The sequence below is a fragment of the Octopus bimaculoides genome, chromosome Z (assembly GCF_046866305.1).
Source record: "Octopus bimaculoides isolate indiv1 chromosome Z, ASM4686630v1, whole genome shotgun sequence".
Taxonomy (NCBI): domain Eukaryota; kingdom Metazoa; phylum Mollusca; class Cephalopoda; order Octopoda; family Octopodidae; genus Octopus; species Octopus bimaculoides.
The window spans coordinates 5,357,271-5,501,449 of record NC_142944.1 but is presented as its reverse complement, the minus strand read 5'-3'; the positions used below and the strand labels follow the sequence as shown (position 1 = coordinate 5,501,449).

At 35.9% G+C, this 144,179-nt stretch overlaps 2 protein-coding genes and 1 long non-coding RNA gene across 4 annotated transcripts; 2 read left to right on the top strand and 1 right to left on the bottom strand.

The window, feature by feature from the left end:
• Positions 1-18,278: 18,278 nt before the first annotated feature.
• Positions 18,279-27,903, bottom strand: LOC106876974 (ras-related protein Rab-1A). Its single transcript, XM_014925747.3, has 7 exons — positions 27,445-27,903; positions 24,040-24,112; positions 23,808-23,855; positions 23,669-23,716; positions 21,892-21,987; positions 20,258-20,389; positions 18,279-20,143 (listed from the first exon to the last, which is right to left on the bottom strand). The coding sequence occupies exons 1-7, from the start codon at positions 27,480-27,482 to the stop codon at positions 19,946-19,948; spliced, it is 633 nt and encodes a 210-aa protein (XP_014781233.1). The 5' UTR covers positions 27,483-27,903; the 3' UTR covers positions 18,279-19,945.
• A 38-nt stretch (positions 27,904-27,941) lies between these two features.
• On the top strand, positions 27,942-28,803 carry LOC128249632 (uncharacterized). The gene is made up of 2 exons (XR_008265751.1): positions 27,942-28,221; positions 28,599-28,803. It is a non-coding gene; the product is annotated as an uncharacterized LOC128249632 (long non-coding RNA).
• A 42,849-nt stretch (positions 28,804-71,652) lies between these two features.
• Positions 71,653-142,233, top strand: LOC106876902 (cilia- and flagella-associated protein 337). Of its 2 annotated transcripts, XM_089365442.1 has the most exons (26): positions 71,653-71,752; positions 72,008-72,333; positions 77,853-77,990; positions 79,643-79,861; positions 87,841-87,900; positions 89,102-89,187; positions 94,626-94,718; positions 98,913-99,005; positions 101,954-102,074; positions 103,709-103,778; positions 106,426-106,620; positions 109,160-109,202; positions 110,042-110,147; positions 111,722-111,879; positions 114,223-114,331; positions 115,065-115,171; positions 117,594-117,697; positions 120,144-120,201; positions 121,663-121,771; positions 123,947-124,109; positions 125,213-125,364; positions 126,823-126,967; positions 130,154-130,282; positions 135,629-135,780; positions 139,073-139,182; positions 141,926-142,233. In XM_089365442.1, exons 2-26 carry the CDS (start codon positions 72,019-72,021, stop codon positions 142,086-142,088), a joined length of 3,198 nt encoding a protein of 1,065 aa, XP_089221568.1. In that variant the 5' UTR covers positions 71,653-71,752; positions 72,008-72,018; the 3' UTR covers positions 142,089-142,233. The 2 variants fall into 2 exon arrangements, with proteins under 2 accessions (XP_089221568.1, XP_089221569.1); XM_089365443.1 differs by lacking the exons at positions 126,823-126,967; positions 130,154-130,282; positions 135,629-135,780; positions 139,073-139,182; positions 141,926-142,233 and adding an exon at positions 126,302-126,458.
• The last annotated feature ends 1,946 nt before the right edge of the window (positions 142,234-144,179 follow it).

The window sequence follows — 144,179 nt, the reverse complement described above, 5'->3', positions numbered from 1 at the left end:
AGTTTGACTGGAGACTGGCAAGCCAGTAGGCTGCACCAGGCTCCAATCTGATCTGACAAGATTTCTACAGCTGGATGCCATTCCTAATGCCAACCACTCCGAGAGTGTAGTGAGTGCTTTTACATGCCACTGGCACAGAAGCCAGTCAGGTGGTTACTGGCATTGGCCACACTTAAATAGTGCTTTATACATGCCATGCTCGAATAGTGCTTTTTACGTGCCACCAGCACAGGTGCCAGTCTGGCGGCACTGGTATTGGCCACAACTATGATTTCACTTGCTTCAATAGGTCTTTACAAGCATTGGAGGGTGCTTTGAAATGGGCCAGTTATGCAACACTGGCATCGGCCACAACTACGATCTCACTTTGCTTGCCAGGTCTTCTGAAGTACGGCATATTGCCAAAGGTCTTGCTCGCTTGTCATTACCTCCCTGGGGCCCAACGTTTGAAGTTCATGCTTCACCACCTCATCCTATATCTTCCTGGGTCTATCTCTTCCACAGGTTCCCTCCACTGTTAGGTTGTGACACTTCTTCACACAGCTGTCCTCATCCATATACATCACATGACCATACCAACACAGTTGTCTCTCTTGCACTCCACATCTAATGCTTCTTATATCCAACTTTTCTCTCAGGATGCTTACTCTGTTGCATATGCACAGTGACATTGCAGAGTATACTAGCATCACTTCTTTCAAGCCTATGCATATCCTCAGCAGTCACATCCCATGTCTCACTGATGTGAAGTGTGGCTGTTCACACACATGTGTCATATAGTCTACCTTTCACCCTGAGCAAGAGGACCTTTGTTACTAGCAGAGGTAAGAGCTCTCTGAACTTTGCCCAGGTTATTCTTATTCTAGCAGCTACACTCTCACAGCAACCATCCCCGCTACTGACTTGGTCACCTAGGTAACAGAAGCTATCAACTACTTCTAGTTTTTTTCCCCTGGCATGTGATGGAATCTATTTTCTGTACATCTTCAGTGTTTATTGCCCCTGTGCATCTGCCATACACAAAAACTACCTTCCTTTAATATTGCTGCACCTCTTACGTATCCATAGCTTACACTGTGTACATCTTATGGAGTTTCTACCTATGCCTTTTCTACAGATTGAGCAGGGCCACCTACCTGAAGGGATCTGTGATTCGTCTGCCTTCCTACTTACTAAGACTTTGGTTTTTACTAGATTGACTCTAAGGCCCTTCAATTTTAGACCTTACTTCCGCACTCTAAACTTTGTCTCTAATTCTGGCAGTGACTCAGCTATTAGAACAAGGTCATTAGCATAGAGAAGCTCCCAGGGGCATCCTGTCTTGAATTCTTCTGTTATTGTCTGGAGGACCATGATGAACAAGAAAGGGCCGAGGACTGAACCTCAGTGAACTCCTATCATCATCATCATCATCATCATTCACTTTACACAGTGTGCTAGGTGCTTTTTACATGCCACTAGCACAGATGTGTTTATGCAGAACTGGCACACATGCATTTTACGTAGCACTGGTACCTGTAAAGGACAAGCTTATATGTATAGATGACAATGATTTTACTTGGCTTGACACATCCTCTCAACTAAAACAAATTTTCACAACTCTCAGCCACTTCACAACTCCTTAGTGAAGCCCAACATTTGAAGAGCCTTCCTCATCACTTTATTCCACATTTTCATTTCCACAGGTTCCTTCCACAGTTAGAGCTTGGCACTTCTTTACACAGCTGTCCTCATCCATACACATCTCATGTCCAAACCTGTGCAGTCTTCTCTCTTGCACACAACATCTGATGCCTCTTATATCCAGTTTTCCTCTTAAATCACTTACACTCAGTTGTGTGTGCATACTGACATTATTCATCCAGCAAAGTATCATCATCATCATCATCATCATTTAACATCCACTTTCCATGTTGGCTTGGGTTGGAAGGTTTGGCTGGGGCTGGTAAGCTGTAGGGTTTCTACAGCTGGATGCCTTTCCAATCACCAGCTACTCTAAGACTGTAGTGGGTGCTTTTTATGTTCCGCCGGCATGGGTGCCATTAACATGACACTGGCATCAGCCACTACTATGATCTCACTCAACTTGACAGGTCTTCACAAGCACAGTATATTGCCAAAGGTTTCAGTCACCTGTCACTCAAACGGTGCTTTTTACATGTCACCAGCATGGGTACCAGTCTGACAGCATGTTAGTTTCATTTCTTCCAAGCTTTCACAAGTCCTCGCGGCCCATATTTCACTGTCATATAGCATAGCTTGATGATACATGCTGCGTGAAAAAATTGAGGACATTAGTACATTTTTATGTTATCTTTTACTTGTTTGACTTAACTCTTGAAGGGTTTAGTCAAACCCTCTAGTCAAAGGGCCAAACAAATTGATCCCAGGAATTATCATTAACTTTGGCAATTATTCTATCAGTCCCTTTTGCCAAACTGCTGAGCTATGGGGGTGCAGACAAACATCAAGGGGTGGTGGGGTGGTGGTGTACAAATACAAACCCAAAGACTCATACACATATATACTCCTATAAACATCTATATGCAATAGGCTTCCACACAGTTTCCATCTACCAAATTCATTCACAAAGCATTCGTCAGCCTGAGGCTTGCCCAAGGTGCCACACAGTAGGACTGAATCCAAAACTACATGGTTGCAAAGTGAGTTTCTTTACTACAACCATCCCTGTAAATTCTATAGATAAAAAAAAAATTATCAAAAATGTAGGAGCCAGGTTCAAACATAGGAGAGAAAAGAAAGAAAAAAGTTAGATGAAATAATTTCAGTGAAAATAAAGTATCAAAGAAAGAGACAGATCAGCATTAAAGTTTCAGGAGTGGCTGTGTAGTAAGCAGCTTGCTTACCAACCACATGGTTCTGGGTTCAGTCCCACTGCGTGGCACCTTGGGCAAATGTCTTCTACTATAGCCTCGGATTGACCAAGGGCTTGTGAGTAGATTTGGTAGACGGAAACTGAAAGAAGCCCGTCGTATATATATATGTATATGTCTATATATGTGTGTGTGTGTGTGTGTGTGTTTGTGTGTCTGTGTTTGTCCTCCCAACATCGCTTGGCAACCGATGCTGATGTATTTAGGTTCCCGTAACTTAGCGGTTCGGCAAAAAGAGACCGATAGAATAAGTACTAGGCATCCAAAGAATAAGTCCTGGGGTCGATTTGCTCGACTAAAGGCGGTGCTCCAGCATGGCCGCAGTCAAATGACTGAAACAAGTAAAAGAGTAAAGAGTAAGAGTATACCATGTCAATCAACATCATCTCTAAGTACATCATCACCCTCATTGTTTGATAGTGCTCCCATGTCCAATCATGGGTCCTACATTTATTTTACATAAGGGATTGTTTTTTTTCCCATCTCTAGAATTGATACAATCAAAAACTTTTCTATTGCTTCCATTTCCTTCAATATACTCTGCTTTAATCCTTTAGCATTTAAACTGGCCATATCTAGTCCAAATATTCTACCTGTTTTTAATGTTCAAACATGTCATATCCAGCCTCTTACACCTAGCCTACAATGTCATTCTACAAATAAATAACCACATCATTGAAATCTCAAAGCTATGGGACAATGCAGGATTAATTCAAAACAATGTGAATAAATAAGTGTTACATTTAACAGCATAATCTGAATGCTGAAGGGTTAAATTGGCCATATCAGACCCAAATATTCTGCTTGTTGTATGTTCAAACTGGCCAGATCCTGACTCTCACACCTCTCCTACAATGTCATTCTAAAAACAAACAATCACATCATTGAAATTTCATAGTGACAACATTTCACAAAATTAATACAAAACAAGGTGAATAAATAAATATTGCATATAACAGAATAATCTGAATGCTGAAGGGTTAAACAAACTTACTTCACTCACATCAATAAAACCTTCATATACATTTGGCCAATAATTTTTTCACAATTTCGTTTTAAAAACCAAATGCCATGAAAACAATACCCAAAGTCAATATAAAAATTTATTCAAAATATAAGATCTAAATAAAAGTCCTTTTATTTTTTAGTTTTTAATAAATTTGGATATGTTGATGAGGATGAAAATTTACAAAATATAACATGCTTTGTGTAATTCAAGACGAAATGAACCATTCATACATAAATAAAACACTAAACTGAGATAAGTGAAATTAACCTGTTTTCACCTACATGTAAATATTCAAGGAAAGTGGGGTTTATTATTATTATTAGTAGTAGCAGTGAATGCTAATAACTAATATGTAAACAGAAATATAGAAACAGGAGTCAAAGTCGCAAATTTGATGACGGAAAAGTTATTTTTGGTAGAAAATGTCACATTACATTTAAATTTCGTAACTATTATAGCGAATGAACAAATATCTTAAGAAGCATAACTGACAGTGCGTTCCGTACATGTTGACAACAATTTATATAATGGCAATGCATAATATGGGAACAAAATCATGTTTTATTCAATATTTTAAATAAAACATTGAAACAAAAAAAAAGATTAAGTGGTTTATTGAAGTTTTCTGCAGCCTTTTATACCATTTGGTTTTCCGTGGCATTTTTTTTCCTGCAGTTATTTAATAAACTGAACACAAAATAAATTAGGTCATCGTCACCTATAAATTACTGGAGTGCCGAACTTTACTATATTTTTACTTCTCTCTTTGCATGGAATTTATATATGTGCAAGAAAATAATAATACTAATAATAATAATAATTTGTTTTTAGGACCCCTCCCTCCCAGAAAAACACTATTGTTTGCCTTTACCTGTGTATAACAAAATTATAATTAAACACACTGACAACTTGGTAAAACATTAGTGTGTATTTTCTAATTATCTAGAATTATCTTTTTGACAATCACTGTCTTACTTCACACAATAAATCATTTCCTTAGCACAACAGCATAAAATTATTTGAATGAAAAGGTATTTGATATAGGTTTTCTAAATGCTTCTATGGTATCAGTAAATTGGCCTCACTGAAAACTGAAACAAGGTTGCATGCTTGTCGTACTAAAAGTTTATTACTTGCTATAGCAAAGACACAAAACCACGAATATTTTCGAGCCAACAGTCAAGCTATATCGAATATAATACTTATGAAGACTAGCTACAAAAATAATGAATGTTTTTTTTTTATGACTAGAAACAGTAATTTCTCTTTTAAGCAAGAAATAATGACAAAGGGAAAAGCTACATCCTCATGGTGTCAGCTAATATAAATGAAATTCTGAGAAAATAAAACCTTGTAAAAAATATTAGTAGTTGATTGTAAACGCCAGAGAAAATTAGCATAGAAATAACTCAAAGAATTTAGTAGTTAGTAGCAACTTTTGAATATGATTTATGTATGGATAATATCCCTCAAATTTTTAAACTTGAAAATTAAGATTCAAAAGTAATTATAAAATTTGTTTTGTGTAAATGGAACAAAAATCACAATTATTTTAACACCAATATATAGTGTGTATTATATATAAGAGATATTTTTCTGAGATTTCTTTACTAAGAATTATAGGTGCAATCAAACAAAAAAAGGATGTTAATTTATCTAGGTCTATTTACAAGTTTGCTCACATTAATTGTAGGATGTTATACGCACATATCAATTAATAATAGGATGTTATACACACGTAAGGACTAGACTAATTTTATTCACTCCTTGAATGTCCAACACTATAATAAACTAAATATTCTATTCTATTTACCTTCTTTGCAGGTACAAGCAGTTTCCTTGGTGGATTATATTTAGCTCTTTTTTCAGACAAATGAATCTCAGATTCTCATCGCTTATGAAACCTCTGCAGTACAAAGTATGAAAAGTTTTGCAGTACATCAAAGAATAGAAAAACTATATTAATTGCATTTCAAGATATAACAATCATTTTGACTGAATCCTTTACAATTTCTCTGCATTTAGTATCACAAAAACCACAAAACCTTTCCAATGAGTGTGAAAGTGCAACACAATGCAATAATGGAAAAATGTGTCAATAGTTTAGAAAATATAACTTGCAACATTGGCATTTTCTAGAAGGTCAGTATTTGATTGCCAGAGAATCAATAAGAGATAAAGTATTTACCGGCCCAAAATAGGGCTGTTTACTACAACTGAAGGCAAACGCATTTAAAAAATTATTGCAACCACATTGTGATTTCATTCAGAGAAACATGTACCAATGACAAATTTAGTTCCACCTATCTGACAGACTAACAGCTTATTAATTCAACTCTTTCCATGTTCTATCATTTCCCCAAAGCCATATTTCAAATTTCTACAGAGCTCTAAAAATAAATGACAATGAAATTAGCATTTGAGGGGAAACAAATCCTTAAAAAAAAAAAAGGCTAAAAGAATGCGTAACTTTAAACATCCATATTCTAATATAACTTCCTGAAGAATGTTTGGTTCAGTGAGCATAGCTTTGGCAAAATGGAAAACAAACTAGTTTATTTCGGAAAAATTTGTTTTAATATTTATTTCAAATATTGGAACAAGGCCTGAAATTTTGGAGGAGGGGTAAGTCAATTACATCAACCCCAGTACACAACTGGTACTTATCAACTGCAAAAGGACGAAAGGCAAAGTTGACCTCAGAATATAAAGGCAGATTAAATACCACTAACCATTTTGCCTGGTGTGCTAACAATTCTTCCAGCTCACCACCTTAAATTTCTCAGAATATTCAAAGAAGATCATAAAATGACTTGCATACTTTTCCAAAATATTTTGAATACCAAAAATAAGCTTGAAATACTGGGTGGGGAAAAAAAGAGAAGAAAAGAAAAAAAATTAAATTATAAGTATTAGTATTAGTTACAGCGCCTGTAACTATGTAGCCTTAAGGACTCATTTCCCAAAAAGAAGGACATTGCAGTCTTTTTTGCTGAACCACTAAATCATAGGGACATAAACAAACCTACACTGGTTGTCAAACAGAAGTGGTGGGGAGACAAACACATACACAAACTCACACACACACATATATATATATATATATATATAAAATAGTAAATCCAAAAAAAACAAAGAACAAACACACAAAAAAAAAACAACACGAGGATGTGGTATATGTAAAGTATTAGCAGACGCTCAGGGAAAGAAAGAAAAATGGTTTTATGTTTCGAGCAAAGCTCTTCTTCAGAAACAGAAGATAGAGGAAAGTCCAGTAGAAAAGGAAGACAGAGGGAAAAAATTGCCAACGATTCACATGTGGTGACATGTATATATGAGGGCAATGAGCTGGCAGATTCGTTAGCATACTGGGCAAAATGCTTAGCAGTATTTCACCTGTCTTTCTGAGTTCAAATTCCACCGAGGTTGACTTTGCTTTTCCTCCTTTTGGTGTCAATTAAATAAGTACCAGTTAATCCCTTTGTTTGTCCCCTCTATGTTTAGCCCCTTGTGGGCAATAAAGATATATATATATATATATATATATATATATATACATACATATGTGTGTGTGTGTGTCAAAGTTAGATAAGGCTGGTTTATGGGAAAACCTTAGGTTTTACTTCCATAAAGGGCTTAGCTTTATGGTGCATCATCAGATCCAAAACCTGTTGGCTTAAGACCTCTCTAGAATATGAAGGCGGAAAGGACTCCAGCAAATGTATATATATAAAATTAGAAATATTACATTTCTAAATCTCTGAGAGAGACTTATACAGTAGCAGCACGATAGGGTGGTGGTTTGTTGCCAACTTAATGTGGCAGTCTCAAGAAAGGGAAGAATGCTACTTCTATTTAGCCCCAGGAAACATCGTTTCCTGTTGGTTATGTGACACAAACATTCTGTGTCCTTAAGTTTTCAAACAGGGGAGATAACCACCTCCATCCAGCAAAGCCAGCATCCAGAAACTAGATTCAAAGTCATTGCTCTTCATCAGTCTGGAGCAGCATGGCTTGATAGCTGTTGATGCTTATTCACTTTTGGAAACTTAAGGACACATACGCTTGTGTCACATAGATAACTGGAAATGCTTTCCTGGGGTTAAATAGCTGTAGCATTCTTCCCTTTCCTGGGACTGTCACATTAAGTTGGCAACAAACCATCAATGCTTTTGGGTTCTGTGTACCAAATCCACAAACAAGGCTTTGGTCAGCACAGGACTAGATGACATTTGCCAAACATACTACACAATGTGACTGAACCTGAGACTATATGGTCAAGAAGCAAACTTCTTACCACACAGCAATGCCTGCACCTATTTGAAATCAAATAAAAATTCTAACATACTACTTTATTGAAGAAATTCTAGTTATTTAATCACCAATTCATTTTTTTTTTTTCAAAGTAAATTATTCATTTCTTGCATTTTTTTATGGGTTGAAATTTCTCTTCATAGCAATTACTTTTTACTTTTACTTGCCATTTGTGGGAGCTTTCTGATGGTCAGGAGATTTTTGTTTTTTTAATGACCGCACATTTTTCTGAGAAGTTGTTACATATTTTGAATTTTGTTTTGACTGAATTCATTTGCAGAGAATGAACTCAAGATGTAGATGTCATGGCCAAAATAATTGATATTCTATGTGAACATAACAGTATATATAAGGATATGCATACTAAGTTAACATTGCTATATATAAGTACTAAACTTCTCAGACTTAGCAAATACAGTGATACCTCAGCAGTACGAGTTTAATTTGTCCCATGACCAAGCTCGTCTTACGATTTACTCATTTTACAAACCAATTTTCCCCTTTGAAATTAACTAAAATATAATTAATTCATTCCAGCCCTGAAAAGACACTCAAAAATAATCTTCTATGAGTTTTAAAACAAGAAAGGTGTAGTTACAAATAAAATGACAATTACAAAAAAGGGAATGCAAAAGAAATCTGTAAACTGATTTTGGGGGTTGTATTCTAGGCCTTGACCTGAGCAAAGAATGGGGCTTGCTCCTTTGAGTTGGGAAATGAATGGAATGCCTGGTGTGTGTCTTGTTGTGGCTAACCCCACCTAAAAAAAAATGGGAATAGGCCTGGGTATATGATATGATATGATTAATAATGATTAACCTTAACGATGGGATGATTTGTGTCCTCATATCATGGATTTCCCCTTGTACTTCAAGACAAAAATTTGCACAAGTCTCAGCTCGCACAGTAAATTATTTGTACTGTGAGGTTCTACTGTAATTAAAAATAATATTCTTTGCTATGATTATCTATAGTCTTACAAGTATTGATAATTGCCTCTGCAATTCCATACTTTTCTTATAATTCATTCACATCAAGATCTCAAAGGTTACAGGTTGTCACTACATCACAGAAGGTATGGAATTTGTTACGAAAACTACTTTCCAAGAAGTTATATCTGTCATAGAAAGTAATGAATTCTGCTTTACATTTTTTTAGATGCATCTAGAATAATCTGAGTAAGGTTGGTGCTTGCTGCAACCCCTCCCCCCCCCCAAAAAAAAAAGCGAAAAGTCTTTTATTCTTCTCTCAAGCTTGGTTTTTAGTTCAACCATTAGCTTAAATATTGGAATTATGATGAAAGACTTGGCTTGTACTGCTTCAAAACTGAGAATGGTTTATAAGTGTGACTAAGTAAGAAGAAATAAACTCTTGGTAATTCAGACATTTTCTTCATCTCTTTAAAGTTCAGCCATAGTGCTTTGAGCACTGCATTCTAGGACTTCCCAGCGTCTAAGTATTTCATCATTTGATGGAAAAAGAGAAAGAAAGAGAACCATTGGGTTACAACACAAGATGACAATTATCAACTTCTACAATTTCACAAAATTTCCTTTTAGCTGAGACACTTGAAAGATTGTACACTGATCAAAATCAATTTTTGTTTTTCCATGTCAAATATTAGTACATTGTGCAAAATATTGGTTTGACAGTTTGCAAGAATAATGTCTTTTTGAACTATTTTCAAGTCTTGACAAACGCTGATGTCTTTTCTTTAGTTTATAAAACTTGCATTGTCGTTGGATACTTTATCAGATCTAGATATGACATCACTAATTAAATTAATGGCCAATTAATCATTTCCGTTTGATGATTCATTGCTGTACAAATCAAGTGAAACATCATATGCTGCACATCCTTCTTAAAATGAATGTATCTCTGAAGTACTGAGAAATTCTTTGTTTGCACTTTTGCTTGATGCATCAATTGCTACTGAAGGGAGCAAACCATACTCGTTGATATATTCCACAAGATTTTGTACAAAAGACTCATGCTGGAATATTTTCTTCACACAGAACTTTTGCATTAGTGGTCTCACAATCCCTGAATCACTGCATATTCCTATGTCAACTTCTCTGTTTAAATGATGAAGTTTCATAGAATGGTTTCACTTTGCACATCCAAGATTTTGCCACCTTGAGCTGATCAAGCTGGCACTAACAACCGTGAAAATAGTGACATACAAACAATACAAGTGATAATTCTATTATCTGTGATACTATATTGTTCCCCTTCACTCTTTCCCGTATCAACAATTTCCACATGACAATGGCTTCATTTTTAAAAAACTATATTTACCTTATTTTGATACTAATATAGAGCAGTAAAAGTTTGACGTTAGTATCTTAAAAACTTAAGTATACTAAAGCTGGATGCCTGGTAGTTATAATTTGGGTGTCTCCAAAAAGGGGAAAACTAACACTTGGCTAAAGATGTCAACAAACAGAGTAGGATGCTTGGAACTACACTGATCTTAAACTGGAAGTTTAACTCTTCCAACATAAGCATTTTTTATTGTAATGTATCTAGTTATTTAGTCAAATATCAATTATTATAATAATAAAAAGTTTTAATTCATTTTCTTTCTTCTACTAGCCTATATGTAGTGTGTTTTCCTCAGAAAATTTATAGTGGTAATAGTGTCTTTTGACGTCTATTTTTCAGTTTGTGGTGAGGCACAAGCCAAGCCCTTATTATAATTATAAAATACTTAGTCATATATATTTATAGTTACCACTCCTATATAGTTATTTATCAACTTCGTTTAGTCATCTACTATCTGTAATACAAATGTTTAAATAATTTTATTTGACACAAGAATTTTGTACCTTAATCCATCAAAAATCATGCTCTTTCCCACTCATTATTTTAATGTTTGGTCATTTGAAGTTTCAGAGTTCTCTCCCTTATCCACTTTTAGATGAATCTTTAATATTAATGAGTTTTCTCATTAAGACTATATTAATTCAATTGATTAAAAATATTTTGGGTCCTATTTTAAATATGTTAACCGATACTTAACTATATATTCTTCAAGCAGAAGGCTTTCTTCAGAAATTTTTCATGATCATTATTTTACATATTTTGCATTTCATTTCATTTGAAAGGATACAATAAATTAAATGTATAAAACTATATCAAAATATTGACTAATTTGAGAATGGATTTAATATTGATAAAAATGTTTTGACTAAGCACTAAATCTTTTTCAAAGTCAAGAAATACTGTGCATTTGGAGTAAGATAACTTTACAGAAGAATCAAAACAATTATATTGTGAATTAGAGTCTTATTTCATATTGCTCATCACAGTTTTTTAAACAACCAAAAGAGTGCTTTAATCCTTTTGATACTAAGCCACCAGAGATCAACCCTAGTTCTCTGATAGAAATTACCTGTTTCAAATTTACCTAAATTAAAGCATTCCACCAAGATCTCATATTAATTAACATTCCAAACACCAGCTTAATAATGACCAAATTATTTTACTAAACCCTTTATTATTTTCAGAATAAATTTAAATAACGGTTTTAACAGAAATATGGTAATAAAAGAATTAAGATAAAATGACATATGCAAGATTTCCCCTTCAGATGTGAAACTATCTACAAACTATAAATGATAGTAGGAAAGATAGAATTTTAATATCTAATTACGATCAAAAATGCAAGTCAATGATTTTTTTTCCTCATTTATTTTAATCAAAATTATCTGATTAAAATGTCCCATAACTTTTATGCAGATAGGATTTGATACAAATAAAAATTCCTTTGATGTAAACATCTTCATCTTCCATCATAATTCCATTCACATCAAAGATCAGAGACAGTTATACGATAGAAGCTCCTCAACTTAGGCAGATCCTTCCAAATTCCATACATGGCTGTAAACTCCTCCAGTGGATCACTCATTACTGCATTTCAATAGGCAAAGAACACAGCATGTAATGTCTTGAAAAAAATCACCTATCCCAATAAACAAGACAGATTTTAGTTGGTAATGCAACTCCTTCAAGACCAGCATCCAAAATGTGAAGGATGCTGCCATGCATTATTCAGCCCACAAGCTTTTCTGCCTTTCAAATTGCCGCTTTTAATCTCTTGCCAAAAGGATATCTACCGATTTTGTGGGATCCTCTTTCTATCCACTTCTCAACAGCCAATAATGTTTCTGTAAGGAATATTTCCAGAGAAAGTCCAAACATTTGCTACCTACTTTACATGCATCCAACTTAACACTACATATGCCAGATAAATCTTCCCCAAACTATCCCTACACAGTTGAGTTCACTACCACATACACCAAAAGCAAAAACAATTGCATTTCAATGCAACAGGGCCACCAGCCCTGACAATATTCTTTCAATAACCCTCAAACTAGCACTTATCCTTGGCAAGCAAGCTTTTCAGTCTCTCTACAGAGACATATCCTGATGCTTGGAAACATACTTTAGTATATTTACATTTGACGGATATTTATCCTTATCTTGTTTGTTGTTAACACGTTTCGGCTCATATACCCTCCAGCCTTCATCAGGAGTTTTGGGGAAATTTCAAACCTGGGTTCTCATTCCTAAGGTATTTTTCGATGTTATTATTATTATTACTCAGATTACTGCCTGGAATCGAACTCAGAATCTTGGGGTTAGTAGCCCACACTCTTAACCAATACACCATATGCCCGTGGGCATATGACCTGAATAATAATAATAATAATAACAACATTGAAAAATACCTTAGGAATGCGAACCCAGGTTTGAAATTTCCCCAAGACACCTGATGAAGACTGGAGGGTATATCAGCTGAAACGTGTTAACAACAAACAAGATGAGGACAAATATCTGTCAAATGTAAATAATGTACATAATTCCTCATCTCTTAAATATAGAACTGTATATTTTAGTATAACCTGTTCCAAAAGAAGTCAACACTTCTGATCCTTCAAACTATTATACTGAAGTTAATGGAAATCGGCATCAACCTTCTCTGTTATTCTGAATCATTTTTCTTCCTTAATGACTATTAGTATGTAGGTTTTTATAAAGTCAGATCCATTGGAGACCTGCATCCATTATTCATTTTGTCAATTTCAATCCCTCTTTTCCAGATCACTCCTCATTCATTCCCTATAGATATCGACTTGCAATTTGTTCACTAACATTATCATCATCATCGTTTAACATCCGCTTTCCATGCTAGCATGGGTTGGACGATTTGACTGATGACTGGTGAAACCAGATGGCTACACCAGGCTCCAGTCTGATTTGGCAGAGTTTCTACAGCTGGATGCCCTTCCTAATGCCAACCACTCAGAGAGTGTAGTAGGTGCTTTTATGTGCCACCAGCACGAAGGCCAGTCAGGAAGTACTGGCAACAGCCATGCTCAAAATGGTGTATTTTACGTGCCACCTGCACAGAAGCCAGCCCAGCAGCACTGGCAACGATCTCTCTGCACCAATATAAATTAATCCGATTTGTGTGGTACTTTATTTTATCAACATGAGAACAATAAAAGAGCAAAACTGATTTTGAAGGGACCTATACTCAAAATATGACAAGAACATAAATTAACACCTAATGATTTAGCTAATGAACCACTTTAATCACTGCAGAGAATACTTGACAGAATCAATAAGATAACAGCAGTATTTATTTTATTAATGCCAGAGATGTAGAATGACATCTACAAGTGAAATAATGAAAACCATCTAAACAATGTTTTGTTTCTGCCACCACTTTGCCATTTTTGTCAGAATTGTGCAAGGGGAATGGTTCAATGTGAAAATCCAAATTCCATGGAAAATGAACTGGTTTGTGTCTAAGTCGATAAAAGAGTTCATTTCAGTTCAACTGTTGTGAGCAATGAAGAATTCCACATTTTAGCTGCTTTCGTTTTGTGTGAGGAGGGAAAGGAACTGCAAAATGTCAGATTCTTGATTCGTAACAATTAGTCTTACATGAAAAGTAGATAAAATGAGAACCAGTAATTTATTTAGAACTTATTCTATCAACTTTCATGGAATTTGTACATAAAATATGAAGAGATAAAATCTAGCTATTTCTCAACAATTTTTTTTTTACCAAAAAGAATGAAAAACTAATTCTTAATTTAATAATGTAGTACCAAATGATGTTGACACTATATAAATTTTCAGTAGAACAATATTAAAGCTGATTTTGTGATGATCTTTAAGCAAAGCATCTACTCTGAAATACTATCCCAATCACTTCACCTACAAGAAATAAGTCAATTTTCCCATTTGACAGTTGTGGCAAGAATACCTTTGATCACAAAACCACCTCAATCAAGACTAAACAACAAAACAAAAACAAACTTGTGATGGTTAATGTCTCCTCTCACAGCACACAAACTTATTTTACTAATTTCAAAGCATCCAAGTTAGCTGCAAACAAAGCGAAAGATTCGTTATTTGCCTCAAAATGACAGGTCATAGATGCAAGAACCAAATATTTTCAAACAGCATCTTTAGACCAAATCATCCAAACAGAATCCATATTGTTCTTCAAGTTATATATTGAAATCTGTAAAGCAAAATGTCATTTGGCAATCTATATGAATGTGGTTTCCTTTTTCGCAGTCACTTTCTGTAAATCCATTCATTTCAACGAGCAATTCCATTTCTTTGAATAACTACAAACCCACTGAATTACATTGTACATATCTGAGCATTTCACATTTCTACACCATTAATATAATAATGCCCAGACAGAATCAGAGACAAGGCTGATCTTTTTTCAAGTAGAAGTACAATTCATTCGATGGGTCTCTACCCAATTTTACTCACAATGGTAAAAGAGAATTGAACCCAGGATGCTATGCAGTGGAATTGAACCGGAGATGAAATGATAGCAAAGTGAACCTTTTGACTTGACTCAGTCTCATAATGTAAGTGAATTGTCATTTCAGATTTAAACATTGTGTTCACCACACTATGCAAATGGCAAAATATAAATTACTAATAGGGCAGCAGAATGATTGTCTGTTGCTCTACTGCCCAGGCCCTTTGCATTCTGTGCCCAAGATGGATTTACCTGTATATTTTAGACAAGTCATACGATTATTTGAGTCACCCTGTGTACCTCAGACACAATCAACTACACAAGTTAACCAGATCAACCTCAACAAGTACAGCTATTACTTTGAAATTTGACTTGCTTAGTTTCAGGAAACTTTAAGAACTACAAGTCTATATTTTTTTTCTAAATATTGAATAGATTAAGAAAGGACTATTTGATAATTTGCAACAAGAGACAAACCAAACTAACTGGAATGAATATCAAAACATGGAAAGAAAAATCCACCACAACCCTAAAAACAAACAAACAAGAAAAAACCAATGTTAACAGGATTGATAAAATGAAAAGCAAAGTCAAACCTGACAATATCTGCAGTTCAAACATTAAGGGACATAAAGCAATTGTTTTGTCATGCTATTGATTTCCAACATAAGAGCAAAAAACCACAAGTTTTTAGTGGTAGGGAACAGGTGATTACCTTCCATCTTTCCTGGGTTGGTTTTAAAGCTGACCTCAGAAGAGATGCAAGTAAATACTGGCACTACCAACTCTGCTGCCATCAGTTTAAAAGATATGGCCGGGTAAAACCTGGAGTAAATTTAATAAAACTACAAATTTACATGGTATCAAATCTTCAACAGAATTAAAAAAAAAAAAATTTTTTTTAAGGAGACAAGAAAAATGAGATCATAGTTTACTTGCCACTAATTCTTATGGAAGTGCAGAGTGTTTTAACATCTAGTCATCACTATATACTTTTTGAAGGGTACCCAACTATAAACTAAAAAAGCCAAAAAAATTCCTTGGAAACAGGCTTCCAGATCTGCTCATCTAAGGGGACCAAGCAACTCTGAATAAAAACTAATACAAGGTAGAAAGGACAAGTTCTTTAATGTTAGTGGTGTAGTGGTGAAAATGCACCCAATCCACGAGCATTTAATGATTAGAAAAACTGACATATACAACAAAGACTGATGGTTTTCTGTTGCTGCATGCTCGATGACTAAAGACTAATGAGTTATACTATTGGGAAACCAGTCTAAAGCATACCAGCATGGAAAAAAAATCTCTGGACAATAAATAAATCTGAAGCTAGTTCATGAAAATAGATAACCAAACCATTAATTGTGCTACCAAGCTGACACATGACTATGAAATAACACTCAGTTGATTTGGATCTAACAACAAATTATACATTGATCAGATGAGCTAAAGTTGAATTTAATTTTACTAATACTCCGAGGACTGCAGTTTGTAAAACGTAGATACATACATTAATTAACCCTTTCGTTACCAACACGGCTGAAACCAGCTCTGGCTTTGTAGTACAAATGTCTTGTCTTCATAAGTTTTGAATTGAAATCTTCCACCAAACAAACCTTAGTCACAATTTGTTCCCAGCACTAGCTTAATGATAACTAAATTCTTTGTTATATTTAAAGTATTTGAAAGAAGCAGAGAGCATCTCAACAGAAATACAGTAACAAAAGGGTCAAGATGTGTTAAGTAATTAGGCAAGACCATTATTAAATAAAGCAATTTAAAGATAATGTTATGCTTAAAAAATTTTAATGAAAAAAAATTGGAAGCTCAAAAGCAAAATCAGAATTAGATCAGCTTGTAACAATTACATGTTCACAACTTGAATTATTGGCTACTTCTCCGAGTTTTTCAGTACATATCTCACTCACAAGAGGTACATTGTACTATAAAGGTATCTACCACTTGTTCTGTTTTACCCTTACAAAACTCACTTTTTAAGATGCTTATTTCACTTAGTAATAGAGATCAACACCAGCAGAGTACCACTAACAGTTACGTTTGGCAGTCTGTGCAAATATAACTGAATACTCTTACATTACAGAGAGAAATAGTGAAAAATTGTCCTCAAAATAATTTCTGAAAAGAGTGAAAGCCTAAAACCATGTCCTTTGGAGTCAGAATTCAACAGCATTAAGCAAGTTTCTTTTGAAGCCAAGAAGGATGGCTAATTATTTCTCCAGAAAATTGTGCGCTGCAACTGTCACTTCATCAACTGATATAACATTCAGTTAAATAATTACAATTGTTAAATTGACATTGTAAGCTAACTAAATAGTAAAAAACCAATGTCTCTCTGAGATGAAGTGACATTTATATAGCAAACTATTTAAAAGTCTAGCGAATATAATTTGCAACATCTCTGCTCATGCCAATGTATTTTGGGGGTCATTTTTTTTTTATAGCACAACCCCGATTTAAGCAGGCATACAATCAAAGTCTTTCTCACTGTAAACATCTATTTTTTTTTAAAGAGTCTTGTCCACAATATGATTAGGTTTCATGTACATCTTAACTTGCATATCTTAGCTGATCGAATATTGCTAGCTTAATTTTTAGTTTGCATCAGTGAACCAAGTATGATTCTAAAAGAGTCACTTGGCATTTTTACTATAGCTAAGCAGTTTTATCAATCTAAATATCCAGATATAATTCTAATACTATTAAATTCAGCATAACTAATCAGTATGGATATTTGACATGACAGATTTTAATCAAATTAAATTCTGAAATTATGAACCAATTTTTAAAATTGATTTCATAATTCATTTACTGCCAAGTTCACTGGATAATCAACAGCATCAATGGAATTTTTTTAACAGAAAGGAAGAGAAAAAAGCTATATTTCAGTTACAAGTTGCATATCAAAAGAACATAGTTAATCTATTTCACCACAATAAATATACAAACATGGAATTAAAAATTTCTATTAATCAAGTCCAAATAATTATATTTTAAAAAATTCTTCATTGATAAATGGAGAGATATACCCTACGAGAAAAAACAATTAGTTATGTGGTGAAAGAGTTAACTATTAAAAAATACCACAACCTGAATATTTGAAATTAGAATGATAATCTTTATTTAAAATGTTGGCAAAGAAAGTTTTGGAATGATTTTAGTACTATATTGACCAATATGGTTATATTATCTTCAATGAAATAAAATTTCATAGAGACTAAGAGAAATTCAAAGAAAATTAAACTACTGGTAAGTATCGCATTTATTAACTGTAAAGAAAACGTCATTATAATTAACCAGTGCATGGATGTAAAAGCAGTTTTGGTATTAATTTCTTTATGGCCAACTATGCAGCATTTTCTTTGGAACAAATACCATTTTTCAAGTAAATTACATTCTAATGAGAAATATAAAATATGGCAAGAAATTAACAAGTGTGATCAAAAGCTGAAACAGTTATAAACTTCTTCCAGTCAAAAATTTAATTTGTATGTAAACAGCAATCTTGAGGTTTTCAAAATTGAGAAATTTATTTTTCTTTAAATACATATGTACTTTTTGGTTTTTGTTTTTCAGCAAATTACTGAAATACAAATGATTAGGGCGAAAATAGAAATAAATAAAGTGAAATAAAGAAGAAAATTCTAAAATTTGTAAGTGTCGAGAGAGAGAGAGAGGGGGGGAGGGAGAGAGAGAGAAGAGAGAGAGAGAGAGAGAGAGAGAGAGAGAGAGAGAGAGAGAGAGAGAGAGAGAGAGAGAGAGAGAGAGAGAGAGAGAGAGAAAGAGAGAGAAAACTGTTAACCACTGGTATTAAATTTCTGGTCCCAATCACAAGGTTTGCTATTATACATTTTGACAATAGAATAACAAATAGCATGTAATATTTAAATTATTTATTTTTCCAAACTTAGAATCACTAATAATCCTTTCAAACAGAATAAAATATAAATATAGTTTTAATTTCCTTAATTCCTTATTGCATACTCAGAATTAGAGACTTTTCAATAATTTCAATTACTTTCTAAGAGAAACATTTAATTTGAGGTCTGAAGCAAGGTATATTATATATATATATATATATATGTATATATATATATATATATACACACATACATACATATATATATAAAGTAATTCTTTAGTTGCATTCAGTTAAACATTAACATAAGCCACAACAGTTTACCTGAAGCAACTAATAATTGAGAGAGAGAGAGGAGAAAGAGGAAATTTCCTTCATAAAATGTATGCATATATATATATATATATATATATATATATATATATATATATATATATATATGAGGGGAGGGGGAACTAATTAATATGCAGAACTATTTTAATTTGTGTTAACTCAACATTAAAATGTCAAACACAAAGAGACAAATATCTATACAATTTCTTCAAGTCTTAAAAAATGGTCATCTACTCAAAATTTGCACATGTAATTTTATTTTTCATAGATATTGTGAAAGTTTGTGGGTAGCAATAAACAGAATAAAACCATCTGAATGAATGCAGAAAGCAAGATGAAATGTTCATTTCAAGAATGGATACTTCTTTAACAACTTGATGAAATAGGAAAAGCTGGCAAAAAATTAAACTGAACAGGCACTTCCAACAGACATTCCAAGTTTGGATGAAAAGTCAATTTCTCCTTAACCATTGTGGCGTAATATGATAAATCAGAGAAAAAAAAAAAAAAAAAAAAAAAAAAGAAACAAAACAAAAGATTGTTAGGAAAAGGTCCCTCTCGACAAAGTTATTAGATTGCATTTATATTTTCATGTCTCCCCAACTATGTATAAATTTACAATGATTGTTTGGGTTGTCTGTAGCTTGTTCAATCGTTTTGAAGCCTCAATTCGCCTTGCCTTCATGTTTTCATTTTTTTTCCGCAAGTTTTCCTTTTTCTCAGCAGCAACTCCCAGAAGAGGGCTTGACTGGAGTACTGCTGTTAATTTTGACATTCGATTTATTGTCCGAGGCAGATGTAACCGGACCCATCCGGTTCTTTATCTCAGCAGCCATAGTCATGAAGGCTTGCTCAACATTAGTAGCATTTTTTGCACTAGTTTCCAGGAATGGAATACCCAGTGAATCTGCATATTCCTAAAATAAAAACAAAATATAATTATACAGTTGGGGGGAAAAAAGGACATTAGTATAATACATTTGATATAGAGGATTAAACAAAACATGTTAGTTGATTAAAAACGACTTTACCTTTGCTGTAGTGTAATCCACTACTTTCTTGGGGTTTTGATCACATTTATTCCCGACTAGCAGCTTATTTACAGTTTCACTGGCATAACGATCAATTTCTTGCAACCACTGTTTTACATTAACAAAGGATTCCTGCAAAGTGAAAAGAATGTGTGTGTCTGAAGATAAATATGGAAAAACAAAGCACTTTTTTTGTACAATAATGTAAAAATTAGACAACAAAGCAAAATTATTTTCTATACTGACATGGTTTTGAAGTTTGACAGGAGCTGGAAAGCCAGAAGAGTGTGTGAAGTTCTATAGTCTGGATAAGCATAATCTCTATGACTTGATGCCCATCCTAACACCAACCACTTTCATGGCACCAGAAGCAGCAGTGAAGTTATTACAAGACAAAACCCCATCAAATGAGAGGAAAGTAGTGTTGAGGGAGGTGGTTTTATGCCAGGTAACAAGAGGTTAGAACATCAAAATACAAAATTCTTTTCTTTCAACTTGTTGAAAATTCTTCATAAGAATTAATGTGGGAAAGCTTACTTCCTCATATTGTAAAGAAAAGAACTTGAATGTGAAGCCACACTACTATGTCGAGTCAGCTGGCTGGTGCAGTCACCAAGTCCTGTGTTATATAGTTGCATATAAAATAAATACTAAGATTAGATGTTAGAATGAATTCATTAAAATTCATCATTGTTTAACGTCCGCTTTCCATGCTAGCATGGGTTGGACGATTTGACTGAGGACTGGTGAAACCGGATGGCAATACCAGGCTCCAATCTGATTTGGCAGAGTTTCTACAGCTGGATGCCCTTCCTAACGCCAACCACTCCGAGAGTGTAGTGGGTGCTTTTATGTGCCACCGGCACAAAGGCCAGTCAAGAGGTACTGGTAATGGCCACACTCGAAATGGTGTATTTTACGTGCCAGTCCAGCGGCACTGGCAACGAACTTGCTCGAATGTGTTTTCACGTGCCAGGAAGGCGACGTTGGTAACGATCACACTCAAATGGCGCTATTTACGTGCCCCCCGGCACGGAAGCCAGACAGCTGGTGCTCTGGCAACGATCACGCTCGGACGGTGTTCTTAGTGATCCACTGGTACAGGTGCCATCGGTGATATATTTCAATAGTATATATATATAAAGTAAATTACTATTATTTTGGAAATATAATAAGGAACTTGAATCACAAAACACTATATTACAGGTTTTGTCATTCACATTCAAAACATCATTAAGCAGACTATATGTAATGAATGCAAATAACTACGGCAAAAGTCGTATGCTACACAGAATAATGTATTAACAATTACATACATTAAAAAAAAAAACTTTTTCAAGAGTATGTGCATAAACATAATTATACTGCAAATTATAGACACTAAATTTAATAACAACCACTACCATACTAATCTGTCGTTAAAAGTTCCAGGTCTCTTAATGATGTTAGTCTTAAACACAAGAATCCAAACTCATTAGAAATGTGAACTATATTGTTCAATAATTTCATGTCATTACAAGATATGTAAGAATCTCACATGCAAATACTGAAGCAATATTCTTATTCTAATCAAGAAAATTATTAAAGCTCTGGCAAAAACTGGAAAGCATAGAAAAGACAAAACAACAACACACCTGATCAGTAACATCATACACAACAATAATTCCATGTGCTCCCCTATAGTAGCTTGATGTGATAGTCCTAAAGCGTTCTTGCCCAGCCGTATCCCACTGAAAAGAGAGAGACAAAACAGATTGTTAGAATGATTTTAGCAACCAGTAATTTATGAATATATGGAGACAGTGTAAATTATACCTTACATGGAACATATCCATTCACCTTCACTATTACACATTACATAACAAATTAGAATAAAACATGGCACCAGCACCCATGAGTCTGCAAGATTAGGAATGCCCAAATGGAGAGGGTGCCATGCTTGTATGCAAGTACAACCACGCTTTTACTTAGCTTGGTATGTCTTCTCAAACACAACAAGCTGCCAGGATCCTTTCCCACCACTTAATCTGTCCTGGGTCCTACCCCTTCCACATGTTCCCTCCACCTGTTTGATGCAACTGTCTTCATTCATACACATCACATGACCATATCAGCACAGTCTTCTCTCCTGCAACACCACATTTCATGCCTCATATACCCAATTTCTCTCTCAAATCACTTACACTGTTGTCTATGCACATTGACATTACACATCCAATAGAGCATACTGGCTTCATTTCTTTCAAGCCTTTGCATATCCTCAGTAATCACAACCCATGTCTTACAGCCATGTAGCAAAGCTGTCTGTACACAGGAATCATACGATAATTGTTAGTGCAAGAACACACTTTGAAATTCTTTAAATTATAACAATAGCACCATAGTAATATTAAAAGAGCGATGAATATTCAACATAACTGTTCAATTATTTCATTGGAACTAGTTTTATACCTATGTCCGTGTAATGCTACAAGAGATTTCATCTGAAACAACCAGCATATTCATGATGAATAATTTACAGAGCAAGGGCTATTTGGAACTCTTCAGATGCAGCTAAATATTGCACTTAGGCTTTGCATAAGCATATTTATGCCACTTTTGGGTGTTGCAGAATATGGGAATCAAGTTTGTAATATTTACTCAAGATTGTTCTGTGTAACTCAGTATTGTCTTTTAAAATTTGTAAAAATAAATGTAAAACTAACACCTTGTAGGTAGTTGTAGAAAATAATTGCAAGTTAAGTGATTTTGAATATAAAAATGTAACTAAATGAAAACAGTATTGGTTTGGCTTATGGATGAATGATTCTTAATTGTAAAAGAGAACTTGAGTCAGAAAACTATTTTAATAACAAAACTGAAATGTTCTGACCTACGCTACAATAATTCAAACAACTGTGAGGATTAAACACTTGGAATCTTCCTCTCAAATGACTCCTCACAAGGAAAATTAAATGCTTTCCTATGGAATAGATAGGTTGCAGGTCTTCCGCACAAGCAATGGTTAGGAAGGATTATGCAAATCCTGATAATACTTAAAGTAGGAGCTGAAACTTTCCAAGTGTAGCACCTCTGCAAACTACTCACATATATGCTGGTTGTGCTCCAAACAAAACTCTCTTGTCTAAGGTTTATTTAATGGCTGTCTCCATTATTCATTTTCTAAGTCTGCAAGCATTATGCAAATCTCAAAACAAGCTCTTCAGAACAAAGCAGAAAAGTTTGGTTCTTCTGTATATAACTTCAATAGTGAGACTTTACATTACACCAAAAATATTAAAGCGGCCTCTAAAACTTCTGAGGGAGGTTCGATGTAATTTTTACTGGATAAATTTTAAATTTTATTCAATTTGCTGGGAAATACACTATAAATAGTTCAAATATAGATTCAAGTATCAAAATGAAACTCACTATTTGTAGTTTAATAGTTTTGCCATCAAGTTCTATGGTTCGGATTTTCTGAAAAGAAAAAAATGTTTTCAATATTAAATTCATTAAAAAAATTTTGATATGAAGTTTCAAGCGAAAAGTTTTTCCAAAAGATACTCACAAAATCAACTCCAATGGTACTAATATAGCTCTCTGTGTATGTGTCATCCTGAAAATATAATAATATTCCAATCAATCAAAGAGTTCCTCAATGTCCATCTCCTTATCTAATATTCATAGGGAAAGATACAATTAGCTAGAATCAATTTTAATTAATCTAATCTAACAAAAAAGGAATTCAAGCAAGATTTCTAAAAAATAGTCAGCATGGATATCCAAAATATAATACTTACAGCAAATCTCAATAACAAACAAGACTTTCCAACTCCTGAGTCACCAATAAGAAGCAATTTGAAAAGGTAATCACTGAAAAATAAAAACAAAGTTTAAAGGAAATTATTGAAAAAAAAAAAAATAATAAAAAGCCTTAAATTAATTTTGTAGCATCATGGAAGGGTCCTTGCGCTAATAATAAAGATTAATTACCTAGTAATCATTAAATAACAAAAATAGGTTACCGCAACCCATTAAATTTGTCATTTTTAAATATGTTACTGTGACCCATTTATCAAATTTTTTTGCTTTTTTAAATGAAAAGTATAAAAATCATTACATTTTTTCCTCCCCATAGAACTACAAAATTAGTCAGTGCTTTTGATATAAGCAGTGGCGAAATGGAAAACAAAGCATAACTGACAACTTGAAATTATAATTAATGAAGTGTACTCTAATGAAATGTGTTAATACAGTGTAAGAAATTATTCAATTTGATGTTCAAATAATTTCAAAAAATAAAATTAAACCAAGTCTCTTAAAAAAAGACAAACAAACATGTGTCTAACGGGACTATTGCAATGTAAGATGGGTGTTGGGGCGAGGTGGGTGGGGGGACTCCATCCAATCGTATATTGAGGAAAGTCTTACAAATCAAAGAACACGTAGATTAAAAATACGTATTTCGTGCTTCTAGAAAAATGTGTGGTACTATAATATATTTGGCAAGTGCCACATGAAATGAGATTAAGAATTTGATAACTGAATTCCACCGAGTCAAATTTCAAAACAGTACACATGTACAAATTTGTGAAGGTAGTGAAAACTGCACAATTTAAGCAACATTAAATCGCTAAATGATACTTGTACAAACTTATTTCTGAGAAATGAAATTTCAGAATACATTTGAATGTTAAGTTATAAAAGTGAATTGTCATAAATCCAATTATGAAATTTAATTTTCATCAATAATCAATAATGATGATCAACTACTGATAATTTAGAGCTGTTGACAGCTAAATTTTCCAGAAGTGAACAGTTTATCCTTGTGTAGTATTAATCTCTTGCCAGAAGAATTACTTCACTGATCTAAAATATAAAATAAAAATTTAATAGCAAAATTATTTGAATGAGCTCCAACCAGAAATGTAATTTTGGAACATAGTTTACTAAAACCAAGTGCAAACAATTGTTTATGTATTTTCATAAAATATGGTAAAGCAAGCGAGTTATCACCCTTCGTTTGAGCGATTTCCTCGTGTGCTTTACATAAGCTATCAGTTTTAACAAGTTGAAATAAAACCATTTTAAATTAAATAATTAACTCCAGCATCAAATTATTTAAAATACTGAAGTTTTTTTTCTAATCATTGATAGGGATACGGTTATGAAGAATCAAAGTTGATATCGATAATGTTAAGTAGGGGGGCGTGTTCCTATAAAGGCAAAAATCATCAGGTAGTTTATGTGCTTCCTAATAATATTTACAACAGCTGGAATCCTACAGGAACTAAGCTGTACGGTTAATTGGAATCTTACAAGAACATTGATAATCGCCAATAGATGTGAAAATAAACATTGATTAAGAACTAAAGTTTTCATATAAATGTCATTTCAAATGTAGTGACAGTTAGAAGAGGGTGGGTAGGTAGGTAGGTAAATGATGAATTGCATAATATTGTGTTGTCAAAGCAGTGGCTTAAAACTAACGGGACACGAACGTTTCCCATCTACTAAAATACTGTAACATCCTACACAGCATACACACACAGACCGACACTCGTGAAAACCACTGAATACACACTACAACATCCGCAGAAAGTACAATATATACACTAGCAAAAAGCACTATACATACACTCCAATATTAGCAGAAAATACAATATATACACTAGGAAAAGAACACATACTCTCCAACATAAACATTCCAACAATCGCAAAAATCACAACTTAAACACTCCAATAATAGCAAAAATCTAAATACATTCTAACTATTGCAAAAATCACAACATACACACACAGAAAGCACCAAACACACCAACACACGCAAAAAAAAAAAAAAAGCACTATATACATCCACACCGACACAAGGAAAAAAAAAAAAAGACATCGATACTCATAAAAAAATACTTCATACAATATACGTTCGATACTCATAAAAGAAAAAAAAAATACAGGAAATACACACACCGGCACTCGCAAAAAAACATATATACACACAGATACTCCTAAAATTATGCACCAATACTTTTAAAATACAATCACTCACACCGACACATGTAAAACACATATATACACCCACACTAGTAAAGCACAATATATACACACCCACACTCTTAAGACAGCATACACAGATACTCGTAAGACCATTATATATACACGACACTCGAAAGATTATTACATACACACACCGACGCTTGTGAAAATATCTGAATAGATACACCGCAACTCATATCAAGAAAAACCCCACAACATATACATCGACACTCATAAACAACACTATATACACACACACACCCCCAGCACTCCATAAAGCATATTATACATATATATATATATATATATATATATATACACACATACACGTACGCGCACACACCGACACACGCATATACCAATACACAATGTCATTCATATATAACACTATACACACACACACTGAACACATTATGAAACATACACAGACACTTAATACCCTTAATAGACTTTTTCTGACCCTGATAAATCGATATACCCCCATTAAATATCTGTCAAATTATAACCTGGTGTTTTAAAAACCGAAGGTAATAGGGAATCTATTAGTTTTAATGAGGAAATTATAATTTGAATGCGATAACAACAGAAGGCTGACATTAAGCATCCAACTACAAGTCTCAGCAATGGTAACCTAACAGTGATGATGCAAAAGGAACAATATTTCCAATTAGAAATAATCTCAGAATTGGTCACACCTTAAACATTTAATGTCTTTTTTTAAGAGACGAAGGAGAAAAATATCTCCCCACTGACAGGCAATTGGGGCGTATAAAGTATTTCGTAGTCATTATATAGGCAACTGGTTAGCTCAGCTGTATGGAACAGTGTTTGGACACCTACCTGTCAGTGAATGGTAAACTGAGGCAAGAGACTAGTGACCAAATTAATAAATTTTTTAGTAAGACTGAGAGATTGAGAGCCAAGAATGATGAACCCTCACTTAAGGAACAGTCCACTGCAACAGATATGATGACGTTGTTAGTGCACTTTCCGTCGTAGATTAACCATTATTTCTAGAAATAATTAACGATTATGAAAATAAAAACGTAATCATTTGATATTTTACATCGATAAGAAATGGTGTATGAAATAGCAGTGTAAAAATATCAGTGAACAGTCGATGGACGTTTAAGTATTAAAAAAAAGAAGAAAGATGTACAAATACTCACTACTCTGGATTCATTGTAGACATTTTTCGTGAAAGCATTCAATGGAACAAATATTTTTGTTTGGTGTTTTGTTTAGACCAACGTAAAGGATAAAGAGGCTGTGAGAAGTGGTGGTGATTCGAGTGGCGATACGCTATTATTGCTGCATATACTACAGCTTACTCTCGATAATGGACACTACTATCACTGAGTAGGTACGTGTATATATATATATACATATATATATCTATATAGAAGTATATATATAAATATATATATATATATACACACACACACACACACTTCTGCTTTCTGGATGTATGTGACAAGACTATCACCTACGGGAACGGTTCTACAGTGCCAATCTAGCTTGTTTTCTATGCTATATTATAGCACACACAGTTCTTCCCGTTCAGGTTAGTTGGCTTAAAAAACAAAGATGGCTTCCTGTTCCACAATGAAATAATGTAAGCTATGACGTCACTGCTCGACGTGGCATCACGAGACATTTAACATAAAACTGTGGGGAGAGAGTAAGAGGAAGTAATCAGAGATAGTGGCTTGACTAATGACAAGAGCAGCAATAGCAGTAAACATAAGAAAGAGAGTACTAGTGAGTTGATGTAAAAACTTTCACATAGACACACACGCACACACCGAAACGAAATCAATGCCCAATGCACAGGTGTTCATTTCAGCTTGTCATCTTCCTAACGAAACCATGAGGGAAATATTTCTAAAATCTTCAAGAACCGATCATTTGGGTATTGAAGCAATTACACCTTCGTTAACCAAAAGGTTGAAAGAAATTTAAACCTTAATCAATCTTTCCCCATCTAATCCCTATATTTAATTTTAGCAATTTATTAAGTTGATTGATACTTTTTCATCAGCACTATACTTTATATAATCATTAGAAAAAGAATAACTTTCTCTTCAACGAAACCTTAAAATATTGAGGCATTCTTTCTGGAGAAGCGAATCAAACTTTCCAGGAATTAAATATAATTACATCTAATTAGCTAACGATTATTTATACCACTTTCTATCAAAGTTATGAAACATTTTAAAGATAATTTCTTCAAAATATTATTTAGCTAATTTTTATTTAGTATTATTATTATTTTTTTAAAAATTGACTTTTTAAAAAACTTGCATTGTTTCTGTTTAACCAGGTGATACTTTCATCCCATGTATTTTGGTTTTTGATCATCACAGTAGACCCAACACAAATCCCATTATTCTCTACATCGACCCTAATGAATTGTCAGTGTTCATGAGACAATCGTTTGTTTTCCTTCTACCCATATTTCTGGCAAATCTTTTTTCGTAATTCTATTTTATTACAAAGACCATTTTATAAAAGGATAAAAAAAATTACACGAAGCTTTCAGTTTTCCTTCCGATTTATATCATCTGAGCTATTGACTTTAATTTCTCAGATCATAGTTCGTCCAATGTAGCAGCTTGTCAGATTCACACTACTACATGTAGTGCAGTCTACTGAAAGACAACTCGGTCCACTCCAGTTTTTGCTGGCCACTCATCTTTACTGTTTACATTCTACTGTTACACCATACCACCTATATAAACGGTATGCAACAATCCACTGAAAGGTTTCTTTGGTGCAAATAGCATAAGTTTAAGCCTCTCACTTCATATACAACTTTCTACCGCAGTACCTGTGTAATCGATCGAAACAAAATGTGCCCAGAATACCTTTAAAAAGATGGGATAGTCACAGCTGGAATGCCTCTGATCAGAGGTTAAACAACACCCCCCACCTGTTGTTTGATTAGGTAATTAGTCACACTTGTTAACTAGTTGTGACTATATTAATGAGGATTTTATAAGAAACACATTATTTTACTAGTAGTCCGGTTCGCTAAACAATTAGTTCAAATCATTGTAGCCTGCACAATCATTTAGAACTTTGAGAGTTGTCTGTTGATAATTATACCACTCTGACCAAGTGATGGTTTTGACCCTTGTAGTGTTCTTGGAAAAGGCAAGGTTGTTACTCATATCTCTTAAGAAATAACATTTAAACGACCTGTCCCAATCACTTTTACGAAAACACTTGGGTCTCATATTTTGAAGCGAAAAAATAAAGGGAAGGGTTGAGTATTTTCATTTAATACGTCGCATTCTATCAGAAACAACAGCTAAATCTATCTTAAATGACCATCCTACCATCTTATACAAAGATAGGATATAGATAACGTATTCCCAAAAGGATTAGAGAAATTAGAAAGATTGCTTTGGTTCAATAGCAGAATGTATATCGTGTTTGCAGTTGTAGATTGTGGGTTCAAGTTCCACTGGCAACTTTCGATCTTTTCTATCCATAGGGCTTTTTAACTCCGCTTTATTTACTTCGAGATCCATCTTTCTAATATATAAATATATGTATATTTTAATATTTCGCTTAGGCATCACGATACTAATAGCCTGATGTAGAACTCAATATACATATGGTTCAGAACGAAGCGTCAGTCGAGTACAGGGCTGTAATAAGAAATTGAGATGACAAAGGAATAGACAATTATCTTGTGAATTTCCTTACAGTGGTTTCATAGTTGAGTACTCGATTATCACTTTATAGCTTTATCAGATCCTCAAACATGAAGTGCAATTTATTTGCGAAAACATTTTCATTTATGTATATACACAGAAAAGCATTAACCACGTATGTGGGGTATGGAATCCAGGAGGTCTTCCCATAATCAGAATAAGATTACTTTTAAAGTGTGTATAAGAATAGATATACTAAGATGTAGAGAAACAGTAATAAGAAGTATCAGTAAAAATATGTGTACACACACTCACGCACACACATACACACACATACTCCGCTGCATCGTATAGCAGAAACAGCTGTAAGCTAAAGTAGTTCACAAGATAACCGTTTATCCCTTTGTCATCTCTCTCTCTCTTTCTCTCTCTCTCTCTCTCTCTCTCTCTCTCTCTCTCTCTCTCTCTCTCTCTCTCTCTCTCTCTCTCTCTCTCTTTCTCTCTCTCTCATTCATACAGGCTTCCACACTGTTTCCATCTACCAAATTTCAAATCGCAAAAGCATGTCTGGACTATTTGACATATGCGATCTTCGTAAATAAACGGCTTATTCATGTGGAATTATTTGTTTCCAATTTGCAGAGAACATGCCTGGCCTGTTTCTTGTTGGACACACTGGGGGATTATTACATCACTTGGAAACAAACGGGGGTCAGAGACAGCAAGGGCATCCATCCAATAAAAACACTACCCCAATATACTCTCATCTGACCCATGCAAGCATGGAAAAGTACATGATGAACATACATACATGCATACATACATACATACATACACATACACATGCATACATACATATCTTTTATTTTTTTACTTGTTTCAGTCACTAGACTGGAGCCATGCTGGGGTACCACCTTAGAGCCCAGCACTTATTCTTTAAAGCCTGGTACTTATTCTATTGGACTCCTTTTGCTGAACCACTAGGTAACTGGGATCCAAACACACCAACACCAGTTGTCAAGCAGTGGTGGGAGGCAAACAGACACACACACATAGTTATGTGCATATATATATATATATATATCATCATCATCATTATCATCGTTTAACGTCAGCTTTCCATGCTAGCATGGGTTGAACGATTTGACTGAGGACTGGCGAACCAGATGGCTACACCAGGCTCCAATCTAATTTGGCAGAGTTTCTACAGCTGGATGCCCTTCCTAACGCCAACCACTCAGAGAGTAGTTGGTACTTTTTACGTACCACTGGCACAAAGGCCAGTCAGGCAGTACTGGCAACGGCCACACTCAAATGGTGTTTTTTACGTGCCACCTGCACAGGAGCCAGTCCAGCGGCACTGGCAACGAGCTTGCTCGAATGTTTTCTAACGTGCCAGGAAGGCGACGCTGATAACGATCACGCTCAAATGGTGCTATTTATGTGCCATTGGCATGGAAGCCAGACAGCTGCTCTGGCAACGATCACGCTTGGACAGTGCTCTTAGTGATTTACTGGTACAGGTCCCATCACGATTTCGATTTCACTTGCCCCAACAGGTCTTCGCAAGTCGAGTTTAGTATCCAATGAAGGAGAGGTTGGTATGGGTGCCAGTCATCAAATTTGGTTTCATTTCAATTTCACTTGCCTCAACAGGTCTTCGCAAGCAGAATTTAGTATCCATTGAAGGAAAGGTACACATAAGTGGGCTGGCTACACCACTGGCAGAGGCCTCGGATTATGGTCTCACGCACAGTATATATCCAAAGGTCTCAGTCACAAGTCATTGCCTCGGTGAGGCCTAATGTTCGATGGTTGTGCTTCACCATCTCATCCCAGGTCTTCCTGGGTCTATCTCTTCCACAGGTTCCTTCAACTGCTAGGGTGTGACACTTTTTCACACAGCTATCCTTTGTCGCCAGTAGAGGTAAGAGCTCTCTGAACTTTGCCCAGGCTATTCTTATACTAGCAGCTACACTTTCAGCGCACCCTCCCCCACTACTAACTTGGTCACCCAGATAGCAGAAGCTATCAACTACTTGTAGTTTTTCTCCCTGGAATGTGGCAGAAGTTGTTTTCTGCACATTTTCAGTGTATATTGCACCTGAACATCTGCCACATACAAAAACTAACTTCCCAGTTAGGCCCCCCCCCCCACCCTTTGATATTGCTGCACCTCTTATGTGTCCACAGCTTACACTGGGTACATCTTATAGAGTTTCTACCTACACCTTTTCTACAGATTGAGCAGGGGTTTGTGATTTGTCTACCTTCCTACTTATTAGGACTTTGGTTTTAGCTAGGTTGACTCTAAGGCCCTTCAATTCTAGTCCTTGCTTCCACACCTGAAACTTCTCCTCTAGTTCTGATAGTGACTCGGCAATTAGTGCAATGTCATCAGCATAGAGGAGCTCCCAGGGACATCCTGTCTTGAATCCCTGTGTTATTGCCTGGAGGACTATGATAAATAGGAGGGGGCTGAGGACTGAACCTTGGTGGACCCCTAACTCTACCCGGAACTCTTCACTGTACTTGTTGCCAACCCTCACCTTACTGACAGCGTCTCTGTGCATGGCTTGCACAGCCCTCACTAACCATTCTTCTATCCCTAGTTTCCTCATTGACCACCAGATGAGGGATCGAGGGACCCTGTTGAAGGCTTTCTCCATGTCAACGAAAGCCAGGTACAGAGGTTTATCTTTGGCTAGGTATTTCTCCTGAAGCTGTCTTACCAGAAATATAGCATCAGTGGTGCTTTTCCCAGGCACGAACCCAAACTGCATCTCATCTAAACTGACTCGCTCCCTAAGCAGTTGAGCTATAACCCTCTCCGTGACTTTCATTACCTGATCTAAAAGCTTGATACCTCTGTAATTATTTGTATCTAAAGCTTGACCTTTACCTTTGTAGCAGTTGACTATGGTGCTGCTACACCAGTCATTGGGTATGACTCCTTCGTGTTTCACCTGGTTAACAATACGGATGACTAGGCTATAGCCGACACTGCCAGATATTTTGAGCATCTCTGCAGTGATTCCTGATGGGCCAGGGTCTTTCCCTGTCTTCATACTCTTAATTGCTATGATGGTCTCCTTTCAGTTTCTGTCTACCAAATCCAATCACAAGGCCTTGGTCAGCCCGAGGCTATAACAGAAGATATTTGCCCTAGTTACCACAGAATGGGACTGAACACTGAACCACGTGGCTGGGAAACAAGCTTCTTATCACACAGTCACGTCTGGGCCTATGTATATTTCATTTAGGCACAGTGTTAGAATGTTAGTACTTGGTATACATATGCTTCAAAGAAACGCTTTACTCAAGTACAGAGCGTAAGAAGAGATTATATAAATGACAAGAGAATAAGGAATTATGATGCTATGAACTTCATTAGCTTACAGCTGTTTCTGCTACAGGATACAATGCACTCATAGATGAATGTTTGTGTATGACCTTATAGCTTCAGAGCTTCAAAAAAAATATATATAGTTATTATATATATATGATAACTCACACACACAAAAAGAAAATAATCGCACTCACCTCTCTCTCTCATTTGAAAAATTTACATTTTTTAGAACTTTCCACAGCATTTGATTTGTGCAAAGATAACACATTGATTATTTCTATGGATGCTAATGGATAACACAAGGAAATACATTATCTAGATTTTCAAGTCATTTGCATATAACAGTGCATTAGAAACTAACTTAACAATAGTTAATACCTCAGATGTGATACTTGTTTTTGGTACTGTCTCTTACACACCTTACAAATGAGAAGTGCACATTAACAGTAGATTTTTACCATCTTGCTTTGAATTATAAGAACCTAGTTAAGGAAGGAAGTAAAAGGATCAAGGATCTATCCTTGAATAAGAAGATCTTTGACAAGTCATGCCCCTCCAACCTCTAATTACTACAAAGCTAGAGTCCATCATATATGAGGCTAAAGTCAAGCCCAAAGGGCTGAATGACGCATCCAGTATAAAGCACAATATCAGATTAACAGAGAGTCTCTTCACGGAACGACTGCACAACCAGTCTGCATCCGTCAAGAGTTTTGAAAAGTGGAATATCACTACATTGGTCAAGTGCATATAATGTATACTTATTGAAGGAAAGTGTGCCTGTAAATCAAAGGGTCAGCCTTGTCACACTGTGTCACGCTGAATATCCCTGAGAACTATGTTAAGGGTACACGTGTCTGTGGAGTGCTCAGCCACTTGCATGTTAATTTCACGAACAGGCTGTTCCGTTGATCGGATCAACTGGAACCCTCAACGTCGTAAGTGACGGAGTGCCAAGAATTGAAGGAAAAGGTTTGAAACTATGGTATGAAATAGAGATTGTGAGAGAAATGCAAGCCTTACAACAATAGCAGCAGAAAATGTAGATTGTGTTTACCAAAGACGTGATAAATACTTAAGAACTACCTCATTATTTGCATGATGGGAGGGGTGAAGTATATCCCAATATATTGATCTAAGTGGATTTTTGGGGATTCTTTTTGTCTTGAGCTACATTCCCAAGTTCGTCTTTATTTGGCAAGGAAACTAATTTTTCAGTCCTTAACAATGTCTACACACACACATTTGCACATATATATACATATATATATGCATATATACATATATATATGTATGTATGTATACATACACACATACACACACACACACACACATGTGGATGTGTGATAAGAAGTTTACTTTCCAACCACATGGTTTGGGTTCAGTCCCACTGCATGACACCTTGGGCAAATGTTTTCTACAATAACTTTGGGCCTACCAAAGCCTTGTGAGTGGATTTGGTAAGTGGAAACCGAAAGAACCCCCCATATACATACATACATACATACATACATACATATATATATATATATATATATATATATATATATATATATATATATATATATATATATATATATACACACACATGTGTGTCTGTGTTTGTCCTCCTTTTTGACAACTGTCAGTATGTTTACAACCCTGTAACTTAATAGTTCAGCAAAAAGAGACTGAATAAATACCAGGCTTAAAAACTAGAAAAATAAGTATTGGGGTTGATTCATTCAACTAAAACCCTTTAAGGTGGTGCCCCAGCATGGCCACAGGCCAAAGACTAAAACAAGTAAAGTCTAAAAGATATATAAGCACATGCATACATACATACATATATATACACAAGGGTTGGACAAAATAATGGAAGCACCTTAAAATTTCAAACAAATTTATTTTCATATGGAGTTGGACCACCTTTGGCAGTAATTACAGCTTGAATTCTACAAGGTATAGACTCGTGCAAAGTTTGAATTGTTTCCAAAGAAATTTTTGTCCCTTCTTCAACTAAAACAATCTCTGGTTCTTGTAGTGATGATCATGGAAGATATCGACTCCTTACTTGTTTCTCTAGAATGCACCATAAATGTTCAATAATATTGAGATTAGGGGACTGTGGTGGCCAGATAAGATGTTCAACTTCACTAGAATGTTCCTCATACCATTCAGTAACAAATTTAGCTGTGTGAATTGGTGCATTATCATCCTGAAAGATTGCGTTTCCCATAGGATGAATTTGATCAGATAAACTGCTTAAATAGTCTTGACTGTTAATTCTGCCCTGAAAGGAAACCATTGGGTTAGTGTATTTCCAAGATACAGCCCCCCCCCCCCCATCAGATCATCACAGATCCTCCTCCATGTTTAACAGTTGGAAGAAGGCAGTCTAGGTTAAATGCATCTTTTGGCTGTCTCTACACATATTCTCGGCCGGTGGTTGGAAATAAGGTAAAGGATGACTCATCCAAGAAAATAACATTTTTCTACTGCTCCAGGAACTAATTCTGTAGATTTTTACTCCACTCTAAACACTTTGCAACATTTGTTTTTGAAAGTAGTGGTTTTCTGATTGCAGCCCTCCCGTGAAATCTGGCTTTGTGGAAAGTGGGTTCTTGAGGTGGTCATTAAGCTCTGCAGTAATTTTGGGAGCTGTACTTTATGATCCTTTCTAACAATTCATGTAAGAGTCCGACAGCCCCTATCTGGAAGTTTTGGTTTTCCTCTGGAGTTTTGTCTTGACAAGGAGATTTTCCCTCTTTCTGAAAGTCTGTCATTACTTTCAAGACAGTACTTCTTGATACACCAAACATTTCGGCTATTTTCGTTACACTAGCGCCTGTTATATGAGCACCAACAATCTGACCTCTTTGAAAGTCTGATAGATCTGTCATTTTAATGAATTTTAATTACCTTTTCCTGATCATGTCTGAAAAGAAACAGCAATTTTAGCAAAATATATTAAGCAATACTAATAATAAATCAAAAAACATAAAAACCAACCAGCTTTATAGATATTTCAAAATTATGATGCTGGGTGTTTCCATTATTTTGTCCAACCCCTGTATATACATACATACATATATATCATACATATATATACATACATACATACATACATACATATATATATATATATATATATATATATATATATATATATTTATATATATATATGAAGTGTAGTCAAAAAGTATCCAACTTTGATTTTTTTTTTTTACACAAAATGATAATGCGTGAGCAATATTTGCATGGGTATTAGGTGGCCCTGTCCTTCCAGAGCATGTGCAAAAGTTTTTGTGTCTGTAGGTTGTGCCATTCGTCCACAGTGACGTGTTCAGTACAGACATAAAGAGTGGGCTGTGCGATTTTTCTTTTTGAATCAAGATGACCGAGCGCATGGAGCAAAGATACAGTATCAAATTCTGCCAAAAACTTGGTGAAATGCAAGCCCAGACTATCAAGAAGATTCAGAAGGCCTTTGGAGATGATGCTATGGGAAAAGCACAAATAAAGAAGTGGTACAACTGGTTCAAAGATGGTTACACTTTAGTGGACAGTGAGCCATGTTGTGGCCAGATCATTGACTAGCAGAAATGACAAAATAGTTGCAAAGGTTCAAGATTGTCGCCAAAGTTAGAATCAGCCATAGATCAGTTCAGTCTGAAGATTTGTGCATGAAGAGGGTGTCGGCCAAATTCAAACCAAAATTGCTGTCTGACCAACAGGACGGAAACAGAAAGGAAATCTCCCAGGACATGCTGAAGTGTGCTAGCCAAGATCAAAACTTCACGAACACTATCATCACTGGTGATGAGATATGAGTGTACGGCTATCACCCTGAAACAAAATTGGAACCATTCCAATGGAAGCATCCATCCTTGCAAAGACCAAAGAAAGCAAGACAGGTGTGCAGCAATAAAAACTGATGATGACCTGGTTTTTTTTTACTACAGAAGTATTGTGCACCATGAATATGCACCATAAGGTCAGACAATTAACAAAGAATATTACCTGGAAGTTCTCTGTTGCCTTCATGAAGCTGTGCAGCAAAAATGACCCAACCTGTAGGCAGCAAAGAGGTCATCAATGACCCAACCACAAAGAAAAATTTTTATTTTTATTTTATTTATATATTTAAATATATTATAAATATCTAATATTATTAAGCAAGAAAAGGGAGAGTTTTAATGAATAAAATGAATTTATTAATTACAATTGTTTCAATTCACACTCAAGATTTTGAGTGATATATCATCACGGTGGAAGGACTTTAAGGAAATTACATGTTGACCAGTTGAGACATTTTAACAGAGTTAGCAGATGAGAGAATGTTTAGTTATTTGCATGTGTGTGTGGGGGAGAGGGGGTAATATTTTCCTTAAGATATAAAATAAAACATATAAAAGTATTACAATATGTAATATGCACATATAAGAATAAAATAAAAGTAAATGATAAATATTAATAAAACTAATAAAAATAAAGATAATAAAAAATATTCAGACTATGATAAGTTATACAGACATAAATAAAATAATAAAAAATAATAATAAAAGGTAATAAATATGATAAAATAAATATATATATATGGCGTAGGTAGTAACTCCATAAGATGTACCCAGTGTAAGCTATGGATGCATAAGAGGTGCAGCAATATCAAAGGAAGGTTAACTAGGAAGATAGTTTTGTATGTGGCAAGTGCTCAGGAGCAATAAACACTGAGAATTGGCAGAAAACAGCTTCCGTCACTTTCCAGCGGAAAAAAACTACAAGTAGTTGATAGCTTCCATTACCTCGGTGACCAAGTCAGTAGTGGTGGGTGGGTGCACTGAAAGTGTAGCTGCTAGAATAAGAACAGCCTGGGTAAAGTTTGGAGAGTTCCTACCTCTGCTGGTGATAAAGGGCCTCTCACTCAGAGTAACAGACAGACTGGATGTGTAGATAGAATAAGTACTAGGCTTACAAAGAATAAGTCCTGGGGCCAGTTTGTTTGATTAAAGGTGGTGGTCCAGCATGGCCACAGTCAGATGGCTGAAACAAATAAAAGAGTATATCAATAATGTAGGTAGCTGATTAGCAATTAAAACCTAAAGGCACCTTATTGACGATATATATATATATATATATATATATATATATCCATCGGTATAGGATACAGCCTAATTACTTACATAGTTAATTAGTTTATTCAGGAAGGCGTCATCTCCAGAGATTGGTGTAGTAGTATTATAGTCAGCTGCTACAAGGATAAATGTGATGTCTTAGATAGAAACAACTACAGAGGTATCAAACTGCTAGACCAAGTCAGGAAAATTACAGAGAGAGTTATATCTGAACTAATTAGGGATAGAATTAAACTAGACGAGATGCAGTTTGGTTTTGTACTTGGGAAGAGATGCCATCTTCTTAGTAAGACAGCTGCAGGAAAAAGTAGGTCATTGTACTTAGCTTTCTTCAACCTGGAGAAAGCTTTCAACAGAGCCATCACTGTTATCTGGTGGTCTCTAAGGAAGCTAGTAGGAGAGGAGTGGCTTTTTAGAACTGTACAAGTGATGTACAGTGGTGCTGTCAGTAAGGTGAGACTTGGCTACGAATACAGTGATGAATTTAGTGTACAAGTAGGGGTTCACCAAGGTTCAGTTCACATCCCACTCTTATTCATTATAGTCTTCCAGGCCATAACAGATGAATTCTAATCTGGATGCCCATGGGAACTGCTTAATGCTGATGACCTCACTTTTATTGCAAAATTTGTAGCAGAATTGAAGAAGAAATTCCAGGTGTGAAAGAAAAAGGGCCTTAAAGTTAACATAGCAAAGACCAAAAGGGCATTGAAGTTAATGTAGCAAAGACCAAATTTGTTGTTAAATAACCCTGCTTAATATGTAAGCAAGGATTGGAAGTAATTTTATTCACTGCAGCCATTGTAAGCTATGGACACATATGAGTTGCAGTGGAATCACAGGTGGATTATCAGATAAAGTAGTCTTCTATGTGGCAGATGTGCAGGAACAATAAGCACTTCTCTCAAATGCCCAGGAGGCTCTCTTGAGGTTTAAATAGTTTCTGTTACTTAGGTGACCAAATTAGCAATGGTCGAGGATGCTTTGAAAGGTAGACTATCTGATGCTTTTGTGCAAACAGCTATACTCCATCGTAGTGAGACATGGGCTCTGAATGCAGAAGACATGCGTAGACTGGAGAGAAATGAAGGCAGTATGTTCCACTGGATGTGAAACATCAGTGTGCATGTGTGACAAAGTGCAAATGTATTGAGAAAAAAGTTGGTTATAAGAGGAATCAAATGTAGCATGCAAGAGAGATTACATTGGTTTAGACATGTGACATGTATGAATGAAGACAGTTGTATATGAAGTGCTATTCATTGAAAGTGGATGGTACCCACGGAAGAGGGAGATCCAGGAAGGCATGGGATGAAGTGGTGAGGACTGATCTCAGGATGTTGGGTCTCAAGAAGAAAATGACAACGGACTACAATGTCTGATGATATGAGGTTCTTGAGAGACCTGACCTTATCAACAAAACTGAGTTCTACAAGTGCTGTGTGTTCCACCCGCACATAACAAAAAAACTTTTCACACATCCTACCCCAACAAACCAAACTACATCTCTTCTCTTCTCACATCTCCTCTTTCATGCCTTATGCTTATCTCTCACTCCCCAATCCTGTCCTCACAGCCTATTCACTGTATTATTGCTGTCTAGTAGCACCCCTATCCCCTCTATATACCCAGGTTTTCACCACTCACTTCATTCCACACCCCACTCTCTACTCACACTTCCTTGGCAATATCCTGTCACTTATATTATGATCTGTGCCTCAAGGGTATGCCCTGGCACTTGCCACCATCTATATCTCTCTCTGCATTTACTCAACCATCCCATTTATATTCTGATCCCCGTCCCTTGTAAGGATGCCTGACACTTTGCCACCGTCTCTCTCCTGCAATCTTGCTGTCTCCCACACACATGCACACTGATGTTTCACATCCAGTGGAACATACTGCCTTCATTTCTCTCCAGTCTACGCATGTCTTCTGCATTCAGAGCCCATGTCTCACTACGATGGAGTATAGCTGTTTGCACAGAAGCATCAGATAGTCTACCTTTCATTCTGAGAGAGAGTCCATTTGTTGCAAACAGAGGTAATAGCTCTCCGAATTTTTATTCTAGAAATAATGCTTTCAAAGCATCCTCCACCATTACAAATTTGGTCACCTAAGTAACGGAAACTATCTAAACCTCAAGAGAGCCTCCTGGGCATTTGAGAGAATCTGACTTAGTGCTTATTGTTTCAGCAAATCTGTCACAGTATCTCTTTTACAGCAGCACACCTGTTTCTGTCTCTCTCTCTCTCTCTTTCACAAGCTTGTGATAATAATACCAGTGATGGTGATGAGGATGACTGAGCTGATTTTGCTTGTGTACTGCTGTTTGGAATGGAGTTGGTGCATTGTTACTTGAAGACACCTTTCCTATTTGTATCTCCCAGGTTTTAGGAGTGGTGTATTTTGTTTCTTCTCCATTTATTATTATTATTATTATTTGCTTTTGTTACTGTTTGCCATTTGGTGTCCTCCCCAACACCTCCACTACATGACATGTCTGTGTGGTATGAGTCAGGGACAGACATGTCCTGCAGAGGTTTGTGGTCTCATTTTGTTGTTGTTTTGAAGGCTTCTGTTGCTATTTTTATTACTGCTGTCTCTGATGTCCTTGATGTTGATGTATTTTCTGTTCTTTTAACCGTTTCTATTGTTGTAGCTGCCTGCCTCTGTTGGTGCTGTAGTTGGATTTGCTGTTGCTGTTGTCATTATCGTCATCGTGGTGGTGGTGGTGGTGGTGGTGGTCATGGTGGTCATGGTCTCCCTCCATTACTTTAGTGTGTACAGAAAGCATTGAAGTGGTTTGTATCACCACATAAGCGACACCCCAGCTTTCTGCTTTCAATGACCTCATGTAATTTTGTACCACCTGGTAGATCAATAACGTACACAGCAACTTCCATACTTTGGTGATGTGTCTGGATCAGTTGCCCAATCTGCTTGTCTGACCAATTTTGTTTCTGCAACCTCTGAACTTGCAGAATTGGGATTTCCTCCAACTACCTGTTTATTTCTGGAGACACATTGACTATTTTTATTTTAAACACCCAACATTGAAGGTAAATTGATATGAGGACCTGTTCTTCTCTTATTAGGGTGGTTGTGGAGTGCTTTCTGATCTCATGCTGAGTAGTGAATCTCACCTCTACTGTTCTGAACTTCTCTCTGGCTATTTATGTTTCTGTAGTCTGAGGTACTTTTCAATCTCTTGTGTTTCCTGTTCTAATTTTTTGCCTTTTGTTGCTTCAGTTTTATATATGACTGTTCTAAGAATTGATTCGATGTTGGATGGATCTTGGTGTGTTGAGTGCCATGCTTAGGTCACTTTTCTCCAATATACTTTTCAAATTTTTTAGGTCTTTTAAATCAATAAAAACCTCTTTGTTCATTTGACACATCCCATCAGTAAAACTGCTAACACTAGATTTGCAAGTTTGTTTTTTTTTGTATTAGTGTGAATGGTGTTGGCTGTTTTGGAGGTGGAGTTTGAACTCTGTAAAGTGTAAAATTGAGAGAATCCTTTCATTTTGCCAAGAGCATGATACCTCTTTAGTGACGGTGCAATAAGAAAAAAAAAAAAACCTGCAGTCTGTAAAATGTTTAAAACAGCTTACTTAGATCATCACTTTAGAATTACAACCCAGACATATTACCATAAAAGGCAAAGGCCAGCAATGAGAAATTAACCATGTCACTATAAAAGGTATCAATACTTTTATGAATGTGGTTTGACCAATGTGATTAGGTAGTGCGTAGCCAAGTGGCAGTAGACATAAAAAGTAAGTTACATGAATTTCCCTATCAAACACTTCTGGAAGTTTGACTGAATGTTATAAAAAGTTGGGATATTGAACTCCCAAACAGAACAAACTCATGTGCTACACAAAACTCTGTTGGTCAGTTTTGTGATTTGATATTCTCAATTTTTCTACTTATTCCTGTCTTTAATAACAATGAACAATGTTTGTATAAATAGACAAAGTATTTTTTCCAATGAAGAGTTTTAACTATCACATTCACTACCTTATGCTTGATCTTATATTCAAATAATTATTGTACATATGTGAATGCAAATATATAAGGTAATAAAAAATATGGAAACTTATAAAAATATTAGAGTGGTTATCTTTGCCTTCACACTGCCTAACTAATATTGTGTACTACTAACAGTGAATTAATAACTAAAACCTACTAAAAAGTAACTGAGGTTGTCAGACTGAGCAATAAGATAATTAACAGGAGACTAGTTATGGACACCACACCAGCTATATTTCCACTCATACCCACAGTCAAGATTGGCAGACAAAGAGAACCATATCAATGAAACCCTTCAGCAGACTACCTCAATAATGACCAAAGGTATCTTTTTTATCATGGCTGGAGATATTAATGGGTATGTTGGTTAAAATCACAATCACCTCCATTATGTCCATAGAGGTTTAGATGTGGTATGAGAAATGCGGAGGATGTAAGGCGCCTGGAGTTCTGTGATGTAATTGATCAAACAATTTGTTTTAACACACATTTCAAGAAACTGACCAGCCAACGTATCACTTACCATTCCAGTGAGCACACAAATCAGATGATAGATTTCATTTTCACCAGGAAATGTGAATAGACAGGTCATTGTAAATGCCAAAACTTTTCCAAGTAAAGAAGGTACGGTCCTTCATAAATTGTGACTTCAGAATGAAAGCTAGACAGACACAGAGGCAGAAGACAATATGGAAGAGGAAGACATGAAAGCTGAAGGATCCTGCAGTTGGTCATATCTTCAGAGAAATTCTAATTGATGTGTATAACAGTGCAAAGAAGGAGTTAGATTCCTATGGTACAGACAACAATTAGGAGTTCCAGCAAAATAACCTGCAAAGGTCTCAGCCAGACCAAAAATAGGCAGGGCTGTAAAGGCTAAGAGAATGTAAAATATGGAAGAAAGGTAAAAATAAAGAACATTATCAGGAAAGCTAGAAAGGAAGCTTGGCATCAGATATTCTTAGCTAGGGAAGAAGCAGAGAAGAAGTATTTGTTCATGTTCTTCTAAGTGAGGATGAGAGGCATCAGCTGTTCAGAGTTGTTCTCCCTAACATACTATGTTAGGCAGTACAGAGATATCATTAGGGAGATGTGTATCTGAAATGATGAAGGCACATTTGTCTTTACTGCTGATGACAAGAAAGAGACACAGAACTGCTCTTATTAGAGGCTGTTAAATGCATTGGATAAAGAGGGGAAACTTCATGCTGATCCTATAGAGGGGCCAGCAATTCAAATTGACATCAGTGTGTTAAATAATATGATTAACAACATGATGGTGAAGAAAGCTGCTCAAGAATAGGTGCTGAGAAGAAAATATTTGGTGAGGTAGTCATTCAACATTTCAATCAACTATACAAAAAATATCATACCTGATAGCTTACTTAGCAATATCATTGTAAACTGCTATGAGGATGCTTTAGAGAGAAGAGATTACAGAGGAATCAAATTGTTGGATCAGAAATTATGGCGAGAGTCATAGCACAACAGATCAGACAGCTAGTCTGGCTTCATGTGAGGCACCACACATGCAATTTTTCTGATAAGACAAATGTATGAGAAATAGTTAGCTAAGAGTAAACAGCTGTATCTGGAATTTATTGATTTGGAGAAGGCCTTTGATAGAGTGACACACTCCATATTCTGGTGGTCCCTAAGGAAACTAGATGTGGATGAATGTCTTGTGAGGGTAATTCAAACTCTGTACGGAGGGGCTTAAAGTAAGATATTACAGAATGTGCACAATAGCTTCAGTAATGAATTTAGCATGAAGGTAGAGGTTCATCAAAGCTCCTCCTATCTATCAGGGGAGTTTAATACTGACTGTCCATGGGTTCTCTTGTGTGCTGATGATTTAGTCCTTATGGCTAGACTTATGGTGGGATTAGAAGAAATTCCAGGCATGGAAGCTAAACCAGGAATCAGGAGCCTTAAGATCAACTTAACAACAACAAAAGTTTTAGTAAGTAGGAAAGAAAACAGGATATCGGTACCATAAAGAAAATGGCCTGTTTCAATTTTCAGAAAAGGAGTAGGTATAAATTCCATAAACTGTATGCAATGTAAGCTCTAGACAAGCAAGAAGTGTAGTGGGATTACAGCTGGACTATCAGGTACAGCATGCTTCCTATGTGGCTGATGCACTTGAACAATAAGCACTGAGAGCACACAGGAAATAAACTCTCCTAAATGCTTGGCTGACTCACTGGAAATAGTCGATAACTTTTGTTACCTTGGTGATATAATTAGCAAGGGAGGTGATTGTTTAGGAAAATGTAGTAACCCAAGTAAGAATGAATTGGAGAAAATTCAGGGAACTACTACCTCTGTTGACAATGTAAGGTTTTTTCCCCTTAGATTGTATGATACTTGCATTAGAACTGCTACACAAGCAGTTCTAACACAAGCCTTGAATGCACAAGAAATAAGATAAGCATGCACTATTTGATGTGTAATGTTAGTTATGCATGAATGCCAGAGTACAAATAAACACTCTCCTATTCATGCTAGTCATTTTGATGTCATTCTTCTTCCTCTTCCTTCTCTCTAACCCCTCTCCTTATCACCAGAGCAAATGCACACACCCTGATTCACTGACTACCCTCTACGACTCCCCTATCCTTACCCTATAATAACTACTTCTCTTTTCAAATTTACATATACTGTGTACAGAGTACATCCCACACCTACTGTTTCCCACTGAATAGTGGGAGCTAAACAAGCAAAGAAAATGCAGGTTATGAGGTCCCTCAAGTCCGAGTTGACTCCTAGTTGCCTCCCATCGGGTGCTGTAACTTTCAATGGGAGACAACTCAGATCAGGAGGCCATGTCCAACCAATTCTAGCATGGAGTGCAGACATAAGATGATGATGATGATGATATATATATATATATATATATATATATATATATATATATATATAAAGAGAGAGATAGATAGTTAGATAGATGGATAGATAGATAGATAGATAGATAGACAGATAGATAGATAGATAGATAGATAGATAGATAGATGGATAGAGAGAGAGAGAGATAGAAAACTAATATAAACAGCAGTTTGCTATGTTTCACCAAAAGGGAGATTTACAAATGTCACAAAATGTGACTAGGGTGTTAGGAAACACCTACATTGCTAGAAATAAGAGCTAAATTGCTCTAATGCTGTAGTCAATGCACATGAAAGAAACCACATAGACCAACAAGGACCATAATCGCTTGAAAAGTACCGATCGAGAATTCTAAATGGTGATGCGTCAGTTTCACAGCAATTTTTGTAGTCTCATCAGTTAAGATAGCTCGTCTTCAGCTCTTTTTGGACTTGCTTCACCATTAGTATTTATGTTTTCATCATCCAAATAATTGGATGATTTAGCAATTCACTAATGTGTGTGCATATATATATATATATATATATATATATATATATATATATATAGTTCAAAAAAACAATAACAAAAAAACAAAAAAACAACAAAGTGAGGACGTGATATGGATAGTATTATTGGACGCTCAGGATACATATATATATACATAGGAAGACCTGGGATGAGGTGGTGAAGCACGACCTCCGAACATTAGGCTTCACCGAGGCAATGACTTGTGACCGTAACCTTTGGAAATATGCTGTGCATGAGAAGACCCAGCAAGCCAAGTGAGACCAAAATCCAAGGCCTCTGCCAGGGATGTAGCCAGCCAACTTACGCGTAACATTCCTTCATTGGACACTAAACTCCACTTGCGAAGACATGGTGAGGCAAGTGAAATCGAAATCAAACTAAATTTGTAGGAACACTAAACTCGGCTTGCGAAGACCTACTGGGGCAAATGAAATCGTGTTGGCACCTGTACCAGTGGAGCACTAAGAGCACCGTCCGAGTGCGATCGTTGCTAGAGCAGCTGTCTGGCTTCTGTGCTGGTGGCACGTAAATAGCACCAGCGTGATCGTTACCAATGTCGCCTTCCTGGCACTTGTGCCAGTGGCACGTGAAAAAACATTCAAGCGAAATCATTGCCAGTACTGATGGACTGGCTTCTGTGCAGGTGGCACGTAAAATACACCATTTCGAGCATGGCCGTCACCAGTACCACCTGACTGGCCCACGTAAAAGCACCCACTACACTCTCGGAGTGGTTGGCGTTAGGAAGGGCATCCAGCTGTAGAAACTCTGCCAAATCAGATTGGAGCCTGGTGTCGCCTCCTAGTCCACCAGTCCTCAGTCAAATCATCCAACCCATGCTAGCATGGAAAGAGGACGTTAAATGACGACGATGATGATGATATATATACATATATATATATTCATATATATATATATATATATATATATATATATATATACACACACACATATATATAAGAATATATACACATGTGTATATATATATATATATATATATATATATATATACAAGAGAGTTAGGGGTTGAGGATTCAACCCACTAAGGGATAGTATCTATCCAATATACTGCTGGGAGTGTACTCAATTATTGTTACACTAGTGTTGTACCAAGTGTAATAAGTGGGTACGGGTAAAAGGGGTGTTGTTTTACCCTAAATTTATATAGCAATTAGAAAATGGAGGATAATATGCTGCACCCAATGACTTGCAGACAGTGTATCCCGTTGAATTCATTAGCTTAATTTGTAACTAAAGTGACAAAAAACCACAAAATACAAGTGTTTATGACAAACCATGTTATATTGAGAACCAGGTTTACAAATAAAAGTACATATTCTCAAATTCCCTATGTACTTTTATTTGTAAACCTGGTTGTCAATATAACATAGTTTGTCATAAACACTTGTATTTTGTGGTTTTTTGTCACTTTAGTTACAAATTAAGTTAATTAATTCAATGGGATACACTGTCTGCAAGTCGTTGGGTACAGCATATTATCCTCCATTTTTTAATTGCTCTCTCTCTCTCTCTCTCTCTCTCTCTATATATATATATATATATATATATATATATATATACATATATACTCATATAGTTCTATATTTAAGAAATGAGGAATTATGTACATTATTTACATTTGATGGATATTTGTCCTCATCATGTTTGTTGTTAACACAACATTTCGGCTGATATACTCTCCAGCCTTCATCAGGTGTCTTGGGGAAATTTCAAACCTGGGTACTCATTCCTATGCCCACAGGCATATGGTGTTGTGTTTAAGAGTGCGGGCTACTAACTCCAAGATTCTGAGTTCAATTCCAGGCAGTGACCTGAATAATAATAATAATAAAAATAAAAATAATAATAATAATAATAATAATAATAGCAATAGTAGTAGTAATAATAATAATAATAATAATAATAATAATAATAATAATAATAATAATAATGATAATAATAATAATATCGAAAAATACCTTAGGAATGAGAACCCAGGGTCGAAATTTCCCCAAGACACCTGATGAAGGCTGGAGGGTATATCAGCCAAAACATTGTGTTAACAATAAACAAGATGAGGACACATATCCGTCAAATGTAAGTAATGTAAATAATGTATATACTCATATATATATATATATATATATATATGTGTGTGTGAGTATATATGTATATACACACACACACACACACACACACACGTGTGTGTGGTGTGTGTGTGTGTGTGTGTATAATATAAATACATACACGCATGCATAAAATCAGCAAAAACATACCTAGTAGTTGATGTAACCTCTGACCATAATCCAATTATCGTTAGCTTTAAAATCAAAGTCAATACCAAAAATGACATCACCAAGGGGGGAAAAAAGTAAACCTCAATCTATTTCAAAAGAAAGATTACAGAAAGAAATACAATGTTGTTAGAAATACCTATGATAAACCAGGCCAAGAAGAATTTCTGTATAAACCTAATAATGAAGACAATATTATGGAAATATCACACAAACAGTGGAATATTTTTTTTAAAAATCAATCTGTTCAGCAACAACAATAATACTTCCTCAAAGTCAAAGAAATAAAAAGAAGAAATGGATAACCAATGAGACCTTAACAAAGGCGGAAAAAGGCAGGAAGTGGCAGGACAAAATCCTGGAAAACAGGACAGACTGAACAAAGAGATCAACTTAGAATGCAGAAAAATCAAAGCTAGCTGAACGATGTAAAGAAATAGAAGATCTTGAAGAACAGCACAAATCAAGCAGATGTATGATAAAGTAAAAAAAAATAATAACCAACAGTAAACATATAAAAAGAGAAAGTGGATATATCAATTATAAAACTAGAAATATCTTATTTGATGAGGAACAAATAACAGCAAAATGAGCTGAACAGATCTCAGATTTTTATGATGGTGACAAACCATCAATTTCTGATTTGAAGTTACAACCAGAAATAATATTTTACAGGAAGAAATAGAAGAGACAATAAAATTAATGAAGAATAGGAAGGCGACAGGACCAGATGAAATTACCAGCAGAGAGTCTAAAAGCCCTAGATGACCAGAACAAAAACACATTAACAAAGTTGTGCAACATCATAAATAATACCGAACACATACCTACTGAAACAAAAAAAAATCAACATTTGTTTTACCTCCCAAATAACAAAGGCCCAAGATTACTCAGATTATAAAACAATAAGCCTAATGACTCATGAAACAGAATCCCTCCTAAAGGTTCTTTAACAATGAATTACCAAAAGAATTGACAGAGAAATAAGTAGATTACATAATGGGTTTAGACCTAATATGGGAACAAGAGAGGGAATATTCAACCTTAAAACCATCCGTGAAAAGGTACATAGATGTCATTAAAGGTATTAGATATATACATGCATATATGTGTGTGTGTGTGTATATGCATATATGTGTATGTATATATATATGTATGCACACACACACACATATCTATCTATCTATCTATCTATCTATCTATATATATATATATATATATATAAAATTATTTAAAATTATAATACAGGGTATCAAGAGATACCACCACGCTGAAAAAATAGCAGTCAAATCCTGACTCTAAAACCACGGACATTTATTGTGGTTTTAGAGTCAGGATTTGACTGCTATTTTTTCAGTGTGGTGGTATCTCTTGATACCCTGTATTATAATTTTAAATAATTATTACCTTTGATGGTTTTTATTCCCATGCTGACCACTTGATAAGATCAATATTTTAAATTTCGATCTTATCTTTATTTATATAAATATATATATATATATATATATATATATATATATATATGTATGACTCATGGAGGCAATGACCGAGACCTTTGGCATTATGTCATGCTTCAGAGGAAGACCCATCAAGTGGAGCAAAATCACAGTCATGGCAGATACTGATGTCACACAAATTGGCACCCATGCTGGTAGCACATAAAAGCACCCCGGAGTCATGCAAATGGCACCCATACTGGTGGTACATAAAAACATCCATTAACTCTTGCCAAATCAGACTGGAGCCTAGTGCAGCCTTCCAGTATGCCAGCCCAGTCAAACTGTCCAACACATGCCAGCAAGAACAACGGATGTTAAATGATGATCATGGTGGTGGTGGTGGTGGTGGTGGTGGTGGTGGTGGCGGTGGTGATGATGATGATGATGATGATGATGATGATGATATGTTTTATAGATTCCACCAAGGATTTTGATGGGTGAAATACTCAAAAATGATATAAAGGCTATATGGAATTGAAATCAATGGCAAAAACTTACTGATTATAATAAAAATCTTTTGGAAGTAAACAGTAGAACTAAGAATAATGGAGTTACATCAGAGTTCAAAATAAAGAGTGAGACAAGGATGTGTTATATCTTCCAGTCTCTTTAACCTATACAATAAAAATTATTCCAAGAAGTTAAAGACAAGTCGGGAATTATTGTTGGCAGATTTAATCTCAACAACAACCAAAAAGCTGATGGTACTGCAGTATTAACATCATCATCATTTAGAGTCCATTTTCCATGCTGGCATGGGTAAGATGGTTTGACTGGAACTGGTAAGCTGGAGAGCTGCACCAGGCTCCAGTCTGTTTTGGTATAATTTCTATGGCTGGATGCCCTTCCTAACACCAATCACTCTAAGTATGTAGTGAGTGCCTTTTATGTGTGTGGTGTTATGGGCTGTAACGAGCTATGTGTTGTGGTGGAGAGGGGTGAGGCAAACAGAGGTGAAGCCAGACTGGAAGGGCCAAACCGGAAGGGCCAAACCGGAAGGGTCAGATCGGAAGTCGGCGACACGCGGTCGAAGGCTAGCATGTGGGGCCAGTGAGAAAACAGCGACGTTACGAGAAAGACGTGTTCTGATTAGGAGCGATCGTGTACCTCGCTGCGGTCGGCAAGGTAAGGTCCAACGCTTCATTCTGTCCTTTTGCTTCTTGTTGTCTTCTTCCTCCATCGCACCACAATGTGTAACTGGCACTGGCTACAACAATGATTTCACTTGGCTTGACATATCTTAGTGCAATTGGCCAATACAATCAGTGAAATGGGAAAACCAAATAGAAAGGAAATAAACAAAATAAAAACTATGGCAGACAACAAGGAACAAACATCTCTTAATACCTTTATTCTTTTATTTGTTTCAGTCATTTGACTGCGGCCATGCTGGAGCACTGCCTTGAATTGAGCAAATCGACTCCAGGACTTATTCTATCATTCTCTCTTGCCAAACCGCTAAGTGACTTGGTTTTATTGAATCTTAAAATGGTAAATGTGAAAATGAAATTAGATGAAGAATAGAAATTATGGGGAAAACATTTCTAAACAAGTCAAAAGCTTTAACATTAAGCACCCACCCACTCACCCACTTCTTTTCAGTTTGTACCTTGCAGGACCACATGAACACCTCATCACCTTTATCTATCCCTTGCAGCTCTTACCGATCATTTGTTTCCTTTCTCTCTCCCCCACTTTCCCCTACAGATGTGGATGTTTCTACAAGAACCTGCTCTGCCCCACTGACCACCACCACTACCACCACTACCACCATCCTCATTGTAATCCCCTCATCCTCTAGCATGAAGGTGACCTCCATCTTCCCTAGGGCTTGTGGTCCTGCAAAGTGCATGGTGACATCAATAGTGCAGGTGGTAAGATAAACACACCCAGTCAATGTTGTAAACTGTTTGGTAGTAAGAAAGGCATCCAGCGATAGGAACCATGCCAGAGCAGAATAATTAGAGCTCAAAACAGTCCCTACACATATCAGTCCTATCAAAGCATCCAACCCATGCCAGCATGATACATGGACGTTAAATGATGATGATGATGATGATGATGATTGATGATGATGATGATGATGAGGAGGAGGAGGAGGAGGAGGAGGAGGAGGAGGGGAGGAGGAGAAAGAGGGGGAGGCAGAGGGGTAGGAAGGAGGAGGGGCAGGAAGTAGGAGGGGCAGGAAGGAGGAGGGGCAGGAAGGAGGAGGGGCAGGAAGGAGGAGGGGCAGGAAGGAGGAGGGGCAGGAAGGAGGAGGGGCAGGAAGGAGGAGGGTGAGGAAGGAGGAGGAGGAGAAGAAGAAGAAGAAGAAGGGGTGAGTAAATGTCATATATGGTCCATGCTAATATATGGTGCAGAAACAATGGACATTGTTGAAAACTGACAAACTGGAAACTCTTGAAGAATGTTAAGAATATCTTGGGCCAAAAAATGAAATCAAGAAACAAAAAAAAGGGTGTCACAACTAGCAAACTACAAAAAAGATCACTACTCTCAACACCACTGCCACACACACACACACACACACATAATTTTCTTTCAGCTGAGCCATTTACCGTTTACCTCCCTCTTTCCGCTGAGTCAGTGACAAAGTAGAACAAGCATGGACAAGAGTTTGTTGATCAAAACTGCCATTTACAATAGAAACTTTGGTATTTTCTTTCAATTTGTCACAGTTGTGTAATTACATAACAATTGAATAAAATCAGTAATGTGCATTGATTTTCCTTCCTAAATTCATTTCAATACATCCAGAAATTATTAACCTGCTACATGTAGCTTTCTCTAACATGTATCTTACATGATACACATCTCACTTGTTACATTTGTAATAGGTACCCATTAATTCGAGAAAGATTAAATAGTCTTAATTTATGTTATACATATCTATCTATCTATCTATCTATCTATCTATCTATCTATCTATCTATTTGTCTGCCTGTCTATCTATCTATCTACCTGCCTGTCTGTTTATTTATTTATCTTTCTGTCTGCCTACCTGCCTGCCTACCTGCCTGCCTACCTGCCTGTCTACCTGCCTGTCTGTCTGCCTGCCTGTCTATCTATCTATCTGCCTGCCTGTCTGTCTATCTATCTGCCTCATTCTATCGATATAACTCCAGTAAGCTGGAGCAATTGATAGATGAAATGGATGAAAATAGATACATGTATGGTTGAATTATATGTAAATCTCTGAAGAGACCTAGAGACTCATACATGTACCTCTATTTCATCCATTTCATCTATCAATTAATCCAGTTTACTGGAGTTATATAGATAGAATGAGGGATGTCACCACTAGGCTGAAACAGCTGTAAGACATTGTCCCTTCTTCAGTCACTAGATGTCCTTTTTAATTTTTATTATTGATATGACATAATATGTCATATGTGTTTGTATATTGTTTTTATTGTCCTGTCCTCTTAGTTGAAAAATAAACAGGTAAATTGACATAATACAATGTCTGCAAGTTGATGAGTACCACATATTCCCCTCCATTTTCTTATTGCTATATAAATTAAGGGTAAAATTTCCTTTTACCCGCACCCATTTATTGCACTCGGTAAAAACTCTAGTGTAATAGTAATTGGGTATCCTTCCGGCAGTATATTGGATAGATATTATTCCTTAGTGGGTTGGATTCACAACCCCTAACTTTCTTGGATTATATCTGTAATGATAATATGTAGTAAATAAATGACAGAAGAAAATATTATCAGTTAAAATGGCCCTTTATTTTCATTGTACAGTGTAAGATACCACTTCAAGTTGTTGTTGTACACAAATTACTTTTTAGTTCTACAGTTGTAGGCAGTTGAATTCATCTTTTGTTGACTGTTAGGAGAACAAATGACAAAAATGGGAAAGAGTAAAAGAATCTTCATATTTGTGTTGACCAATAGAAAAGAGGAAAGTTAAGTAACTCACCGCGTTAGAAGCCATAAGTGAAGGGAAAGAGGTGTTCTTCTAGCAAGGGGTTAAGTGAAAGAGGTAGAACTAAATTTGGGTTCTGTATTTATGTTTTTTCTAACTACATTAAGTCAGGCTAGACAAAGGATTTTCTATCTCTTATGTGCCTGAACCCCATTTAACCTAAGAATGTTAACTTAAACAATAAAACTTATATAAGCAAAAGCTGATAACAAAGGGAAGGGAACTGGTAGAAAAATGTAGATTCAGTTTCAAATCCTGGCTTAGCATCTAAGAAGTTATCTGTTACACACACACATATATATATATATATTTGCAAGACAGTGTAGGAGAGAAAATAGTGATGTCGTAGGAGAGAAATGTGTTCGCATGGATGATGGTACGCTTGCACTAAATGAGGATGCAAAGAAAGAGGTCTGGAGATGCCACTACAATAGATTGCTTAATAAAGAGAATGAATGGGAGGAAGAGAGCCTGCCGTATGTCGACCCAATAGAGGGACCAGCTATCCGAGTTGATAGTACCAGGGTAGATAAAGCAATTAAGAGTATGAAGACCGGGAAAGCCCCTGGCCCATCAGGAATCACTGCAGAGATGCTCAAAATATCTGGCAGTGTTGGCTATAGCCTAGTCACCCATATTACGAACCAGGTGATACACGAAGGAGTCATACCCAATGACAGGTGTAGCAGCATCATAGTCAACTGCTACAAAGGTAAAGGTGACGCTTTAGATACAAATAATTACAGAGGCATCAAGCTGTTAGATCAGGTTATCAAAGTTACAGAGAGGGGTCATAGCCCAACTAATTAGGGAGCGAATCAATTTAGATGAGATGCAGTTTGGGTTCGTGCCAGGTAAAAGCACTACTGATGCCTTATTTCTAGTAAGACAGCTGCAGGAGAAATACCTAGCCAAGGATAAACCTCTGTACCTGGCTTTCGTTGACATGGAGAAAGCTTTTGACAGGGTCCCCCGATCCCTTATCTGGTGGTCAATGAGGAAACTTGGGATAGAAGAATGGTTAGTGAGAGCTGTGTGAGCCATGTACAGAGATGCTGCCAGTAAGGTGAGGGTTGGAAATGAGTACAGCAATGAATTCCGGGTAGAGGTAGGGGGTCCACCAAGGTTCCGTCCTCAGCCCCCTCTTATTTATCATAGTCCTCCAGGCAATCACAGAGGAGTTCAAGACAGGTTGCCCCTGGGAGCTCCTCTATGCTGATGACCTTGCCCTAATTGCGGAGTCACTATCAGAACTAGAGGAGAAGTTTCAGGTGTGGAAGCAAGGTCTAGAATTGAAGGGCCTTAGAGTCAACCTAGCTAAAACCAAAATCCTAATAAGTAGGAAGGTAGATAAAACACAAACCCCTTCAGGTAGATGACCCTGCTCAGTATGTAGAAAAGGAGTAGGTAGTAACTCTATAAGATGTACCCGGTGCAAGCTATGGACACATAAGAGGTGCAGCAACATCAAAGGCAGGTTAACTAGGAAGTTAGTTTTTGTTTGTGGCAGACGTTCAGGTGCAATAAAGACTGTAAACAAACAGGAAACAACTTCTATCTCATTCCAGGGTGAAAAACTAGAGGTAGTCGATAGCTTCCGCTATCTGGGCGACCAAGTTAGTAGTGGGGGTGAAAGTGTAGCTGCTAGAATAAGAATAGCCTGGGCAAAGTTTAGAGAGCTCTTACCCCTGCTGGCAACAAAGGGACTCTCACTCAGAGTAAAAGGCAGACTGTATGACGCATATGTACGAACAGCCATGCTATATGGCAGTGAAACATGGGCTGTAACTGCTGAGGACATACATAAGCTCGCAAGGAATGAAGCCAGTATGCTCCGTTGGATGTGTAATGTCAATGTGAATACCCGTCAGAGTGTAAGTATCTTGAGAGAAAAGCTGAACATTAGAAGCATCAGTTGTGGTGTGCAAGAGAGACGATTGCGCTGGTATGGACATGTGGTGAGAATGGATGAGGATAGCTGCGTGAAAAAGTCCCACACCCTAACAGTTGAGGGAACCCGTGGAAGAGGTAGGCCCAGGAAGACCTGGGCTGAGGTGGTGAGGCAAGACCTTCGATGACTACTGACCGAGACCTTTGGAAATGTGCTGTGCGTGAGAAGACCCGGCAAGCCAAGTAAGATCGTTGCCAGTGCCCCTGGACTGGCTCTTGTGCGGGTGGCACATAAGATGCACCATTTTGAGCGTGGCCGTTGCCAGTACCGCCTGACTGGCCTCCGTAGGATTTTCGAGCGAGATCGTTGCCAGTGCCCCTGGACTGGCTTGTGCGGGTGGCACATAAAAGACACCATTTCGAGCGTGGCCGTTGCCAGTATCGCCTGACTGGCCTTCGTGCAGGTGACACGTAAAAGCACCTACTACACTCTCTGAGTGGTTGGCGTTAGGAAGGGCATCCAGCTGTAGAAACTCTGCCAAATTTAGATTGGAGCCTGGTGTTGCCATCCGGTTTCACCAGTCCTCAGTCAAGTCGTCCAACCCATGCTAGCATGGAAAGCGGACGTTAAACGATGATGATGATGATGATGATATGTATGAATGTATGTGTGTGTATGTGTATGTGTGTGGACAGACACACACAAATATATATGTATGTAATATATATATATATGTACATACAGCGTATGTGAATCACAGTATGTGTGTGTATAAAGACTAACACATACATTTCCACAATTCTCAACCGATTTTCACCAAACTTTACACACACATTACTTATGCCCCAAGAATGGTCATGCACTATAACATTTTGCCCAGAGCTCTAGCATAAATGGACATAGTTTTTTGTATGTAAGGTCTTCCATATTTTTTTCATCTTTTTATAAAAATGAAAGGATTTTGTCTATTTATTTATTTTGACAGTCCACCTGCCACTGTGATTAAATTGACTAGGAACACTGTACGTGATGAATATCCATTACCAAACAATCTTAATCTCCATATTTAAACTGCATTAAACTTTGGCAAGCTTACCTTTATCTATTCTGAGTTACTTGAAAGGTGATGTTCCCTTTCCTTTCTTCTTTTTGTTGATGTCTCTGTTTACCTACCAATGCGTTGTTTCACTTTAAGGATGCTTATTTACCCATCCATTATGATATTTCAACTGTTGTCCATTATTTCAAATATGTTTTAGCAATGTTGTTCTAGCCTTTTTTTAAACAATCACATATGATTCACATCAAAGAATCAACCTTTAAATAAGAGTTTTGCTTCCACTAGTGTAAGCTATATATATCTTTCAGAAAGCTCCATACCAATTTAACTTTATGAAGCATTTGGTGTTAGTTTATGTGCAGGCTATGTGGAAAGACAGAACAAAGGAGCTTTTATTAGCTTATTTCTTCTCTCCCAAAAATACCTCCCTTTACTGTTGAAAAGAATAAACTTGTAGAGGGAAACTTTCCGCATCTTCCTTCAAGAAATTTCACTTTCATGTAAAACAGCTACATTTTGTAGTTTTTATCCATAATCTACTTCCAAAACACTTCAGTAGCTTTACTTTGCATTGCTTGCAAACTTATATGTTCTATGATCATTAAAGTGCAATGACCCCAACAATAACCAGCCTTCAATTTGATCTTCCGTTCCTATGTTAATTGGAAACAGTTTGGTAGCTCAATTATTTGGAGGAAAAAATACCACCAAAGCAACTTAAACCATCCAAAGCACAGGTGCGTTTGCTAGTATATATATATATATATATATCACCTAAAGAGATACAACTAGGTCCTATTATACAGGTAAACCATTTCCTAATTGAAATTTGAATCCTGTATATATGTGGATCAATGTTGTATCGAAACATATGTAGTGGTCATTAAACAACTATCGAATCATACTCCCTCTTCCTTTTGACTCTATTTATTCTTTCCTTTATATATATATATATATATATATATATATATATATATATCTTATTTATTTATTTATGAAAGAAAGAAAGAAAATGGAGAAATTGATATATAGACATCAATTTATTAGAATATACTCAATTCCAAACAATATCAAATTAATAAAACCTGCAACTGTTTCCATGCCCAATTAATTTTACCCATCTATGATGAAGGCATAAAATGAGGGAGGGAAGCCATAATAGTAGTATGTATTGAGAAATGTGTAAATGGACTTGATAGATTAATCTGTGATGTCTTAGAGAAATCACATTATTGTTGGTGATACAGCATTCTATTGCACCTATATGACATGTGTTTGCGACTAAGTAACATGTGATGATAATTCACTCACAAACTGAAATAGGCTCCCAGCCTCTGTATCATGAATGGTTATGTGGACCACTTCTAATGAAAGCCGGAGCTTCCTGCGACCACTACATAAAAAGTATTTTTTTAAAAAATTGTTATTTAGAGATACTTTTATTTTAGTTGTTTACACCATTTTACACTTGTTTATACCCTTATACATTCAAAGTTCACAGAGGGAATAGAGGGAACAGACAAAGAGACAGACAGACACACATATAGATGGACATAACGTCCATTATAGTAAGATTGCAAATTTGCACATCTACGATGGGAAATAAAGGGATAGTGTCACAAATCTAAACCCTCTAAATTCATGAACTATATGGGTTGGCATGGTGGGGGGAGTTAATCTGTGTCACCAGAATTTTAACAAAAAAAAAAAATCAAAGGTGATTTATTAAAACAAAACTCAATATTCACTAAATAATCATACATTTTCACATTTTTTTTTTTTGCTAAAAACCTTCCTAATTATCTCCTTCGTAATCCTGAAAAACATCATGACCACTGGTTCAGCTGTTTGACCGTGAAAAGGGAACAGGCAGACAGACGGATATAATGCCCATTATAGTAAGATTTGAGAAACTAAATTAAATTAAATTCAACTTTACGATGAAAATAAAGTTTGTTTTTAGAAGCATTGAGATGTATTGTAAGATAGAGAAATAAATTTATTTCTCAAACACATGATAATGCTATAAATAGCGTGATCAGGATAAATCATCCATACATTGCAGAAAAATACGTTACTGGCCAGCCATGAGACTCGAACTCACATCTCTGTGATTACGCGTCAGAATTTAACGTTAGCATCTTATGAAGCTAAATTTATAAGTTCTGAAATTGCAGAAGAATTCGTTGCTGGTCAGTTCAGTTTAATGGTAAAACACTTGACGCGTAATCACAGAGATGTGAGTTCGAGCCTCATGGCTGGCCAGTAACGTATTTTTCTGCAATGTATGGGTAATTTATCCTGATCACGCTATTTATAGCATTATCACACGTTTAAATTGAATTAAATTAAAGTTTCATATTGAATATCGTTAATTGGACATTTTGTCACAGTAAGAATTTGATGGAAAAATAGGAGGAAATACATTCCAATATGTTAGTTGGCCATTGATAGACTCAGTCTCCATTTTCTTTCTTTTTTTCATAAATAGATAATAATATACCCATATCCATCAATGTAAAGCTAACATCTTTTGGTTTTTCACTGATACACTGAATAAAATTAGGGAACTTGGTTGCTGACATCCCTTTAAGAGGATTTTATATCCTCGAAATAATTTTATATATATATATATATATATATATATATATACATACATACATACACCAATCGCTTTCATGCTAGGAGTACAGCAGAGTTTTAGGTAACAATCCGATTACATAATCCAACGCTCATCGGAGGTAGCCAATATGGAATGAAATATAACGACTGCTCTCCAACAATAGAGAGCAGTCGCCATAGTTCATTCCATATCGGCTACCTCCGATTGTTACCAAAGGAAAACTTGAACGTTGTTTCTGGTATACTACGCTGCAATCTAGCTTGCTTGTGGCGAGAGGTGACAATGTTTTTCTCTGATATCTGTCTCAACCTCTGCAATTATTCTTGGCAGGCTTTCACTTTAATACAAAGAGTGCAGGAAAAAAAAAATTATAGAGCATTCGATTCAGTTCTATATGACATAACATTCCTACGATTGGTTGATAATCCAAAGGGACCGCATGACATGGGTGTTTTTTATGCATAACAACTGAAAAATGTGAGGCTCAATTCAAGGTCTCGCTACATGTATATCTCAAAACTGTAACAAGAATGGTTCATGAAATTGTAGAAAATGTGATTTAGCACTTGCTGGGTGTTTCACAATTCCATACATAATTCATGGAAGGAAAAGACGAGGACAAGATCTCACTGGATAAATAACAATAATAATTTATTTCACTGAATAAACGTTCAATCTCTGGTTAATGGTAGCCATGAACACCTAGGTGAAGAAACAGCAGGGTTGGTAGTTAGGCACCAAGGCAATATCACAGATTCGCAGTGCCGCTCGCCATTAAAGGTCCCATTCTTGACGGAGCTGCTCTAAGTTGTGTCCTGCCCGGTCAGAAGCCATGATCGAAGAGGGTGAATAGTGATGAACCCTAGCTGCTGCTGATGATTGCACATGCGCATAAGGGGTTTCCGTTAGGTCTTCGGAAGGCTCTAATCCTTGCATATGCGTAGATGAATGTTCCATGGCGTCTAGAACTATGCGGTACTACAAAATTATTTACATCTCAAATTTACATTAAAAATAACTAAAACAGAATTAAACCCAAATGTTAGGAAATGTATCAGATAGTAAAGCTAGAAGGGCGAACCATCATCTAGTTTATTAATTCTCCATTGGTATTATTTGCAATTATCAAATTACTATACAGGGAATATCTCATGTTGTCATATTCGTGGTACTCAAGAGACATGGGCACTGATCGGCAAATTTTCAGTTTTCTCTCATCAGAAATCACCAAGCAAACGTCAATAAACGAGCCTATGTCATCACATTCCAAGCCAATCTTGAAGTCATAGTGGCCCGTTAATCCACCCAGATATATTGGTATCAAAAAAACATCAACGTCACAATTTTTGCTCCAACTAACTAGTGCACCCAGCTCATCAATAAAAGTGCCTACATAATCACTTTCCCCACTAGTCAGCGATTAATATTAGCATCACTCATTAGAAGAAGTATTACACAGGAGCTTAACCCTTTAGCATTCAGCTTAATCTGTCAAACAATGCTTAACCCATAAACTGCTGGGATTTTGCTGTATGTAACACGAACTGCTGAGCCTATTTTGGGTAAAGATCAACATCGATCTATCACTCGAAAAAAATACTCAGTATTTCTTAACACCTTTGTGATTAGCTACACTGTTTCTGGGGTGAAAGGGTATCGTGTGCATACATTATACGTCATCAAAATTAGGTCAAATCATACCCTACTTCCGTGGCCACGAAAATGGCCTGTCGCTCTGTCGCGTTGGCCACTGAGGTGGCCTATCGCAGTTTATGGGTTTTAATTATTCACATTGTTTTGAATTAATCATGTATTATCTCATAGCTTCGAAATTTTAATGGTGTGATTGTTTATTTTTAGAATGATATCGTACAGTAGGTGTGAGAGGCCAGACCTGGCTGATTTGACCATAAAACCAGTAGAATATTTTGGATACATATGGCCAGTTTAAATGCTAAAGGTTCAACAACTGAAATTGTGATAGTAACCATCAGGCAGGGGGAAATTGTGATAGTAACCATCAGGCGGGGGCCAGACGATTCAGTACTAAATCACAATGTACAAATAGACGCAGCGAAGATACTAGGAGTCGAAGTGTTTCTGGTAGTCATCGTGACAGCAGTCATAAGAATTATGGCAGAAAGGGTCAACAGACTAGCTACGGAATATCAAACAGTTCAGCGATGGACTGCAGATTCAGACTAACGAAAACAGCAGATCAGTTATTCACTCATCAATTTAGACACAGTTTTTACCAGCAACTAAGATACCACTGTACACACACACACACACACACACAAAGCGTCATATAACAGAGCTAAAGTTGAGCTCACACAAGAACTACCATGAAATCCCCAGACAGGCTTTTATCAACGATTCAGATAACCGGCCTTTTCATGTCAGTTTCCACCAATAGTGCAGAACCGTTTTATTCATTTTTTGCTAGTATGTATGCATTCTTCCTTATGCGGTACAGACGCACTATGTATAAACACACACACACACACACACACATTCAGATAAAAAACATCGCGTCGATACAGACACATTGGCATAGAAGACTATTCATTCTCCCGGATAATCAATACTGTCCCCTGTAGTTTTTGCCTTTAATATAAACTTGGCAAAAGAAATGGTTATGTTCTTTGAGTAAATGCAAAGAAGCGACCTATTTTTTGAAAATATAGCAGTATTAATCAGACAGTGAAATACATATCACGGGGAAAATTACTATACTTACACCACGGCGACGAAAGAACCTGGAGACAGCTATTGCAGATTGAAGAACTATCAAGAAAAATTTCAGTGGGGGTTTCGAACTAAACCAATACCATCTCTACAGAAAGGTTAAGCAAGATCCTCCGATAGGCTACATCAAGAGACTTGCATTTTGGGATTAAAAAATACCCAACATTCTCAAATTTTTCTGAGAAACAAGGACGTCCAAAACTAGAAAGGTACTGACCACCACTGGTAACTTCCACATTAATAATGAGACCGATAGGGTTTATATGAGAAGTAGTGGTGGTAGAGGCATGAGGCCTTTGAATACCGCATTGTACCACTCAGACAACACCTGAACAGTAAAGAAAGAAACGAGTACATTCCATGCATACTCAAAATTGAGAGCAACAACGTCTTTAGAGTTGGAGAAGAACTACTGTGCAGGTACTATGATAATACAGCTATCTCGTACGACCCAAAGGGGGCTGAACTGGCCTATCTAAACAGAAGCTTGGAGAAGATGCATCATACCAGCAAAAAGCAATGCATGCGTACATATCCTGTAAGCTAGAGGATAACAACTCCATTTAACAGGAAGAGTAGCTTCTCAACCTGTGAGGATATGGCTTCGCTATCCCGAAACAGGAGATAGCTACTAAATATTTAGTAAACAAGAGAGACAAAGATATCACCAAGCCTCTACGTTGTGATAGAAAATGTCAGTTCTGCTTTACCAGAGTGGAAGATATTCTTTTCTACTCTAGGCATAAGGCCCGAAATTTTGAGGGAGGGGGGTCAGTCGATTAGATCGACTCCACTACGCAACTGGGATCTTTATGGTTTGACGGGCAACACTTGTTTTCTTAACGAAACACTTTCAAACTTGGGACACTGGTAGAATGTGTCATATAAAACATCTTTTTCTCTTAGCCTTCTTAACAAAAATTACTTCTTAATAAGTTATTTCATGTTAAAGTTGTCGTATTTCTGTAATTTCAACCAATCACTGACGTCTATTCAGCTGAATACAGTTAGTGCTGTTCGGTGTCAAGTGTGTTATTCCCTGTTTAATTATATCATTATTCCCTAGTAAGGGTTTAGGGTTAGGGTTCGGGTTTTAGAGTTATGGTTTTAGGGTTAGGGTTATGGTTATGAGTTATAGGGTTAGGGTTAAGGTTATGGCAAAACTAATCATAACCCTAACCGTAATCCTAAAACTAACCCTAACTCTAAAACCCGAACCCTAACCCTAAAACCAGTACAAACGCACGAACGATGTCATAAATAACAGTGACAAACGAAATATATACCGCTGATAGTTGTTGTTGACAACGGATAGTTTTACAAAATATACAAGGGCTTAACAGGGCTTAATACCATATACACCGTCACAGCACTAACTGTATTCAACTGAATAGACGTCAGTGATTAGTTGAAATTATCGAAATAAGACAATTTTTAACGTGAAATAACTTCGGATACAAATTTTTTTATCTGTTCTATACCGCAAAATATACAAGTATACGAAGTTTGAAAGTGTTTCGGTACCAAAAACACTACATAAAAAAATGTTGGCCGTCAAACCATAAAAATCCGAAACATCAGTTCGGTGCAAACATAACAGACCTGATATTGTTGAGATTCTTATGAGAATAGATGCACACATGGAAGTGCATCGACAGATCAACCAACACAACCCCATATTTACAAACACCAAGAACTCTCTTAATTCAAAACTTCTTGTTACTTTGTTAGCGACTGGCTTAAACTTTCTTAAAAAGAACTTAAAACTAAAACAAAACAAAACAAAATATATATACACACACACGCATGAGAAAAAGATAAAAAGAAATATGCTCGCATACGTATAAACGTGTGTGTAATTAATCAAAAAACTTGTTCAACGATGTGTTCATCTTCTCTGCATGTACTAGTTCTGAGTATTTTGATGTCGAAACTGAAGCCACATATTATCTGTACCATTAATAAAATGATCGGTATTCCTGTTACAAGTACGATATTTATCTACAACTATCAACCGCAAGAGAATATAAATATATCCGTTGCATATAGTTATCCTGGTGTTTTGTTTATGATTTTCTTAAGTTATAAATAAAGCAAAAATGTATTCGAAGAAGCGAGGATTGTTCCTACTTATTACAGAAAAGGAAATTGAAATAAAACCTTTTTTGTTTGTTTTTGCAGCCTAAAAAATAGACCATCATCGATACCAAAAATTGCGTCAAATGTCTCTCAACGAAAAAGTGGTGCAAAATGATTTCTTGTTATTTTCTCCCTTCCTGTTCGAAACCATTACATTGCAATCATCATTTTGTATTGCTACATTATATTTAGGAGTAAAAATTGGTCAGCATAGTGGTTGCTGTTGAAGATGAGAGAGCTGGAAACTCTCCGGTAGTAGGTTTTTTTTTTTTTTTCAAGAAATTGAGGTTGCTAATAAAATATATTACTCTTTTACTTGTTTCAGTCAATTGACTGTGGTCATGCTGGAGCAGCGCCTTTAATCGAGCAAATCGACCCCAGGACTTATTCTTTGTAAGACTAATACTTATTCTATCGGTCTCTTTTTGCCGAACCGCTAGGTTACGGGGATGTAAACACACCAGCATCGGTTGTCAAGCAATGTTGGGGGGACAAACATACACACATATATATATATATACATACATATATACGACGGGCTTCTTTCAGTTTCCGTCTACCAAATCCACTCACAAGGTTTTGGTCGGCCCGAGGCTATAGTAGAAGACACTTGCCCAAGATGCCACGCAGTGAGGGATAATTTTTGTTGATTAGCAATAAAAATTATTTTCTCTGTTGAAGTCAATCTTTTCCCACACCAAAATCTAAATTGATAATTTTCAAGCGTCAAAAATTGTCTAAACTGGAGCAAAATGAGTGATGATTAATTTCTATACTTTAACAGCATGGTACTACTCCAGCAGATCGTGAAGAAGTTCTAGAGAATATTTTATGTTGATACAGTTCTATATTTAAGAGATGAGGAATTATGTACATTATTTACATTTGACGGATATTTGTCCTCAACTTTCAGGGATATCTTATGTTGATTTTCTAATCTTTTTGATGTTTAAGAATGGATATTGATGTGTATGAATCTTTTCTCAAATGTAATTCTAGAGAATAGAAGAGGAAAATTTACTTTATCTTGTCTTACTCATTTTGCTCCAGCTAAATTTTTCTTTTATACGCTCAAAAAGAACGACAATAATTTTCTAAAATGGTGTTCTGAATATGTAATAGTGTTTTTAATGCATTTAGAGAAGGTAATTTCCTTGGCTGATATAGTTTTTGTGAGGCAGTGAACATTTGTAAAAAATATTTTTTCTCAATCTCAAAAATGCAGTAAAATAATTCATTGTGTTCCACCCCTTACCAAAAATTGCACCGAGTGACTCTCAACATAGAATATACACAACAAAGATGACACAAATATCTATTATAAAACAAAGATATACGTGTCTTAGTAGACAATGGATATGTTAATCACAATTAGTTCTTTACAGAAAATGTTATAAACAAAAGGGGAACTTCGATACGTAGAACGGTTACCATACAGTTTACTGTGGTAAAATATTGAAAATAATTACTCTTAAAATAAATAAAAGTATTTTGCGATAGAAACCGGGTGTGATGACAGTGATATACCTAAATTTCAGGAAACACGTTTGTTATCCGATGAGTGGGATTCTTTTGCGATTCTCGGCAACTTCTATACTCAGTTTTGGAGATCCAAATGACGACAGTATCCATACATAAACTATAGGATGGTGATGGATGCTCGCCAAGCAGAAAATTAGGCAACAATGTGAGAATACTGATGATTATTCTAACATCATATTTTCACGAGCATATGTGGCGAAACAAATTTAGAGATCGTGAAAAACTAATTAAGAATCTCATTTCGTGCAACATTGACAGTTATGATTTCCCGTAAAAGTGATTCTTTCATCTTATATAAAACATAAGTACGGTTTTCATGTTATATTAAATATATGTAGTGAAACTAACCTCTATCACCATTATATACAAACACCACTTTCTCTCACTACTATAAATATTAACAAACGCGAGCGTAGTAGAAAGCAACTCATTCCCTGTCATCACCTGACTGACTATTTCTTTGCACAGGTAAATTATCTCCTCCATTCCCGCCAGAATGCAAACTGACCAACCGTAGCCCCTAATAAGGTCACGTGATAGTGTTTTTCTAATGTTTCTCTGGAGCCTACCTTCAGCTATAAATAGTCTAAATTATACCCGGCAAATTCGTCGCGCCTCAGATCTCCTTTGAGATCTGGCCGCCGACCACACACGTGTAACACAGCAGCAACCAGTTTCCAGCGACGACATCAACACCATCGTACAACTACGAACTACAAGCATCGCCCCCGACGTCGCCAACAGCAACACGACACTACGACTACCAGCATCGTCCCCGCCAGCGTCAACATGGCTCTACACGTACACTAGCTACCAACAGCTAACCGCAGAATCTCTCTTCGATCCTGTTTGTGTGAATCACCTCACCACGAAATAATAGCCAAGAACCCAGCCTGCGAAGAACATCTGTATTCAAGAACCCGGCTTGGCATGGAAGCCCTAACATCACAACTAGTGATCGCTCTGCCCCACACGCCTTAACTTCTTATATACAGACACTTACCACTGTGTACTCTAAGAACTGGTATCTTAAATCCTTATACGTGTTACTGACTCTATTCAATACTGTGTATCTCTCGTACCCACATACATGTATCACTTACACACACTATTTTCTTTACATGACGGCCTGTCTTTTATTGTGTTTCATTATGTCGCATTCACTCACACACAGACATACAATTTAATGCTACAATAAATCCTACTGTTATTCATCTCATACGGTTGTGTTCCTATCGTCTTCCTTACTGGCATTTCTTAGTTCTCTATGTTATCGAAGTATAACATATTTATCATTTTATATTTTTGTGTTCGACCGTGTGATGCGTTTAATAAAGGAGCCTGTTTTTTCATTCGTCACCATTTCTCCTTTTTGGTTCGCACGGTCGTTCTTACATATATATACTTTGTGGGTTCATCCTATATACAACACAACTGTACTCCGTGCAGGGGAACTTATGGAAGGGATAGGTACTACAGATCTGTAGTACCTATCCTTTTGATAAGTCCCTCTGTACGGAGTACAATTGTGTTGTATGTAGGATGAACCCACGGGTTGGCTGTAAGGTTGGGAATGTAGTGTATAGCTTACGTTGTACTGAGTGACGGTGCAGAAACATGACAACTACGTACATTGCAGGGACTGCACGCAGCATAGGAGAGCGTATAGGTGCACATTGGCGAGAGCTCAAAGAAGAGAAAAGCTCATCAGTGCTCTACCAACATGCTCAGGCAGAACATGGAGGCTCAATTAATAGCATAGAGGTTAATGTATTATCGACGCATAGAAGTGACACGACACTCAGACAGATTTCAGAGGCTACACACATAGCAGTAGACAGACCGAGCCTCAGTAGAAAACACGAATGGAACAATAATACCCACCACCACACCACATCACATGACTAAAGACAGATGGAAAGAAAAGAGAGAGAGATAAAAATCGTAAATAAAACACAGATACATACAGAGTAATACACATAATAGGCATATATGCACTTACCCGTGATACATATAAGAAATAGAGATAGATAGGCGCAGGAGTGGCTGTGTGGTAAGTAGTTTGCTTACCAACCACATGGTTCCGGGTTCAATTCCACTGCGTGGCACCTTGGGCAAGTGTCTTCTACTATAGCCTCGGGTCGACCAAAGCATTATGAGTGGATTTGGTAGACGGAAACTGAAGGAAGCCCGTCATATATATGTGTGTGTGTGTGTATATATATATATATATATATATATATATATATATGTGTGTGTGTGTCTGTGTTTGTCCCCCACCCTCGCTTGACAACCGATGCTGGTGTGTTTACGTCCCCGTAACTTAGCGGTTCGGCAAAAAGAGACCGATAGAATAAGTATTAGGCTTCCAAAGAATAAGTCCTGGGGTCGATTTGCTCGACTAAAGGCGGTGCTCCAGCATGGCTACAGTCAAATGACTGAAACAAGTAAAAGAGTAAAAAAGAGAGATATAAAATATATAAATAAATAAATCTATATAAAAGGCATGGGCACAAACAACATACGAAGCGAACCCATACACACAAGAAATTTCACGGACGGCCACAGCAATATCAACGACACGAATAACAACGACAGCAGCAGCGGCGTTGACAGCGATGGCAATGACAACAACAACTACCATGATGGCAACACCATGGGCGAACACACAAACACAGGAACTGTACCAAATTTTCGGGTCTTAGGACTACAACAGCACAATGGGGCTGAGGGGAAGGCCATACTGCTGCTAAGAACAATGACACATACGCAAGCATACACACACACACATACACACGCACACACACAAACACGGATGCAAACGCATGCGCACTTAAGGATACACATCTTAGAAGAACATAATTTTAGTAAAAGGAGCAAGAGCACACACAAAAGCGAAGAGTGTCACTGAAGAGGTCATAGATGTGTGACGAAAGATTTCCAGATAATGGACATGAGTTAGAATTTTTTTTTAAAGAAGAACAGTAATGAATGAGTGAAGAACAAATATATAGTGCGTGTGTTTATTTGGTACATCATGAAAACAAAAATTAAAAAATTGAATTTTTTTATTTTTGTTTTCATGATGTACCAAATTTTTTACGAAAATTAACGAACAATCCAGCTGTTCTAATATGACAATTATGCTGCTAAAAGTGAAAGATTGCCGTATTCTAGATCTTATGCGGCACAAAATATCTGAAATTTCACTTGCTTACCAACCACATGGTTCCGGGTTCAGTCCCACTGCGTGGCACTTTGGCCAAGTGTCTTCTACTATAGCCTCGGGCCGACCAAAGCCTTGTGAGTGGATTTGTTAGACGGAAACTGAAAGAAGCCCGTCGTATATATGTATATATATATATGTATGTGTGTTTGTGTGTTTGTATTTGTCCCCCCACCATCGCTTGACAACCGATGCTGGTGTGTTTACGTCCCCGTAACTTAGCGATTCGGCAAAAAGAGACCGATAGAATAAGTACTAGGCTTACAAAGAATAAGTCCCGGGGTCGATTTGCTCGACTAAAGACGGTGCTCCAGCATGGCCGCAGTCAAATGACTGAAACAAGTAAAAGATATATATATATATATATATATGAGTGTATGTGCGTGCGTGCGCGCGTGCGCGCGTGCGCGCGTGTCTGTGTGTGTGTATTATTGATAATGATAAGAACAGATTTTTCATATCCATAATTTTATTTAACAGTTATTTACAGCATCCTTTTCTGAACCATATACATGTGTGCGTGTGTGTGTGTGGCTGTGTGTAAAGTTTGCTGATCAACCACGCTATCAACCGGGCCGACCAAAGCCTTGTAAATAGATTTGGTAGACCGAAACAGAAAGAAGCCTGTCATGTGTATCTATGTGTGTGCGTCTGTCTGTGTGTGTGTGTGTGTGTGTGTATATATATATATATATATATATGTATATGCGTGTGTATCTTTGTGCATGTGTTGGTTCTCCACTTCGTCCACCGCTTGGCTTGTTTATAGGTTAATATACAGTTTAAGATCCGGTCACAAAAAAAAAAAACAAAAAAACACCAGCCTACTAGGTGTAAAAATATGTGTTGTAAACGAATAAGAAAACAAAAATTTGCGGAAACGAACGGGGTAGGGGTCGGGAGAGGACTTTCGGAAAATTCGCAAGATCCGATTTTCCTCTCATAACTGTAAGGAAAATGGATACACATTTATGAAATTTTATAGAAATACCGTTCAAATGGCACAAATCATGATTATAAATAAATTTCTGGGGAAAATGTTTTCCGAAGGGGTAGGAAGAGGACTTCGGAAAATTCATACGATCCGATTTTTTCCCTCATAACTTTCAGGAAAATGGATACTTTTTAATGAAATTTTACAGAAACGCAATACTTCTTCCATGCATATTTATAATTCATTAAGGAATATAAATCGATTTTTAGTACTTGACGGCAAGATTCGAAGTCCGTACTTGGAAGAACGTAACTACCGTATTTTAGCTTGTATAAGGAACCCTCGTATAAAGAACCCCCCTAATTTTGGGGGGCTTAAAATTTGGAAAAAAAAAGTTTTGTAAGGGATTATAATACTATTAAGTAATTATAATAAAGCGGTGGGGCACAATGAGTAAGTTTTAGAGCATTTTTTACTTTGAGAAAAATTATTTTTTATAAATGTTCACTACCTTACAAAAACTACATCAGCTAATGTGAATGACCTTTCTTAAAAGCATTAAAAACGCTATAACATACTCAGAACATTATTTCTGAAAATTATCACCGTTCTCTTTGAGCATACAAAAGACAAATTTAGATGGGGCAAAATGAGTAAGACAAGACAAAATAATTTGTATCTTCAGTTCTCCAGAATTACATCTGAATAAAGACCCATATACATCCTTAGACATCAGAAAGATCAGAATTGCAACAATTTATAATATCTAGGTTAAATAAAGAAGATCATGGAAAAATGACACTTGATATGAAATTAATAAACCTCGACTAAATCTAAAAACTCGACCTAAAATATTCTCAGTAGCTGTTTCACAATCTGCCGAAGAGGCTCTCTTCGTTATATATTTACATACTTACTATGCAGTGAAAGAGAAAAAACAATTGAAATTAGTCGTTACTCATTTTGCCCCAGTTTAGACATTTGGTGGTGGGGGGTGTGTGTGAAAATTATCATATTAGATATTAGTATGGGAGAAAAATTGACTTAGAATCCAGCAGAGGAAAGAATATTGATTGTTAAACGCCAAAATTATCCAGATATTTTATTAGAAACCTCAATTACAATCAGGTCAAAAGTGAGGAAAAATTTCTTGAAAAAAAAAAGTACTTGTTACTTGTTTCAAATTTTCCCAACTTAAACAAGAACAACTATGCCGACAAAGTTTTACTCACAAAGGTGATGCAATACTTGCAGTGTAATGGTTTCCAACAAAAAAAAGTAATGAAAAATCAGAAATTACTCATTTTGCCCCATTTATAAATGTTGTCCCCACCCGTCCACCTCGATAAAATTCATTTCGACGATTTGTACTTTGCTGCCTCATTCACTAGAGAATACTGTTGATTCCTTTCTGGTTATGCGATAACCATTAGATTCACCACCAATGTGAAAAAAACTGAAGTTTCAGTTCCGCTACCCAAAAGAGGTGCCTTGCACTCGCGGTCCAACATCAAAAACGTCGCACTAAAAGCTTCAATTAACTTGGAAGTGTTATGACCGATGATAGCACGGTGGACAGATGCATTGATAGCCGTCTGTCCTAAACTAGTAATCCCATTAGTCACTTCTGTAGGTGTGTTTGAAAGAATTATCAGAACTCGACTTAAATCCAAGTCTTATAAGGCTTACGGCTCTGGCCACACTTTTGTTCGGAATTGTCGGCATGTATGTCAGCTCGACATTCGTATTTTATTTTTCTGGTTTCTCTTGAAATAAAAACTTTACAACTCTCACATACATACAGAACTTTGTTCAATAATGTCCATAAAGAACTGTCAAAATGTAGAACACTTCAACCACATGCATTATCGCATACAACACGTAGTCGACACTAGTACTTAGCGACTGTTAAATAACGTTGCTAAGACGCTTTATCAAAATCAACAATGAAATAAAATTAATTTAGTTTTTGTCAAATAAAAAGAAGAAAAAAAGACGTGTAAAAACAGGTTTCTTGATTTATGTAAGTTATTGTTCAATTTAATCTCTGTAGCATCCATATAGGTTATAACGTTGGAATATTCGTTTCATGTGCTGCAAGACAGAAGTTAGGTAACTTCAAGTTAACTTCTAATCAACCAAGGTTACCAATACAAGTGGCAGTGTTAGTGGTGGTGGTGGTCATAGCTAAAAAAAAGACTTCACGATTGTTATTATTGTCATTCTTGTTTCTAACTGTTGTCAACATTTTCAAATACTTTATTATTTCTCATTGTAGAGAAAGATAAAATGTTACCTATACTGAATTGGGAAAAAGTTCGTTCCAACTCTGCCAACGAAAGACGTCAATCAGATTCTACACTTCATAGTACTCTAAGATTAGCAAGAGATCTAGATGTCAATGTTTATAAAGATCTTATTAAATCAAAACCAAACCCAAGGCCACATACTGCATCCGTCGATCAGAAATGGCATATGGTTAAAATGGTTAAATCAGATGTTCAGCTTGCCAATGCTACCTGGCGACGTGTGACAGTTAAATTCATCAATGACATGATACCACCAGACAATTTACTATACCCGGGTCACTTAGCAAAGGAAAAGGTAAAACTTTAAAATACTATTTTTTATTTATCAAGTTAATACTGTTGTTTCTTTAATTTCATTTTAAAATTTTGTTGCCTCTTTTTCTTTTTCTATGTCAAACTCTGAAACTCAGTTGTGATTCCAATTGGAACTGATGATGTTTTCTGGATATATATGCATACCATAATTGTTCATCTAACTTTTGCCTAAACGAAGTTCAGGTTTCACGTCTCTGTACGAAATTATCCTAGTTTTATCAACCAACCTATTTTCTAGCTCTTAGTCTTCCTATGATTACCACCACGATGATAATGATTGCATGTTAACAATGACGATATATTTATAGAATGGTGCCACTGCTCCATTGTAAAATTGTATTATTGCTCCGCTGGGCACTCTAAGAATGGTATCAGAGTATTGGTTTGAGATAGTTGCAAGAATTGGTTGACTACTGAGCGAAGGAAATTATTAAGAGAATACTATCGTAAGTTTAGAATACAATATTACTTTATTTATTTATTTTTTTTATTCATTAGTAGATGAAAGAAGTTTCAACTATGACCTTTTCATGTTTTCCTAGATTAGTGAAATCGATGTTCATATTTATTTTGAACATCTGTATGCTAACACTTGCAGGGAAAACAGGCAATGGAAAGGTGGGGTTCTATGGAGTTGTATTCGGGTGAAGAATGATTGGAAACGATGTTTAGTGTAGGAATTGGGGAGACGGGAGTGTAGGAGTGGTTCGAAGAGGAGCGAAGAATGTATTAGATAGTCTTTGACGAAGTGGGTATGTTGTAGATCTACAGGAGACAGGAAACAGCACGTTTGATTGTTTGTGACTTAGTGAATATTTGCTAATCAGTTGGAAGGGTTTTCTTTTAGATATAACCAACAGAGATTTTGTGTGCGTGGAGAGAGAGAGAGAGAAAGAAAGAGAGCAGTGTCACGCATATGTCAACAGTGCTCTAAAAGTTTTGTAACTGATAAGGACAAAAGTATTTTCCAGCTCATTAGAGGAAACCCAGTCTTTCTCAGATATAGTTTCGGCTTATGCTATTATATGTCACCGTGAGAGAGCTTTTTGACCGACCTTACCGACCTTGTTGAGGAAGCCTCTACGTCGTCTTTTGAACTGTCAGAAATAGCAGCTAAACCTCCCTGAAATCACTCCCGCCTACTTTCGAAAAAAGAAAGGACAAGTTAAATAATTTAATATTAAAAACGTGATGTTCACAGCTGAAGTACCTTTGAAAATAGGTTTCTTCTATTGGAATTGACCTGGATTAGGCAACAGCTAAATTTTAAAATAAAATTTGTTCATACTTGTTAAATTAAACTAATAAGTGGGGTCTGCTCCCACCAGAATGATTGAACAGAAGCTGTACGTAGTTTCCAAGATATTTTGAGTAGTGACAAAACTGATGGCTCATTAGGTGAACTTATCAGTTATGGTGGCAAGAGCGTGAAATAATTTATTGTCTAAAGTTTGTAGAGGATAGATTTTGATATAGCGATGCTAATATACAGTGTGTCCACAAGGGTACATGGAGTAAATAAAATCATAACATAAACAATTAAACATAAGAAATAATAATTTCTTAAAGTATGTGTTAATCCTCATGTACCCAGACTGTGTGGACACCCTGTATATTTTTTGCGTCTTATAATATTAGGATAAATTTAGTGTAAGGTTGTTGACAGAAACTTCCTAAAAAATTGACTATAAATGTGAAAGTGTCATGATGGAATGTTTGGATATGGACTAAAAAGGTGGAAAATATTAGCAGAGAAAGAGTTAAACGTGACAGTAAGCTGAAGATAAAAAGGCATTTAAATGAAATGCATCTTGTGCTATTGTGTGGAAAATGGCTATTTAGAGATATTTATTAATGGAAATAAAAGTGAAATATGTGTAGGCAACAGTAAATTCATAGTAAATTTTAGCTAGAGTAGAGATAGGTTATAATATTAGTGAATGGTAACTAGCGCAGAAGTAAATAATAGTGGTAATAACTTATATGCAGTTTATATACTTTTTACTCATTGACATACAACTTTCCAGTCAGGGTGGGCCAAGAGTGATGCACAAAATAAGTTTAATACACTCTGGAATTGTCAAAGACATGCATCAATTTCTCTAAAATTAAATGAAATAAAATAAGGATGAATACACATTTCCCTATACATGATGAACAAAACGAATCATAATAATAACTATAAATAAAATATCAAATGTTTTGGTGCGTGACTTTTGGTCCGCCCTCCTTTTATTGCCTAAAATTTTTTTTCACAAATTGAACTTGCTACTTTATAACAACTGCATGATTCTAATGTAATGAATTTTTTGTATACAGTACTCAGGTGCAATTTTACACCTTGAAATTTCTGTGTACTCCTGTTTGCAATCTATCTTAGATGTTATTTTCTTTTAATTATTTTGCATGATTCATTAAATTTAATCTTATAATCCGGTTTGAGGCGTTTACTCTGTAAAATTATTGACAGACTACATGTTTATATCCATATGCTTCTATATGAACTTGGATGTGTGTGTGTGTGTGTGTGTATATATATATATGGGAGAAAACAACAGACGAAGACAGGTGGTGTAAACAACAAATGGATGTATTAGTTTAACGCTTGGGAATAGAGAAAGTCTTTGACGTTTTGAGCTACGCTCTTCAACTGAAAGGAACACAGAAAGAAATAAGGAGAGAAACAAGGAGAAGAAAAATATAAATGTAGTGGTCAGCGATCTATCATGGCGAAAATGATATATATCATCAATGTTTTAACGTCCACTTTTCCATGTTTGCATGGGTCAGCTGAAGTTTTATTGAGGCAGATTTTTTTTGTATTCTTAAATAACAATATGACTCTTAAACAACATTTCCTCTATATAACTGTTCATAAGAACAGACTGATATTGGAGGTTGTCCATATCAAAAAATTTCTTAAGCAAAACAATTTAACTGTATTTTCTTGTTTCTTGAATGCCAAACAAACACTCTAACTGGATATCTTCTGGTTTAGCACCTGAAAAAAAAAGAAAATTTTCAAATTGGGACACATGGTTGCACAAACATGTCACAAAAAATTCATGTTCCTTTAAAGGTGTCCTTACTGTGACAATCTAATCCAGTCTTTTTTTTTAAAGCATTTGTACTTTAACCATTCTGTCATTTTTTTTATTATGCTAAAATTTTCCTCATGTCACACACTACCATTTTTTGTTTTGTTAAGAAATAAGAACATTACATTGGATAATTTAGTCTGAGATATACTGACTGAAAAAGTTTAAAAAATGGAATGGTCATGGGTAGAATGCCTTTGGTTATAGATCTGCTGGATCAGAGCTGATCAATAATAATAACAATAATAATGACTAGAAATAAATTTGTACTGGGAGTTAGTAGTGTTGCTAAAAATGGTGGCTGTAGGAGGTGTAGTCATAAAGTATCCAACTTAGATTTTTTTTTACACAAAATAATAATGTGTGAGCAAAATCTGCATGGGTATTTTTGTGTCTGTAGGTTGTGCCATTCGTCCACAGTGACGTGTTCAGTACAGATATAAAGAGTGGGCTGTGCGATTTTTCTTTTTGAATCAAGATGACCGAGCGCATGGAGCAAAGATACTGTATCAAATTCTGCCAAAAACTTGGTAAAATGCAAGCCCAGACTATCAAGAAGATTCAGAAGGCCTTTGGAGATGATGCTATGGGAAAGTGGAAGTGCAATGGCCCAGTGGTTAGGGCAGCAGACTCACGGTTGTAGGATTGCGGTTTCGATACCCAAACCTGGCATTGTGAGTGTTTATTGAGCGAAAACACCTAAAGCTCCTCGAGGCTCCGGCAGGGGATGGTGGCAAACCCTGCTGTACTTTTTTTACCACAACTTTCTCTCACTCTTTCTTCCTGTTTCTGTTGTGCCTGTAATTCAAAGGGGTCAGCCTTGTCACACTCTGTGTCACGCTGAATCTCCCCGAGAACTACGTTAAGGGTACACGTGTCTGTGGAGTGCTCAGCCACTTGCACGTTAACTTCACGAGCAGGCTGTTCCGTTGATTGGACCAACTGGAACCCTCGACGTCGTAAGCGACGGAGTGCCAACCAACTATGGGAAAAACACAAATAAGGGACTGGTTCAAAGATGGCCTCACCTCAGTGGACAGTGAGCCATGTTGTGGCAGACCATCGACTAGCAGAAATGACAAAATAATTGCAAAGGTTTGAGGAATAGTCTATGAAGACTGTCATGTGACTATTGAGGAGATTATTGCCTAAGTTGGAATCAGCCATGGGTCAGTTCATTCCACCCATGTTGTCCAACATTCCTCATCAAGCAAAACACATCACTTGTTTGTCAGGCTTGCTGCTCCCCAGACTTGGCTCTGTGTGACTTTTGGCTATTCTCAAAGCTCAAAAAGACACTCAAAGGGAGAAGATTTGAATCAACAAAGGACGTTAAGCAAAATCTGACAGCACAGCTCTACAGCATCCGAAAAAGTGATTTCCAGAAATGTTTCTAGCAGTGGCAGGAATGCTGGCAGAAGAGTGTAGACTCCCAAGGGGAATACTTTGGAGGAGACTAAATCAAAATGGTGAGTTTTTTAATATTACTTTTTGTTTAGCCAAAGGTCGGATACTTTTTGATTACACCTTGTATTTCTCATTAATGCAAATTTTGTTGTTGAAATCTTCAGAAATATTAAAAAACAAACATTAAGTAAGACCTGAAAAATGAATAGGATGTCTTTTATCACTGGTTCCCTGGACCGAGGCTGACCAGGACAAAACAACAACTAATGGTGCCTTTAAATTACATTCAAAAACAACTTAGTGGATCGTTTTTTTTTTTTCTTTCATTCTTTCTTTCTTTTTTTTCTTTTTTTTTTTTTCCAATATTTTCCATCATTTTATAGTTTTCCAGTTTCTGAAACACCTGCAATTCACATTTTTAAAAATTTCTTTCCAGAAACCGGCTTTTAAAATGTATTCTCATCTCCCCACACCACTTCATAATATCTTTGGAATAGCTGCCATGATTAAAATCACACACACACACACACGCACACATACACACACACACATGCACACATACACACACACACATACACTTACACACACACACACACACACGCACACACACTTACACACACACACACACACACACACACACACACACACACACACACACACACACACACACACACACACACACACACACCTACAAACAAAAGGCTAATTTATTATGGCTAAGGGAAGTACTATTGAATGGCCAGTTGTTAAAGAGCCTACTAGCTGTTTATTACATGACCTTTTACTTCTGTTACTAAAGAGTACACAACTGTTATGCATTATATATAGATATACAGATATATGCCAAATTATAATTGAAAGGTGAACGATATATTGAAAGGAACTGAAACAATAAACCATTACATTGCAGCTTAAACTTATTTTTTCTCTATTAATATACAAATATGACACCCTGCTTTAATACAATTAATACTGTAAATATATCAATTTACAGATTGAAAATAAATTGTCTATTGAAGTCCTAAAAGAACTTGGGAAAAGTTTTCGACTGTCAAAGAAAAAATCCTATCTAGAAATAAATTCAGAAGATTTTAAAAGAGTACTGAAAAATTTGCTTGGAAATGTAGTAAAGGTATATTTCTTTTATTTAAAAAAAAATTATATACATAAAATTCTTATGTTTTATTATAAATATTGCAGCAATTTCAGAATATTTTGACAGAATCTTTCTGTGTTTTATAAAACAACTAAGACTTTATTGTTCCATCAAAACAAAGTGACAGGATTTGAACTGGTGTCTTTTGCTTCTGTTGAATCAGTAATTTCATCCCATTGGATATTATGCAATGTTCTTGATATCAAACCCTAGAAATCAATTTTAAGGTTATTACTGACCTTATAAATGCTTAATCATCATCATCATCATCATTTAACGTCTGTTGTCCATGCTGGCATGGATTGGACAGCTTGACCAGAGCTGGCAAGCTGAGGAGCTGCACTAGACTCCAGCCTGATATGGCATGGTTTCTACGGCTAGATGCCCTTCCTAACGCCAACCACTCCGCAGAGTGTGCTGAATGCTATTAATTCTGTGAATGTAACAAATACAAGGTGGCAATTTGGCAGAATCATTAGCATGCTGAGCAAAATGCTTTGAGGCATTTGATGTGTCTTTATGTTCTGAGTTCAAATTCTGCCGAAATCAACTTTGCCTTTCTTCCTTTCAAGGTTGATAAAATAAATACCAGTTGAATACTGGGGTTTGATGTTATTAACTTAACTCCCTCCCTTGAACTTGCTGGCATTGTGCCAAAATTTGAAACCAATCTAACAAATACAAGTGAGGCAGTGAGCTGGCAGAATCATTAGTATGCTAGGTAAACTGTTTTACGATGTTTGTCTGTCTTTATGTTCTGAGTTCAAATTTACCTTTTGTCCTTTTGGCGTCACTGTAATCAGCTTAACCCCTCTCCAAAAATTCCTGGTCTTGTGCCAAAATTTGAATTCAGTATAAAAAACAAAAGTCTAGTAAACATTTTTGAGCAGTCCTACTTTCAATGATGTCCTCACACCCTGAACATTCTGTGTTCAAATCCTGGTGAGATCATCTTAGCTTTTCGTTCTTCCAGAATGTCAGTCAATAAATATGTGCCAGTTAAGTACTGAAGTTAGTTAACTCTTTTGTTACTGTATTACTGCTTTTGTTTTAGTTAACATTGAAAATAATATAATTTGGTAAAAGCAAAAAAACACCCAACTTATTGTTATTATTAAACTGGTGTCTCAAACATAAATTATCATAAAATTATGATGAAAGGTTTTAAATGAGATCACTTTAAAACAAAAAAAATCCTATCTCGTAACTAGGGTCTGTCTCAGGTGGGTTGGTACCAAAAGGATTAATGTAACTATACTTTCTCTTCCAAAATTTATGGCCTTGTGTCTGTTTTAGAAAAATATTAAAATCATTGAACTGTGATTTTCATCTAGTTCCCTTTCACATCATAGGGAGATTATAAGGAAATCTTAACCTTTATCTCCCTTCCAAATCTCTGATGAAAATGTCAGATTTTTAGACTTCTAATTAAAAAACTAGAATCGTGGAAACAGTGTTATGATTCTAATTCTAAATAAGATAAATCAGTAGATTAAAAAATAGGATGTAAAATGTAATAGCTTTTCAAGAGATTTTTCACATTATTCACAAGTTTCTTGCTTTTCAGAATTGTTTTTGAAACCAAATTAACAAATTAAAAGCTTAATATTTTCCCTTAATTTTTTTAGGAAACAGAGATTGATGCTTTATTCATGAAGATTGACTTCAATGCTGTGGGTTCCATTACACTGAATCAATTTTGTACATATGTGCATCTCATTTACCAAGACTTTTTCCCCAAAACTATTACCTTTTTGTTACCAGCTAGAGGAGAAACTTTGCCCCACCGAGAACCAATTTGTCGTTTATGTGAAAACCATAATGGTACCCTTATTACATGCAGTGAGGTTTGTATAAAAGATATGGTATTCATATGTTGTCGTTGTCATCATACATGTTTTAACCCTTTTGATACCAACCTGGCTGAAACCGGCTTTGGCGCTGTAGTACAATTGTCTTGTTTTCAAAAGTTCTGAATTAAAATCTTCCACCAAACCTTAGTCACAATTTATGTTCCTAACACTAGCTTCATGATAACTAAGTTATTTTACTAAATTCTTTGTTATATTTAAAATTAATTGAAAGCCACACAGAGTATCTCAACAGAAATATGGTAACAAAAGGGTTAAATGTGTTTTTCCATGTAAAGATTATTAAAAAGTAATATGCTCCAATATCTACTTTGTATAACTCCATTTTATCTGACTATAAAATGAGATCATCAGAGATAGTAAAACTGTTTCACATTGTCTGTAATTTCCATTGATGATACTGTTTGGTTAACCATATTCTTAGAGTATAGTTACATTAATCAAAAGGATTAATGTAACTATACTTTCGCTTCCAAAATTTATGGTCTTGTGTCTGTTTTAGAAGAATGTTAAAATCATTGAACTGTGATTTTCATCTAGTTCCCTTTCACATCATAGGGAGATTATAAGGAAATCATAAACTTATCTCCCTTCCAAATCTCTGATGAAAATGTCAGGTTAACCATATTCATAAAAAAGATTCTGTGACAATGCCAGGCATACTCACAAGGGACGGGGATCAGAATATAAATGGGATGGTTGAGTAGAGGAAGAGAGAGATATAGATGGTGGCAAGTGCCAGGGCATACCCTTGAAGTTCAAATGCCATAATATAAGTGGCAGGATGTTGTGAAGGGAGTGTTATTAAAGAGTGGAGAGGCGGGGTGAATGAGTGGTGAAAACCTGGGTATATATAGAGTCAGAGGGTTACCGGATAGCAATGGAGTTCCTTCTCCCACCTAACTCTTTTACTGTTCTTCCTTCCTGCCTCTATTATTATTTCTACTTTCCAGTGGTGCTCATTTTTAACTTATGGACCTCACCTTTGATTCCTGTTTTACCCAGGTGGACCCTTATAGCCTTTTCATATTTAAAAAGCTCCATTTTTTAAAATTAAATATAATTAGGAATTTTACAGAAATATTGTTAAAATATTTTGTGTATGATAGATGTATAACTAATTTATTGTATATAAACTTTAACAGCAAAATCTTATATGGACCCTGTTGCCAAGGGTCACATGGACCCAGTTGAGAACCATTGTATCCCTACCAGTCAGCTACTCTCTTTACTCATATCCACTTGTTCCACTCAACTTTCCTAAACTCATCATCCCTATTGTGTTTCACCTTCCAAACTGCACTCCAAAATCCTTTTCTAAATCCTTCCTCCCCAGAACAGTGACTGTTTGATATTTTCTTCCCACCTAATATTTCTCCCTTATATATTGAAATACAGATGTTCAATATAAGCATACAAACTACTTTGCACCACATCAAAGCCTTTTACCAGACAAGCTGATGGAAGACCCAAAACCTTATTTCACTCCAAACATACTGCATCTCTTAGGAAAATAAACTTACGTCACTTCAATCTCAATACTTTCTCAAGAAGTGCTGCATAATTTCAAGCCACCTTGAACTGTGTTACCATACTTCTGTTGAAACACACTGAATTTATTTCAATTAATTTTGAAAACAACGAAGAATTTAGTTATTTTACTTTGTCATTATTAATCTGGAATTTGGAACATAAATTAACATGACATTTTGTTGGCATGTTTTAACTTAGATTACTTAAAAATAAGAAGTTTGTATCATAAAATCTAGGTGTGATTTCAGGCAGGTTGGTATCAAAATTTTTAAAAGCAATTACATACTTTTTTTATATAGATAAAAATAGTATATATAAAAAAAGAGAGTAAATCTTCAGAGCCAGAAAATACTAATTGCATTGAAAGCAAATATGTGTCACACTTGATTGCTGCTTCTTTTATACATCTGTATACATTTAGCCCACTCCCAAAAGAAACTCACCTACTTACTAAACAGGACTGCACTGGCTAGTACCACAAAATTCAAGCTGTAATTTTTTTCAATATCTGTTCTACAGTTATTATAAGAACATTTTCTCCAACAGGTCTGTTAAGGCTATATAACAACTGTACTAATTTCTCTAAACTTGTTCATTGTATTGTTAGCTCTTAAATGCTTAACTGTTCTGTTCTTAATTTGCTGTTGTCAAATCCTATCCCAAACCATGTACTAGATACTTTTCCTGTCTCTAATTTTCTCAGAACAGTCTCACTATAGAAGGAGGTGAATTACTATGATATATATTTTCTTATATTTTCTTTTCTGATATAATAATCGGCAGAATTTACAGAGTGACTCAAGAGCTAGTCTCAAATCATGGGTTTATATACTGGTGATAATGATATTTCTCTGGATTGCTCTAAAACGAATTATAAAAACTATTACATGTCACATGAATAATGCATATTTTTCAAATGATTTGCCTGTTAAGAAACTCGATCTTATAACAGAGAAGCTGATTTCTGTCTGTCCATCACAAGATATGTGAAGGAGGGGAAGGGGAGGAATCAATAAGGGAGATAACCCCTGTCACAACATATGTTTAGAAGAGGAGGAGAATGCTGTTGTTGTTGATAGAGAAATACAGTGAGATAGAGAAAGTGTGTGTGAAAGATAGATACATAGGTAGTGTTGTTATCATAGTAACTAATTAGTTTTGATTAAAAACACTGGAATTCTAAGTGCAAGTCTGTCAACACAATGCAACACAAACTTCTAAAAGAAAAAAAAGACTTTCACTATATAACATTATAGATAGTGATTAATTTGGTTGTTTGTGTGAGTGTGTATCTGTGTGTTTCTGTATGTCGTTCAACATAAGAAACAACACAACACAGACTTTAAAAAAAAGACTTTCATTATAATGAGAGTTTGTTGTTGAGAGAGAGAGAGAGAGAGAGAAAGAGAGAGAGAGAGAGAGAAAGAGAGAGAGAGAGAGAGAAAGAGAGAGAGAGAGAGAGAAAGAGAGAGAGAGAGAGAGAAAGAGAGAGAGAGAGAGAGAAAGAGAGAGAGAGAGAGAGAAAGAGAGAGAGAGAGAGTGAGTGCAAAAAATTGACAAATAGGTAGTGTTGTCACCATAGTAACTAATGATACTTTCACTATATAACAGTTTTCTATTAAAAGAAGGTACATGAGTGATTAACAAATCTTTTTACAGACAGCATAGTAATGGATAAAGACTTAGTAATAAATAAATAAATAAATAAATAGACAAACAAATAAAGAAATAAGGAAAACATTGAAACAATGGAAAGACGTATGCATACATATGCATATATAAACGAGAGTGCTGGTGAGTATGTAGATGTGTGTGTAACTGCATATGAATGCACACATCCACACTTAATTAAGCACATACGCATGCATATGTATGCATGAATTTCCTCACACATGCATACACATGTATAAGTATAAATATATATAAACAAAAGAGAATGCATGCCTAAGTACATGAATATATACATTCATGCAGGAGTGGCTGTGTGGTAAGTAGCTTGCTTACCAACTACATGGTTCCAGGTTCAGTCCCACTGCGTGGCACCTTGGGCAAGTGTCTTCTATTATGGCTTTGGGCCGACCAAAGCCTTGTGAGTGGATTTGGGAGATGGAAACTCAAAGTAGCCTGTCGTATATATATATATATATATATATATATATATGTTTGCATGTATGTATGTGTATATGTTTGTGTGTCTGTATTTGTCCTCCCCCTCCCCCTCAACCGATGCTGCTGTGTTTACATCCCCATAACTTAGCAGTTTCGCATAAGAGACCGCTAGGTGGTGCTCCAGCATGGCCACAGTTAAATGACTGAAACAAATGAAAGAATAAAAGAATAAGAATATATATAAACACACACTCGATACATAGATGTGTCCACACACATATACATGCAAGCATGCACACATACACATGCCCAGACATACTTCTAGTAATAGTGTAAGCATTAGACAAACTGACAAAATATAATAAATAAACCAAACCTAAGACTATATGTATAGCTTTTCCCAGAAGCTTAATGCTCAGGTGCAGTCAGGATTGAGGAGTCTCATTGTTAAAAGGCATGTAACCACTATATTTCGGGTCATTGACTGACAAGGAAATCAGCTATGAATGTTTGGTGCATTGTGTTTTTGCTTAATTCTCTATCTGTTAAGTTTCCGTCGGCTTTTGTCTAATTTTTTTCTCTTTTTTTTCTCTTTGTTGTGTTCTTTCTGTTCAGCCCTTGATATAAATATGTGTGTGTATATATATATATATATATATATATATATATATAAATATATATCATCATCATCATCATCATCATTATCATCATCTAACATCTGTTGTCCTTGCTGGCATGGGTTGGATGGTTTGACCAGGGGTGGCAAGTTGGAAGGCTGCACCAGACTCCAGTCTGATTTGGCATGGTTTTCTACAGCTGGATGCCCTTCCTATAAGTATGTACATATGTGCATGTATCGCCCACCCAACCACTAATTTGTAAAACTTCAATGCAAGCAATTATCTCACTATTTTCTGTTTATTATATCACGGAGTATAAAGAATCTATAAAACATTTACAAACAGTCCACTGCTCTTCAGATTTATTAATACAATAAAAATTCACTTAATTGCATAGCAGATAAATGTATAATTTGATTAACTGCATACCTTTTCAAAGTACAAAATCATTTAGCATCAAATTTATGTAAAATTATTAAATAAATCATTTATCCAAATAAAGTTAATTTTGGTTAATTGTTTAAGATTTATCCCTGATTCTTTAATTTTAAAAATTGGTAAAATATAGAATAAAATTTGAACATGTTTTGATATGAAATAAAATGATTTTTGAAGCATCTATATTCATGATGACATAAAATGACAATATTTAATCTTTGCAATCTTTTGATGTCAAAAAAAAAAAATGGTTAAATGCATTCAAGGCATTAAATTAAGACTTCTAAAGTTCAGATTCTGATATATATTTTTTTCGTTTGTGTTATGAAATTCTTCGATAAATAAATCACAGTAAAATATTTGTAAAAAAGATTGTTTTGAACCAAGCAGTGGTGAACAAACACTGTTGTTTTTTAACCTTTAGGTCCCCTGTTGTTATGACTAAATAATTCAAAGTATGTGCATGCAGTTGTACTCAAGAAGATCTGCTCACAACCTCAATTGATATCCTAAAACCACGGTGCCATGTAAAAGAAAAACATTGGTGCTAAGGTCATGTAAAAAGCAGTGGTACTGGTACCATGTAAAAAGCACCCAGTACACTCTGTAGAGTAGTTGGCATCAGGAAGGGCATCCCACTGTAGAAGCCAAGCCAAAGCAGGCTATGGAATTGGGTATAGCCCCTGTCAAGCTGTCCAACCTCTACCAACGTGGATGCTAATTGATGTTGATGACAACACTGACAATGTGAAAGTTAAAATCAGGATATATGAATCTGGGCTATGTTTGGTTAATTAGAGAATATCAAAGGGAACCAACAAACCTCATTTTCATGTCAATTACATATCAATATGAAGAAGAAAAAACCCCAGCTTGTATACTGGTAGTAAATTATTGAATTATTTCTAAACAAAAACTTTTTATTCTTGCTTTATGTAATTCGTTCATGTGTAACATAGCTTTGATATACATGGTCTGATCAATAAGTATCTGAACTGTTGCCATAGTAACGAAGCTAAAGCACACAGAGTGAAGCTACTTAGCATAGATTGACCTTGCACTCTGCCGTGCGTGCACACTAAGTTTTAATATTCTAGCTCACTTCCGCCATTTACAGTAGTGCTTGGAAGGAAGGTGTGTAGCATGTGATCATTGCATTGACCATAACAGAGAATCTGCATCAAATTTTGCCAAAAGCCTGGTAATACTTGCTCAGAGTCTATTGAAAATTTTCAAAAAGTTTTCAGCGTTCTTAACACAATCAAAGAGACCTTGTGCAACTGAAACCCAAGTGTCTTTTTGGTCAGCTGAAATCAGTTTTGGCACAAACTTGGCAGACATGCGTCTCATACCCAAATCTTCAGTAATAATGGACTGAACTGAATTGTAACTAATCTGAACATCCTCTGATAACTCATGGATAGTAATTTGACAATTTCCCCTCTCAGCCGCACAGACATCTGTGATGTTTTTCTCAGTACTGCTGGCTGCGGGTCTCCTTGAATGTTTGTCAATAGCGACATTTTTTTGACCATTTTGGAAACGTCTGAACCACTTGTATACTTTTGTGCGACTCATACACTTCTCTCCATACACTTTCTGCAACTTTGCATAGGCCTCTGAGCAGGTATTGCCATGAAAACTTTCTCTGTCGTGGTCAATGTGATGATCACACACTACACACCTTCCTTCCAAGCACTGCTGTAAGCAGTGGAAGTGAGGTAGAACATTAAAACTTAGAGCGTATGTGCAGCTGAATTCAAAGTCAGTCTTTGCCAAGTGGCTTTACTCTGTATGTTTTAGCTTTGTTACAATGGCAACAGTCCAGATACTTATTGATCAGACCTTGTATTACTATTGAAAAAATATTGAAAACCATAATTTATCCTCTAGCAGGTAAATTTGGTAAATTGCACACACAGATTGCTTCATTAAGGTTATGTAGTTAAGTGGAGTTGACTGTAATAAAATAAGATTTCATTCTGTGCTTTGTAATTGTTGAAAATCATTAATGTGTTTTGTTAACCCTTTAGTATTTAAACTGGCCCAAATATTCTACTGGTTTTATTGTTCAAACCAGCCAGATCTGGTCACTCACACCAGCCCTACAATGTCATTCTTAAAACAAACTTATTACATTACTAGCTGTTTTTCCCGGTTTCACTCAGGCAGTGTGGTGGATTTGGTTAAAGGCTATTTCCTATGTATATTTTGAATAATAAAAAGAACTAAAAATAAAAAAAACAAAAATTCCAAAAACAAAAAAAAAGTAAGAACAACCCAAAACAATACGATGCTAAGGATTTTGCAGGTCGATATTGTAAAACTAACTTCACGTGTGTACCCATAGCCCCATGTAGTCACGGAACCTTATTTGTGGTATAACCTCGCCTTAAAAGAAAAATATATGGTAGTGCGGTTGTTGTATTGGCGACACAAGGATGTTAATCGAAACTGTTCAAGATCAATCATAGGTTGGACGTTCATGTACACTGATTAGAATTGTGAATTTCAATTATTGAAAACGCGTTCCCGGATGGATACAATTGTGCAGAGTCCGTTTGTCTCAATATGGAAAAGTTGTTTGAATGTCGACGTTTGAAGACGTTTGTAACTGAAGTTAAAAAAAACATAGTAATTAGAAAGAGCATAAGCTATAGCTTTTTTTTTTTTTTAATGCACAAAAAATTGAAATTATTTTTTTTTTCTGTGCCTCTGATTAAAATTTTCGAAAAACAAACCCAGCCACATTACTTGGAAAAAAATAATCTTTATTGTGCTGGTTTTTTCGTAAAATTTTGCGCATGGGAAAGGCAACAAAATCGCCCCTCCCCACTTTGAATGGGATATTCCTATCTTAAAAAGTAATAATCGATTATCTCAGTAACCATGGGAGTTGGAGGGCAATAAAAATCTCCTGAACATGAGCGGACCATGCTGCCACTCTGTGCTGAATTTCACGCGATTCCACTGCACCGTTCTCGAGTGAATCTGCCGACACTCAATCAATCAATCAAGAACACTGCAATTTATAGTATAGATTGAAATCTCAAAGCTATGAGATGGTTAACTCAAGACAATGTGGATGAATAAACAATACTTTTGACAGAGTAATCTGAATGTTAAAGGGTTAAATCTGTGTCCCACTTGATATTGTTTCAGAATTTTTTTCAGAGAAAATGTGTTGTACATATTTGAGCATGTTTCTATATACCAATATCTAATATTAAAAGCTTTGAATTTTTCATTTTACAGCATGGAATAGTTTCCTTTTGGAGTTCTATGTCAACACTTAGAAAGAAAAAACGCATCGTTGTAAGCAATTAGCTCTTTTTAATAAATAACATTTGATTTATTGCCATAATGATTTTATGCAGCTTTGACATATTAAATGGTGAATAAAGTTATATTTTAGTTAACATAAACTATAATTGCATGTCCATGGCATCATGATCTATATAGATATTCCAGCAACCCTCCACCACCACTCCTCATACTCTAGTTAATCTCATTTCTTTTACTGACATAATCTAAATGTATTCTAGCTAATATTATGCTCCTACCTTCATGACCTAATTTTACAGAGAAAAGCAACAAAATCACTCTCAGATCACACTTTAGTGTCTTAAAAATAGGACATACTAGATTATGTAGTCTGTGTCAAAAATAGATGGCTGGTCATGGCTAGAAAGCCTTTAATCATAGGTCTTCTCAGTCAGGGCTAATGTGGGATTAAGAAACAACTTCTGCCCTAGATACCATTTGTTACTTTCATCTATATTTTTTCCGTCACCTTCATTAAGGATATGCATGGGTATTAATTTCAAAGTTTTAATTTAAAAACATTACTAGAATTAGCATATTTCATTCAATAAGTATACAAAATAAAATGCAAAATTATTGAAGATGTAGTTCTAAAAATTAAAACTGTAAAAAAAAACCCATAAAGTGTGAAGTCATAAGGAAGCTGCTTTGTGCTTGCTCAATATGTTAGAAATAGCAGCCAGATCTCTTTCAGATCATATAATTCCAACTTCAAAAGATACATATCAGATAATGAAATCCTCAAAAGGTGGGATAACCACAGTTAGAATGCCTTAGACTGTAGGTCTGCTCAGTTAAGGCTGACCTGAGTCTAAACAACAATATGTATAAACTAAGTTATGGTAGAATAGAAGAATATTTATTTCTTTATTGCCCACATGGGGCTAAGCATAGAGGGGACAAAAGAAGGACAGACCGGGGGTTAAGTCGATTACATCGACCCCAGTGCATAACTGTTACTTATTTAACCGACCCCCCAAAAGGATGCAAGGCAAAGTCGGCCTCAGCAGAATTTGAACTCAGAACATCAAGACAGACAGAATACCACTAAGCATTTCGCCTGGTGTGCTAACGGTTCTGCCAGCTCACCTCCCTATAGAAGAATATTAATCGGATTGATATGTAACATTTTTTTTTTTTACCAAATGAGTGGTCTTTTAGCATATATTATATTTTTTTCCCTTTTTTCCAGAATCCTAATCCTGAAAGACGCACACCAAAATGGATTACTGACTTTTTAATTATGTCTAAGTATAATAAATTAATGGTTGGAACTGGGTGAGTTTTAGTTCAATCCTTCTTACATTTTCCGAGTTTCCAGTTTTACTAGTCATACTCTGCCATATTACTGTAGCTTAATGTTTCACAGTCCAACTTCATTCTCTACTGAAGTTTCTCTTAAAATGTATCTTCACCATTTATGTAGTTCTAATCTTTCTACCAAAGAGATTTCTCATTTTGGCTCAAATTTCTTGTTAAATTAGACATAAACAAGGATTATGATTCTATATATACCACCATCATCATCATCATCATCATCATCATCATCATCATCATCATCATCATCATCATCATCATCATCATCATCATCAACATCATCATCATCATTTAATGTCCACATCTCCATGCATGCTTGGGTCAGATGGAATTTTCTATGGCTGGATGCACTTCCTGTCACCAACCCTCACCTGTTTCCAAGGAAAGTATTATTTCTCCATGGCCGGGCATGTTTTGATGGAAGATTGAAAGTGAAGGACAATGCTTGTATGACAGTAACATTCATTCACAGCACTTAAATGATATCAAGACAAGCAGACACAAACACACACATAATGTATATTTGTAAATATATATATATATATATATATCATCATCATCATCATCATCATCGTTTAACGTCCATTTTCCATGCTAGCATGGGTTGGACGATTTGACTGAGGACTGGCAAGCCAGAAGGCCACACCAGGCTCCAATCTGATTTGGCAGAGTTTCTACAGCTGGGATGAATTCAAATATCATGACAAATTGTTTTGTAACTTAAAAACAGGTAGATAATTTATATTACTATATATATATATAAATATATATTTGTCTTGTGAGTTACTTCGTTACCCTGCCAGTGCAGGTGCCATGTAAAGAGCACCCACACTGCACTGTAAAGTGGTTGGCATTTGGAAGGGCATCCAGCTGTAAAAATCATGCCAAAACTGACCTCACCTGTGCTTGTGCCACATAAAAAGCACCAAGCCCACTCTGTTGAGTGGTTGGTGATAGGAAGAGCAACCAGCTGTAAAAATTCTGCCAAATTGTTTAACTGTCCCACCCATGCCAACATGGAAGATGGACATTAAACAATGATGATGATGATGATATTTGATAATAAATTAATTACTTACATGTCTGCATTTGTCATGATATTAGAATTTTCTTATTGTTAAATAAAATTTCATCAACGTCTTTGTCTGTCATTCATGCTTTTATACACCCCTGATTGGTTTCTCTTGTATCGTACAATGTATTCTATGTTTTGTAGAATGATACTTTAAGGAGCTTTTTCTAACCAGATTCTACACTCATACTCTTGCTACTTGTGAGTACACCCTAGCACTACACCATCTCTCTTCTACTCTCTCTCTTACACTTCTGCTGTTTCCTACTCTCTCTCTCTCACTTTCCCTTTGGTCACTCTCTCTCCTTCTCTTGTTTTTCATCTGACTAGGTAACCAAGTATCACCTTTACATCAACACACTTGTTTCTGGCCTCTTTTTTGTACCTCTCTCTCTCTCTCTCTCTCTCTATATATATATATATATATATATATATATATATATATATATATATATATCCCTATTATACTCTTACCTCTCATCATCTGATACTGGATCATCTCCTCTAATGTCCCCTCAGTTGTGGCAAGACACCTGCTTCTGTCTCTCTCTGTCACCCTCTAACTTTTCATCCTCTGACACAAGTTCCTCCTTCACCTCTCATAATTCCTTGTCTTGTGTGTTACTCGGTGACCCTGCCAGTGCTGGTGCCACTTAAAAAGCATCCAGTCCACACTGTTAAGTGGTTGGCATCTGGAAGGGCATCCAGCTGTAAAAATCATGCCAAAACTAACCTTACCTGTGCTAGTGCCACATAAAAAGCACTGAGTCCACTCTGCAGAGTGGTTGGTGTTAGGAAGGGCATACAGCCATAAAATCCCTGCCAAAACAGACATAGTAACCTTGGGTAGATTTTCTACCTGGCTGGCTCCTGTCAACCATCCTACCCACACAAGCATGGAAGATGGATGTTAAATGATGATGATGATGACTACTGGATTACTTGAATCCATATATTGTGACTTAAATTTATATATCACACAGACACAACAGGCTTCATTTAGTTTCTGTCTATCATATCTAGTCATAAGCAATTGGTCATCCCAAAGCTATTAGTAGAAGATACTTGTCCAAAGTGCCATTCAGTGGGACTGAACCCAGAACCATGTGGTTAGGAAGCAAACTTCTTACTACAAGGCCACATTCGCTTTTTTGGAAAATAACCAAAACTAGATACAATTATAAGAATTACGCATAACTGTTGCTTTGCAGTTTGTGTGTGTGTGTGTGTGTGTGTGTGTGCCTGTGTGTGTGCGTGTATATATATATATATATATATATATATATATATATATATACATATATATATTGTATGGAGGCATGCATGCATACATGTTTGTTTGCTTGCTGACTGGGTTATACAATATTGATGAAATTAAGCTAAGCTGATGAAGATTTCTTTTAAAATGTTTCTTTGAAGTGTTACCTACTTAAAATGTGACCTTGGCAATACTATATATATATATATATATATATATATATATACACACACACACATACACACATATATATGAGAACTTTAAGTTAACTAGAACATGTTTGTGATATATTTCAACAACAATTACCATGGAGAAAAATTCTTGCACATTTTACCATGAGAGAGAATTTTTTTTCTCCATGGTGATTGCAGTGAATTTGCCTTTAAAAGTTGAAATATACCACAAATGTATTTTAACTAACATAAAGTTCACTTATGCCTAAACACTGCTTGGCACCAATACTCATTTAAAATACACACACACACAACTGCAGAGCAACAGTTATGCGTAGTTCTTATGATTGTATCTAGTTTTGGTTATTCTCCAAAAAACTGAGTGTGGCCTCACAGTAAGAAGTTTGCTTCCTAACCAAATGGTTCTACATTCGTTTGCCTTGCCCAGAGGCTTAATGCTTGTCACTTAAACCCTTTGCCCAGCCATTTTTGAGTAGCATCAAAGAAAAGTGGGCGAAACTACGTGGACATTCCGGACTCTGACTGAAGAGGCAATTGGCTGCGAATGATCTGTGAATCTTGTTTTATCCTGTTTGCCGTTGTTGTGTTATTGTCCTTTTCTCCGCATTTTGTGTTTTGACAGTTTCCATTTGTTGTGTTTTTCTCTTCACTTCACAACACACCACCACGCACACACTAGCACTGACCAACTCCCTTCCCCACTTTTTCACACCTACATACACACATACATACGTTAAGATCACCAGCATTCTCTCACACACACACAGCTTCTCGTCTTGGGTTCACCACTTCTTTCCCCTTTGTTATCTCCCCTTTTTCTTAGCTCTCCTGTGTGAACCTTCTGTCCGGCATTCGCCATGATAGATCGCTGACCACTACATAAATTTTTTTTGTCTCCTTGTTTCTCTCTTTATTTCTTTCTGTGTTCCTTTCAGTTGAAGAGCGTAGGCTCGAAATGTCAAAGACTTTCTCTATTCCCGAGTGTTAAACTAATACATCCATTTGTTGTTTATACCACCTGTCTTCGTCTGTTATTTTTTTCGTAAATTCTCCAATATATATATATACATGTATATAGGTAATGTGTGTGTTTTACAAATATAGTATGAATGTGTTTACATTCTCATTTAGCTCTCTGTGAAACATTATAATTGAATTTACTAAGACAACAAGCTGGAAGAAACATAACTCATGCTGGAAGAATTGTTTAGCAGTATTTTATGTTCTGAGTTCAAAATGCTGCAGAGGTCAACTTTGTCTTTCATCCTTTCAGATTCAACAAAATAAGTACCAGTTGAACATTAAGGTTAATATGATTGACTTAACTGCCCCCACCTCCCCGTCCCTTCCAAAATTGCTGACTTTGTATCAAAATTTGAAACTAATATTTAAATTTAATTTCTGATTTATGTTGTGTTGTGCACAACTAAATATTGCTTAATTAATGACAAAATGCACAAATGGTCACGTTAAGCTGTCCACTATGGTGCTAGCTTTAATCATGACTACTCTCTCCTATTGATTGGGGCAGAAAGCTGGGCATGTCTTCTATGAGGAATGGCCAATAAACCTAGTAATGTTGTTTCATTAGGAGACTCTCTCCCTCTTTGCTTTCTACACATCAGAAGTATCGAATGAATTTGGTTACAATCTCATTTAACCTGCAGTGAGTCTATGTAGTATTTAAATTTATTTCAGTTTATTTGATTTATGCTGTATTGTGCATGCAAGTATATATATATATATATATATATATATATATATATATATATATATATATATATATATATATATATATGTATCGTTTGTAAAAAAACAAACCCGCAAGAAGCACACTCTAAGATGTAGAGCAGTATATATTAAAAATTGGGGAAGGCCGGTTTATGGGATTATCTCAGGCTTCCTGTCCATAAAGGGTTTAGCTTTATGGCATACCATCAGATCCCAAAACCTAAGGTAATCCCATAAACCAGCCTTCCCTGTTTTATATATATATATATATATAGGTGCAGGAGTGGCTGTGTGGTAAGAGGCTTGCTTCCCAACCACATGGTTCCGGGTTCAGTCCCACTGCGTGGCACCTTGGGCAAGTGTCTTCTACTATAGCCTCAGGCCGACCAAAGCCTTGTGAATAGATTTGGTAGTCCGGTTTATGGGATTATCTCAGGCTTCCTGTCCATAAAGGGTTTAGCTTTATGGCATACCATCAGATCCCAAAACCTAAGGTAATCCCATAAACCAGCCTTCCCTGTTTTATATATATGTGCCTAGAGTAGAAAACACTGTTTTGATTCTTCAAGGCGGCGAGCTGGCAGAAACATCAGCACACCAGGCGAAATGTTTAGTGGTATTTTGTTTATCTTTACGTTCTGAGTTCAAATTCCACCAAGCACGATTTGCCTTCCATTCTTTCGAAGTTGATAAATTAAGCACACTGGGATCGATCTAATTTCGGGCTTTGTGTCTAGAGTAGAAAAGGATATTTTTATCTGCCAAGGTCGACTTTGCCTTTCATCCTTTTGGGGTCGATAGATTAAGTACCAGTTGCGTACTGGCACCCCCCCCACCAAATTTTGGGCCTTTTGCCTAGAGTAGATAAGTTTTATTAAGAATGAGAAGCAAAGTCTGCCTGAGTGTGAAGAGATGTGAAAGAGACATAATTCTTACAAAAACTATAAACCACTCAGATTTACATTTGTAGTTGAGAACACATGATTTTTTTTTTTTGCCTATATGTGCATTCTTTCCTGTTTGTCATCTATGCTTGTTAGTGTGTGTGTGTGTGTGTGTTTGCATGCGTGCATGCATCAAATTTTGGAAATAGAAATATTAACAAGTAATAAAAAAAAAAATCAAACATTCTTTTATCTTTCAGTAATCGGGAAATTCAGTTTTTTGAAATATCTTCGTTCCATCCTTATTGCCAAATCAGTAACTTTGAGAGTATTCCACTAAGACTCGACTACGCGTATGTTATCTTCTTTTTATTTTTATAAATGTTTAGCTATTTTAATGGGCTGATTCTGTTGAACAAAGTACATAATTGAATGTAAACTGAAGATTTAAATTCAGTTTTTCACTGATATGTAGCTGTATCACAGGGGGGCATAGAGTTAAGGAATATATGTATGTGAATGTGTATGAGTGTACATGTTTATATGTGTGCATATGTATGCACACAGGTACATGCATATGATGTATAGACATGTATATATATGTATGTGTATGTGTGTATATATATATATATATACATACACACACACACATATATACAGGGTATGATAGTTAAATTGTTGCTAGTTTATAGTTTTAATTTTGCACATGTGCATTGTTTGTTTTTGATTTTGTCAATGACACAGTATAGTAGGGTCAGTTGGGCACTGTCTGTGAAGAAAACAGCACCATGATGCAATTCACTCTGTCAGAAATTTGGAAACGACATGTTGTACTGGTTGGCATTCACGCCGGCAGCTCTAATTCGAACATTTCAGATTGTTTGAGTATCAATCTGAGGACAGTGCAGAGGATTCAGAAAGAGTTGGATGAGTTTAATAATGGTTGCGAAGGTACGGCATCATTCTCATAAGAAAGAACTCCTGAATTTGTTGGTTGGATCCAGGCCATGATTGACAACGATCCCTCCAAGTCAATCAGGTCCATCACCAGGGACATGGGAGTGTCTGAGTTTCTTATCAGGCAGGTAACGCATGAAGACATTCAGTATTCTTCATACAAAATGAGAAAGGGCCAATTTTTATCCGAAGCCATCAAGGACAAGAGGAAAGACTGTGCTACAAATCTTCTGAACAAATTCAAGCATCCCCTCCAACCGAACATGCTTTCCTTTTTCTCAAACAAGAAAAATTACTGCCAGGATCAGATGATGAACTCACAGAACAACTGCTAGCTTGCTGTGTACCCAAAACATGTACCGAGAGTGATAGAAATCAAACATCCAGTCAACATCATGGTGTTTGGAGTGATCATTATTGATGGCAACGTTAAGCTTCCATTCATCTTCCCACACGGCCTCACACTCAACACAGAGGCCTATATCAAGTGCCTGGAGGATGTAGTGTTATCTTGGGTCAAGAGGGTGGCTGCTGGAAGACCCTATGTCAGGCAACAGGACTCTGCACCATGCCATATAAGCAGGGGAACCCAGTCATGGCTGTCAGACAATTTCTGCAACCACATCATCCCTAACATCTGGCCACATAACTCACCAGATTGCAACCCCCTTGATTATTATGTGTGGAGAGTAGTTGAGTGAGAGACCAACAAAACTCCTTGTAACACCAAAGACAAACTGAAGGCAAGGATTATGGCAGCATTGACCAACTTAAACAAGGAGACTGTCCAGAAGAATTGCAGGAGATTCTGAAGTTGTCTGGAGGCTGTGGTTGAAGTCAATGGCGATTTTATTGAACAAATTTACTCTTTAGTATTTCAAAATATTTTTTACGTAATTTTTGTAAATATATCTGTTAAAATGAGATGTCTGTGATATTTTCATTTTTACGTAATTTAGACAATAATATATTCACTGTGCCCTGTATGTGTGTGTGTATTTATATATATATATATATATATATATATATATATATATATATATATATATATACTTGCAATTAATGCGTGAATGTAATACATATATATGCTATGAAGTCACATTGGGGACATTGATGATTTTTGATTTTGCCTGGAATTGGGCAAATATGTCTGGTGATTGCGGGATATAGTTCTTTTATTGTTCTTTTTCTTCAACTCAAATTGTTTGGATGCATCATGACACATTTTACACCAAACAAATTGATTAAAGCAATGACTTTCCCAAGATGTCACGTTAAGCTGTAGAGATTTTAGAGATTGTTTCAACTTATTCTTATACCTAAGGACACGTCTTCCTTCACCATTATATCCCTTTACTTGTTGGCCAGAAGTTTTAGAATGCAGTTGTCTTTTATTTGAATAACATGTCCTACCCATCTGTTCTGAATTCTCAGCAGCATACTTTGAATACTGGAAACATTACATTTTGCTAAGATTTTGACATTTGATATTTTATCCTGCCATTTTATGGTGCAGGTATAACGCAAATAGCACGTGTGCACGTGCACACACACATACACATATTTACACAGCTTGATAGATAGATAAATAGATAGATAGACAGACAGACAGACAGACAGATATATATCATCATCATCATCATCATCATCATCATTTAATGTTCTCTTTCCATGTTGGCATGTGTTAGAAAGTTTGACAGGAACTGGAAAGCTTGAAGACTGCACCAAGCTGTTTGTCATGGTTTCTGCAGCTTGATGCCCATCCTAACATGCCAACCACTTTACAATGTGTTCTGGGGGTACTTTTTATGTCTTTTTAAGACAGAGACCTCTCGACTGAGATGGAAATAGTGTTGAGTGAAGTGGCTTTGTGCCAGGTGATGAGAGGCTTGAGTGTAAATAGAGGGACAGAAGCAGGCATCTTGCTGTGGAGGAGATACATGGCTACCTTGGTTGGAGGAAAGTGAGATGGTGAAGGTAAATGAGATGTGATGGTGTGACACCCAAGTTACAGGGAGGTATAAAGTGAAGTTTAGTAGGGATTAGACAGGGTGAGTGTGTGACTAATCTCACAAGATTGTGAGAGTGGGAGAGGGAGAGGAGGGGTAATGTAGTGAGCAGACACAGGTTTTTTCGGAGGATTAGGACCAGATGCATGAGGTATTCCAGATTGCAAGTCAGTGTGTCAGAGAAAATTATGATGTTGTTGGAGAGAAGTGTGTTTGGTTAGATGATGGTACACTTGCACTCTGCGATTTTGCAAAGAAAGAAGCATAAAAGTTCCACTATGGAAAGTTGTGAGAATGCATGGTAAAAGAAATGGCTTCCTAATGCGGACCCAACAGAGGGACCAGCTATCAAACTGACTGCAGCATGATAGATAAAGCAATTATGAAAACAGGGAAAACCCCTGAACCATCAGCAGTTACTACCAAGATGCTTAAAATATATGACGGAGTGTGATATGGCTGTCCACAAGAGTCATACCTAACAACTGGTACAACAATGTTATAGTGAACTGCTACAAATGTAAAGGAGATAGGCATAGGAGTGGCTGTGTGGTAAGTAGCTTGCTTACCAACCACATGGTTCCGGGTTCAGTCCCATTGCGGGGCACCTTGGGCAAGTGTCTTCTACTATAGCCTCAGGCCAACCCAAAGCCTTGTGAGTGAATTTGGTAGACAGAAACTGAAAGAAGACCGTCGTATATGTGTATATATATATATATATATGTATGTGTGTTTGTGTGTCTGTGTTTGTCCCCCCACCATCGCTTGACAACTGATGCTGGTGTGTGTACGTCCCCGTAACTTAGCGGTTCGGCAAAAGAGATCGATAGAACAAGTACTTGGCTTACAAAGAATAAGTCCTGGGGTCGATTTGCTCGACTAAAGGCAGTGCTCTAGCATGGCCACAGTCACATGACTGAAACAAATAAAAGAGTAAAAGAGTAAAGAGAGAAATACCTTAGACAGAAGTAATTACAAAGGTATCAAATTGTTGTACCAGGTCATGAAAGTTACAGAATAGGTCATAGCTCAACTAATTAGAAAGAAAATTAACCTAAATGAGATGTAGTTTGGCATTATGCCAGAGAGAAACATTGCTGATGTAAATTCGCTGCAGTTACTGTGGAGAAAATATTTTCTCTTGTAGCAAAAGGGCATAAAAAATATATCTGTCCAATGCATTCCCCACCACCATCTATCAGATTCCCAGACATATTTCTAGCTCTATATGTGCACATCATCATCATTTGATATCCAGGTTTCCATGCTTGCATGGGTCAGACAGAATTTTTTGAGGTAGGTTTTCTGTGGCTAGATGCCTTTCCTGTTGCCAACTCTCACCTGTTTCCAAGCAAGAGGTATTATTTTGTCATGGTTAGACATGTTTTTCACAGAAGACTGGAAACAAACAGCCTAATTTTTATAACAGTTATGATTGTTTGCAACCATCACATGTCTAGGCAAAGGTATACACCAATAACACAAACACACACACATTTATATATGCCAATGTATATATTACTAATAAAAACAATTGTAATGATATCACCACCAAGTTATTAACTGCTTAATATATTTCAGAGCTATGCCAGATGACCAATGTGTGATAATCTTTGGTGATATGGATGGGCAGATTAATATTTTATCAATAAAGTCTGTTGGTGAATGCTTAAGGTTGTAATAAAATATTCTCATTTGTTTTTGCTTTTTTTTTAAATTATACATTTGATTTCTAAAACAATACTATAACCTTTTGATCAGTTTCATGAAGTTGAAAGAACACAGATTTTAATATTTTTCCTGTCACTCTATAATAGATAATACTCCAGTTTTGATTAAGTACTTGTTAAATGAATGCCATTTTTATGAGTATATCTGATGTCAAATAAGAATTTTGAGTAAACTTATAGAACATTACTGCACCTTCTACGACACAAGTTGATAAGTCTTAATGATTGTTATACATAAACTGAACTATACCATAGATTAGCAAATTAGTAGAGATGACCTAGAAGTTGTTCCATTTCAGTTACTATCGCAAACAGCAGTAGCTTTCTTCAATCGAATACACGTTGTTGATTGGTTGAAATTACCCAGATATGACAACTTTAATACGAAATAACTTCTAAGATACCAAATTTTGTAAAAAATGTTCAAAGTAAACCGTGTTCTGCCTGAAACATTCCACCAGTGTATGAAGTTTCAAACTGTTTAGTTAAAAATTAATTAAAAAATCTGTGAGCCAAACTGAACAAATCCGATTTTTCTTTGTAAATGAAAATATCTGTTGAAGGCATTATTTTACAAAATGCTTATCTGACTGTTTAGCATTCAAATTATTTTGTCAAATGTATTGCTTATTTATCCACATTGTTTTGAATTCATCAAGCATTATCTGGTAGATTCAAGATATCAATGATGTGATTGTTTATTTTTTGAATGACACGGTAGGGTAGGTACAAGAGGCTGGATCTGGCCAATTTGAACATAAAACAGACATAATATTTGGGCTGGATATGGATAGTTTAAATGCTAAAGGGTTAATAAATATGTAAGTGTATATTTACTTCTTGACGTTAATTACAAAAACTGTCTTGAATTTATTCGATTTACAAGGCAATAAGACTTCTTAGACTAAAATATATGATTGATGCTAAAATTTGTTAACCCCAAGATTTATAACTGAATGTTTAAAAACGTTTAGTATGAAATTTTAAGAAATAGTCTTGGTCAAAAGGCCAAAGAATATGCATGTACATATATGCATAAACACATGCGCACAACCCCCCCCCCCCCCCAGTTAATACATTAACCAAATGACAGCATTTATATGTATTTGCTAAAGATACTAGGAACAGTAACCGAATCTCACACAAATCTCATTCTACAGCCTTAAAAATGAGAATGGCACATTTTTAGATAATTTTAAAAAGAAGTAGTCACACATGACATAATGTAATCCTTAAAGATATGGGGTGGTCATTATTGGTATGCTTTTTGATTGTTAGTTTATTCTAGAAAGAGGTAAGAATGTGACATTTTGGTACAGCTGTTTTGGCCTCACCAATTTGGCATTGCTGATTCAACACTGACTTATTTGACATTAGATGTCTTAATGTTCTCTCTCTCTTACTTTCTCCCTTCTCTCTCTTTCTCTCGCTCTCCCTCCCTTCCTTCTCTCTCTATCTCTCTCTATTTGTTTATGTGTGTGAGTATGTTTCCGTTTATGTGTCTGAGGAGAGGGAAAAGTGTTCATGTCAATTGTGTTCAGTTAATAGAATGTAATCTGTCTGTCTGTCTCTCTCTCTGTTTATGTGTGTGTTCCCTTTCTGTGTCTGAGGAGAAGGACAGTGTTTATATCAATAGGATTCAATTGTATAATGTCTTTCTTTCTTTTTTTCTCTCTCTCTATCTCCCCATGTCTGTGTGTGTTTGCCTCAAGTATCAAAACATGCTGTCACCGAAACAAGCTGAATGTCCAGTCAGCCATGCCAAATCACCAGCACCCAAACAACTGTGTCCAGTTGTCTCATTCTGAATCTGGGACTAACCAGTAACAGGAACAACAATATAGTTAGAAAATCATCAATCTTTAGTAGTAGTAGTAGTAGTAGTAGTAGTAGTAGTAGTAGTAGTAGTAGTAGTAGTAGTAGTAGTAGTAGTAGTAGTAGTAGTATGGGAGTATATGCTGTATTAGTGCATTGCTGCATTGACTATTTGACACTTCTGTACCCTCTGACCTGTGGGTCAGCTTGTGTAGCTGTTGCTGGTGAAGATTTTATGAGGTTGAAGTGCAAATCCTACATCACAACCTCTTCTGGTCACCTTTTACAACACACAGAGGAAACGGTAGGTCTATTCTTTGACATGCCAGTTCGCACACAGCACAACCTTAAGACAAATTATTTATTAATATTTTTAAGCAAGATGGTTATTTTTTTAATGTTAATCACCACGTCAAAGTGGCTTTTCCATGTTACTACTAGTTTAACTCCAGGCATATCTTCTGGCAGCTGGTTATCCGTGTGACACTATATACAATATATATTGTTAGCAGGGGGAGAGAGCCCCTACCATCCTCTAGCAGACAACAGGATCATGAGACTGACTCAGTTTCGAGCAGCTTTGCTCATCCTCAGTCGTGAGCACTTGGCCCTAAAGTGATAGCCAGGGTCCACACCAGCCGGCAGTATATTGTAAACAAAGTGACCATTGGTCACTGATTTGCAACAAGCAAAATAACTAGTTGTAAAATCTCAAGAAGAAATCAGAGTAGTAACTATACTAACCAGTTAAGTTAATCACCACATCAAAATGGCTGTTCCATGTTACTACTAGTTTAACCCCAGGCAGATTTTCCACCAGCTGGATTATCGGTGCAGCCTGCATCCTGTACATACATATACATATTATTTCTTAAAAAATGGCAATTTATTTTAAAGCATTAAACCAAAAATATATTAACTATAATTATTCTGTATTTCACTTTATATCATAAGATTGTATATCACACTTCATATTTGTCCATCATTCCTCAAATTATTCTACACCAAATGTCTGTCTTATTAACGAGGATCATCTTTTGTTTTTGCCTTACCTTATGCTTACTGTTATCTCTAAAGGTTATGGAAGAAAAAGCCTAAGCATGAAAATTTCATTGCGAGTGTTTCTCTGCGGAGTATCATATCCAACCCTAATATAAGATTTGTTTGTTGGACTGTACATGAAGACTGGGTACAGCAGGTAAGACAATACATATATATCGTAATTAGTGGAGCATCAGGTAAGATAATAATTGTATACTGCAGCATTAGCAGAGCTTTAGCAGCATGTGTGTTGTAAATAGTAATCTGGTATTGCAGACAAGACAGTGCAACAATGAAACAATGAAACTTGTATATAGTGATTGGGTACATTAGAAATAACTTTTTCTATGAGACGCTGCTATATATATGCGTGTGTGTGTGTACTGAGGTCCTTCTTGATTGGCTCCTGGTATTAAATAAAGTGTTAACACATAGGGTATGCAAATTGGTAACCCCAGTTTTCTGTAGCTACTGTAATTGTGGAGTCTATAAGCGGATGTTGACACCTTTGATGAGAACCCAGTAAGATTCAGCTATCAATTAAGGCTGTTTGTCATTTTTTCAATCTACAGAGAAATAGCTAAATTAGCCCTGTTTATATATCTTCTGCATAGGTTATATATATATATATATATATATATATATATATATATCATCATCATCATCATCGTTTAACATCCACTTTCCATGCTAGCATGGGTTGGACGATTTGACTGAGGACTGGTGAAACCAGATGGCAACACCAGGCTCCAATCTGATTTGGCAGAGTTTCTACAGCTGGATTCCCTTCCTAACGCCAACCACTCAGAGAGTGTAGTGGGTGCTTTTATGTGTCACCCACACGAAGGTCAGTCAGGCAGTACTGGCAATGGCCACGCTCAAAATGCCACACACAAGAGCCAGTCCAGGGGCACTGGCAACGATCTCGCTCGAAAATCCTACGAAGTGTCCAATGCGTACCTTTCCTACATTGGACACTATATATATATATATATATATATATATATATATATATATATGTTTATATGTGTTATTTAACACAATATATGTACTTATGTGCAACTATTAGTTTCATGTGCTGAGAGCATGCCAAACAGTGTTTTTTAACACATCTGTGTTAAAAAACACTGTTTGGTATGCTCTCAGCACATGAAACTAATAGTACTAGATAAATACATGTATTGTGTTTATTAAATAATATTTATCTCTCACCAGATGGAGCACTTTTTTTTGTTGATCTTACCATCACAGAACAGTACTCTATACACACATGCACGCACACACACACTCACACATGTACACACATCAAAATCATGAAAGCAAATTAACTGCCATTCCTTTTTGCAATCTTGCAGAACTAAGACACAATTCTTACTCACTTGGTTTCCCCCCCCCCCTATCATGCCTGTATAAATTTACTGATGATTACGGTGGCTTCAGAGTCTTTTTATGACTCTAATTTCTTTAGCAAAGATGGTGCTTCTTACTACCCTAATTATATATATTCTTACACACACACACACACACACACACCCGCACACACTCTTATTAATTAACCTATATGGTGTTATGCTTGCGGCCACTAATATTATTATTTATTATGAATAATAATGTTCTTTTATAGATATATATAGCAAGATCACTTCATAAATGTAACATGATGGAGTTATACAAGTAAAATACATTTGATGATATTAATAATTGGTATAGAGTTACGTTTTGTGAAAAGTAAATTTACAAACATAAAACAGTTGCTATGTGTCTGATTGTTTATGTTTTATTTATTTTCAGGTTAAATACTGTCCACAAATTAAACAAGTTATATCGTGTTCTAATGATGCTAATTCAGCATTAGTTATAGGTATACGCACTTTACTTATTATTTGATTTGTTGTTCTTGATTTGATAAAATGTTGCTTATAGGTCAAGCTTTGAATTCCTTTTCTATAGATTCATAGGTCACATTATGTTATTGACTTCATTGTATTCAGTTTAAATTAGTTCCATTTCTATTTCACAGTTAAATAGTTAATGTTACTGTGTCTACCAAACTTCAATAACTACACATTGTTCATGTCTAATAGTACTGTTGATAGTCAGTCAGTTCCTTAACTAATTGGTAATTGAACTCTCTTATCATCAAAATTACAGAAGTAATCTACCATATTAATATTTTTCTTCTCTAATCACTGTTGATCCTTCTGTTTCACTCTAAATTTCATCCCTGTGCAATGCTGGGAACTAAAAAAATACAAAAAAACTTCTGTTTTGAACATCTTTTCCTTATATAGAGTTAAAATAATGCTTATGGTACCAAAGTGTTCACAAATCTGGTCACAGAGCATTTGTAGTGAAAAGCTTAACACTTAAACATTCCGGACCATATCCAAAACCACAGATGAGACCGTCTTACAAGCAAGGCTGTTCTAGATTTTATGCCTACCTATCTGATAAACATAACATCATCGCACACACACACACACACACACACACACACTGCAACAAATGCAATATTGATTGTCAAATTAGGGCCCAAATTCTGCACTTGTCAAGTCTCTTAGTGAATCCTTGCAGTGAGTTTGAAAATATTGAAGTTGTCTACTTTGTTACCTTGCTTTTTTTTCTTCTGTATCCACTATTAAAGCAGAAATCATTAATATATGAATGTGCTGGAAAGCAAAATTAATATTATTATTTTCACATGACCCCTGCCCCATACAACCAACCACTATGACAGAGTATAAACTGTGAATATAAAAGTATGAAATATGCTTTATCAAAGTACTAAACCTATGAGTTATTCTACAATATTTCATCACCTACTTATCCTGTCTTAGACAATTCACAAAATAATAACACTCAAAATACTCTCTTTCTCTCTCTCTTTGTATGTATGTATATATATATATATATATATATATATATATATATATATATATATATATGATGTCCCTTGATTCTGTATTATCTCATCAATGATGACCTAATGTTCTTAGAGAATCTAACAGTTTAATTCCAATAATTTTGCCATTTTCCTTAACTATGGCCACTTTATACTGCTGCCATCACACAAAATTTATTTTTCATTTGGTGTGTAACATCTGTTGGTAATTACTTGTTTAAACATTCAGAGTGAAGATTATTCAACCAAATGCAATGCTTAATTATGCACATTGTTTTTAATTAATCAAGTATTATCTTGTAGGTTTGAGATTTCAGTGTTGTGATTGTTCATTTTTAGAACAACATTGTAAGGTTGGTGTGAGAGGCTGGATCTGGCTGATGTGAACATAAAACAGTTAGAATATTTGGGCCAGATCTGAGACCCCCTTCAGTCATGACTGACCAAGTCCGGGCAAGGTTGTTTATGGAAGACCAGCAGTCGCCAATGCATACCAGCCTCCCCTCTCCATGCCACCGATGTTATCCAAGGGAAAGGCAAAGGCCGATACAGCTTGGCACCAGTGACATCGCAACTCATTTCTACAGCTGAGTGAACTGGAGCAACGTGAAATAAATTGTCTTGTTCAAGAACACAACACGCAACCCAGTCCGGGATTCGAGCTCACAACTTCGCGATCGTAAGCTCAACACTCTAACCACTGAGCCATGCGCCTTCGCTATGGGCCAGGTATGGCCAGTTTAAATGCCAAAGGGTTAAACAAATGTAGTAATTGTTCTTTGATAGTCAATCACTTTTGCAATTAACTTCTAATCAAGTTATATTATAATTAAACTTACAAATTTAATGTGTTGTATTAATTTCATTCCTCTCTCATTACTGTAGAGCTTTCAGATTCACTTCCTAAATTTCTCTGCCATACAAAATTACATTCTTACACACATATCATACAGTTTCAGTTGTTGTTGTTTGTTCCTTCATGAGCCATGCCTGGTTCATAAGGGCTGGTTTCCTGGTTTCATTGGCATATAGGTTCCCCACCTGGACGGGATGCTGGTCCATCACAGGTGAGCTGCTAGATGCAGGAGGAAAGAGTGAGAGAAAGTTGTGGCGAAAGAGTCAGCAGAAGTTCGCCATTACCTTCTCCCAGAGCCATGCGGAGCTTTAGGTGTTTCACTCATAAACACACACATCACCCGGTCTGAGATTTGAGCCCATGATCCCTCGACTGCAAGTCTGCTGCTCTAACCACTAGGCTATGTGCCTCCACATACAGTCTGAGTGGGGACATTAAACTCCCTTGTTCAAAATTATAATGACACAGATAGTGTGTCGTATAGCCAGCTGGAGACAATGGTTCCTGGGGCTAAATAACAGTAACAATCGTCCTAACCAGGACTGCCACCTTATGTTGGCAAATAATTTTTACTCTAGAGTCTGTCTTTTATAAAATAGAGTGAAATGGTTTGTTTCCATTGCTTCCTTATAAAATATCATTTTTTTAACACTTCTTCAAAAGATTTTAGTTCTTTAAAACACAACCTAACAAGTTTTACTTTATTGATATTATTTTATAATTATCTCGAAATCATTTTAATTACAACAGGTTGTACTATCAGCAGTGTTGATGTTGAGCAGCAAATGAAGTTTGTCAAAGAAAATAGTTTTTCTAAAAACAGCTTAATTGGAGAATTAGAGCCACCGAAATCAAGATCTGAACATGATCAGACAACTTTTAAAGTACACAAAGGAGTGAAATGTTTTGATTTCAACAAGAAAAAGAACATACTTGTAACTGGAGGTATGACTTACGAAATAGTATATCTATGTGTGTGTGTGTGTAATCTGTTTGAATAAATTTCATGATTAACTAATTGATTTATAATTGTGATAGTGGTAACCCAAATATAAACTTAGCTGTCCAAAGATGTAATGCAGCAGAATAAGAACTATTCATGTTCTTGTTGTTATTTATCCCAGATTAGCATTGATCCAACAAATCTATGATCATCAACATACCATCTATGTCCATTGTTTTTTGTGGGTTTTTTTTTATTATTCGAACAGTATATTTAAGACTACATTATACAATGTGCCCTACATGTTTTTTTAAGATACTGAGCGTGTGATTTGAGAGAGATCTGACTGCTATTTCTACCAGTTTGAACAACCTGCAATCATATACATTGAGTTTGTGTTTGTGTTTATGCAACAGCAATAGTAGTGGTTCATATGAAGGTCGTTCACTTCATACTTGTCCTTTCTTACTGTAAGTCAATAGGTCTGGTGTCCCAGCTGTATTTCCCATTTGCCTTTATTTACATGGGAAATATTTGACTTATTCACCATATATATATATAGCAGTGCTTCTTTACCTGATTAGTAAAGCCATTGATGGCATTGTTAGTATGATAAAGCCCTCGGCTGTTGTGAGCTCAGTTTGAAACAGCAAATATCAAGGGAACATTATGGGAGTACAGTAATCCCTCAACTAATGCAGGTGTTATGTTCCACCCACCCACCCCCGTAATAGGTGACAATCCATGAAGCAGAAACAGTATTGTACTGTATATTTAAAAAAATTATTTTTATAATTTGTATATATTTATTTTATTATAAATGCAAAAACAACACCACAGAGGAATCAACGTAAGTTTAAATAATAAACCATGATGGGGGAACAGCTATGTGGTGAGGGTATTTGGAATGGTTATGATTCTTAGAAATACAATATTCAAACTAGGTACACTACTTTATATATTAAATACCTTTTCAAAAAGAATCTTTGTCTGGATTAAAATGTGAGTAAGACATTGTGCTATTTGTGAACAGAAAATATGGCTGATGAAGTGCGAAAGTTCAATACAGTTTCATTATGTAAACTCTTGCATTCTTTAGTAATATCCATTAAAATTTAACAGAGGGGCACTAGACTCTGCAAATATTTAAAAAGAGATTCATGCTTGATGGGTTAGTAAAAGAAAATGTGGAAGAGTGATATCAGGACCAGAAGTGAAGAGAAGTGATGTCACATTAAGAAGCAGAACATTTGAACAACCCCTTTTCTTTGTCAGGATATTGAGTGGAACAGATATGTGGAGGGGATCTCAGAGGCAGAGTAGTTTTTGGCCAGAGGTTGGGGTAGCATGTACATGAAGGTACACATGTAGCATACACATGTAGGTACAACCAATTTATGAAGTGGATAATAAACCACTACACATATTATCCTCTGTTGGATCAAAAAGAAATTTGCTTTTATTTTTCTCAAAAACACAAGGAGAGGACATTTGTGGAATGCCACTCAATAGAAAGGAGAGCTAAGGTGAAAAGTTGGAGAACCATTGATCTATAGTTTATTTTTGCTTGAAATTTGTAAAATATGCGCTTTAATGTAGTTAACAACATTAAAACTATTATCGTTATTAAAATGCATTAACTCCTCATACTAAACTGGTTTGTTCTACACTACACTTGTTAGCTCAATACCAGTTCAAACCAGCTTAAACCAGCTTTGCTTAGTTGGCAACTCTACAATTTTAGAATTGTCAGAAACAACTGACCTATCTTAGCCATGTTATGATGAGCACTGAGTGCAAAAGTGCTGTTTACAAACAGGGGTAGAAGAAAAACCAAGGAAATGGGAGAACAAATTTTAGGATGTTGTGCTGCATCAATGAAATAATACAATTCTGAGAAGAATGGTGATTTACTGTGCTGCATAGAACCCAACCCTTGAAGGTTACAAAAAGTAGATACAAAATGAAGATAGTGATATTGACAATAATGATGGCTGAGTAAACAGAAAATGTTTGCAGTAACCAGGAAAAGCCCAGTTCAATTTAAATTAACATGTTTGTTGTAATTTAATGAAAATGGTAACACTTAAATAATTGTCTTTCAACATTTAATCTTTTTGTTCTATATTCTTCTTTGAATTCAAGATAATTTAATGAACAGCAGATGCTGTTTAGTCTCATGTCAGACCTGGTATCACTGGTGTTCCAGCCAAGAGCAACCAAGTCTATTAGTTATTGTATATTTAGGACAGTATTATTCAATGTCGTCTTTCCGTTTTTAATACTGTAAGATATGATTTGAGGGAGATCTGACTGCTGTTTCTTACAGGTTGAGTGTCCACATAGAAACCTGCTCATTCAAATGAATACCGATCATGTACTTTAGTTAACTCAATCAGATATACTCCTCTCCTACAAATGTACTTTATGCTCATTTCCTTCAAATGTACTTATAAAACAATAAACAAATGCTAGCATTTCAACATGATTTATTAAAATATTATTCTGGTTCTTCATGTACTTTCCATTATTACATTTTAGGCATGGATCGTCTAATCCGAATTTGGAACCCTTATGTACCTGGGTATGTAGATATGTATTTCATAACAGGTAACTTATTACCAATCGCTAGTCTAAAAATTAACCAAAAATTAAACTAGCATGAATGACATACAAGAGAATCGATAGCAAAGAAAAAAAAGAAAAGTTAATGGTTTAGAGGCATGGCTGTGCTGCTGTTGTTATTGTTGTTATTTCACTCCAGATCAAGCAGATCTAACGTGTAAGTGGTTGGTCATAGAACAAGGTACAATCAACAGATCAACAGTCTGAATATTTCATACCTCCATTTGATTGAGGATCGCATCTCACTTTTGAATATTACAAATATACAAACATCCTCACACACAGGTAACACATCTTGTCATCACTTTCTAAATATAATTGCAGAATAATTTTTCCAACCGTCATCAATCACTTACAAAACCTGACTTCAAAATCCATAGGAAATAACAGCTAAATCTCTTCTAAACTTCTCCCTACCATCTAAGAATTAATGAATTTACTGGATAATTCGATATTGTTAATAGCAGTTGTATAATGGATAGTCTCTTGTAGTCTGACAAAGACAGTTCTGCAATGTCTTGCTGGACAACATAAATGATCTGTTTATAATGATCAAATATATGTGCTGTACATTAGTTCACTCCCTCTCCCATCAAACCAACATTGTCTGAACAGGTGTATGATGTATCACCTGTCAGGTGTGAAAGTGATTGCAGATCAACATGAAATGAAGTGCTTTACTCAAGAACACACTAACAGTTGTCTGGAGAAATCAATAATAGGTCAACAGTTGACCTCTGCAACTCCTAAAAACAACTAATAAATGTTGTATTGACGTTATCTTGAATTTATCTTCAGAAAACCAACTGATATACTTCATGGACATTCCGCTCCGATTTTCTATGTATACTACAGTGAGGAAGACAATTGGATATTCAGTGTATCGTCTGATAAATGTATTAAGGTAAGGAAATTGTATCTTCTTCTTTATTTCTCTTATACTTTTTAAAGCATTATTTCTTCAGCTAACCTTCTTTATGGAACTCATTCAGTATTATTAAACCATAGTTCAGATGAACCAACATCATCTTATCCAAATCTACCAAAACCACTTTGGGGCATTGGCATCTAAATTATAATCTTATTTAGATATTACATTTTAAAAAGTAGGAAGGAGAAATATCTTGTTATGGAAGAGGAGATCAACAAGTTGGTAATAAATGTTGGTAATCACCTTACAAATTAAATAATTCTGTCAGTGTGTGTGACATATATCACTTTTATTATATTTTTTGATGAAGAAAAGTTTATATATGACTACTGGAATGATAAGCTTGATTAATTAGTGTATAGGTAAATATAAATAAATCTAGTGACTGAAAGCATAAAGTGATGTTAGTCATAATTACAGATAAAATAGGCTGTAAAATAAAACCTTTCCCGGACGAAATTGTACAATTTGTTCCGGTTCAGTTCCACTACTCAGCACCTTTAGTATGTATCTTCTGCTATAGCCAGCCCCATGCCAACCAAAGCTGTAGGAGTGGATTTAGTAGACAGAAAATGATAATGTCTGTGTGTATTTGTTTACATTAGCACTCATTGATGTTGTTTGGCATTTCTCCTGTCACTAGCTTTATCCACTCACTTTGTGCCTCCAAGCAGGGTGACAAGAAGGGCATCTGGTCATAAAACAATGCCTCAGTAATATATTCATCTAACCCATGCTATCATGGAAAAACAGATGTAAAGTGAGTAAATGAACAAAATATCTTCACAATATCACCCTCAAATATTTTAAGCCATTTACGGTTCTTGGTTACTAGTTTTTATTGTGTACTTCATATATATGTGCTATGTTTTGGGGGGTTTTTTACATTGGATTTTTAAAAGTTGTTTTCAATACAGACTTTGTGTACTTTACATCTATTTTGTTAGTTGTTGGTTTGTTAAAATACTAATTTGAAATGCTTCAGAATATATTCATATCTCTGGCTGACCTCCAGAATTTTTCCTCTTACATAAGTATAGAGTAAATAGTAAATTGTGGTTCATTAGAAATATTGAAGTTTCAATCTTCACTAAAGGTAAATTGTATGTGTGAAGGCTGTAAATTGGCAGTGAGTTTTACATAATGTCTCTATTAAGCTAAGCTGTTAATTCTATTTACATCTTATAGCAAGTCTGGCAATAATCAATTATTTGGGGTCAAACACACGACATGACTAGCTTTACTATGTTACAAGAAAACAAAGCTTTTAGTGGTGTTCAACAGTTAGGGAGACATTAAACGATTATAAACAGTTATTTTCAATTGAAAGTTTTGTTGACAATATACACCAGTCTTGAATGTATAACTAAAAAGATTTGTAATAAAAAACAAAATTGTTATGTCAACCATTTAGTAGTGTATTCCTCTGCCAGATTTCCTTAAATCTTCATAGATATGTATTTTCTATTCACTAAGTCTTAGTTTTACAATTCCTTTGTTTCATTTATGCTCTTCTTAATTTTTTTAACTTTCAATTTTTTTTTTAGGTGTGGAATGCTACGGATTATAGTTGTATTAATACTGTTCGACCAAAGTCACACCTTATCCATGGAGACCTAAGCACTGTCTACTACTCTAATATTTCAAAGACTTTAGCATTCACAACGAATGTTCTTGCTACTTTAAGCATGAAGATCAAATCAAAGTATATTTGTTATTTCCAAATTTATATTTTAATGTATATCACGTATACACATATAGATACACAAACTCATTCACTGTCACACATGCACACATGCATATAGAAGAATATGTTGTTGGCACTCCATCGCTTACGACGTCGAGGGTTCCAGTTGATCCAATCAACGGAACCGCCTGCTCGTGAAATTAACGTGCAAGTGGCTGAGCACTCCACAGACATGTGTTCCCTTAACGTAGTTCTCGGGGATATTCAGCGTGACACACAGTGTGACAAGGCTGGCCCTTTGAATTACAGGCACAACAGAAACAGGAAGAAAGAGTGAGAGAAAGTTGTGGTGGAAGAGTACAGCAGGGTTCACCACCATCCCCTGCTGGAGCCTCGTGGAGCTTTAGGTGTTTTCGCTCAATAAACACTCACAACACCCAGTCTGGGAATTGAAACCGCGAGTCCGCTGCCCTAACCTCTGGGCCATTGCGCCTCCACTATAAAAGAATATACACATATGCTTATCAACAAACTAGTACATGTTTTTATAAAAAAATGCTGTTTGTTGAAACAACTCATAGTTGTTATATTTTAGCCACCAATCATCTCTGATCAAATTTACCCATGATCTTATCAGCCTGTCTTTCATCCAGCCACAGTGTGTTCAGACTACATTACCAAAAGTGTTCCTCTTTAAAAAGAATGCAAGATGTGATTTTTAAGATGATATGGTGGACTGATTTTTATCAGGTAGATCAACGAACCATATAGCGGCTACCTCATTGCTTCATCAACTCCTAGTATCCTTTTGATGTAACATCCATACAAATTCTCTGTGAAAGGAAATACAGAGGTTGTTTCCTTTCAGTTATCTACGCAGGACAAATCTTACAAATATTTGCAGGTGTTTGGTCCTTTCCCTGGCAACTAAGTTTAATACCATTACCTGGCACTTGAGTGCCTATAGCTGAATGCCCATAACAGAATCCACTTAATTGCAAGTTTTCAGGCCAGGTCTCTAGTCTGAAGAGAACTTCTTCCCATGAACTTTAGATCCTTAAAAAGGGTTGTGGGTGTTGCACTTCTCCCTCTGACAAACTTTCTTATAAGTATTTTAAGACATGCAATGTTCAGTGTCATTCTCAGAGTCATAATGATAAGCTTGTAAAAGAATGTGAACACATTATATATAAGTGAATAGTCTAGCACTATACACTCAACCATACACACACACACACACACACACACACACACACACACACACACACACACACTCATACACACATATGCCACAAACACACATTACACATATGATAATATATGTTGAGTTAAAAACAGTTGTTTATATTGTATTCATTATTTCAAACTTGTGAAATGTAGACCTGTAAAATACAATTGTATTTATTTAATTTTGTGGTCACAGTTAAACTGCATCTGTTGGTTGTTTAACTGATTTAAATTATTCATATGTTGTACAGGTCAGAGGTAAGCTGTGTTGCAGCTGTTTTCTTGTGTTAACTAAACATAAAAACCTCTGGCCTGCAGACATGCTGTCTTCGCTTTCTGCTTTTTCTACTGCTACTACAATGGTCTATGTTACTCAAGGATGGCTGCTCTTATGCCACCTCAACTCAGACCCTACACTTTTGACTCATTCATCTCTCTTTTTGTCCTCTATATTGTCTCCATCACATCCAACCCTGCACTAATCTCTGTGTTCAATTCTTCCAGAAAGTCAGCTCTCTAGAATTCATTTTCTGTATATACGTCTCCTTCATTGGATGCTAAACTTGGCTTGCGAAGACTTGTTGGGGCATTGAAAGCGAAATCATGATGGCACCTGTACCAGTGGAGCACTAAGAGCACCGTTCGAGTGTGATTGTTGCCAGAGCAGCTGTCTGGCTTCCGTGCCAGCGGCATGTAAATAGCACCATTTGAGCATGTGCCGGTGGCATGTGAAAAGACATTTGAGCGAGATCGTTGCCAGTGTCGCTGGACTGGCTCCTGTGCAGGTGGCACGTAAAATACACCATTTTGAGCGTGGCCGTAGCCAGTACCACTTGACTGGCCTTCGTGCTGGTGGCACATAAAAACACCCACTACACTCTCGGAGTGGTTGGCATTAGGAAGGGCATCCAGCTGTAGAAACTCTGCCAAATCAGATTGGAGCCTGGTGCAGCCATCTGGTTCAGCAGTCCTCTGTCAAATCGTCCAACCCATGCTAGCATGGAAAGCGGACATTAAACGATGATGATGATGATGATGATTTCATAAAAGTGTAATCCCTGTGTGCAATGTGTACATGCATGTTAAAGCTCATTGAGTTTCCATTAAATGAATTTCCGCTAATCTCTCTTTCAGGCCGTGCCTTGTGTCACTCTTTGATATCGCTACATCTCATTCAGATCCTGTAACCAGTGTCAAGTACAATAAAATTTTCAAACATATTGTTACTTCTTCAGAAGGATCTGTAAGTAAATGTTTTACATACAAAAAAAAAATTTTATTTTCCCCTGCTCTTTCATGTCCTTTGGTTTTCATCTCTTTTCCATTTTTCCCACATCAACTTTATTAATTTTTATAAGAAACTGTTGAGAAATTTAAATATCCACCAGTCAAAATATTCTGGAATAAATCTGTGTCAATGCTAAATAGTGTGTTATGAAATATATTAAATATGGAAATGTGTTTGGTGTTATAATATGTTTGTATGATGTAATGTGATGTAATGCACTTTTATCCATGGCAGGAAATACCCATTTTCCATGCCAGCATGGGTTAGCCAGTTCGACGAGCTATTGAGCCAGAGGACTGCACCAAACTTTACTGTCTGTTTTGGCATGGTTACTATTGCTGAATGCTGCTCCTAACACCAACCACTTTGCAGAGAACATGAGGTGCTTTTAATGCAGCACAAGCAGCAGTGAGGTCCCCAAATAACTTGCAAGACAAGACCCCTAAACTGAGATGGAAGTGGTGTTGAGGAAGGTGGCTTTGTGCCAGGTGGTGACAGGTTAGAGTATGAATAGAAGGACAGAGACAGGTGTCTTGCTGTGGTTAACCAAGTTGGAAATGGAGGGAGTGAGAGATGTGTAATAGGACAGGATTTTTGGTGATAACTATTTCAGTAACAAATACAATTTCAATGTATTTTAAATCACTTGTATCTATATAGTTATAATTTTAATATTTCTTGATTACAGGAGGTAAAAGTTTGGGATGTTGTAACTGGCAGTTTTATCTCTCAGTTTGGTCATGCGCATGGAGAAAAAGCTGTCACTTGCATGAATTTTGATGAAAGTTTAAGAAGGTGAGAATCTGTTTACAAACTCTTGCTTACATCTGTAAACATTTACAAATTGCATTAATCCAACTGCAGGCAGTGAGTTTCCAGTTTATATCAATAAACTAAGTTTATTTACATCCTATATGTATCCTTGTACTGTACCGATCTTTTTCACACACTCTACCAGTATCTTTTATGTCACAAACACTGTATCTATGTAATCAGTTTTTACAGACTAAATACGAAGTAGACATTCATAAATCATCTAAAGACTGTGATTGTTTACTTGGCCTCTGTTCATTGTATCTGTTGCAAGTTTCAAGGGACTGAATAATTTAAAATTTACCGACATGACTGTGTGATGCAGAAGTTCACTTCAGAATCATGTGGTAAGGAGCTCTGTCCCACTCTGTGGACTTTGTCAGCTTGTGTCCTCTACTATAACAGAGGGTGAACCACTATGTTGTGAGTGAAATTGATAGATGGAAGTGGAAGCCGTTAGCATTGGGACAGGCATGCAGTCATAGAAACCATGCCAAAAAAGCACTGGAGCTTGAATGCAGTCTTCTGGGTCATTGAATCCTGACAACATGGAAGACAGACATTAGACGACAACGATGACTTTTTTCTTTTCTTTTCCATGCTTGCATGGGTCAGACAGAGTATATTGAGGCAGATTTTCTACAGCCAGATGCCCTTCCTATTGCTAACGTTCACCTGTTTCCAAGCAAGTTAATACTTCTCTATGATCAGACGTGACTTCACAGAATATTGGAAATGAATGACATTCATTTACAACAACCATGTGATAGTGATGAGGAGTCACAAGCATGCATGTGCTCATGCACAAACACACACACACACACACACACACATCACAGGCTTCTTTCAGTTTCCATTCACCAAATCCATTCATATATATATATATATATACACACACACACACATATTAGATAAAGATAGTTATGGCTGGTCTATGGGGCTACCCCGAGTTTCATGTCCATCTAGCATTTTAGCTTTATGGTATTTCTTCAGACTAGAACCTCTCTTCAAAGTGGATAGAGAAGAGACCTCGTAACTTGTTATGTATGTGTGTATGTACACACACACACATGCCTGTGTATTCGTGTGAATGAGTTCACATTTTCTCTCATCACATGTGTTTGCTGACAGTAAACAACAGTTTCACTATCAATACAGGTGATGGTGTCAGTGGCAGAGTGGTGGTGGTGGTGGTTGCAGTGATAGTATATCTGTCTGTTCAGTCAACTTTTATAATCCATTCTAGTACAGTTGTTCATCATCTGCAGTGTGTGTTTGTGTATTCGATTGACAAACTCTTGTGTTCCAAATCAACTTCTGCTCACCTTGTTTACCCAGCAGCACCTTCTGTCCTGTAAAATTTACAAGTTGTGACTAATCCAATATTTTTAAATGGCTGGGTCGGGGTGGAAGACATTCTGCTTACTATTCCACAATGTCATTATAAACATAAACAATCACATCACTGAAATCTTGAAACTATGAGATAATGCATGATTAATTCAAAGCAATGTGAATAATTAGAAATGATCTAATTATAAATCCCACAGAGAGATTTATGCAGCAGTGTTACGATAAAGCAGTTGTAAATTGTCAACTTAATGTGACAGTCCCAATTTGAATAAGTATTATGTTTAACAGACTACGCTGAATGCTAAAGGCTTTATCTGGCCATATCTTGCCCAAATATTCTACTTGTTATATGTTGAAACTGGCCAGATCCAACCTCTCACACTTACCCTACAATGTCATTCTAAAAAATAAATAATCACAGCATTGAAATTTCAAATCTACAAGATGATTAATTCAGAAGAATATCATTGTATGAGCAATACAATTGGCAGAATAACCTGAAAACTGAAGGGTTAAAAGCTAAGAACAGGAAAATGAGTCAATAAATTGAAATTTTAGGATAGGAAAACATGAAAATGCAGTTTGGAGTGGATGGTTGAAATATCTTTGTTATTTTCACCTGACAATGTTGAAGACCCACCTCTAATACACTTTCTATATTTTCTAAATACAATCAACATGGATTTATCTCCCTTACTTTTATATTTTAAGCACACTGAGAGGATTTTTTTTGTCTATTAATTGCAGCAATAATCCTAGTTAATCAAAACTTTTCAACTCACAGTATTACATGTGTTAAACCCTACTATATCTGTATTTAGTATCGAGAATACTTGCCTAGGGTATTTTCCTTCAGTCATATTATTAATGTTCTAATCAGCACCACTATATTCTCTCCCATTTGCAAATACTGACGATGATGTATACTTTGTTTACAATTTGTGACTCTTGCAGTTACACATCCGATTTTCACTTCATTCACTTGGTGACAATATAACATTTACACACCATTACACACATGAGAGACCCTACTGTATTTGTTTGTATTCAGATTGATAACTGGTGGCCAAGATGGAAATGTTAAAATATGGAACTACAATAGTGGACTTTGTTTAAAAGAACTCACCAAGAAGAAAAAGGAAGAACTTATTGATGGTATTTATATTTGCTTTTTGTTTTTGCAGAAAATCTATTCTGTAATTCTTTCTGTTAAGTCTTTCTGTTATTAGAATGTGTGTGATAACATTGATTCACATTTCTAGCAAATGTGGAAATTGAAATATAAATTGCCAAATTTTAGCTGTAGAATTGCTGTAGGAAAATATTAATGTTATAGATATCAATTGCTTGAGGTTCATATGTTCTTTTGAGATGTTATTCTTAATGATCTAAGTTCCATTTATTTAATTCCCATATCTCTATAATCCTTCTAAAATCTTACATTAATGTGTAGACTGTGTCTTGCTGATGGGATCGAATAAAATTAAAACATGTTCAGATTTCTAACTGAAGTACCAAAGGCCAAATTCAGTCCCTACTGCATTTTATAGTTAATTTAAAATATATGTTGTCCCTCTTGCTCTTTATGACCAGAATCACTCATTAAGATAATAATTGTTTCATATGACAAATAATCACTTCATATATCTCTTTACTCTCTCTTTTACTCTTTTACTTGTTTCTGTCATTTGACTGTGGCCATGCTGGAGCACCGCCTTTAGTCGAGTATATCGACCCCAGGACTTGTTCTTTGTAAGCCTAGTACTTATTCTATCGGTCTTTTTTGCCGAACCGCTAAGTTACGGGGGACGTAAACACACCACCATCGGTTGTCAAGCGATGGTTGGGGGAACAAACACAGACACACAAACATATACACACACATACATATACGCATATATACACATATGCGACAGGCTTCTTTCAGTTTCCGTCTACCAAATCCACTCACAAAGCTTTGGTCGGCCTGAGGCTATAGTAGAAGACACCTGCCCAAGATGCCACGCAGTGGGAATGAACGCAGAACCATGTGGTTGGTAAGCAAGTTACTTACCACACAGCCACTCCTGTGCCTATATATATATATATATATATATATATATATATATATATATATTGTTGAGTAGTATATCTCTGGTATATAATCAGTCACAAAATTACCATTGGTCTCACTTCTACTATTGCACTTGACAATATTGATGAGTTAACAGGTACACTGGCCAGAGGCACCTAGCCTTAGTGGTGCAAAAAATTTTTAAAAATAAAAAACCCTTTTCTGAGAGGGAAAAAAAGTATTGCCTGCCATTATAGCTGAAGAGAGGCAGTCGTATCTGCATATGTTTTTTTCCATTTAGTCTTCAAAAGGAGAACACCTCATTTCCAAAATGAATTTTCCATCGTGAGAGCAGCAACTAAAAATTTCACTTTCTGAGTTCAAGAAGGCACCTGGACTGTTAAATTTTTTTAAGATTATGCTCCTCTTAGCTAAGCAAAGTTTGCACTTTCTGTTTCCATTCAGATATGGTTCTGATTGTTCCTGCAGTTTCCAATTAATTTTGCATGGCTTCCCTTTTTTAATCTTCATATATAGTTGGTTAATTATTTAATGTTATGACCATCTTGATCCTAAAAGAGGACCTGTGATAATTTATTCTAGCCTTAAAGAGCAACATATTTCTGCGTATGTGTCCCTCCGTTGCTACTGTTGTTGGGCACCACCACCTCTGCTTTGTAGAACATGGTCTCAGTGTTGCATTGACCATTCACTGGGCACTCATAGCTAACCCTACTTGAGCATCTTGCCTTTGTGCAAGGCTTTGGGACATTCCCTAGTATATTTTCAACATTAGTTACATAGCTAAACAAAACCCTTAAGTGATACTTTTGAATAATCTATATCTATGGAGCTGTATGAAATGCTTATCTACTAAACTAAGGAAGACCCTTCCCATGCAATGGGGAAAACCAGAAGACTTTATGGAAGCACTTTCTTTTGTGGGTGTTAGATCCATAGTGATGGGTCCTTAAACCCACTGACCGCAAGAGCCATATTGTGAGGGTTGGGGTGCACTGTGTCAGAAATGTCTTTATTTAAGGATAGGTTCAAAATCCACTTGCTAGCACCCTTTATGAGGTCTTTAAAATTTTTAGACATTTGAAGAATTTTAAGAAAATGTTTTACTTAAAGAAATACTAAAACTCATTCAGCTTTAGTATTTGAATCACTTCTATGACTTATTTATTTGTGAAAAATGTTTTCTTTTTAAAAGTGTTCTAACTTTAAATGCCTTTTTCGTTTCCATCTCAAATTAATGGTAAGCAAAATTGTTGTTGTTGTTGTTGTTGTTGTTATTTTATTATTATTATTATTATTATTATTATTATTATTATTATTATTATTATTATTATTATTATCATTATTATTATTATTATTATTATCATTATTATTATTGTTGTTGTTGTTGTTATTATTATTATTATTATTATTATTATTGTTGTTATTATTATTATTGTTATTATTATTATTATTATTATTAATTTATTTATTATTATTATTATTAATTATTTTTTTTTTTTTTTTTTATTAACATCATTTTTTCAGAATGTGACCCAGCTGAAATTTGTGACCTGATTTATATAGAAATGAATCGTCGAAGCAAGTAAGTTAAGCAGATTGTGATTGAAAAGGAACTAGATGACTTTTGTTATGGAGTTGAACATGAAATATCCAGCCAAATCAGATAAATTAATGTACGAGGGAGTGTTGAAAAATTCCTGACTTTAAGGGTGTCATGAAAGACCTTGTTGGAGGCCCAACCTTCCAAGTTCTTTTACAGGGCTTAGAAATACTGAAGGACCATTGCCATACATGCATGAATCTGAGTGGGGAATATGTTGGATAAAATCATAATTAACTGATCCTCTTGTATTTTCTTTTACCCAAAGCCAGGAACTTTTTATCACACCCTCATAGCTTTTTTAACATTAGATAAACAAATGTTTCCTATGTTTCCTTACCTACCACTGCAAGTTCTACAAGAATACCATTCTAATATACAAAAGTTGCCCTGTGGACAATTTCTTTTACCTCCTAAACTGCAGCCAATCATTTTGGTTCCTTGTTAAAAGGGTCTCCACCAAATTTGTGTAATTTTCCTACTGACCATTCCTTAACCATGATGGCTCCATAAACATGGATGTTCTTCCTTATGAACAAAACATCCATGTTTGCCTGGTTTGCATCTAATTCTATACTGTTATGTACATATACATACCATGTGCAAAGCACTTCAAACCACTTCAAAAACTGATAAAGCAATCAACCCTGACAGTATTTCATCCAGATCCAGTTCCTCTCCTCACCCTTCAATCTCTCTCTCTCTCTCTCTCTCTCTCTCTCTCTCTCTCTCTCTCTCTCTCTCTCTCTCTCTCACTCTCTCTCTCTCTCTCTCTCTCTCTCACTCTCTCTCTCTCACTCTCTCTCTCTCTCTCTCTCTCTCTCTCTCTCTCTCTCTCTCTCTCTCTCTCTCTCTCTCTCTCTTTTAACATTTGAAAACAAACTAAAGAGTGTCCCATTTCCAAGAAGGTGCATTCTATCTCGTTTACACACATACACGCACACACCACTACCATCACCACAACCAGTATGGCTTCCACAAAAGCGAAATATACCAGAAATTTACTCTTCTATGTTATGCAATACTGGTCTTTAAGAAAATTGGTCTAGGTTAGTATCTTTTAGGAATCCCCCAACCATTAGTCTCCAAGAACTTGAATAGAACTTTAACTTTGCCTGTTTTTTTTTTTGTTTCTTACCTGGCTGGAGAGAGAAAGATCAGGAATGAAGACAGAAAATACATGATTTCCCAACCTGAGGGAAGTGCAGGAGAGAGAGAGTGGGAGACCACAGGATGGAGACAGTGGTAAAATGCCGGGCATACTCACTAGGGATAGGGATCAGAGTATAAATAAGATGGTTGAGTTAAGGAAGAGAGAGATATAAATAGTGGCAAATAATGTTTTATTGAAATTAGTTCAGTTGTTTTGATTCTTTTGAATTCGATCAGTTTATTAGTTAAATTTTAGTTTAAAATTTTTTCGTATCTAATTCTTTTATGAAGATATGTTGTCTCAGTTGGTTGGGACCAAAGAATAAATATATATGAAGATAACTTTGATTCTACTGTCCACTTTGTGCATCATCCATCAAAGAACTGGGAAGAAGACCTTGTAAGATATTTATTATATTCATATTATCTGCATAATTCTGTTTAATATGACATGGTGATCACTCATTAAATCTTACCTGTTAAATGAATATTATTGTCTTAGATTTTATGCCCATAGATACCTGAGAGAGGCAGTATTAATAAACTATAATAAATTAATACTATTAATAATTGTATAAATTCTCTTTTATTTTCTATATATCAATGGATGATAGACTTCTACTTGTTTAAATTGTATTTTTATTCAATGTAGTTAAACATCACATAGTTTCTGTCAAAAGTTTGTGAAATATAACTTGAAATGAGACAGTATTTCACACAGCGGGTGGTAACAATTTTCATTTATAAAACAAGGTTTGATTAAAACATACTATGAAAGATGCATCATACATATTTTCCTCGAATAAATTTCTTGATTTCCGTGTGTACAAACACAAAAAAGGAAATTACTGCTGAGGTAAAAGTAACAGAAATCAATATATATGACTTGTTGGAATAGAGATATAGCAAATTAATGCCTCACTCAACTGAAACATGCATTCTATTAAGTCCCATGGAAACAAGAGTAGAATGACTGGTTCTACTCTGTTTAAACTTTTTATGAAGAGAGGGGAAGTAAACAGTTTGCTTTGGCTGCATTCCATTCTACCAAAGGAAAAGAGAGAGAGAGAACTTTGTGTTCCACTTTGTATAAGCAGTGTATGATTGAGAACTACTGCTTCCTCTTTGGTCACACAAATGGGTGAAAAATAGTGAATAACTAAAATTTGGGTGGTATGAGAGTTGCTATATTAGTTGATTTTTAGATTGTTGAGAAAACAGCAATCAATTAGCATCAAAACAAAACAAGTGGTTGCAAAAGAGCTGATCTAAGTTGCCGGGTGACTGGAACTTTGTTGGAGATCTATACTTTTTTGAAACTTCATAGCAGATCTATACTTTTTTGAAACTTCATAGCAGATCTATACTTTTTCACTGAGCCAATTCATCAACAGGTGTGAAATGTATAGTCTTTGAGATGATGCCAAGTGTCTGGAAACTTGGCTTCACTTTGTGAAAACAGAATGCTAAGCTATTTGACCAGAAAATAGGTAATTTTTAGCTTATAGAAGCAACAGAGTGATATGCTAATATCCTTTGAGTTATCATTGGTGAATGTAGTAAGTTAGAAAACAAGTTGAAACTATCATCTTGGATCTATTATTTCATTTGTATGTGTGTACAGGGTGTTTGGGCTAAATTTCACAATTTTTTAATGTCCCCTTTTTTGTCAAGAAAAGTATGATGTCTGATGACAGCAGCATTGGAGGGAATAAAAATTAAAGTGTAACTGAGAAAAAATTTAACTGACATAGAAGACTGGCAGCCATCTGAATATTGGAAAAGGGTTATTTGAATTGTGATGATTTGTACCAGATATCAAAATGCCAACAACATGACTGTTATTCAATGCTCTGTGAACACAGAAAGGCTGTAGGATGTGAACTAGACAACTGCAACAGAGACTACAAAGTCATGGCTAGCAGGAAGAGACACAGCAGGCATTCTAACTGCATCTGCATGGTGGAATTCATTCACACATCATTGAACAGGATCTTGGGCTCAGTTCAGACAGCTATGTGAAGCTGCTAGAGACAGTGGTTAAACCCTGGCTGGAGAGGATTGCTGCTGGAAGGCCATATGTGTGGCAGCAGGATTTGGCTCCTTGTCATACTTCCAGAAAGTGTCAGAAGTGGTTTGAGAGTTTCTACAATTTCACTAGTCCCAGTTTCTAATCTCCTAATTGTCCTGATTGTAATCTGACGGATTACTATGTGTGGGGCATGATTGAGAAAGACATCAATCATTCTGTCAGCAATACCAAGTTCAAACTGGCGGCCAAGATGAAGGAAGTGTTTGAAGACCTTCCCAAGGATGTAGTGAGGAACACATCTGTCAGGTTTTGGAACCATCTTGAGTCCATGGTGGAAGCTGAGGGCAGCTATTTAAGTAAACTATTCCCAGCCATAATCTAATTTGATATTTTTGAGGGTTTTTAAAAAAAAAAATTTTTTACTTTTGGAAGAGATATTGTGTTTTCTTTTCCTTTTATGCAAACTGTCAAATTTAGCATTGAACGTTGTATCGTGTGTACATATATGCCCACCCTGCATTAATTGTTTCAATCTTTCAACAGAAAAATGGCCATACTGAAGAGATTCTCTGCGTTGCTCAATCTCCTTCTCATATGTTAGCCACAGCAAGTTATGATGGGGAAATCATCGTCTGGAAGCTTATGTCTGGTCACATATTTTGTCACCTCAGAGCTCCAATGCCATTTGAATATCAAAATATTTCAAGTAAAACTTATTATCTTTTAGATTTAAATCTGATTTCCATAAATCTTTATTTTGATAAATATATATGTATGTAGACACATATATACATAACTACATATATACATACATACATACATACATATATAAGTACCTACATACATGTATCAATTATATATATATATATATATATAGTGTTTTTCTTTTTCTCCATTTTTTTCTCATTTTGTTTATCTCAGAAGAAAAGTTGCGTGAGTACGTGAAATGTAAAATATACTTCCCTCTTTTCATTCCTACCCATTTCCTGAGCTTCAACCTAATACATTTCGTGTTTGTTTTTTTAACCTTATATTTGTGCTATATTTTTTGGTACATATATATCACATGGTCAGCCAGACTATCAGATGATGTTATACATCGCTGGTCACAATACACTTTGCATCGTTTTAGCTTTTGAATGATGCCACCCTACTGACTAGGTGAGAAGGCCATCATTCCCAGCTGATCGAAAGGGGAGATGAGTGCAACTTGAAAGGAAGTGTTTTGCTCAAGAACACAGCATGCCACCCAGTCTGAAAATCAAACTCATGATCTAGCAATTGCAAGTGAAACAGCCTAGCCACTAGGTCACATGCCTTCACGCACACAAATTGTAAAAGCACACACACACAGACACACACGTGAGCACACACACATATATATCTGAAAGTTTGTATAATGCTAAATTATGTGAAAAAAAAGGTATTAATCAGTCTCTCAAACGACAATACAATGATGATTTTATAAAAACATACTTGTAATATTGTTTGTACCACAACTTACTATTCTCAGTCAAGTGGAACTTCAATTTCTAAAAGCACAAATTTTTGTTCTTTCATGTTTCTGGAAGGACTATTAATATATTACCGGTTTTCAGCCAAAATATCACTGACATGCCTCACATTGTTTCTTAATTTATGAGTTCCACCTTTGTTGAAATGTAAGAAAGAAAAAATCTGGAGCTTAATATATTAAGCTTTCTAATTTAAAATGGATTTCCTCATTCATGTAATTAAATAAGATTTTCTATCTATTTTTTTACTTCTAACTTTTTATCTATTATTTATTATTCACCTTTTTATTCACAGTTGATGGTGACCTGAGTATAAAGAAACTTTTGTTTCTTGACTACAAACCATCCAATCCATGTAAAGCACAACTGATCTCTACTGGGCCCTATTCTTGTATACATTTTTGGAATATTTTCAATGATGGCCAGCTTCTGGCACAGTTCTCTGCTGTAAGTTTGAAATTCATTATTTACATTTCAAATATCAATATTTGGTTATCATGAAACTCTGCTTTTGCAATTTGTTTAATTATCCAGATGAACACATTCCTGTCGGTTATTTATATACATCAAGGTCTCTAAACATTTAAAGCCATTACTTGGAAGTAGAATGTTAATTATTAAAGAATTTCCCATGAAGCAGTGTACTTTTCCCAAATTCCAAATACAACATTGATAGCTTACTACTTTGTAAATTTTTGTCTAAAGACTGTTTCCATAATTAGAATGGAGTTCCTTCACAGTTTTTCTAACATAAAGAGAAAGAACATTCAACCCATCATTCAATCCATTTTCAAATTGCTTTCTCTCTTTGCTGATCTGTGTGGTTGTTTCTTTGAATGTTGCACTGTCGTATCATTTTATAAACTTTGGATAATTAGGAAATATTTCTAAAAATATTCAAAGAAATAATTGTTGGAAAAAAGCTAACTAGAAATTAATATGCAATGAGGTAAAAAAAAAAAAACTAGTATTATCCATGACTTTTTTTTTCATTTTTCAAGTAATTTAAGAGACTGCTCTAGACATGTTGTGGCCTTAAGGAACTTATACTTTGATGAAGAGATGAAAATAAGACAAAAATGTGTCTGAAGTTGTCTTTCATACTCTATAAATAGAAAACTAATATTAGTCAGTAACTAATATTGTTTTCTTCTTGTTATCACATTCATTTATTACTAGTTGGGTTGTAATGTTCCTTGTATTAAATTGTTAGTACCTCCATATTGTTTCCTTTGTGGCTGGCACTTCTGAAATATTTAACCTCAGATTTGTTTTGTATATAAAAAGAATTTGATTAGTTTCATCATTATTTCCCCAATAAGAAACAGAAAACTTTTGCTTAATTTTTTTAAAACAATTTCTTTTCTATTTCTCTCTCATTTAGGCAACTTGCTCAGACCAGTGTAACTCTTCAACGCTAAACATCCCAATTGATCAATGAGGCATGAATGTCTGGCTTGGGTATTAATCATATTGGTCTTTTGCTAGGTGAAATCTCTCATCTGTGCATGCCATGACTAGAGATGATAGCCTTAGTTTTCCAATTGCACTGGTTGATCCTGTCTGTTGCCAGCTTATTGTCTGTTCATCCACTCAGCATCTTGTGATGTTCACCATTGACTCAATAAGACTCATTTGCCAAAATAGTTCATATCCACCATGCTGCATCCCATGATTTCAATGTACCCTGACTCAGGTAGTTACATGCTATTTAACCCATGTCTTGGACCCTCACAGGTACTCCAGTACACCATAGACCTAGGAACAATAGTGGCTAAGAGGTGATTCCACCTTCTTCAAAACTCTGGCACTCTCAAACCAGAGTCACACTATTAGATGCAGTTTCAAGTAATACTCATTTACAATTTTTCTTTTTTTTCTTTTTTCTTTTGGTATTTTATACAGTGTCAGAAAAAGGGAGCTATGGTCACTAGTATGGCATTGAATTCTTCAAATACAGTGTTATATTCCACTGATACATTTGGTTTTATCTACGCGTGGGATATTGATAGATATTGTGGAGTAAAAGGAGAAGAATATCCACCACCAAGTTTGTATTTGAAACATCTTGTTAATAAAAACAAATTGTACCATTGATTTTAACTAAGATTTAATTTGGAAAAAAAGTAGAAAAGACAATACTTTGGGCCTAAGTACCAATTTGTAGATGGCTTCCTCACTTCCTTCCACTAATCTCAGAAGTCTGAAGATATTTTCCTATAAAAAAATTACTTTTGATGGCTGCTACCAAAAACTGGAGTGAATGCTGCTGCCATTTCTATATTTTCTTCAAAATGGTTACTAGTATTTATGTTATCAAGCTTCAAAAGTTAAATTAATAATAATAGGATTCAACTCAAAATAACTCTTCTGAAATTTTGGGTAGCAGCTACCAAAATTTGGATCTTCATATCATCTTTAATTATAAGTCAGTTGGTTTCATTTAATAAAAAATGTTTTTTTATGGATTAAGACATTATTTCTCCTAAACTATATTAATATTTTAACAATATTTCTATAATCAAACATACACTTTTATTTCTAAATAGATATTTTGTTTAAAATTATTGAGATTTAAAATTCCTCTACTGATCAGTATAATTTCTACTCTAAAATGTTAAAAAAAGGATACTTAATTGGTACAGTTATTGTTTTTATTCTTATATGATACATACATAATAATACAGAGACTTCTAATCATGCACAATGAAATACTAGGAAATATATATCTTGCTGACTTTCCTTTGCTATTGTGAGGTATAGAAAAAAGAATGTTTAGTCAAATTTATTATAATTGCTATATAGAATATACATATAGGCACAGGAGTGGCTGTGTGGTAAGTAGCTTGCTTACCAACCACATGGTTCCGGGTTCAGTCCCACTGTGTGGCACCTTGGGCAAGTGTCTTCTATAATAGCCTCGGGCCAACCAAAGCCTTGTGAGTGGATTTGGTAGACGGAAACTGAAAGAAGCCTATCGTATATATAGATATATATGTATATATATATATGTGTTTGTGTGTCTGTTTGTCCTCCAACATCACTTAACAACCAATGCTGATGTGTTTACATTCCCGTAACTTACCAGTTCAGCAAAAGAGTCTGATAGAATAAGTACTAGGTGATGCTCCAGCATGGCTGCAGTCAAATGACTGAAACAAGTAAAAGTGTAAAAGAGAATATATATAAATATATTTAAAAAGCACATATGATATGCATCCTAAATGAAACAAAATACAAATTCAAAAATGACCTTACAATAGACCGTACAAGTGCACCTTGTAAAGTCCATTATGGGGATGTACACAAGGTCATGCTATTAAGAATAACAAGGCGTTTGTTATTTTAAGCAGGAATTGTTTTCAACTCTTCTCACATTTTTGTGGATTTAAAAGAAAAATGATCTTCAGCTTTTGTTTTGAACATCAAACAGCATTTGACCTTTTCTTTAATTTAAAAATATTTTTGTGATTAAAAAAAATCTGTTACATCAGAATCTTTATAAATAGAAACATATTTTAAAATTTTAGTAAATGAAAATAACAACTATTTTAAAATCTTCCACTTAATTTGATATGTAATTTTGTGGTACATAAAGTGTGTTGATATATTGAAAATATCCATTTATATTTGAATTCTTGTCTGAATGAAAACAACAAGAAAAACATTTTGTTTTATTGCTACCAATATCAGCTGCACTTTCAGATTAGTTCATATTATTATAAGCAAAGACAGTTAGCCAGTGGTCAATTGAGCCTCCAGTTGGGTGGCTATGTGGAGGGACTATTGTAACATCATGAATTATTTAACATAAAATGGAGATTTTTGATGCATACTTATGGAACATAACGAACCCCTAATATGGCTATGCACTTGAGTCAGACCAAAATGGGCACTGTTTAGTTCTTAAGCCTTATGTACATATCTAATTCTTAGACTTGAAAAGTCTGGAATAAAAGTGAATTTTATACAGGAATAAATACCATTATTCTTTATTAAGAAAATTTAAAGATAATTTTTTATAGTTTATTGTTTCATTATACTGTGCCTTGATTCTTTATTTTGGATCTTATTCTTATGGAAAAACATTTTGTGTGGTAAGATGCTTGCTTCCCAACCACATGGCCCTGCAGGGATCAGTCCCACTGTCTGGCTAGCTTGAGCAAATAGCTTCTACTATAGCCTCTGGCTGACCAAAGCCTTGTGAGTGGATTTGGTAGATGGAAACTGAAAGAAAGCTAGTGTATGCATGTGTGTGTATTGTGTCTTTGTATCTGTGTTTGTCCCCCACCACTGCTTGACAACCAGTGTTGGTGTGTTTACATCCCCATAACTTAGCCATTCAGCAAATGAGACTGATAGAATATGTACCTGGCTTAAAATGAAAATAAGTATTTGGTTCGAACTATTTCACTAAAAACTTACAGAGTGATGCCCCAGTATGGCTGCAGTCTAATGAATGAAACAAGTAAAAGATAAAAGATATACCCAAGGTCAATTCTTTCGTTACCATCTTTGATTTCAAATTGCATGCATTTGTACATGCATGCACGCACACACACACACACACACACACACACACACAACAAATCAATTCCCTAATGCAAATGTTTTTTAAACACATGAATCTATAAACTTTTGTAATACCTGAATTACACAATGGTCTGCTAAGTTACAGTTGTCAAGTGGTGGAAGAGACAAGCATCGACATAAAGACACACTCATAGACATATACATTTATATATATACTCAACTGGCTTCTTTCTTTCTCTGTCTACCAAATTCATTCTCAAGATTTTGGTCAGCCTAGGGATATAGTAGAAGACACTTGTACAGGATGCCATGCAGTGAGACTGAACCCAGAACCATGCGGTTAAGAAACAAACTTACCACACAGCAACATCTCTAATTTTCTTTTAATCTTTTACTTATTACATTGTGAATTTTTGTTCTTATTTTATCTTATGTCCATTGTCTGGAAATGTTTCATCATGCACCTGGGACCTCTTCAACAACTCTTCCATCCTGTGTGTATCCTTCTGCTCTGTTTAGTCCATTTTAAACAGAACAGGAGGAGACACGTGGGATGGAAGAGTTGCTGAAGAGGTCACAGATGTTTGACGAAACATTTCCTGGCAATCGTGGTTTTTATTTTTTATTTCATAAATGTTGATGCCAAAATAATATGTAATTTTTGTTTGTTTATGATTATCTCATTACTGCTTATTGTATTTAGTGATTGGAAAATGGCGAGGTCATACTAAGAGTATCAGCGAAATAATATTCGTTGATGATTACCAGCTTCTTATTACTGCTTCTTCTGATTGCAGAGTAAGAGTTTGGACAACTGAGGGACTATACATAGGTTAGTTGTTTTTGCTTTGTTAATTTAATACTTTGATTTATGAAATTAACATATTAGAGTACGTTAACTCTAGCATTTAAACCAACTGCATCTGGCCCAGATACTCAACCTGTTTTATGCTGAGACCAACCAGATCTGGCTTTTTAAACTTAGCCTGTAATGTCATTCTACAAATAAACAGTCACATCATCAAAATCTCAAAACTATGAGATAATGCAGGATTAATTTAAGATAGTGTGAATAAAAGAGCATTACATTTGAGAGAGTAATCTGAATGTTAAATGGTTAATCTGAATATATTAATCTACCATTGATGTTCTTTTATTCTTTTACTGGTTTGGACTGTGTCTATGTTGGGGGATGCAACATCAACAACACTGGTTTTTAAACTAGTGTACATATAAACTGCCACACAAAATTATACTTGTGTATTATATATATACACACATGTATATACAGGGTGTAATGTTGCCATTTCATGTTTTTAATTTCGTGTATGTGCATTGTTTGGTTTTGATTTTATCGACTACACAGTATAGTAGAATCAGTTGGGCACCGTCTGTGAGAAAAACAGCACAATGACACAATTCACTCTGCCAGAAATTTGGAAATAACATGCTGTACTCCTTGGCATTCATGCCGGAAGCTCCAATACAAACGTTTCAAAGTATTTGGGTGTCGATCTGAGAAAATGTACTGAGAGTAATAAAAATCAAACATCCAATTAACATTATGGTGTTTGGAGTGATCACTAGTGATGGTGACATTATGCCTCCATTCATCTTCCCATACAGCCACAGACTCAACACGAAGGCCTACATCAAGTGCCTGGAGGAGGTAGTGCTGCCCTGTGTCACACCACATCACATGACTAAAGACAGATGGGAAGAGAAGAGAGAGAAAAAGTAATAACAAATAAAACACAGATACATGCTGGGTAATACACACACAATAGACATATATGCACATAGCTGTGATGCATATAAGAAATAGAGATAAATGAAAAAATAAATAAATATATTTGTCACATACCTGTGATAAAGATAAGAAATAGAGGTAGATGATAAAAGAAACAAGTAAATAAATCTATATAAAGGGCATGGATACAAGCAACTTAAGAAACAAACCTATATACGCACACAATAATTTCACAGACACCCACAACAGTATCAACAACACGACCAACAACGATAGCAGCAGCGGCAGTGACAATGATGGTAACAACAACAACAACTACCATGATAGCAACACTATGGGCGAACACACAAACACAGAGAGATACAGGAACTGTACTAAATTTTCGGGTCTTAGGACTACAACAGCACAATGGGGATGAGGGGAAGGCCATACTGCTGCTAAGAACAATGACACACACACACACATGCAGACACAAACGCATGCGTACATAAGCATACATGTCATAGAAGAGCAGAATGGAGTAAGTGGAGCGAGAGCACACACGAAAACGAAGTGTTGCTGAAGAGGTCACAGATGTGTAATGAAAGATTTCTGGACAATGGACATGAGTTAGAATAAGAACAGTAATAAACAAGTGAAGAACAAATATATAGTGTGGGTGTTTTATTTGGCAAAAAAAAAAAATTGACCATCCCAAAATACAACAATATCTGTTTCAACACATGATTTCGCATCAGGTGTCTTGCAACACAAATTCATGAATGTATGCGTATATATATGTGTGTGTGTGTGTGTGTGTGTGTATGTATATGTATGTATGTATGTGTATATATAAATATATATATATATATATATATATATATATATATATATATATATATATATATATATATATATATATATATATATATATATATGTGTATATATATATACCCATGCCAGCATGGAAAGCGGACATTAAACGGTGATGATGATGATGATGATGATGATATATATGAGTGAGTAGACAAACGAAAGAAGGGCACTCAACACATTGGGAGTTACATGTGCAAATCAAAACTGTTTGATTCAGAATCCTTGGTACCCTATGTTTCAATCATGTGATTAGTCTAGTGAATGTACATCTAAGCAAACATACACACTTGTATAAGCACAGATGTATACACACAGATATATAGGCATATACATGTACATATATACATATATACCCCCACATCTACCACCCCTTCCAACTTTCCCCTCAACCATGCAACTGATTTTTTGTCCATTATGTGGTCAGTTTCCTGTTCACCATGCAGTATTTTCCAACTAATTGTTGTTGCTGAAATACTGATATCAAACCTCTATACCATGTGACATTTCTCAACCAATCACAGGCTAACATCCAGGAGCAAACATTCACTCTCTTCAATTGAACTCTCATTCAAACCCCAATGGCCGAAGACTAGCCACTCATTTGAAATTCAAAATACCAAAAAGTCTGAATAAAACTGTTTTGATCCATTTATATATATATATATATATATATATCTATCATCATCATCATCATCATCATTGTCGTTTAACGTCCACTTTCCATGCTAGCAAGGGTTGGACGATTTGACTGAGAACTGGTGGAACCCGAAGGCTACACCAGGCTCCAATCTGATTTGGCAGGGTTTCTACAGCTGGATGCCCTTCCTAACGCCAACCATTCCGAGAGTGTAGTGGGTGCTTTTACATGCCACTGGCACGAAGGCCAGTCAGGCAGTGCTGGCAACGGCCACGCTCAAAATGGTGTATTTTATGTGTCACCTGCACAGAAGCCAGTTCGGCGGCACTGGCAATGATCTCGTTCGAATGTCTTTACACGTGCTACTGGCACAAGTGCCAGGAAGGCGATGTAATGCCAGGAATATATATATATATATATATATATATATTTATATATGTATATATATGAACACACACACACACACACACACACACACACGGTTTTGATGTATGAATAAGCCATAGACCACGTACATAAATGATTTGTTTTCAGTGGTGAAGGCTTGTGTAGGACAAGGCACACTTTTGGGATGCAAGTCCTTCATCAAATGAAAAGTAACGGAAGGGTGTGATAAAGGAAGAATGGTTGAGTAAAAGGGAAAAAGAAAATAAGAGGTGAAGGATTAGGGGCCAGATGGGAATACAGTTCTATAGAGCAGGAATGAAGAAGGAGTGGGTGTGCAGTGTGCACATAGAGGATTGTCTATGTGATGGGCATAGATGGAGAGTGCTGTATGTGGTTTTGTGGTGTGTATGTGTGTGTGTAGAGGTGTGCAAGTATAGTGTCATCGGTTGGGGATGTGAGGTGTTGTTGGGTATGTGGGTAATATTTAAATGCAATGCGTGAGGAAACAATGTGCGGTGGTAGAAGCAGGCATGAGGGTAGGGTAGAAGGGTAGGGGAATGAATGTGGTGGGGGGAGACTAGAGAGGTATGGGTGTGGGATGCTGCATTGTGGAAGGAAGTTAAAAATGGGTGAGTAACAAGGGTGTTAAGTGCAATATGACACATGTTTTGAAGAAAAGAAAACCCAACTAATTATTTAGTTCTGTGAGGGAAGAAAATTAACGAGGTGGTTTTGTTCTGTGAATGAACTCACACATATACACACTGACACACCCACCCTACCATGCTACCACTAACCCTGTGCCACACTTCCATACTCTCACACCTCTACGAACACACACACACACACACACACACACACACACACACACACAGCACTGTCCCTCTATGCACATCTCAAAACAAATACACTCCTCTACATACATGCACACACACACACACACACACACACAGAGGCCCCTTCTAACCTTCTTAACTCCCTCTCATTGAACAATATTCCCAACTGTCTCCTAATCCTACACCGATACACCCATTATTGTTTTACTTCCTTTCTCAACCACTTTCCTTCTTTTACACTCTTTATTTCTGTTCTGACGAAAGACTTGTGTTGAAAACCTTAAAACTCTTTCCTTTCCTTTTTAAGTGTAAAACTAAAACATTATTTGTTAAAATTTCACATACCTTGTCTTGTATTTTTCTTTTTCTTTTTGTTCTTTGACTTTGCAATATATTCTTCATGCTTATAAGAACTTCTGTCATTGTCATTGTTGTTTAATGTCCTTGTTCCATGCCACATGGGTTGTATGGTTTGACAGGATCTGATGGGTCCAAGCACTGCACCGTGCTGCAATGTTTGACATGGTTTCTATGGCTGGATGACCTTCCTACTTCCAATCATTTTACAAAGCGTCCTGGGTGTTTCCTCTTACTGACAACCTTCACTAGGTTTTTAAACACAATTTGCATTGATTTCTGTATATACGATTGTATTTTGTGATGTGTCGCAGGCACATTATTGCAAATATGCTCACCACGGTTATATGCTGGCCAATGATTTTATCCTCTAATTATGTTTTATATATATATATATATATATATATATATATATAATAAATGCGCCCTTTTGAAGCCTAGCCAGGCTCATGGGCCCGGTTTCCCAGTTTCAATGGCGTATGTGTTCCCCAGCTGGACGGGACGCCAGTCCATCGCAGCGTTACTCATTTTTGCCAGCTGAGTGGACTGGAGCAACGTGAAATGAAGTGTTTTGCTCAAGAACACAACGCGTCGCCCGGTCCAGGAATAGACACCACAATCTTACGATCATGATGCTGACACCCTAACCACTAAGCCACACGCCTCCACACACACACACACACACACACACACACACACACACACTCACACACACACACACACACACACACACACACACACACACACACACACATATATATATATATATATATATATATATATATGATGATATATATCCGTATATTTATATGTGTTTGTGTGTTTCTGTTTGTGTTTCCTTGCCTTAATATCATGTGATAGTTGTAAATGGTTGTTGCTGTTATACATGCAATGTCATTCATTTCTGATATTCTGTGAGAACATGTTTGGCCATAAGGAAATATTCTTTTCTACTATAGGCACAAGACCTGAAATTTTGGGGGAGGGGGCCAGTTGATTAGATCGACCCCAGTGTTTCACTGGTACTTAATTCATCAACACCAAAAGGATGAAAAGTAAAGTCAACCTCGGCAGAATTTGAACTCAGAACATTAAAACAGACGAAATGCCGCTGAGCATTTCACCCAATGTGCTAATGATTCTGCCAGCTCGCCACCTTAGAGTGGAAGATACTACAACCCTTGGAAATGAGCCAAGGTTGGCAACAAGAAGGGCAGAATAAACTCTATCCGATCCATGCAACCATGGAAATGTAGATGTTATGATGATGATGATGATGATGATGATGATACCATATTTGTTTTCATATTTGAATTAAATATTGTGTTCTTTGCTTTTGTTATTTTTAATTTATAGGTGTTTTTGGTCAAAACAATCCATGGAATGTTCACAAGCCAGAAACCTTTGAACATCCTTTAATTCCATTTGAAGTTTTAACGGATTCCTTAAGTCTACCAGAGTATGTAGCTCTAATACCAAAAGAACCTGATGAAGCAGAAGCAACTAATGTACGTTGTTTATTTACCTTTGCATTCGTTTAGTTCTTTCAAATGTTTAAGGTATCAGAAACTCTGAGAATTGTCATTCCCTGTTACAGTTTTACTTTTAAGAGGTAGTTTTCTAGAATTGCTTTTCTAAATTCTTGGTAAAATATCTTACATAAATTGTTCTTCTTTAAGATTATTTTTCTTATATAATTATTACAAGAACACATTTACATCTTTAGTCACAATATGTGAATTCACTGGAGTAAAAGACACATACAAATCTATTAGTATATACCTATTTTTATATGTATACTTCTATATGTATGTGCAGCGCATTGTGTTCTTGAGCAAGACACTTTATTTCACATTGTTCTAGTCCTCTCAGCTGATAAAAATTAGTTGTACTTGAAATTCTAAAGCACCAGCCCTGTCACATTGTGTGCCACGCTGAATATCCTTAAGAACTATGTTGAGGGTACACATGTCTGTGGAATGCTCAGCCACTTGCAGGTTAATTTCACAAGCAGGCTGTTCCATTTTTTGGATCAACTGGAAGACTCATCACTGTAACCGACAGAGTGCCAGTTATGTTTTTTAAATGAGAGTTTTTTTTAAATGAGAAAGTATATACATGCCTTTTGTTGTTGTTGATGACAATGACGATGATGAGCAACTATATATCACAATAAAGTCATCATCATCGTCATTTAATGTCCGCTTTCCATGCTGGCATGGCTCCAATCTGATCTGGCAAGGTTTCTACAGCTAAATGCCCTTCCTAATGCCATCCACTCCAAGAGTATAGTGGGTGCTTTTTACGTGCCAGTCAGGAGGCACTGGCGTCAACCAACCACGCTTGATTGATGCTCTTTATGTGCCACCAGCACAGGAGCCAGTCAGGCAGCACTGGCATTGACCATGCTAGAATGGTGCTCTTTATGTGCCACCAGCACAGGAGCCAGTCAGGCAGCACTGGCATTGACCATGCTAGAATGGTGCTCTTTATGTGCCACCAGCACAGGAGCCAGTCAGGCAGCACTGGCATTGACCATGCTAGAATGGTGCCTTTTATGTGCCCCTGGCACGGGTGCCAGTCAGGCAGCACTGGCCACAACTATGATTTCACTTGACTCAACAGGGCTTTTCAAGCACAGCATATTGCTTGATGATTGAAGGGTACTTTTAAATGGGCCAGTTATGTGACACTGGCATTGACCACAGCTATGATCTCACTTGGCTTGCTGGATCTTCTCAAGCACAGCATATCTTCAAAGGTCTTGGTCACTTGTCATTGCCTCTGTGAGGCCCAACATTTGAAGGTCGTGCTTCACCACCTCATCCCAGGTCTTCCTGGGTCTACCTCTTCCACAGGTTCCTTCCACTGTTAGGGTGTGATACTTCTTCACACAGCTCTCCTCATCCATATGCAACACATGACCATACCAGCACAGTCATCTCTCTTGCACATCTGATGCATCTTATGTCCAACTTTTCTCTCAGGGTGCTTATCTCTGTCATTACACATCCTGTGGAACATACTGGCTTCATTTCTTTCAAGACTATGCATGTCCTCAGTAGTCACAGCCCATGTTTCACTGCTGTGTACCATAGCAGTTCACACACAGACATCATACAGTCTACCTTTCACTCTGAGCAAGAGGCCCTTTGTCACCAGCAGAAGTAGGAACTCTCTGAATTTTGCCCAGGTTATTCTTACTCTAGCAGCTATGCTCTCAGAGCGTCCACCCCTGCTACTGACTTGGTTACCTAGGTAAAGGACATTATCAACTACTTCTAGTTTTCCCCACTGGCATATAATGGAATCTATTTTCTGTACATCTTTGGTGTTTATTGCCCTGTGTTTATTGCCACACACAAAATCTATCTTCCCAGTTAAACTTCCTTTGATATTGCTGCACCTCTTATGTGTCCATAGCTTACACTGAGTTCATCTTATGGAGTTCCTACCTGCACCTTTTCTACAGATCAAGTAGGCCATCTACCTGAAGGGATTTGTGATTTGTCTGCCTTCCTACTTACTAAGACTTTGGCTTTTGCTAGGTTAATTCTAAGGCCCTTTGATTCTAGGCCTTGCTTCCACACCTCAAACTTCTTCTCTAATTCTGGTAGTGACTCAGCTATTAGTGCAAGGTCATCAGCATAGAGGAGCTCCCAGGTGCATCCTGTCTTGAATTTCTCTGTTATTGCCTGGAGAACTATGATGAATAAGAGGGGGCTGAGGACTAAGCTTTTGTGAACCACTACTTCTACCCAGAATTCTTCACCATACTCGTTGCCAACCCTCACCTTACTGACAGCTTATGCAGCTCTCATCAACCAGTCATCTATCCCTAGTTTCCACATTGGCTACCAGATAAGGGATTGGCTTTTCCATGTCAACAAAAGCCAAGTACAGAGGTTTATCTTAGACTAGGTATTTCTCCTGAAGCTGTCTTACCAGAAATATAGCATTAGTGGTGCTTCTCCCTGGCACAAACCCAAACTGCATCTTGTCTAAACTAACTCTCTCCCTAATTAGTTGGGCTATGACCCTCTCTGTGACTTTCATTACCTGATCCAACAACTTGATACCTCTGTAATTATTTGTATCTAAGGCATCACCTTTAGCCTTGTAACAGTTGACTACGGTGCTGCTACACCAGTCATTGGGTATGACTCCTTCATGCATCACCTGATTGACTATACGGGTGACTAGACTATAGCCGACACCGCCAGATATCTTAAGCATCTCCTGATGCGCTGGCGGCTTTCCCTGTCTTCATACCCTTAATTGCTTTATCTACCAAGGTACTGTCAACTCAAATAGCTGGTCCCTCTGTTGGGTTGACATTCAGCAGACTATCTTTCTCCCATTCATTCTCTTCATTTAGCAACCTTTCATAATGGCGTCTCCAAGTCTCTCTCCTTGCAGCCTCATTAAATGCAAGTGAGCCATCATCCATGCAGACACATTTCTCTCCTATGAAATCACAATTCTCTCTCACACACTGTCTTGCAATACAAAACATTTCAAGTCTCTGGTCCTCACAATGCAGAACATTGGCTAATTTTTTCTCATCTGCTTCCCCTCTGTTTAAGTAAACCTGTCTCCTAGCTTCCCTTCTGGTGATCTGATGCAGTTCCCTGCTACCACCACACTTCCAGTCCTTCCATGCCTGTTTCTTTTCCCTAATGGCCCTGCCAACTACATATCACAATAAAGTATTAAAATATTCTCAGTAGCATGAACTGAACTTGTTTCGGCCATTAAAAAATCTTTATTTTATTTGTATTTCTTTCTTTTGCATTTCAGAATGTTGAAACTAATTATCAAATTCTTTCTTCAACTTCATCCAAAGAAGCAGATGTTTCTTTACATGATGAACTAAAGGCTGAATTAATCCAGGGATTAAAAGCAATGAGGCAAGAATACTTTACTTGCTATTTTTATCCATGTTTATGTATGCTTACAGTGATGTGTGTTTCTATGTATGAATGTGTTTATTCTGTAAATAGACTGAGAAATAAGAATGACAAAAAGTTAATAGTTTAGCCCTTTAGCATTTAAATTGGTCATATCTGGAGCAAATATTCTACTCCTTTTTCATTGAAATTGGCCAGGTTCAGCCTCTTACATCTACCCTACAATAAACAAATCCCATCTTCAAAATCCTGATGATGCAACATACTACATGATTAATTTTTAAAAACACTGACAAATAAGCATTACATTTGATGAATTAATCTGAATTCTAAAGGGTTAAATGTCATCTGGTGATTTTGGTTTTACTATGGTCAACTTTGATGCTTATGAACCAACTGGGAAGCACACACAGACAGTGCTCGTGATATCATTAGAGTGGACCATACGAGGGAAACTGACATGATTTTTGAATAGTTAAATAAGTATACAGGTGATAATGAAATTAAGGTTCAACAAATAGAATCTGAACATGTCAGTTAATGGAAACCTTAAAACAGGCAATAAACTGTATACCCAGCATCATCAAACATGTTGATAAAAATATCCTTTTCTACTCTAGGCATAAGGCCTGAAATTTGGAGGGGAGGGGGCCAGTTGATTAGATTGACCCCAGTATGCAACTGGTACTTAATTTATCAACCCTGAAAGGATGAAAAGCAAAGTCGACCTCGGCAGAATTTGAACTCAGAACGTAAAAACAAACGAAATACTGCTAAGCATTTTGCCGGGCGTGCTAACGATTCTGCCAGCTCACCACCTTATGTTGATAAAAGTATCATCAAGCATGATGTCTTCTGATAAAGAGAATTCTACCAAAGTACCTACATGCAACCACAGTCAGGAATTTTTAAAAAATCATGTCTTGTTGAACAATTAATTACAAACCACCTTTAAAATACTAAAAAGGTGAACTAATGAGGTAGCCTTATCTGCTAGAAATAGCAGCTGCAGTGTCTTCTTCAAAACAACCCCTAATGACTTTAAAATAAAAGGACATATTGAACAATGTAGTCATAGGGATACAAAGAGCTGAAGTGGTCATGGCTGGAATGATTATAAGTCTGCTCAATTAAGGGTTAGGGTTAGGGTTATCAGAAACAAGCCCTAAAATTTTGTGGGGTGAGGGTGGGGAGCTAGTTGATTACATCAACCTCGGGTTCTCAATTGCTACTTATTTTATCAATACCAAAAAGATGAAGGGCAAATTTGACCTTGATAGAATTTGACCTTGGAACGTAAAGAGCCAGAGGAAATGCCACTAAGCACTTTGTTTGATACACTAACGCTCTTACTAGCTCACAGAATAATACACAACAGTAAGAAAAGGGACGTGCATGGTATATTGTATAACTCGCCATTTAAACATTGATGTAAAAACCAGAGCTACAAAAAAATCTCCACTCCCTCATTTGCTGAATGGCAATAAATTCCATTAGTTGTACGTCATGAAAAATGTAAAGATGAGTTACATCTCTCTTTTTATGCAGAACATGTGAAAATCATAATACAAAAATATTACAATCAAACCCCAAATTAACATGAGTTTCCAGAATAGGGAACACCATAGCACTTTCTGCCAACATTACATGTATAATTCTGGACAAAGTACCAGAATTTAGGAAAGAAACAAAGTACTGTGACTTCTGTAAGATAAAGTCCACATTATTTTTATACATTCTATACAAAACTTTTCATAAACTTTAAGATAGTCGTCCTATACCAGTGACAACATGACTTATTGGAAGTACCATGTACCATTTAAAGTATTTTGCTGTTCAAGCTAATGAGAGAATGGCCTGCTAGAAATAAGTCAAAAGTACCTTGGCCATACTCACTATCTTAAAAAATGAAAGGACACTTTGGAGAATGTAACCCTGGATATATAAGAATATGAGATGATCGGGCTGGAATGCCTTTCCTCATAAGGTCTACTGTATGGGGAATGACCTGTTATCAGACATATCTTCTCATTCAGTTGATGAATACAGTCAGCCATGGCTTAATTGTATGACACATTATAGATCCAAATACATAATCTTTTTTCCCCTTAGATATTACTAAATCCATCTATATTTTTCTATAATTTTTTTATTGTCATGTCTGTTTCACTGACTATTTCCCCTTGTCTTGCACAAGGAAACCCCTTATCACAATTATGATGGGGAGTTCTACGCACAACCATACTCAGATATATTATCAAGGTTGATCCAGTAGGTATTTCAAGTCTTGCAACATACACAATTCTGCCCAGGTGACACAAATCATTTTGATCAACACTTAGCCTATGTCCATATAACATTCAGGCCACACTGGCCGCCTCATTTCAGCCAGAACCTTCTAGATGCTTTCTCTGTAGTGTCCAAGCTGCTCTTGATGGCCCTCCTTCCTCACACAGAGTTCCATAGGCCTTAGTAAGGGGACGACTTGCAAACCTTTGACTGTCCACCTTCACTAGTATGTACCTCGTCCTTTCATGATTCATGCAGGTATTTTCCCCCTTTCCCCTTCTTGTGCTTCTTCAATTCTCTTTTCCCAGGACACAGTTGCAATAACATGAATTGTCTGGACTCAACAAAAACTTCTGTTGATTGTTGTTTCTGTTTTTTTTTTTTAATTCTATTTTTTGTTAGTTTTAATGTTATTATCAACTTCATCATCAGTAATGTTAATATATGTTTCCAGAATTGACTCAAGAAAAGTGCATGCATCAGATACAGTAAATGGAATATATAAAATTCTACATTATCATGAACTGAACAAGATTCCTGATTTGGAAATACCTGCTTGTCTTATGAGAAGGAAAGATGACATTTTTGGTACTGATTTTGAATATATGAAAGAGTGATTAAAAAAAAAACAAAAGAAAATTTTCCACGATGTTTGTTTTGTGTATGAAATGAAAATGACTTTTATAACTGTTTATATTTCGTTAAAAGAAAATACGGAATAAATTATAACCAAAGAAGAGGTCTGTACCTTTGTCCTTTATATATGCTGTGTTATAGTTTATCTTTTAATTCTTTCAGTCATTAGGTTGCTGCCATGCTGGAGCACTGCCTTGAATTTTAGTCGATTAAATTGACCTCAGAACTTTTTTTTATTAGCCTGGTACTTATTCTATCAGTCTTTTCTGCCAAACTGCTAAGTTACAAGAATGTAAACACACCAGTACTAGTTGTCAGGCAGTGATTGGGGGACAAAAACACAGGCACAATATACACACACACATGATGGGCTTCTTTCAGTTTCCATCTACCAAAACCACTCACAAGGCTTTGGTTGACTCAAGGCTAATAGAAGACACTTATCCAAGATGTCACACAGTGGGACTGAACCTAAGAACCACATGGTTGGGAAGCAAGCTTCTTACCACACAACCACACCTGTGTAAAAGATTCCAAGGTCTAACAATTAGAATTCACTCACAGACACTATTATACATTGATAGGTGTTCAGTTGGAATTTAGTTGTTTACAAGGAAATTACTTCTCTCTCATGATTAAATAGAATTCATCATTTTATATAATCATCACTTAACATACATTTTCCCACACTTGCAAGAGTCAGAAGGAATTTGTTGAGTGAGATTTTCTACACCCAGATGCCTTTCCTGTCACCAAACCTCACCTGTTTATGAGCAAGGTAATATTTCCTTATGGTCAGACATGTTTTCACAGAATACTGGAAATGAATGACTTTCAACTTTAAGTGATATTTAGATGAGGTGACATAAGCATACACATGCTCATGTGTGTGTATACAAATACACGTGTAGATAATTTACATTTACACGCATATACATACACACGCAAGTTTCTGACAAGGTTTTGATCAACCTAGGGCTATAGTGGAAGACATTTGCCACATCTGTGCACATTTAATTTTATTTCATATCAGCTGCTACCGTTTTTTTTCCTTCTTAATATTGGCATGAAGAAAAATTTTGATGTAATCCTCTCTCATCAGTACAAAATAAAAGAACAGTAATTACATTATCTGTAACAAAAATCCGGAAAAAGAAATATATAGAAATTAATAGAGATAGACAAAAAGAAATACTTGATTAAAATATTTCATGGAACAATATATATTTGTATGGTGCCATCTTCAAACAAATGTGAATGGCTGGAATGAAAGTCTTTTATATGAAATCCAGCATAACTGAAAAATGGTTTGATACCAACATTAATCAAATATATTGTGTTAAAAAAAATTCATAAATTTATATATTAACTTAAATAAACCAGATCTGAATTTGTCCATGAGCTATATTGAATTTCATAAAATATTTTCATAAATGTCAATTTTGCTGATTTTCTTTTCCCCCAAATTCTAACCAAATGTAGTGAAATTAATTTACTTCTAATAATTTTGTATTATTAAAATAGATACATATATATGGATCAATGCCAGTGCCCTTGACTGGCTCCCCATGCCAGTGATACGTAAAAAGCACCATCCGAATGTGGTCGATGCCAGTGCCACCTGACTGGCTCCCATTCCAGTGGCACATAAAAAGCACCCACAACACTCTCAGAGTGGTTATTTGTTAGGAAGGGCATCCAGCTGTAGAAACTCTGCCAGATCAGATTGGAGCCTGGTGCAACCTCCTAGCTTGCCAGTCCTCAGTCAAACTGTCCAACCTATACCAGCATGGAAAACGGAGATTAAACGATGATGATGATGATGATATACATATAGATAGATAGTGATATTATATATATATATATATATATAGATAGATAGATAGATAGATAGATAGATAGATGTATATAGATATTTATATGTATATATTAGATGATTCTGCAGTTTTTTTGCTGAACAACTTGTGCCAATGATTTGTCTATAAGGATCAAATGTGTGTGCTATACATTAGCTCAATCCTTCCACCAAATCAACATTACCTGTACAGGTGCACAAGTGTGCTACATATCAG

Bases quoted from the DNA above. Each gene is read 5' to 3' on its own strand.
- LOC106876974 (XM_014925747.3), bottom strand. From the start codon at position 27,482: ATGCTTTCACGAAAAATGTCTACAATGAATCCAGAGTA. The intron at 23,717-23,807 runs GTGAGTATCTTT...TTTTCTTTTCAG, and splicing joins GTACCATTGGAGTTGATTTT to AAAATCCGAACCATAGAACT. The intron at 20,390-21,891 runs GTGTGTTGTTGT...TTCACTTTGCAG, and splicing joins TGTATGATGTTACTGATCAG to GAATCCTTTGTTAATGTAAA.
- LOC106876902 (XM_089365442.1), top strand. From the start codon at position 72,019: ATGTTACCTATACTGAATTGGGAAAAAGTTCGTTCCAACTCTGCCAAC. The intron at 114,332-115,064 runs GTAAGTAAATGT...TCTTGATTACAG, and splicing joins TTACTTCTTCAGAAGGATCT to GAGGTAAAAGTTTGGGATGT. The intron at 124,110-125,212 runs GTAAAACTTATT...TTTTATTCACAG, and splicing joins TGAATATCAAAATATTTCAA to TTGATGGTGACCTGAGTATA.